The sequence below is a fragment of the Ascaphus truei genome, chromosome 3 (assembly GCF_040206685.1).
Source record: "Ascaphus truei isolate aAscTru1 chromosome 3, aAscTru1.hap1, whole genome shotgun sequence".
In the NCBI taxonomy this organism is placed as follows: Eukaryota; Metazoa; Chordata; class Amphibia; order Anura; family Ascaphidae; genus Ascaphus; species Ascaphus truei.
Genome location: NC_134485.1, coordinates 63,574,289 through 63,711,341, shown reverse-complemented (window position 1 = coordinate 63,711,341; position 137,053 = coordinate 63,574,289). Strand labels below are relative to the sequence as shown.

Genomic DNA, 137,053 nt, shown 5'->3' with positions numbered 1-137,053 from the left:
AGACCAGCATAGACCCAGGAAAAGTCTTGACCTATGATAAACCCAATATATTGTATTTTCAAACTAAAATTGTTGCACTATTAAACCCTGAAGTACCAGATTGATTAAAATACATAATATCTCATGATATTATCATGACACCCACCATAACTTTTTTAATGTCTGGTTATACATAGCCAGCAACCAACTTCGCACTGATGAGACCCAAAAGATCGAAATAGCAGTCTGTGAGTAGGTTTAGTGGCCATGCATTTCTTAAGCTTAGGCTGTGCTAAAAAGCTATTTAATATGGCAGGTTCATAGGGGTTCATGTTAAAATATATCAGATGTAAAGAATGACACACTGTGGCATTACCCAGAATCCCCATCTGCAGTGGAAGCAATGTTTGATAAGCGATAATGTGGAAAGACAGGGGTGCAGACACTTCTGTGACATGCAAATGCACTACAAGTTGTATTTTTATTTAAATATTTTGGGAACACTAAATTAGCTTACTATTGTATTTGTGTGGGTGCACCAAATAGAACTACAGTATGGCAGACCAATTAATCAATGTTCATTAGAGAACTCAGTGTTATTGACACAGCAGGTGACTTTAACTAAAATGTTGCAGTGGGATATTGGTGGGGTGACCAATCACACCTTTCAATTAAACACCCCTCACTTTCCCTCCACTATCTTTTTTTGGCCCAATAGAAAAACTCCAGACAGTGGTAGTCAATTAAGAAAAATGTATTATGTGTGGTATAAAAGTATTGTACAGTTACTTTGCCTATAATTATCCTTCAAGGGTAGCTGTACCTGTGCAGGGAAGTAAACAATGATATAGAGAAGGGGGATGGGGAATACAGTGAGAGAGCTCTTCCGTCAGCCTTGAAATAGAAGCTGAAGTCTTGTGCAATAGGGATGGATAAATGGAGACTGAGGTAGAAAGTCAGAATCCCTCTGAATGCACTCTATACTTCTAGTGATGTACAGTATGATGAATAATTATTAAAATACTTTAATATAGATCATATAAAAGAGAATATACAGAATGGTGACTAGATATATGGACAATCAATAAGCAACACGGACATATACAAATTACACACTAGTATAAAAAGTATAGAAGATAAGTGTCCACACCGGGTTGAGTTACAAATAAGTACCGTATTTCCGCGAATGTAAGACACACTTTTTTCCCCATTTTCACATGGCTGAAATAGGACTGCGTCTTTCAATCGATGTACTGAAAAAAAGAAAAATCAGCCAGGGGGCGCTGCAGAGGAAACCACAGCAGCTTTCAGCATTTAACATAAAGCTGCTATCTGTGGTTTCAGCAGTGTGTCCCTCCGCTTGCTCCAAGTCCTGGTCCCAACACAGAAGGAGCAGAGCAGTGTGTCCCACTGCATGCCCTGTGCCTCAGCGCCCCCCCCCCCCGCTCTGCTTACTAGAAGTGCCAGCCCCCACACAGAAGGAGCAGTGTGTGTTTGGCTGCATGCCCTGTGCCTCCGCCCCCCCCCCCCCCTCTCTGCTTGCTGGAAGTGCCGGCCCCCACACAGAAGGAGTAGTGTGTGTTCTGCTGCATGCACCACAAGCCCCCCTCCTCCCCCGCTTTGCTTGCTGGAAGTGCCAGCTTCCACACAGGAGAGATTGATTCAGCAGTGTGTGGCTGCATGCCCCACAAACCCTCCGTCTGCCTCTGCTACTCACAGCTGCGCTGCCGGCACCATGAGCCCCCCCCCCTCCCCCTGTCTGTGTCTGTCTCTCTGTCTCTCTGTCTCTCTGTGTCTGTCTCTCTGTGTCTGTCTCTTTGTGTGTGTTTGTGTCTGTCTCTCTGTGTGTGTTTGTGGCTGTCTGTCTCTGTGTGTGTGTCTGTCTCTGTGTGTGTGTAAGTGTGTGTCTGTCTGTGTGTGTCTGTCTGTCTGTCTGTCTGTCTGTCTGTGTGTGTGTGTGTGTGTGTGTGTGTGTGTGTGTGTGTGTGTGTGTGTGTGTGTAAGTGTGTGTGTGTGTGTCTCTCTCTGTGTGTGTGTGTGTGTGTGTGTCTGTCTGTCTGTCTCTGTGTGTGTGTAAGTTTTTGTGTGTCTTTCTCTGTGTGTGTGTGTGTGTGTCTCTCTCTCTCTCTATGTGTCTGTGTGTGTGTCTGTATGTGTGTGTGTGTCTGTGTGTGTATGTCTCTGTGTGTGTTTGCGTCTGTCTGTCTTGGTGTGTGTGTGTGTGTGTGTGTGTGTCTATCTGTCTCTGTGTGTGTAAGTGTGGATGTGTCTGTCTCTCTGTGTGTGTGTGTGTGTGTGTGTGTGTGTGTGTGTGTGTGTGTGTATGTAAGTGTGTGTGTGTGTGTCTGTCTGTCTGTCTGTCTCTGTGTGTGTGTCTGTCTGTCTGTGTGTGTGTGTGTGTGTGTCTCTGTGTGTGTAAGTGTGTGTGTGTGTCTGTCTCTGTGTCTGTGAAAGTATGTGTGTATCTGTCTCTATGTGTGTGTGTAAGTGTGTGTGTCTGTCTCTCTGTGTGTTTGTGTGTGAGTGTCTCAATCTGTCTCTGTCTCTGTGTGTGTGTCTCTGTGTGTCCCTCCATTCTCTCCCTCCCCCTCTTCCTTCCATTCTCTCCCTCCCCACCCCCTTGCCCCCCTCCTCCACCTCTCTCCTCCCCACCCCATCCCACCTCTTCCCTCTCCTATACATTTAAATCCCAAGGTTACATGACTGTGGGAATAAAATGCATAGGAGATACGAGCACCCCCTAACGGGTCCTGTATCTCGGGAACCAGGGAGTCCCCGGGCCTGAAATCAACGCGGTTCAGCTCCGGAGACCCCCTGCTCATCTACACTAGTATTAAAAATTATATTAAAAAACATACATTTCTGGCGAGATTAGTGCCGGCTCTCTCTGTGCAGCTCTCTCAGCAGCTGGAAAAAATCACCCAGTGTGCTCTTTTGAGAGAGGCGATCATCACGCCGTTTTGTGAATTTTGCTACCACAGGTAATCAAGGCTTTCAGAATACTGTGAGTAATGCAGTGCTCCCCACAAACAAGGTGGGACCCTGGAACTGAGGTGGGAATGGGTAGAAACGCCACCCACAGCCACGGGGACACATCTGGATAATGGCTCGTCAGGCAGCCGGGTCAGGATTTATGTTAGTCTTGATACTTGCCAAGGTCAGAGGTAGGAGCGTGTAGAATAGCCAGAGTCCGATAGTCATGGTCATGGGTTAGAGCCAGTTGGATAGTAGAGGTCCGTAAGCCGTGGTCAGGTTTGGAGAGATGAGGAAGGTCAGAGGTAAGCCGGGGTCGGTAAGCAGGAAGTGCGGAGTCCAAGGGTCAAGCCAGGTCGGTACACAGGAGATCAATCTGGAAAGCAAGGCAATGGAACATGGAACAAGGCAAGAAACCAGGAAGTGGGAGAACAACGCTACCAGGAACTATGCTCAGCCAAAGTGCAAGTGGCACAGCTGAGCATATATAGGAGGACAGGACCAATGGGCGAGAGGGGAGGAGTAGAGGTGCGACCTAAGCAGAGGCAGGGATAGGTGGAGCGGTGCAGGAGACAGGTGAGCGTGATGAGAGTGTTGACGCACAGCTGGGGAGCGGTGCACATGCATCACGTGTGCATGCAGTGCAATGCCGACGCGCGCTGTATCCGGGGGTCGGAGCCAGACTCCGTGACGTCCACACAGCTCTTCCGTGAGCGCGCGCGCACTGTATGGACAGCGGGGTTGCACGAGGCAGCAGATAGGTGAGGATGCACTCCCCGATAGCAACACTCAAAAAACAGGCGGTGTAAACTTTAGGGTGAATTTTTTTATGAAGGCTTAAAGAATAGGCCCCATGGTCTCTAAAATATACTACTGTATGTTTCTATTTTTAAAGAAGGCTGACTACATATTTGCCTGAAAGGCCACTTCTTTTGAGTTTCCCATGTGAAGACAGTATAAGGTATTGTATTGTATTGTATTGTATGTCTTTATTTATATAGCGCCATTAATGTACATAGCGCTTCACAGTAGTAATACATGGGGTAATCAAATAAATAACAGATAATATAAATAACAGATCATGGGAATAAGTGCTTTAGACATAAAAGTAACATTTCGGAAGAGGAGTCCCTGCCCCGAGGAGCTTACAGTCTAATTTGTAGGTAGGGAGAACGTACAGAGACAGTAGGAGGGAGTTCTGGTAAGTGCGTCTGCAGGGGGCCAAGCTATATGTATCGTGTTCAGAATATCCACAGTGCTATTCATATGTTTCTTTAAGCAAGTGTGTCTTAAGGTGGGTCTTAAAGGTGGATAGAGAGGGTGCTTGTCGGGTACTGAGGGGAAGGGCATTCCAGAGGTGTGGGGCAGAAAGTGAGAAAGGTTTAAGGCGAGGGCTTTAGATACAAAGGGGGTAGAAAGAAGACATCCTTGAGAAGAACGCAAGAGTCGGGATGATGCATAGTGAGAAATTAGGGCTGAGATGTAAGGAGGGGCAGAAGAGTGTAAAGCTTTAAAAGTGAGGAGAAGAATGGAATGTGAGATGCGGGATTTGATCGGAAGCCAGGAGAGGGTAATCATGAGGGGAGATGCTGAGACAGATCTAGGAAAGAGTAGAGTGATTCTGGCAGCAGCGTTTAGGATAGATTGTAGGGGAGACAGGTGAGAGGCAGGAAGGCCGGACAGCAGGAGGTTACAGTAATCAAGACGGGAGAGAATGAGGGCCTGAGTCAGACTTTTAGCAGTCGAGCAACAGAGGAAAGGGCGTATCTTTGTTATATTGCGGAGGAAAAAGCGACAAGTTTTAGAAATGTTTTGAATGTGAGGGGCGAATGTGAGAGAGGAGTCGAGTGTGACCCCCAGGCAGCGTGCTTGGGCTACTGGGTGAATGATTGTAGTTCCATCAGTAATGTGGAAGGAGGTAGTAGGGCCAGGTTTGGGAGGAAGTATGAGGAGCTCTGTTTTAGCCATGTTGAGTTTAAGGCGGCGGAGGGCCATCCAGGATGATATAGCAGAGAGACATTCAGAAACTTTGGTTTGTACAGCAGGTGTAAGGACAGGTGTTGAAAAGTATATTTGTGTGTCGTCGGCATAGAGGTGATATTTAAACCCAAAAGATGTTATTAGGTCACCTAGAGAGAGTGTGTACAGAGAAAAGAGAAGAGGTCCCAGAAGAGGTCAAATTTTTGTATATTGTGTGGTATTAATATAACTGTAGTTATAGTATATACAGTACCTGTGATTGTCACAGTGATTTCCATGTGATTCCCTTTAAAGGAAATCAGTTATTAAGCCACTCAGTTTTTGTAATCTTATAAGTGTAGCCATGGCTGGGCCAGACTGCCTCTCTGCCTCCTGTCACGTAAGTCCTTTGTAGCTACAGGCTGTGGCAGGCTATCCTAGGGCTTTGACCCCCCTCGTGCTAACTCTCTGAGTGACAGAAGAGGTGGTGAAACAAGAGTCTGTGGACAGCCAATAGTGGTACAGACCTTGTGCCCTCCCTCTCTGGTGCCTCCAAGAGGAAGTACTAAATTATAGTTCAATCCTCCTCCACCCCTCCTGGGGAGAGGAGCATGAGAGTGTTCTCTTCCATCCCTCCTAGGGAGAGGAGGTGTGTGCAGCTCCTCTCGGCTGGGAGTGAGACATGCAGTCAGTCCCTCATGGGTTTACTGAGCAAGAGAGATTATAGGACTCAAGTCTACCAGAGAGCCAAGGCACCATCCAGAGGTCTGGGGACCCAGATCAATCCTGCCCAAATAAATCATCCCTTTTTACATACCTCTGCCTGAGCTCTCAGTCTATTGGGTAGGGGTATGGATGGATTCTGCAATAGTGGGGGACTGGCTCTGGAAATCCTGGAGCCCACTGGAGCTGGAGGCACTGACACCCATAAGTGAAAACTAAAGATCTACAAAAGTCTGTCCTGTTCCCCACACCATCGCGGACCACTCAGCTCTCCTGGACCCTCACAGGTATAACCGCTCTCCAAAAAGCAGTAACCAGTAGTGACACCTTCCAGAGAGGGGGGGAAACTGTGTTACATATGGTTGACTTGTTATGAAAAAAATCTCCACAACAAAAAGAACAAACGCAACCTTCATAGTGCAGTATTTATTAAACACTGGAGATAAAAATGCCATAAGTTTCACTCATTGTGTAAATTGGTTTAACAGGCTCACATAATTATGTAGTGCTTCTTCTGTATTTCTTAGTGTTGTAGAATATATGCTCAAACTCAATAATTCAATGGAACTCGTACACGTTCCAATTTACAAGCATGCAACACGCATGCGCAGCTGTGTAACTACAGAAACATGGCTGAAGCAGGTGCTCAAATGACCCACATCTTGTAAATGACATTTTTTTTCCATTTATATTTAGCGACGAACCCTGTGCTACTGATGGGGGTCAAACCGTCCCTGAACATGTGGGAAACATATGGGCCATAGAGGTTTGTATTGTTCAGTGTAATCCTGCTTGTACTGTAAGTGACATTGTTGGACTTTGGACTGTGGAGCCCCCATAACAGAGACTGAGTGTGACCTGAGGTGTTACTGGTGTTGCATTACTGCACAAAATGGGTTAATGTTCAGTATAAGGCCAGACCAAAGCAGACAGCAGAGGACAAGAAGGCTGTCATGAAAAGACAGAATGGTAATATATATTCAGAGAAGCAAACCTTATCTCTCAACTGTCCCATCTTGGATGCCATACATGATTTAGCTGCTGGCTGTAACCAATGGACAATGGAAAGAACAAGAATCACTCTTATACACATTATCTCAAAGAAATGCAGAAGACAATGAATGTATGGGAAGTTGATCACAGAAGATAAAGCCAGGGCGAGGGAAACAAGCACAAGCAGAAAGATGTGAAAATTAAATAAGGATAATGTTTTTTTTTACAAGTATATACAGTACTGTAGCCTTGGAAAAAAATTATTTGTCTAGAAAAATGAGTTTGCTCTCAGCACACCGAAGCAACACTGTACTATTCATCCTAATTGCGTAAAGAAAATTTACTTTGAGCAACGTCTTCGTGCCAAACTCGACTTCCTTCAGACATGCTAATGTAGGGCAGACATTTGACTTATGTAATGCAGAGTCTAATGTACATTTTTAGATAGGGGAAGAAACACGTCCACTTAGAGATCTAGGAGCATCGGTGAAGTTCAGTGAGGGGTTCAGTAGGTGGAGAAAAAATGTTAACTCATTTCAACTGTGTAGAATAAAGATCAAGGATTCCGAAGGATTCCGCGCTTGTGCAGTCTGATGAATGACGTAGGTAGAAGGCAGATCCCCTTGCTGCTGGGCGCATGGAGTCTCTCCCAATAACTCCTAAGCAAGATAGCCCAAAGGTTTCTCAGAAAAACGATAAAAATATGCACACCGCGCACCGGGGGTCAGTACAACTATAGTATTAATATTTATTGCAGGTTCACTGAGCCTAACAGGTAAAATAACCAATCTGAAACAAAATATAAGGGGCAATGCACTAAGCTGTGATACATGGTTTTAAGAACGCAAAGTGGCTTTTAAGGCCGATACAGGCTGCTGCGCGCTTCACTAAATAGTGATAACAGCGCTTTATCGGCCTTAAAAGGTATTTTTTCAGCCCTGTGAAAAAAATCCGTGTGATTAGGCAAAAAAAGGCAAACGCGACGTTTTTTGCCAGTTGCGGGATTCACTAAACATCGCTAAGCCAATCGTGCTTTTAAAGCCTGCCGGAAAAAAGCGCCAACTAAAGGCAGGCGCAAAAGGAGCTGGAGATAGAAAAAAATCTTTGTTTACCTTTTTTCAGGCACACCATCCATATACCAGGCCGGCGGGTGTCCCCGATGATCCCCACAGGGGCCCCCGGGTGATCCCCGCAGGAGTCTTGGGGTCCCCGCTGGCCTGCGGTACCAATGGTGTGCCCCCAAAAAATAAACAATACTTGAAATAAATACACACACCCCTCCCCCCCCAACACATGGATAATAGTGCATTTGCCCATTTAAAATTCATTAAGCAGCATAAATAAGTAAATAAATCTCACCCCTACCAGACTGCCACGATGAAGGCCGTTCTCATCTTCATCACGTCCTCCGTTGCTACAAACAATACAGAAGAATAAAAGAAGACTATCTGATGTCCCCTAACCCCTTAATCCCCTTAGTGGTTAGTAACCGCTATAGTAATTAACCCACCCTCCACACTTCCCAAGAGACAGCCACAACCAGTTGTTTTTCTTTTGGGGCGAGCATTATTATTTATGTAAACTGTAATAAAAATTGTTGTAACACCTTCACTGAGACAGTAGACATCACTTTGCAACTACAAACCCTCTTCGCCATAATCCCGCTCATCTCTTTGCAATTTACACAATGTTTCTGTGCTTTACAGTACTTTGATATGTCAAAATGTACAAAGACTGTGGGGCCTATTCTAGTAGCTTCGATAACCAACTTAGAGGATTTTGAGCAGTTCTCACAAAAAACAACATAAAACACAAATCTAAGTGCAGATGAAGATATACAGTGATAATTCAACTTGACTCTTGGCTCTTATGTGCAGCCTACTCACAGTATGTCTGATGTAATAAAGCAATTCCAGCAATTCCAGCAATAAAGTTACATAGTTACATAGTAGATGGGGTTGAAAAAAGACGTACGTCATCAAGTTCAACCTATGCTAAATTTAGACAAAAGATACTTTATCCTATATCTATACTTACTTATTGATCCAGAGGAAGGCAAACAAAAAACCCCAGAGTCATATCATCATCTATATCATCCAATGATATCTCATAAGGGGAAAAATAAATTCCTTCCTGACTCCAAGAATTGGCAATCGGATTAATCCCTGGATCAACATCCTTCCCATGTATACTTATTTGGTATATCCCTGTATACCTTTTCTTTCTAAAAAGATGTTCAACATTTTTTTGAACAAATCTATTGTATGTGCCATCACAGTCTCCATGGGTAATGAATTCCACATTTTAACTGCCCTTACTGTAAAGAACCCTTTCCTTTGTTGCTGGTGAAATCTCCTTTACTCCAACCTTAAGGGATGCCCCGAGTCCTTTGTACTGCCCGTGGGATGAATAGTTATTTTGAAAGCTCCTTGTATTTATTAATTTGGTGGGTCTTCCCTGCACTCTCTCTAGTTCCATAATGCCTTTTCTTAGGATTGGTGCCCAAAATTGTACTCCATACTCAAGGTGTGGTCTTACTAATGCTTTGTAAAAGGGCATAATTATGTTTACTTCCCTTCCATCCATTGCCTGTTTAATGCAAGATAAGATCTTGTTTGCCTTTGCAGCTACTGCATGACATTGGGCACCAACTCTCCAAGCATGAGCGCAGGGTGTTCGGCAACTTTTTCTGAGCACGCGCGTGGGAGGGGGGGGGGGGCTGGCTATGATTGGCTGAGGAGGTCATGTGACCCCTCAATGCGCCTCAAACTCAATTTAATCTCCCGGCAAGCACCCAGAGCCCACGAGCATGTGTGCACGCTCACGGGCGGGCGTGCACCGCGTGAGCATGGCCAGACAGATTTAAATTGATTGTGCTGACCGCGCCAAGCGGCAGTGTGGACGCAGCCTAAAGCAGCACTGAGGGGCACTTACGTTTGTATTTTATGGTTGGTGAAACAGTCAGTTTGCGTTTCTTTTTATTGAATTACTGTGTTCCAAACAACAGACTGTCTATTGCTCTGAAAGCTGTAACAATAACGTGTTACACTTAGTAATATAATGTTACATATTTCCCCGACTCCAGCATAGTCAGAAAGCAGCCATTCAGTTGGGGGTGTGTGGGGGAGGGGCAGGGGTATTATTGCTGCTTTAATGCCGCCTTCCCTTGAATGGTAATATTAACCATGATTAACGTAACACAACAATTGTAATTGAAATAACTTTTTTTTTAACATGATCAACTATCATTTTTTTAAACTATGATTTTACCATTTGAAAACAATTTTTTTTCGGTTTACATTTTTTTAAATTTATTTTTTTTCATGTTTTTTGTATTTTTTTTACATTTAAATAACATAAATCGAGGAGAAAAAAACCCCAAAAAGAACTGAGGAAAAGCAGCAGCGTTCAAAATATGTCAAAGGAACAAGCTCATGTACTGTAGGAAGCAGCAGAAAGAAATAGCATGTGGATTTTGGTGATATCCTAAAATAACTTTACACATATACTGCACCGACACACTTTATTCGAGCAAATACCCAGTATGTACCTGGCAGATACCTGGAATGCGCCGCTCCTCACCTCTGACAAGCCCCGTTGCGTTTGCCTTCCCAGCCTGGGTTCATGCCTGGCTGATGGGCGGCTGATCTGTTAAATGATAATGATTAGGATTTAATAGGCTGCAATGCTTCGCGTGTCTACCAGATGGCATAAATTCATGAATTGTAATGCAGTATATATATATATATACTGTGCAGTATTGCAGCCAGCGGGAATAAAATGCTTCAATCCCTGCCTGGAAAATAACGCAATGCACTCGGGCAGAAAACAGTCACAAACCTCAATACACCCGGGTATACCCGAATTCGTGGGACTAGCCGAGCTCGAATAAAGTGTGTCGCCAGTGTACTGCAGTAATGGTTTGGGTAACATCCAACACCATCATGAAAAATCGATGACAGTGCACCACAACACAACAAATGCAACCAGTGTCAGAAACTAGTACACATTAGTGTATTGACAAAATAATTCCCTGTTCTGTATAGTGACAGATCATGACAGAAAAGGACGGGGTCAAGGAGTGACAGCAAGAATAAGTAAGAAGAGTGAGAATAAGTGGTTGGAGGAATTGTTTTTTTCAATTCTAAATTGGCACTGAGCCAGTTGCTTTCACGTGAAAATGGAGAGGACGAAAGATCTCCATCGCCATTCACTTCAGGAGGGGCCACTAAAGGGACCAGAGCATCAACTTGCATACAGCCAAACTGACTCTGTTATAATATATATATATATATATATATATATATACAGTGGTCGACAAATCACCCAAAAATCTACTCGCCACACAAAAAATTCTACTCGCCACCTAGTACCAAACGTGTGCTGCTTGGGCCAATAGTAGCTCGCCACGATGTTAAATCCACTCGCCCGGGGCGAGCAAATGTATAGGTTTGTCGAACACTGTATATATATATATATATATATATATATATATATATATATATATATATATATATATATATATATATATGGGAAATGAAGTAGCGCCTAAGTGATTATACTTACAAATTATAAATAAAATATTAATATCAAGGGATGAACCAAACATAAATAACAATGTGTAAGTGTCTAATATATATAAAAAATGGAACTAATGAATTAGCCCTATTGGTGCTAAAACAATCGTGTACAACTATAAATAGAAAAGGAAGAAATATAGAACCAGTCCTTTCAAAATGTCCAACAAATGATGGAAATATGATGCTGGTGTGGGGGTCTCCGGCTGCTCTCAAAGGGGATGAACCACATCCGATGGGAATCTACAGGAAAAAAAAGGGAGAGAGCGCACGCCCCATAGTGTAAAACCGTACATTTAATGTTGGGAAGGGGGGGGGGAGGGGAAGAAAATCACTCACAAGGGTAATGAATAAAAGGCAATTTGGGAAATATCACCACCATCTGGTAAGTCTGTAATAGGATCCTAGGACGTTATTTGTGAAGTATCCGAGGCACCTTTGGATTCCTGATGGATCACTGCCCCTCTACATCTTTGAGGCTGTTGGACTGCGGTTCCTATTACGGACTTACCGGATGGTGGTGATATTTCACAAATGGCCTTTTATTCATTTACCCTTTTGAGTGATTTTCTTCCCCCCCCCTGCCCCCCTTCCCAACATTAAATGTACGGTTTTACACTATGGGGCGTGCACTCTCTTCTCTCTTTTTATATATATATATATATATATATATATATATATATATATCTATATCTATATATATCAAATAGAAATATTACTGTATGCTCATCTGCGTGTCCTAGGCAGGTCTGCAACCCCGCCTTTCACCATTATCACCCAGCACACAGCACTTCCACTGCAGCAAGGGATTCTGGGAAATGACATGCAAATGGACACACAGTGTCACCTTTTGCTTCAAAACCATTTTTAACATGGTTCCCTATAGGCTTAAGCTTGCTGCATGGTCACAGCTTTAAGCACAGCCAGGGTTAAGATGCATAGCCAGAAAACCCACCCACAGACAGCCGTTTCGACCTTAATGGGTCTCATCAGTGTGGGGTTGGTTAACTGGCTATGCAATGAAGCAATGAGGGTGGGGTTTACCATACTTAGTTAAGTTATGGTGGGTAAAAAAAGTGACAAAAACCCTCCACAGCAAAGCATATAGCACATGGAAATATTCCTGTATGCTCATTTGCATGTCTTAGGATGGTCTGCAACCCGCCTTTCACCATTATCACCCAGCACACAGCAATTCCACTGTATATATATATATATATATATATATATATATATATATATATATATATATATATACTGTATATATATATATATATATATATATATTATAGATACATTTTAAGTTATATAATATATATATATATATATATATATATATATATATATATATATATATATATATATATATGCTTTATAAAAATCAAAAAGACATTATTACATACAGTAGTACATATTCTGTCTTCACATAGTGGGTTGGAGGTCTGCTACACTAAGATAATCATCAGTAATAGCTGGAACAATATGAATCATAATGCGTGCAGCTCCGTAGCCCACGTCCTCCTCCAGCATATAAACCAAACTACTATTATATGCTATAATTAATTTAAAGAGAATATTCTAGTTCTTTAATCTGTTTCCTTTTAACATTTTCTGTGGTCAAAGATTGTCGTGTGTCTGCTTTAAAAAAAAAAACCCCACACAGCAATGACACCTACTTGAAACAAATACATACATTTGGGATCTGCTTGGTTCTAAAAACTTAACATCATTTCCACAATAGTATGTTTTTGTAATTTAATATGCTTTGTATCACATTATTCCATGTACAATTGTGTTTATTTTCATAGACAGATCTCCTGAGGAGAAATACTGATAGGGGTGACACAGTGAGACAGTCAGGGACAAGACATACGGGTAATCTGCGATAGTGACGATCGTAGCATTATTAACTTTACTTCAATGGCAGTTTCCATGCACCGATCGGCACTAGCAAAGCTTAATGAATAACCCCAGTATGTTCATAAGGGATAGACACCGATAGACAGGGCCGCCATCGTGGGGCCCAGGACAAACATTTTAAGCAGCCCCCCCCCCCCGTGTCGGCGGTATTGCGAACCGCCCCCCCCCCCCCTATTTCACACCTCACGAGCCCACTCTCTTCCCCCCTCTTCCAATATATTTCTCTCCCTTCCGTCTCACCCCCTCTCACTCTCCTGCCTCGCATGTATTTCTCTCCCCTGCGTCTCACTCTTACTCCCTCTTTTCCTCACTCATCCCTCTCTCCTCTCCCTCCGTCAATTACCCCATGCTCACTCATTCCCTCCCCCTCACACAATCCCCCCATAAGATATATACCAAAAAACTTCCTACCCCCAAATACATCCCCAAAAAATCCCCCCCCCCCAAAATATATACAACCACCCCCCCAAATGCATACAAAAAACCCACCTACCCAATAGATATATATAAAAAAAAATACATATAACCCCCCATACATACATACACACATACACACATACACACACACATACACACATACACAGTGGTGTGAAAAAGAAAGTACACCCTCTTTGAATTCCATGGTTTTACATATCAGGACATAATAACAATCATCTGTTCCTTAGCAGGTCTAAAAATTAGGTAAATACAACCTCAGATGAACAACAACACATGACATATTACACCGTCATGATTTATTTAACAAAAATAAAGCCAAAATAGAGAATCCATGTGACACAACCCCTGTGTCTGTTTGCACTCCCCAGGGACCCCCCAAGTTCTGCTGTGAACCTCTGCTGAACTTTTCATTTCATGATTTTTTGCAATTCACTTCACTCTAGGACTTTTCATTGAGGACTTGCATGTTCATGACTCCATGGTGACCTGCAAGTATATACATTGCTCACCTATATCTATCAACGGTTGCCCCATGTTTTATATGCCTATTGTTGGTGATTGGAGGGGTATTGCATTGGTACTTGATATCATTATTAGCAGCATTTAGGTTACAGCATACTAATGAATAGAACTGAGGGCTGTCACTGCGACTGTTGCTTTCAATCATATGTTAGTTGCAATGACTTTGATCTGGCTTATGCCCAAGAGCTGACATTCAGCCACTTGTGTTTATACATTTCTGTTGCACATTAAGGGAGCAAGAGTCACAGTGACAGCCCTCAGTTCTATTCATTAGAGGCTCTTTTTGCCATTGTGCCCTAGCTGCAGGTATGACAGAGTCTCCAATTAGGTATGTAAATGCATTGTCCAACCATGTTCATGTGGTTAGTGCATTCCAACACAGGAGCAGACCCCCATGTTTCAGGCAACGCTGGATATAGCTGCAGGTATGACAGAGTCTCCAATTATGTATGCAAATGCATTTTTCAATTATGTTTATGTGGCACACCTGTGTATTATGGGTTTTAAGGGTATATATATATGTGTTCTTATTCACTCTGTAACTCACATCACCTTGAGAAAAGTCCCGCACGAGGATCGAAACGTTGGATAAGATGTCTTGTTAATACAAATTTCTTTTGGAGTGCAAATTTACCTGGAGTGCTGCCTCTGATATTCGTCTTCAAACGGTATTGTATTGCCTATATATGTATATGTATATATGTATATGTATATATGTGTATGTATATATGTGTATGTATATATGTATATGTATATATGTATATACGTGTGTGTGTGTGTGTACTTGTGTGCACTACACTTTGTACTGTGTGTGTGTGTGTGTGTGTGTGTGTGTGTGTGTGTATATATATATATATATATATATACATATATATACAGTGTTCGACAAACCTATACATTTGCACGCCCCGGGCGAGTGGATTTAACATCGTGGCGAGCTCCTATTGGCCCAAGAATCACACGTGTGGTACTAGGTGGCGAGTAGATTTTTTTGTTCAGCGAGTAGATTTTTTGGTGATTTGTCGACCACTGTATATAAATATATATATATATATATATATATATATATATATATATATATATATATAGTGTGCGTGCAGTTATATACAACAGATCAGAGAACTGGCTGAAGAAAGCAAGAAGGTGGTCCTCCATATGAATCTCACCTAGACCAAAGTTATGCTCAACAAATGCGTCAATTCTAATAAATGGAATAGAAATAGTAGAAGATGATAACTGTCTACCAACCCAATTCCAGGCATTGCCAATTGTTAAGCAATCTTCTACTGTATGTGGAACAGTGTGAAAGACTTCACTAAAATGAGGTAAGCTACATCTAATGCTCCATCCTGATCTAGTCACATAGTTACATAGTAGATGAGGTTGAAAAAAGACATACGTCCTTCATGTTCAATCTATGCTAAATTTAAACAACAGGTACAGCTCAACCCCGTTATAACACGGTTTGAGCGTGGACCCCGAATTTTGCACACACTCACAGCACACTGCACACACTCACAGCACACTGCACACATTCATTGCACACACTGCACACACTCCCAGCACACTGACACACTCACAGCACACTGCACACACTTACAGCACACTGCACACTGCACACACTGCACACACTCACAGTACACTGCAAACTGCACACACTGCATACACTCACAGCACACTGCATACACTCACAGCACACTGCATACACTCACAGCACACTGCATACACTCACAGCACACTGCACGCGCACACTGCATACACTCACAGCACACTGCATACACTCACAGCACACTGCATACACTCACTGCACACTGCATACACTCACTGCACACACTCATTGCACACTGCATACACTCACTGCACACTGCATACACTGATAGCACACTGCACATACTGCACACACTCACAGCACACTGCATACACTCACAGCACACTGCACACACTCACAGCACACTGCACACTCACAGAACACTGTACACATTGCACACACTCACAGCACACTGCATACACTCACAGCACACTGCATACACTCACAGCACACTGCACACACTCACAGCACACTGCACACACTGCATACACTCACAGCACACAGCATACACTCACAGCACACTGCATATACTCACAGCACACTGCACACACTGCACACACTCACTGCACACACTCCAAGCACACTGCACACACTCCATACACACTGCACACACTCACAGAAAACTGCAAACACCACACTCACAACACACACACCCCACTCCCCCTCCCGCTCCCTTCCTTTGGTGTCGGCTGCTGAGATCGAAGCGGAGCTGACATCGGGGGGGGGGAGGGGTCGGAGCGGAGCTGGCGGGTCGGAGCGGACCTGGCTGGGGGTTGCTCGGAGCAGGGCTGGTGGTGGGGGGGGGGGGGTCGGAGCGGGGCTGGCGGGGGGGGGGGTCGGAGCGGAGCTGGCGGGTCAGAGTGGAGCTGGCTGGGGGGGTTGCTCAGAGCGGGGCTGGCTGGGGAGGTTGATCGGAGCGGAGCTGGCTGGGGAGGTTGCTCGGAGCGGGGCTGCCGGGGGGGTGTCAGAGCGGAGCTGGCTGGGGGTTGCTCAGAGCGGGGCTGGCTGGGGGGGTGATCTGAGTGGAGCGGGCTGCAGGGGGGGTTGATCGGAGCGTGGCTGGTGGGGGGGGGGGATTGGTGTGGACTACTGGGGGAAGTGAGGCTGCTAGGGGAAGTTACGGTGGCTGCTGGGGGACGTGTAAGGCTGCTGGCCACCTCTTCCCTCCTCCCGACCGGGCACGCGGCGGCCATTTTTTTTCTACCCCGATCGGGTGGCCCCCGAGGACCGTGCTATAACGGGCTTGAGCTGTACTTTATCCTATATCTATAATTACTTATGGATCCAGAGGAAGGCAAAAAAAAAAACCCCAGTGACATATCATCCAATGATATCTCATAAGTGAAAAATAAATTCCTTCCTGACTCCAAGAATTGGCAATCAGATTACTCCCTGGATCAACATTCTTCCCATGTTGAAGAAGCAATAAAGAAATCTTTTTATCAACTTTTGGATCCAGCCACCGTCATTTTTTCAACCTTCAATCCCAACAAGCTATGCACTGTTTGCTTCAACCTCCTGGGAAACTACCTTCTTCCCATGTTTACTTAGTTGGTATATCCCTGTATAACTTTCCTTCCTAAAAAGACGTCCAAACTTTTTTTGAACAAATCTATTGTATCTGCCATCACAGTCCCCATGGGTAATAAATTCCACATTATAATTGCCCTTACTGTAAATAACCCTTTCCTTTGTTGCTGGTGAAATCTCCTTTCCTCCAAACTTAAGGGATGGCCCAGAGTCCTTTGTACTGCCCTTGGGGTGAATAGTTCTTTTGAAAGCTTCTTGTACTGTCCCTGAATATATTTGTATATAGTTATCATATACCCTCTTAGATGCCTCTTTTCTAATGTAAATAAATCTAATTTAGCTAGCCTCACCTCATAAGTTAGATTGTCCATCCCCTTAATTAATTTGGTGGCTCTTTTCTGCACTCTCTCTAGTTCCATAATGTCTTTTCTAGAAGTGGTGCCCAAAATTGTACTCCATATTCAAGGTGTGGTCTTACTAATGCTTTGTAAAGGGGCATAATTATGTTTACTTCCCTTCCATCCATTGCCCGTTTGATGCAAGATAAGATCTTGTTTGCCTTTGCAGCTACAGCATGACATTGGGCACTATTGCTAAGCCTGCAGTCTACAAGCACTCCTAAATCCTTCTCCATCAAGGATTCCCCCAATTTATCCCCATTTAATTTCTAAGTTGCCTGTTTAATCTTGCTTCCCAAATGCATAACCTTACATTTATCTGTATTAAGCCTCATTTGCCATTTACCTGCCCAAGATTCCAGTCTCTCAAAGTCCTTCTGGAGAGAAATTACATCCTGCTTTGATTCTACTAGGTACCTTACACAATTTAGTATCATCAGCAAAGATGGAGACTTTGCTCTCTATGCCAACCTCAAGGTCATTAATAAACAAGTTAAAAAGCAGGGGCCAAGTATTGATCCCTGATGTACTCCACTCACGATCTTAGCCCGAACCTGAAAAAGTTCCATTTATAACAACCCAACTTGCTTTATTTTGTACACCAACCTCTTGTGTGGAACCGTATCAAAAGCCTTTGCAAAAATCTAAGTAGACCACATCAACTGCATTACCCTGGTCTAAATTCCTACTTACCTCCTCAAAGAAACACTAAGGTTCTATTTTTCATAAATCCATGCTGACTATTTCAAATAATTTTGTTTTCCATTAGGTATTCCTGAATATTATCCCGTATTAAAACTTCACGTACTGTAGTTTCCCCACTATTGAAGTCAGGCTTAGAAGTCTGTAATTCCCCGGTTGTGATCTAGCTCCCTTTTTAAATATAGGCACCACATCTGCTTTACGCCAATCTTGTGGTACTGAGCCTGTGTAAATGGAGTGCTTGAATATTAAATGTAATGGTTTGGCTATTACTGAACTTAACTCCTTGAGAACTCTTGGATGTATGCCATCGGGGCCAGGTGCCTTATTTACTTTATTTTTTTCAAGCCGCCTATGAACTTCTTCCTCAGTTAACCAATTGTTCATTAATATGGAGGTTGTGGCTTCCTCCTGCGGCACTACAATTCAAATTGATTCTTCCCTGGTGAACACAGAGGCAAAGAATTTGTTTAATACCTCTGCTTTTTCCTTATCTCCAATAATCTGCCTGCCCAATCTCGCACTGAAAGGGTCCTATATTTTCTTTTCTCATTTTTTTGTTATTAAGGTACTTAAAGAACTTTTAAGGGTTGATCTTACTTTCTATTGCAATCCTTTTTCATTATCCATTTTTGCTAATTTGATTGCCCTTTTCCAATTTTTGTTACATTCCTTATAATTCTGATACGATGCCTCCGTCCCTTCTGACTTAAAGAATCTAAACGCCTTCCTCTTCTTGTCCATTTCCTCCCCTACCTGTTTATTTATCCACAATGGTTTTGACTTATTTCTTTTATACTTATTACCCAAGGGTATAAACTGATAAGTGTGCTTTTCTAACAATGTTTTAAAGACTGCCAATTTATTTTCTACATTTTACCCTGCAAAAGCATCATCCCAATGTATTGCTTGTAGATTAGTCCTCAGTTTATTCAAATCTGCCTTTCTAAGGTTAAGGTCTTTGTTGAACCCAAGTAATCTATTTTTTGATAATTTATTTCAAATGAGACCATGCTATGATCACTGTTACCCAAATGTTCCAGGACTTGAATATTTGCTATTACTTCTACTGTACATTGTTTGATATGACCAAATCCAGGATTGCCCCTCTCCTGGTTGGTTCCTCAATAATTTGGGTCATATAATTGTCTTTAAGCACCCAAAAAAACAGTTTCCTTTTGTTGTAATGCTAATCTCATTGCCCCAGTCTATGTCTGGATAATTTAAATCCCCCATTATGCAAACATGACTTAGTTTTGATGCCTTCTCCATTTGAAAAAGTATTTTAGCTTCCTCAATCTCACAAATATTTGGTGGTTTATAGCATATCCCTACAAACATTTTCTTTATACTTTTACCTCCACTGCTAATTTCTATCCACAAGGTCTGTACATTTTCATCATTCCCTTCATTAACATCTTCCCTTATAATAGGTTTTAGATCCGGTTTAACATATAAGCATACTCCACCTCCTCTTCTATTTGCTCAATCCTTCCGAAAAAGGGAATAAGCCTCTAAATTAACTGCCCAGTCATGAGTTTCCTCCCACCATGTTTCAGTAATGCCTATGATATCATATCGCTCCCTTGCAGCTATTAATTTAAGCTCCCCCATTTTATCTGTCTGGCTTCTTGCATTAGCAAGCATGCATTTCAGTTTTTTTTTCAGCCTGTACTATTATCTTATCTTCTCCTTCCTGCGCCAATTTGGTTAAATCTTTAATATTTTTTTTTAGTATTATCGGTATGTACTATGGGCGTCTCACTGCTTGTCAAACACGCACTACCCCCACTTGCCCACTACCTCCATAACACCTTGTTGCCTCTTCTATTCTATTTAGTTTGTTATCTGTTTCATTCCCCTCCCCCCTCCATCCTAGTTTAAAATCACCCAATCAGTATAATCAGATTTGTTTGATATGATCGCCCCAAAGTATATTTATGCGGTCTGGATTATTGCGAGTGGATTTTAGATATTCAACAATTCCTTATTTCAACAGTGTTTCTGTTATTTTCCCGAGTAGTAATATTAGGCTCACTGGCTTGTAGTTACCGGACCCTTCCCTACTTCCAGTGTTGTGAAGTGGAACTACTGTGTGTTTGCTCTCCTCAGACATCTGGGACTATACCATTAATAGTGACTGGTTGAATAGGTCTGCTAGTGATGTTGCAAGCACCTATCGAAGCTCTTTTAATATTCCTGAGATGTATCCCATACGGCCCTATTGACTATCCCCATTTTAGGTTTTGAAAATGTAATAACGGGTGTGACGGTAGCTTTGAGACAGGCTATTAATAATACACACCAAATATAACTGGGTTGAACTGAACGAGACTTAGATATGATAAAATGTAATTTATTCCTTGAAAAAGGTGAACACACGAGATATACAAATAACAGACAAAATATGGACGCTCACTTAAGATGGAAATGAGGAAACAGTCATAATTCTGGACTGGCAGTTCATACAGCAATCTTCAAAATCACCAAGACACGAAAGACATGAAAGACAATAGCCATAGGCTGAGCCTGGTTCTTATACAATTATTTCCCATTGAACACAACCTAAACCCAGCCCCTCTCATAAATCAGCGGTGAGGTTGACAGTTTTCCTCCGAGTAAAACTCCTCCCACCCAAGGACGTTTAAAAACTGCTTTTCCTATCTAAATAACTTCATAACTTCAGTTCAATAGTACTTACTGGCACGTGAGCCATATTAATACATTCCGGCATGCTCCCAATAAGACTAAATTTACCGTGTAATATTAAAATTAAGAGAGATATTAATATCATTCTCTTAGTACCGGCGAGACATCATGTGTCTGTAATCCTTATGTGCGAATCAGTCCCACGAATACACATATGTAGCTTTTAGCATGTTCAGCCGAGGACATCTCATAATATTCTCATATTTAATAAGGTCACTCATTCTGATATCTCCTTGCGTAACCGCACCCCTGGCCCCCATCAAGAAATCCTTTGAAGCAGGGACTCCTGTGTAGTGAACATTTGTCACCGGTGCTATATTTCACACCCAATGCCCCAGCCTGGGTCCTAGCTGTCTACCAGCCAGATGTGTTAACATAGACCAAACCCCCTCTGTACTTTTCACACCCAACTTCAATCAAGCCTTTTGAAGCCCAGATATTTCTGAAAAGACACCATGCATCCTAATGTATTTTCCTAAACTGCAGCTCATTAACCCCTTAAGCCCCAGTGTGTGTGTGGTGCAGACACTGGCCCAGAAACAATACATTTATACAGGGGAATAAACAGTTAGATGGCTGAAGCAAGGCAAAAACACATTACTGGACCCCAGTCCAGTTAACCCCTTGCTTCCCAGGTGAGAGTAGAGGGTGGCCCAATGAGGTGTAATCCCTTTAATCCCGGGCCAAATCCCCTCTCTCTTGACAATGGGCTTCTGTCCTCCTCCTCTATATACTTGCTCTTTAACCTTCATCTTCTAATGTGAAGACTAAGCATAATTAATTTATTTTGCATGTCGCTATACTTTTCTCTCCTTTTGCATTACCCCCGCTTCTATATTTAGTCCAACTTTATTCTTTCACCTTTCAATTATGTACCTAAAAGTCTTTTGTCCCCCTTTTTTACTAACTTGGCTATTTTCTTCTTTGCTTGAGCCTTTACGGATCTAATTGCTTGCTTATCCTCCTAACCTGATAGCCCTAATTTCCACAGTGTAAGTGTAGACCCCCTGTTAGGGACAACTAGTAGTTAAGCGGTTAAAGACCCTAAAGATCATGTGATACAGGATGACTTGCAGAAAGGATAGCCACTCCCCAGTAGGTCTTGTCATCAGTGATCCCTCCATAGGGAGATGGAGGACCTATAAATATATATATATATATATATATATATATAGTGCCCCTCAGTGTTCTAGAACCAAGTTCCTTGGGAGTAGCAGTTGGAGAGGGCCTCACTGTAAGTTATGTAAATATGTTTAAGTGAATAGTTATGTGTAGTAAGGATGTCCGTTCACCTTTATTCTTTTCTGTTACGGAACGTGCCCTTTACAGCTAGAGCCCAATGTAATGAACAGAGATTTCTTTCTGACCAGAAGAGGAGCAGGCAAATGCTCAGTAGGGGGGTCCCTAGTGAAGACCAGATCCAATATGTGCAGTATGGATGAGGTAGACGGTGCACAGAGTGACGGGATACTGATCCCTGTAGAGAGAGTGTACATCCACCGACAGGTCCTCAGTAAACTCCTGATCTGATAAGTATAAAGGAAGAATGCCATCCACAATATAGGGATACTGATCCCCAAGAATAGAGTGTGTCTCCCAAGCAGGGTCCACCAGATACCGGTACTTGGGCATTGAGGAAGTATACAACAGATTGACAATCGTCAATTGCTGCCGTGGATGCGGTAGGAGGCTGTGTGCTAATGTGGTAACATGTACCCATAACATGACATGCTGTTAAAGGATTTTATTGATGTATGTGTGATACTCACCTGCTGTATTCACAATTGAAATTATCATGATTACTATATTATGAGAGTTCTGCACTGTCTTTTTCTCTATTTCTATTATTATTATTATTATTATTATTATTACCATTTGTTTCTAATATGCCAACAAATTCTGCAGTGCAGTCTGCCCTAAAACCAGTCACATTTCATTCCTGATGCAGACCATTGTACAGAGCAGCTTATAATAAATCATATCATTTCTGCCTGAAAAATACTGGAGAGGTTCTGTTTAAATAATAGCTTGTAAAAAATGTAAAAAGAGGTGACGCTGAGAGCTTTTATTGTCTTACATTTTAATCTTGTCTGTAACTGTTATATAAGCTCATAATCATATGTTATCTCTCTGTCCTGAAATGTCTGCAAATGCAATGTATTGCCTCTGTTCATTTAATGTAACATGCATTTGTCATGATAATGACACGGTGTCCAAAACATACTTGAAAACGAGAGGTAACTCTCAGTGTATTACTTCCTCGTAAAACATTTTTTTATTTTTATAAATAAATAGAATATTAGTGCGCACAGAAAGTGGAACTGTAACGACCGCCAATAGAGAACAAAAGAAAAACCACAGCAGACTGAGGCAATGCAAAAAGCATGAGATAATTGTGATGGGAGTGAGCTCCAACCACATGTACGGAGACCATTCTGCATGTCACTTGAGATACGGATGAAGTACCCGCTGCGCGCCTGGATGGAGCCCGTTCAATGTATGAGGACTGATACCAACCTACGCTGCCTTCTCCTTCTATTAAGTAAGATGTTTTCCTAACTCTTCTTTCACTTTTGCCAGCGATTTGTGCAACTTTACAAATGACAGAAACTGATTGACTAGCACCAGACCAGCTCCAATTTGAGCCCTGTCGCTGGTGGAGAGACCTGCAATGGCAGTGAAGGGGTTAAAAGTGGATAACGGATTGTAATGCCTTTTTTTTTTTAAATCTTTGGAGTTTATTACTAGTAGTAACTTCAGCCTATGCAAATCACGCCACCGTCTCTTGGGTACAGATATTTGAATGCCTAGAAATGCGTACAGTATGTACAAAACAAAAGCATGGGAGACATGTTTGCAGGTGTTTCTGCCAGACAATTGCTTAAGGACAAGGACGTGTTGTAGTTCCGCGCAAGAATACTTAGAAACCCTTTGCCCAGCAATGGTGTAGCCCCTTCTTCTTTAGAAGGATGCAGTTGTGATTGGGAATTGAGGAGAAGATGTCTTACATGTTGTGCACAGCTTGTAACTTGTGGGTCAACCTCAATGATGCACTGGTAACTATGTGTCATTGGTAAAGTATGTATCACAGGATACTAGTGGGTGAAGATGCTTTAAAAAAAAAATACTGGTACTTTGCTTGATTAAACAAAGATTAAACGATATTTATGCTCTACACTAAAAAAACATTCTTATATAATGCTGACCATAGATACATAGCTGATTTTGCTGGCACTGTAGCCCCGGCCCCAAGGAGTTTACAATCCAATCTTGGTGCTAAAAACAGACTTTCTAAATTAAATATATATTTTTTTTTCATAAAAAAAAAAAAGTGGAACTGTAAGTGTTTAAATTTAAAAGTAGTGGTTCTCTGAGTTGGTAAATAAAGTGGGGCTAATCTTTACCCTCGAAAACCTGCACCCTTGCCTCAATGTAGAATGCATCATTTTGACAATTCTGCCTGTGTGGTCCATGCAGTTTTACATGCACAATTAATTTCTGTACAAACAGCTCATAGCCAAATTGTATAGTATAGAGATACACTGAAATAATGTGACTTCCAGAAGGCCGTTGGGTCCCACTATTTATCCACAGGTATCTCCTTCAAAAGGAAATGTTTCCATCATTTTTGTTACAGTAGCTAGAATCTGTGCAGTAGTGACACTGTTAGGCTAAAACTGCACAATTGTGGGAAAGGAGAACTAGATGTAAGACTTGTACAGTAGCTCTGTGTGTGAACGTTGTCATTGAAACCTCCTGAAGTCAAATGAAGTTTTTAAGCTATACGGAGCGATAATAACATATACGCTGGGTAAGGCAGGTCCGTCAAGTGATTCTTTCTATGAGCACAAAAGCTTTTTGGGGCTGTTCTATAAGGAACTTGGATATTGATTGGTGCCCCAAATTTTTCTTTAATACATCACATACAGTAATTAGACTGAGCCTCTGATTGAGCTTGTGCTGAAGCAGGGACTGAATGAATCACCTGTACTGAAGCTGGGATACCCTGAAAACCTATCCTGTTGGGGGGTCTTGAGGACTGGAGTTGAGCAGCCCTGCCCTATAGAATGAGACAAACTCCCCCCCTTTTATTTTTTAAGGGAAACCTCATGAGAATTTGCAGAAAATAGGACTCGTGTTCAGTCCTCCCTATTAAAAAAGGATTCTTAGCTTAATACAAGTAAATGGAAAATGAGATATCCAGCATTTTCCCACCAAATCTCCCTGAAAAGAGTTTCCACAAAACATTTAGTGTGGACCACTCCAACAGTGAAGGCCTTCATCTATAGTTATAAATAATAATAATAATAATAAAAACTAACAGACAATACTATTGGCTGAAATGAGTTAAAATCAATATTCCAAGATATCAGTCCAAAAATGAGTATCATTACTCAATGTAAATGATGCCTTTTATTTCGCCTTGTAGCAACCTTTGAACTACTGTAACAAAGGTTTTAAAGCAGCAGTTCCAGCTGCCGTTTAAAAATAAAATCCCTTTAATTTGTGCATCAATATAATCCCCACAATAACAAGTAATTAGCTAAATTGCCAATCGATCCGTTCTGCTGTGATCGATTGGAGAAGTTCCAGCTCCGGGGTTCACTAAATGGCTGTCAGTGCAGCAGAAGAGGACCAAAGATGCAAAGTTCTGTGGGGAAGATCATGTGACCAGGCTGTCACTAGATACAATTGGTGCACAGCTAGAGCAGGGGTGCGCAAACTTTTCCCTGTGTGCCACACTGCCTGCTCTCCTCTGCAGCTCCCCCCCCCCCCCGCTGCTCGACCCTGGCGGCAAATGACACGCGGGGTCATGTGATGTCACGTTGCCATGGTAACGTGACATCTTGTGACCCCGCGGCGTCATTTGATGCCGAGTTACCATGATGATGCGTCGCTGGAAGGTAAGGTAAGTCCCTCCCCCCAGTTTGTGCACCAATGTGCTAGAAAGATGGCAGGGCTCAAAAACGGGTGTGCCAGAGCCTGTTTCAGAAGAGGAAGAGGGTGTGACTTTGTAAATGGTTGCTATACAAACAAAAAATGCTTCTTACATTATAATACATAACAAATGTAATTCAGACTTGTTTTAAAAAAGAATTGTTACCAGTATTTTCTGATAGTACAGAACTGATTTATTATTAAAAAAAAAACACATGTAGGATATTGCTTGGTCTGCAGCTTTAAATGCCGAACTGGTATTCTAATGTATTTGAATGTAATGTAATGTAACATTCATTTAAAGAGACCTAGATCTCGTCCTTTCTTTCCTTTCTCTTCACACGCTCCCTGCAGAGCTACAAAAGTCAGTTACACTTTGACGAGCAGCTGTAGAAGTCATATGAGATGAAGCAACCACAGCTAGGGGATGTGTGGTTGGTTAAGACTCCGCCAGACATGCAGTAAGAACATATAACAGTTTCTTTCACATGCAGTCAAAACAGCACCTGTTCCCCAGAGATACAAACATAAAATACTTTATACATGTGTATTTACTCACCCCACCTCTTTAATTGCAGTTCTTGCTAAGCACCTGTAAATGACCAGTCTGTTAAAGACAGCTCCCCTTCATTAGAGAGGTTATAAGAACTTTTTGCAGATGCAGCAGTGTTAGGACCTACAAATGGGCCATACAGTGAAGTGGTTGTAAGCTTAAAATACTTTGGCCAAAGAATTGAACTAAATGACTCTTGCTTATGAGAAGATATACAGATAAGTAAAAAAAAGTATAAGTTATAGACAGCACGCAGAAAATGAAATCAATTACAGGGCAATATATTGAATTAAGGTGCACGGGAAGAAAAAGAGGGACCCCAGAAGCTCTCAATAACACACCTACTAAACACTCAATGTTCCCAGCGCATGTTTCTATTTACGTATGATTATTTGGTCCTTTCTGTTCAGTAAAATATTTATCTTTTTAACGTATTCTTGTGTGTTTGATCTATTACTCTCTGCTTGAGTGCTGGGAACTGTTTTGTATATATAGATAAGTATTTAACTATATAATATCAAGTTAGATGTACTTCCGCATGTACTGCAGCACTAGGCTTTTTTGTCTTTACTTTATACATGTATATTGTATTAAATGTGAAGCCCTTAACCTTGGAGTCTTCAAGAAATCCCCTATTCTCGTTACCATCCCAAATGTACCCAAAGAATACACAGTAGCCAAGATGGGAAATTAAATGGGCAGCAACTTTATTGACAAACAACCGTTTATCTAAACCAAAGGAAGACAAAAACCCTCCGCACACCCTTAACCAGGTATTAGGCACCATGCAGTCCATGATTTGCCTTCACTGCATTGGAAACGCCTAGCAAACTGACCTCAACCAAAGACCACCAAGGGTAAGCCACCAGTACCGACCATTCAGCAGATAGGGCTTCCCATACCCTTAGACCTAGGCCCATGTCAAACATTAATCAGAGGCCTGGTTGACGAGGTATCAGCATTCTCCAAAGCTGCCACCAAGATATTAAACCGAACCACAAACTACCAAATGACTTTTTTATATATATATATAAATCATCTTTTTAAAATATTTTGTCTCCTTGTTCTTTTAATTTTATATACATTATTAAAACATAAGACATTACCTAATAACAGTCAAACAAAAGCAATAATCTCAATAATAAGAGAGGACAAGGCTGCTTCTTCCTGGGCGCCGGAAAAGAGGTGTGTCCCCCTCCCATGAACGCTTCCCTTAAAACCTTTGGCCCATGTACAACCCCTCCACCAACTCTGCTGGAAATTAACCCCTCACTCCCGTGGCCCCATACGAATGGAAATGGAGGGGGTAGGAGGTCTTGGATCCTAGGGCTGCTGTCATGTTGCCCTCTTCCCTCTGGGTCAGCCCTTTATTTAGTTGAAGGATTTATACCAATTTCATGAAATAAATGCCATCTCTGCAAGCCATGCCAACCTTGACCTGCTGAATCCCAGAAATACAAAACAACGGCAGAGAGAAATTTTGTATCAAAATAATGTGACAAAACTTGAAATGAGCGATACATCTTAGCCTCATTAATCAATGTAAATTGATGTTATGGAAAATGTATAAATTTCCCCTCTCTGGGAACAGCCCTTGAGTACTGAGGGCGTATGTACTACTGAGTGCTGAAGAAATGTTGCGTTTTTCTGAGTTGGTGCTAGCATTGTGCAAACCACAATAACAATAGTATTAGTAAGATAAATCTAGGAAAATCATATTTGCTTCTTTTCAGTAGAACATGCACTTGATAGATCCAGCCATGGTTTAATGTTATTTTATCCCAAAATGTAGTCCAAATACTAAAAAAAATGTATTAAAAAAAATATAGAAGAAAGCCAAGTGAATTTGAATTTGCATTCATTGTTAATTTAATACCACACCACTAACACAATGTATATACAGGATCATTATGTTCCCCGCACTTACAGCTGACACAGCATCTGAGCATATCATTTGTAAAGAATCGCTCTAGCAGTATAGAAGCACTGAAACAGTGACTAACACATATAACAAATACAAATATGCTTTCCTGAATTCAGCATGGCATAAAAACTTTATAAAAATAATAATCCATACATTTTAGGGAAACCTATACCCAAGGCAAATTGTGGGATTTTCACTAACTCAAGACTGATAGAGAATTTACCCTGGAATTATGTAGACCAGAGGTCCCCAACTCCTGTCCGCAAGGACCGCTAACAGTGCAGGATTTAACGATAGCCTCTCATTAGCACAAGTGGCCCAATCATTTTGACTGAACCACCTGTGCTCTAGCAGGGGTATCCGTAAAACCTGCACTGTTAGTGGTCCTTGAGGACTGGAGTTGGGGACATCTGATGTAGACTATAACAATGTATAATACACTTAGCCCGTCTAAGGCCCAGATCCACAAAACGGTGCTAAGCTTCCGCCCGCATTTACTCCCATTCATATGAATATAGGAAACTTTCTTCACACTCACTTTTGTGTAAATAATTTGATAATCTTTATAGTTGTGCTCGTTGTGCCGGCTGAAGTATATAGCAGAGAATTCGAAAGGCTGCCAATATAGATACTGATCAATAAGTAAATGGTCTTCCACCACAGAAACACACATACACTAATGCTTCTTATTTTCTCGTTGCTTTTTATTGCAGATCATCATGACAGTGTTCAGCACTATAAATAGGAGTAAATGCATGCTAAAGTTTAGCCCCTTTTTGTGGCTCAGGGCCTGAAATAATTGTCAACCCATTCCTCAGGGACCTCTCCCATGTCGAAATAAAGCATGCTATTATATGTTAAACATTGTCAATATTAAGTTTATATGTAAGCTTAGTACATTCACCATATTTTCCTAATTTGTTTGGTAGAATTAAATTGCTATGATGTTAAGAACCACAGCTTTAAAACTGAAGGGATAAAACGTGATTTGTCTTGTTATTTTTCTCTACTTTTTGGCCCTTTTCAGTCTTAGCAACTACAGAGTCTTTCAATATTGACACCGTGAAGAAATGGAGTTACGTCACGGGCAGCAAGTCCCTCTTTGGTCAGAAGGTACTTCAGTACAAATATGGAGCACAGACTGGGTGAGATTATTTAATAATCCTTTTACAGTGCCCTGTTCCATTAGTACAAACACTGTCCATGACACCAGCTACTCATGACAGTGTTATTCCATAACACACCTTCTGGCATCGTGTGTGAATGAAACTCTATTATTGTTGCCAGTGGAAGGTGGCTAATCATTCATGTTTGGTTTTGCATCTAAACCGATTTTTGTGTTTTTGTTCTAAAAATGTTCTTTGTTAGGGTTATGCCAAAACTCAATTTGTTTCTCAGTCAATGTTACAATAACACCAAAAAGCATGTTTAAAATAAGTATACTATCATAAAAACAATTAGAGAAACTAAAATAATAAAACTGAGACATAAAATAATGAAAAGTAAATATCCAACACAGGTTAACGTAATGGTGTTAAGCCAACTGAAACGGATTGATTAGTATACTAATAGAGCGTAGGGACAGGTAAGATAATGGTATATCTATTCCCTCCTAGTATATACCAGCACAGCTAACCTATTGGTGTTAACGCAGCTGGAACGTATTGACTGGTTTACTAGTAGATACTGTCCAGATGGTGATAACTATAAACCAATCTAGTATATACCCAACACACATAGCCTAAGAGTTTTAACACAACAGGACATTATTGACCGGTATACTAGTAAAGGGTTCTCATGGGTTGTGGTGGTATAGAGTATGTGTGATGACCAAGTATATAACCTACCTGTGTATCTGTATGTGTCTTAACCCAACTGGAGCTGATTCCCAGTATACTAGTAGAGAGTAGAAACAGATAGGTCAGATGGTGGTATCTCTCTGCTCACCTATTTTATACTACATACAGTATATAATATCCCAATATATACTGATTGACTATATAGCGGAGAATAATAGAGACTGAATGGCGTCTGTCTTTCTCTCTGCCCCTCTGCAGTCTGGTCTGTATCTCATTCTTCTCCTTTTATGTTTCTCTCTCTCTGCCCCTCTGTACTCTTGCAGTCTGCTCTGTCTGTGTCTCTTTCTGCTCCCTTCCTCTGCTTTCTGTCTCTCTCTTTGATTGGTTCTATTTCTAGCTACTTTTCGGTCTTCTCTTCGGCATCTCCTTGTGCTGGCTCATGCTACCTAGTACCACCCACCCTACCCATGCTGACCACGACATGAAATGGGGAGGAGTATATTTATGTGGGGGAGATATGCTGTGACATCCAAGCCCAAGTGGGAATCTAAAACAAGGTTTTGTTTTTCATGCGGCTTGGGCACAAAGATCCGATCCGAAAGTCCCAGGTATTCTGGTTTGTGAAACCCAGAACTGCCCACATTTGAGGGGGTATAGATTTGGTGGCTTCCGAGTCCCAAACCACCCATCCCTATTGCCAACAATTATACACATTGTTAAAAATATTATCTTTTAAAATAAACAGGTTTATAGATTCAATGTCTAAACAAAATCATGCGCGCATTTCCTAAATAACCTTCTACACTCAGAGAACAGCAAGGAACGCCAACAAGTCCGCACGTGCGAGATCAGTATGCTATAATTGTGTAACATGGGGATATACGGAATTTGCACAGAAGCCTTGTAACTACAGTAAATGCAAATGTATCACAAGATACAAGCTGTAGTTATGTGTCTCTGACTTCCTGTTATGACTCATAGCTTCCTCTAACTAAGCCAGTAGTCAGTTGTCATTGCATATGTAGCCAAGTGCCCGTGACTACTAATTTCTCTGGCCCTCCCCAGTGTCATAAGTCCCGGTAGAGAGCGGGCATTGTTGGGAGTAAATCATTCATGGCCTAGCTAATTTGGCTGCATCTGAGGATGTTAACTAATTCAGTTCAGGATTAGCCTGGTACTACAAGGTCCTATGCCTGACAGGAGGTCGGCTTACAAACCACTCCCCTGGGAAGGGCAGGGTGCCTCTAAATTAAGAGTTCAGTAGTTCTGTGTTCATCTCCTGGCGTGGAGGGAGCAAGATCAAAGCTTCTCCTGGATAGGAGTGGGCTGAACCCTTACCCTATTAAGGGGTAAGGAAACTTAGGAGGGGCCTGCAGGGCCTCAAGCTCTGTGGGTCTGCTCCAGGGACTATGCATGCTATGGCGCTGAATGACTCAAAATAAAGACAGTTTACTGCACATGGTGTGATGCTTGATTTCTGGGACCTGAGAAAGAATTGCCTGTGAGGACCATCCTGGCTTCTCAAGGATCCTCATAGGATGGAGGTGCTGAGCTGAACGAAGAACAACCAGCTGAAAGCCTGACCTGATGTCTCCCCACAACATTGCGGAGCCCTCAGGCCTTCTGTCACACCAACAGATATGCACCAACACCAGAGTACACTAGGTAGCTACATGATCTCCTATTTGCAAGAGCTCTTTTGAAAAGCCTGCCCATGCTCTTTCTTGATGGAGACAGGAGACGTGAAACTGGAGGCTCAAATCTGATGGGTGCATGGATTCTTATATTATTTCTGACTCCATTCACAAAATACTACAGCCCCATCAGAAGCGTGAGAACTTTCTCAGCAGCCAATCCGAGACAAGCCGGTAGAAAAAAACAGGGAAACAGCTGGAAATCTGTATGAACCAAGGGTCATGTGCAACTTGGCACCTCTGTCCCTGGTTCCCTCAATGCCACCCACAGTGACAGGCTCCTCCAAGTCTGACAGAACAACAGGCAGGGTGCTCAGCCTTTTCCTGCTGCCCATTTGCTTCTTACACCTCTGGCATCCTCTGGCTGCTTTGAACACCGATGTCTCCCAGACTTACTGGCACCTAACCTGGCAGTCTCTGGGACATCGGTTCTGAAAGCCCACTAACTTACTATGCGTAATACTACACTTCATTACATTACATGTATTAATAACATAAACTTTTAATACATCCATAAGCCCTGGGTATTGGGAATAGAATAGAAAAGTATACTGTTATTCCTATCAGCCTATATTCCCCACACTCTATAGGACTTAGCTGGACTCTGAGAGTCCCCCTACAACCTTATCTACGGTTGGTGATTCCCATGAACCCTATACTGGTTCTGGGCTACATGGCACTAACTGGGGTACCCCTATGTTACCTAGGAATCCCCGCAGTTACAGGAACACTTTTCATCCCTGTGCCTCATTTTACCTTTCTGGCTGTGCTGAAGTAGGGTACCCTAGTGGTGAGTCGCGCAAGGGGTTTCAAGGGGAGATATTGCCAGGACAATGTGCCTACATGTATCTAGGAATCAGGCATGATTTCTGGGTACATTTTTAGGGGAACCGACAACTCCGGACCTCAACTACCTAGGCACATTCTGACAACACTTTCTCGGCAAAAAAAAAACCCTTGAAACTCATACCCTAACAATCCTGTTTGCTGGCATCCCTGGAAAGGCAAAACCACATAAATCCTTTATTAACGCACATTAAAGTTTATGCATTAAACAGTACTGGCTCAAGAGGTGACACTTCTTTAACCCTTATTACGGATCAGGGGTAACCAAACGGGCTTAACCCTTTATTTGAGAGTCTGGTTACTGGTACTGTCACTCTACCTTTCCTCTGAAAATTTTTATTTCATTAATTTTATTTCAACTTTCTGAGCAAGGGGAAGATGCCTTTGCAAGGAATTGAATAAGAGCCATTGGGACATATTTACTAAGCAGTACTCTGCTATGAGACCCCTTTCAACACCTGAAGTGGAGCAAAATGACACTGAGAGAGCTTTTCTTTAATGCAGCGGTGCGCAAACTGGGGGGGGCGTGGGATTTTCTAAGGGGGGCGCGCGGTTGCAGAGCCCACGCGCTTTTCCCACAGGCATGTAAATTAAATGCGTCAAATGCCGCCACGGGGTCAAATGCCAACACGTCACATGACGTCGTGATGTCATATGATGCGTGGAGCCCGAGAGCAGGGCAGGCAAGGAGGGAGGACGTAGGCAAGGGGGAGCGGACACAGAGGTGGGTGCGAAATTAAAAGTTTGCGCACCCCTGCTTAATGTATCAAGGTTCTTTGTTTTCATGATGTACTCTGTGTATCAGGATGAAATGTAGGAAATGCCTATAGTAGGAGTGAGGGAGGAATTACAAGACGCATGTAGTGAAACTGAATATATCAAATTCCATGTCACATCCTCTAATTTTTGTGCCTGATTTCTGCATTAAAAACTTCCCCGGTTTCAGAAGGCGTGATCGTTATTCCCTTTTAGTTTACCTTAACTGCTACAATATTGATTAACAACTTTCTTACATATGATGCAGCTGCAGACTTCTTTTTTTTTGCAAACACTGGCAACCAATACTCATTTTTTTCCAACATACAGTAATTGCTTACACAGATAGAAAAATGTCAGGATCACAGTGTGAGAAATACAACAGTTCAGACTTGTTTTCTAAACACAGTTAAATCCTATTTTCCTATGTCAGTTTGGCAAGCAGTTATGTTTGTAGGAAAGCGTAATTGTTGACAGAAGGTTTAGAAGTCTGCTGGTCATCTCTTGACAGCAAAACAGTATGAAATAATAATATGATAGAAACCATTTAATTGAGTAGAATATAATAAAACTGCAGCTATTGTACCAACCTTTTATACTTGTGTAGCCCCTGTAATTAAGAGCGGGATACTTATCCTTCTCCTACTGGAGTAAGCCCTGGTAAGGGCAGGCGCCAGTACTAACCATGGGTTTCCCCCCCTCACCAAGCCCTACCTGGAGTGATAGAGGTAGGCCCCCCTGACTCTGTGCAGGCCTAGACAGAGGGGAGGTCCTGGTGACATCATGAGGGGCAAGGCTGAATCTATTTAGTGGGCTGTCCTGCGTGTGTGTTGTGATGTCAGTCTTGTTCAGTTCTGTGCGGATGAGGTTCAGTCGTGCAAGTTCTGGAAGAGAGAGTTCTGAGTGCAGCTCTGGAAGAGTGCAGTGCTGAGAGCTGAGAGTTTTGGAGTGGAGCATCTGGAGAGAGTAGTGTGTCTGCTCTGTACACACAGAGAGAGAGAGATGACCCTGTGACAGCTGAGTGTTCAGCTGGCCAGTCTGTGGAGAATCTGGAGGGAGTCTGTGGAGTATGACATGGGAGCTGAGGAGTACGTGTGGTCTGAAGTGAAGTAGGACCCAGAGGAGGAAGGACAGAATTACAGAGGTGGACCAATGCCCCTCACCCTGCTCAGGGGGTGAGGGGAAAGATATCTAGCCTCACCCACAGGGCCTACCCTGGGGAGGGTGGAGGCAGGGGTATTTAGGCCCCATCAAGACCATCCTGTATGGAGACAATACTGGAGGGAAGGAGAGGAGGAGTACACCGGTACATTTGGGAGTCTGCTGCTACTGTGGGCTGCTGTTGATGAACTGCTGTATATGAGCTAAAGAGACAATAAAGAGACTGTGCTGTTTTATCACGAAACTGAGTGTCAGTTCTGGAGCATTCCCCTGGGACCAGGTTTTTCTCTGTAAGGGTCCTATCCCACATCCCTGGGACTTATGGAGATGGAGGCGCTGCATCACTAGAGAATGGAGGCATCTACCCCAGAAGCCTGGTCCTATATCCCCAACATCACCGCGGGAGACTCGGGCCCTCCTGTTACCGGCAGGTACTGTATGCACCACCAAAGTACATGTAGCCAGCCCTCACTATACCCTAGATATGCCATCTGTGTCTGGGGGGGGGGGGGTGGAACATGGGTTACACTTGTATCATATTTACATCTACTTACTCCCCTTAGTTTCACAGTTAAATATTGCAGATTAACCCACTAGTGATTTTTTATTGAGAACACTGTACTTGTTTTCTCTTTGCCAGGGAGGACGGTACTTGTTGTATCTTTGCCAGGGAGAACGGTACTTGTTGTATCTTTGCCAGGGAGAACGGTACTTGTTTCTCTTTGCCAGGGAGGACGGTACTTGTTGTCTCTTTGCCAGGGAGGACGGTACTTGTTGTCTCTTTGCCAGGGAGGACGGTACTGGTTTCTCTTTGCCAGGGAGGATGGTACTGGTTTCTCTTTGCCAGGGAGGACGGTACTTGTTTTCTCTTTGCCAGGGAGGACGGTACTTGTTGTTTCTTTGCCAGGGAGGATGGTACTTGTTTCTCTTTGCCAGGGAGGACGGTACTTGTTTTCTCTTTGCCAGGGAGGACGGTACTTGTTGTTTCTTTGCCAGGGAGGATTGTACTTGTTTCTCTTTGCCAGTGAGGACGGTACTTGTTTCTCTTTGCCAGGGAGGACGGTACTTGTTGTCTCTTTGCCAGGGAGGATAGTACTTGTTTCTCTTTGCCAGGGAGGACTGTACTTGTTGTCTCTTTGCCAGGGAGGATGGTACTTGTTTCTCTTTGCCAGGGAGAACGGTACTTGTTGTCTCTTTGCAAGGGAGGACGGTACTGGTTTCTCTTTGCCAGGGAGGACTGTACTTGTTTCTCTTTGCCAGGGAGGTCGGTACTTGTTGTCTCTTTGCCAGGGAGGCTGGTACTTGTTTCTCTTTGCCAGGGAGAACGGTACTTGTTGTCTCTTTGCAAGGGAGGACGGTACTGGTTTCTCTTTGCCAGGGAGGACGGTACTTGTTTTCTCTTTGCCAGGGAGGACGGTACTTGTTGTCTCTTTGCCAGTGAGGACGGTACTTGTTTCTCTTTGCCAGGAAGGACGGTACTGGTTTCTCTTTGCCAGGGAGGACGGTACTGGTTTCTCTTTGGCAGGGAGGACGGTACTTGTTTTCTCTTTACCAGGGAGGACGGTACTTGTTGTCTCTTTGCCAGGGAGGACGGTACTGGTTTCTCTTTGCCAGGGAGGACAGTACTTGTTTCTCTTTGCCAGGGAGGACGGTACTTGTTGTTGTCTCTTTGCCAGGGAGGACGGTACTTGTTGTCTCTTTGCCAGTGAGGACGGTACTTGTTTCTCTTTGCCAGGGAGGACGGTACTGGTTTCTCTTTGCCAGGGAAGACGGTACTTGTTTTCTCTTTGCCAGGGAGGACGGTACTTGTTGTTTCTTTGCCAGGGAGGATTTTACTTGTGTCTCTTTGCCAGTGAGGACGGTACTTGTTTCTCTTTGCCAGGGAGGATGGTACTTGTTTCTCTTTGCCAGGGAGGACTGTACTTGTTTCTCTTTGCCAGGGAGGATAGTACTTGTTTCTCTTTGCCAGGAGAACTGTACTTGTTTCTCTTTGCCAGGGAGGACTGTACTTGTTTCCCTTTGCCAGGGAGGATGGTACTTGTTGTCTCTTTGCCAGGGAGGATGGTACTTGTCTCTTTGCCAGGGAGGACGGTACTTGTTGTCTCTTTGCCACCCTCCCCCAGCAACATGACGCTTAAAAGTTATAGGGGGATATTCTAGTAGCTGCGAGTTTGTACTTGTAAAACCGTATAATTTGACATGGTCATATGTGGCGGAATGAAACTAGCCAAAAATTTGTATTCTGTATTACAAATCGCATCTTTTAAACCGTGTCTATAAAAAGTAACAAGCTGCACGGTTTAACAGCCAATCTACCCGGATTGTATTTGCGTTTAAAGTGGAATCACCTGAAGGTCGTGCTAGCTCTCTCCAGAACCGAGAGTGAGGTCGGAGAGAGAGGGTAAAGAGGGGGAAGAGGGGGTGTAGTAGTGTCTCCAGTTGTATATATATATATATATCCTCTCATACCTTCCTCCAAATAAATTAGGGAGAAATGTCTGTGCTGAAAAAGCGCACTTGATTGATTGATTTATAAAATGTTTTACCAGGAAGTAATACATTGAGAGTTACCTCTCGTTTTGAAGTATGTCCTGGGAACAGAGTTATGATGACAAATACATGGTTACAAATACATGGTTACATTAAGTAAGCAGGGTTACACATTATGTACAAGACATTGCATGCTGTCACGTGTGCTCACCACAAACTGGACTAGGCCATGGGGCTGAGGTGGGGATGTTTATAACCACCACCCTGCGACCACGGGACCAGGTCCAGAATGCGCAGCCAGAGTCGTATAGCTGGGTCAGGGTAGGAGAGTTCGGGTATGTCGTGGGACTTGTCGTGGTCCGGGGTTGGAGAGAGAAGAGTAGTCGATAGCCGTAAGCCGTGGTCAAGGAGAGGAGAGAGTGGGAATCCAATAGCAAGCCGAAGTCCAGGGGCAAAGAAGAGACAGGTCCAGGTACGAGCAGGGGTCACAACACAGGTCAGGCAAGGCAACACAGCAGCAAGCACAGCACATAAACCTAAGTTTATGCTCAGCAATGTGCACAGGAATCAGGAAGGTAAATAAAAGGGAGTGAGAACCAATCAGGAAGCTGCAGACAGTGAGGTCAGACAGAGGCTGTGAGCCGATAGGAGGAGATGATATTCGCTGCAGGTGAGAGGCAGCTGATACCCTTCCTGGTATCAGCTGCCGTAAGGCGTGCGCACGCAGGTGGAGCACGGCGTGGAGCGAGAGCGTCGCCAGTGAGTGCAGGCGCCGTGGCGCTGTGCGGGGAGCGTGTCTCCGTGGATGTTTTGGTTGGCTGGCGCGCATGGACAAACATGGGTCTGCACGCACCGCGTACCGTGTCAAGGGGGCGGAGCCTAGCCACGATCCTAACACATGCACAGTAAGAGATAATATATGTTATAGGTGTGTGTAACAATTACAGACCAGATTAAAATGTGAGATAGCTTTCGTTTTGAAAGAACTTAGACTGGGGGCGGCTGTGAGAGTCTCCGGTAGATTGTTCCAGTTGTGGGGTGCACGGTAAGAGAAGGAGGAGAGGACGGATACTTTGTTGATCCTTGGGACCATAAGCAGTCTTTTGGAGTCAGATCTCATATGATAAGTGATGTAGTATGCTAATGTTTATGCAAAGTATATTTAAATGAGTCACAACCCACTCCTCCTAAAATATTTCCATAAGACCAATACTGACATGTCTAAAGACCCTTATGATGATGGGGGTACTGCTATTCACAACCTCTGCTATTCAGCGCAGCAGCCCTAACATTGAACTAAATCAGATGCTGAGAAACTCCGCTGTCCTATATCTTCCAGGTGTCCCAGATGCGCTCCTTTTTGTGCACAAGGAACATTGAACTGGATAGCAGGAAGGGGAAAGGGTCTGCTTTTAAAGGAAGCCAAGGGGAGGGGGCTACAGGTGTGAGAAGTAGAGCTCAAAAGTATGCTGTGACTATGGCATTTCTCAGCATCTGGTTTAGTTCAATGATAGGGATGCTGCCCTGAATAGCAGAGGTTGTGGTACTGAGCCTGCCACAGGAACTCCTTTATCACAGGTGTCTATCAGAAGGAAATGCAAAGCAGTTTTCAAATGGTTTGTGATGACATGATGGAAACGGGAACTTGGTAAGGAAAAATATGTGTACAACAACAAAAAGAGGGCATTGACTCAGGGCCAGTGCAAGCATATTAGGTGCCCTAGGTGAACCTTCAGCCTTGCCCCGTCCCCAATTAACTTTCACTTTTCATATGATATGTACTACATGAAATGCACATCACACACACTCCCCCCTCTCTTCCCCATTATCTCTCTCTCCCTCCCCCATTATCTCTCTCTCCCTCCCCCATTTCCTCTCTTCCTCGCCCTCCCCCATTTTCTCTCTGCCCCCCTTCTCCCACCCCATTCTCTAGCTCCCTCACCCTAATTCTCTCGCTGGCCCCCTCCTCCCTCTCCCTCGCTCCCATTCTCTCTCCCCCTCTCCCCTCCCACTCCATTCCCTCTCGTCCTCGCCTCCTTTACTCCATTCTCTTAATACATCACCCCCTTCCCCCAATTCGCTCTCCCTCCCCCATTGTCTCTCTCTCCGTCCCCCATTATCTCTATCCCTCTCCCACTCCCTACCCCCTCCCTCACATTTTCCATCTCTCCATCCCCATTCTCGCTCTCTGCCTCCCCCCCCTCCCCCCCATCTCTGTCAAAACTCCCTACCCCTGGAGTTGAGTTGGGGAGGTCCTTCCTGGCAGAAAACACCAGAAGTTTTCACAGACTTCCAGGTCAGATCACTGGGGCCTCTTCCGCCACTATCCTCCTGCTCCTCATCCTTTTTTGCCACTAGGCAAACTAGATTTTTTTTAGAGCGGCAAAATTTGCCGTCCCTCCAAATGTTACTGTTCTAGGCAACACCTAGTTTGCCTAATGGCTATTCTGGCCCCGCACTATCTGCTATTGGTTGCATACAACTCTGACCAAAAATAGTCAAAGGTGCACCACACAGAACCAGACATATTACACATTATCTGTGTAAATTATATATTTATATATATATATATATATATATATATATACATATATATATAGCGAATGCAAATTATCTGTGTAAACTATATATATATATAGCGAATGTATGCTCATTTGCATGTCTTAGACAGGTCTGCAACCCTGCCTTTCACCATTATCCCCCAGCACACAGTGCTTCCACTGCAGCATGGGATTCTGGGAAATGACATGCAAATGAGCACTGCCACCTTTTGCTTCAAAACCATATAACAACACAGCCGTGTTTAAAACAGCAAGCATTGGCTTAAGGGTTCCATGTAATAACGGACTTGAGACAAGAGGTGGCACTGTGTGCTCATTTGCATGTCATTTCCCAGAATCCCTTGCTACAGTGGAAGCACTGTATGCTAGGTGATAATGGCGAAAATCAGGGTTTCAGGCTATATATATATATATATATATATATATATATATATATATATATAATATATATATCATATACAAATATTACTTGTGAGCACATTCACATGTCTTAGACAGCTATATATATATATAATAATTATATTGTTGAAACGTCATATTTTTTGTGACCTTTTTCAGTTTTTTTGTATAATTATTAAAATATTTGACTGATCTTGCAACTAGCTTACTGAGTGCATCATTTTTCAGACCTTTGTGGGGTATCTTTGTAGAAGGAAAAATATTACGTGCTGTAATAGTGAAGTAACTATTTCAAGAGAAGAGTAGTACCATCTTTGTACAACAGAGGCATATACCATCTGGGCATTTTGCCATAGTAGAGTTTCAAAATTCTGATGAACCACCCATCCACCCGCAGTATTTCCAGAGAAAAGGGTCAGGTATCGGGTTGATGAGATGAAGCGGAAATACTTGATGTAATGTAGTAGGAAATTATAACGGAGAATACTTCCTTGTATGGTTGGAAGGTGAATAACTCTCTTGTTTTCTTATTTCCAAATCTGTCTGTGATAAAAGTGAGATTGTTATTGCGTTTGTTAATACACTGTGATTTAGATACACCTAGAAAAAATATTGGTAATATTACTGGAAACACAGTTTTATATTTTTAATACTGTTTGTAACTGTGATATTTACATTTTCCATCACAATATTCTGTATCAAGGCCAAACTTGAAAATGAGAGGAAACTCTCAATGTATTGTATCCTGGTAAAATATTCAATATAAGCAGGGCCTGCTGAGCTGAACTCCAATCTTGAATATGAAGTACCCATCATTGTTTTGCATTTTTTCCCTTTGAAGGGTTTTCGTTAGCTCACCTCTAGGAAACATTGAGAGCAGAACATTTGGAGGAGTTTATAAATGCAGCATCAGTGAAGAGAGCCAAAACTTACACTGCGAAATGATGGATCTGTCTGGAGGTAAAGACTTATTCTGAGTGGGTGGAAATTCATCATTTTGATTGACAAAATGAACTTCTTTTTGTAGATGATGAGATTAAAAGATAGAAGGATAATACTTCATGAATATGGAAGGGGCATTGTTTTTTTTGTTTTTTAACTTTAGGCTTATGTACTTTATGTACATCTTAATTTATATAGTGCCATCCACTTACATAGCGCTTTATAGCAGTAATACACATGACATAATAATATAATACAGTGGGAATAAGCGCTTCAGACATAAAACAATAGGAAAAGGGAGTCTCTGCCCCACAGAGCTTAACATCTAAGTGGTAAGTAGGGAGAACTCACAGAGACAGTAGGAGGGTGTTCTGGTAAGTGCATCTGCAAGGGGCCAAGGGTCAGTGCATATGAGATGTATAGTATCAGCCAGCAGAGCTATCCATATGTTTATGCACATGCTTCGCTAAAGAGGTGTGTTTTAAGAAAGGTCCTAAAGGTGGAGAGAGAGAGGGTGCTGGTTGGATATTGACGGGAAGAGCATTTCAGAGGTGTGGGGCTGTGAGTGAGAAAGGTTTTAGGCGGGAAAGGGCTTTGGATACAAAAGGGGGTAGACAGAAGACATCCTTGAGCAGAACGCAAGAGTGAGGACGGGGTATAGGGAGATATTAGGGCTGAGATGTAAGGAGATGTGGCAGAGGAGTGTATAGCTTTAATAGAGAGGTTGGAGGAGGTGTAAAGTAATTGTTATTATCTTCTTTGTGATACATTTATATTTCAATGGAATTGTTTTCTAATTATTACAAGGAAGAAGACAGGCATTTAGAAAAGCCCTTCCTATAGTGTCTTTGGCCAGAAATTCAGACTATATGTTGGTAAGTTACTTCAGACATGTCACACTACCCTCTGCTAACTATCCTGGATTCCCAATGCATCGTGTTAGGGGGGGTGAATGGCTAAGTGTTAATGTAACAATTGCTCCCTGTAATTTAAGCAACGAGTAACTAAGTCCAATTTACTACCTTGAAAATATTATTTCTTTTTTCTAGCAAATTGCAAAGATTTGAGCACATGATCTTCAATTCTCCACACAATCATATGTTGTAGACATGGTCACCAAACTTTCAAGTATTAAGTCCAATGAGCAACTTCTTGTCCATTTGAGGGGTTACTCGTGTGGCTTTACTCCCTTGAACCACAAGGCCATTCTGCCATCTTGCTTATGTTTAAGGAATACTGTAGGATTGTAGCACGTTCCTCCTCCCTGGAATATATCTCTTCTCCAACTCTTGCTTTGCTTACCCCTTCCCCATTAATGTTTTTTTTTCTTTTCATTCTCAGTTAATTTCACTAAGAAAAATAAAAAGGAGAAAAATATAGGTAGTTTGGTACATATTATTGGACTAACAAACAGTCTGCAGTGTGCAAGCTCGCAAAAGTCACCAGTTTTAGCAAGTGTTGAAAAATGTGAATGTTGAAGATTTAGAAATGCCAGTGCTTACACTGTTAATACTGTACAGAGAGGATGTTCACTTCTTGTGACTGTTGCTACAAGCAGGTGTACTGTAAGTGAAAAGAAGAGAAATAAATGGAAGTGCCTATTGTGTAATTCCATCTCGCTCCTCAAACACACCTGCTATTAACAACTGTCCTAAATGGAGCGCTCTCTCTGTATTACAATTGTAAACCATTAAAAACTAGGCGGCAAATAATATTTGTTCCTTGAAACCACTGCCATAGTGAAGATTAACCCAGTGAGGGTATAAGCTTGCAAACTGTTAGTTGATCCAATTAAAAAGTATCATCCTCCCAATTTTTTTAAATTTAATTTTGTTTTTAAAGTTAGAGCCTAAAACGTCTATTAATCCCTTCAAGGTGCAGCTTGACCACACTGAACTAAAACCAGTTCTATTTTCATGCGTAATGGGGATTTGAAAGAGTGGTTTTGTACAGGTGATTTTGAGTCTCGTCTCCTTCATCAAAATGAGTAGATAGTTAGATTATCTAATTTTGAGTCTCGTCTCCTTCATCAAAATGAGTAGATAGTTAGATTATGCATACTCTCTCCATTTGAATTCATTAACGGGATGTGTATGGAAGAGATATGGTACAGTATGGCAGGGACGTAAAACCCATATTAAATTCAGGTTCGGTTTCAAAATTTTCAGGGTAAGCTCAAAAAGAATTTTAACTAACTTCTGTTTGTCTGACATCCACGGTATCAGTTACCCAATAACTTATCAAATAAATAAATAACTTATATATAGTTTTATCTAATTATGTATGTATAATTACTGTTCACATTGATCCTAAATGGGGCAGCAGCGGTACTTCCCTGTGCAATTGATAGGAACATCTGCCATCTAGTGTGCAAACTCAGAACAACAAGTACAGGGTGTACAGTACACTGCTTCAGCCCAACACTTTCAGTAGGGATGGCTGGGAAAAAAATGAAACCAATGAAAAACAAATAGAACAAATGCCTAATGGACACAATAACACAGATTTGTTTATATAGTTCCAATTAATATGTTAAATGTGACAAATTAACATACTGTATGTAACCATATAGGTACCCTTGGCAATTATTGCTGTATTTTTCTTGTATGGAGATAACAATGTACAAAGCACTTTGCAAAATAAACAGTTGTATAGATGGCATTATAATACAAGGGCAACAAATATAAAAGAACAGCAGAAGAAAGGGAATCCCTTTTCCAGTTGTAACTGAATCAAAAGGTTCTCACTATCATCTGATTTCTATTACGAGGCCATTACAGCGTAATCCATAGGCAGCTAGGCAGAGTGATATTTCTTCATCCTCCAAGCTTTCCGATTCCCTTTCTGTCTCTTTTTTTTCAATGGTACAAATGTAGCAGACTTCATTTTACCTACTGATAACACAAACTATCCTGTCATATTGCAGAATATCACAAAGTTTCCATAGGATTCAATGGCAGTTAATAATGCAGAATATCACAGAATATCCCATTATAATTTGAAAGAGCTATAACTAATGTAGTCATTTCATTCCGTGTTCTTTAACCCTCTCTAGCAGCATTGGCAGTCACGTTCTCTTTTCCATCCTGTCTTTGAGGCAGGACAGTGCCAAGACCACAATTTCTGGCAGCTACATAGACAGTGAAGGACTGATTATAATCCAGATATGCCACAAGGGGTGCTGTCATTAGTTTGGCTTTAAATTGTTCAAATTCTCTTTTATGTCTTGCATCCCATTCAACAAGACTGTTCCTAGACTGTGCCTGTGTTGCTCCCCTAAGAAATTTATGTAACAGAGTTGCAAACATGGCAACATTTGTAAGAAACCTGCAATAATATCTGTCAAAGCTAAGAACTGTCTTACATTCTCAGGACTGATCTCTATATAAATTTAGAGGAGCCCACCGCTCAGCAAAAAAATACCTTTAATAGTAGTGTTCAAATCCGATTGTGTCAGGTGGTTCCTTAACAGGGGATGCTCCAGATTAAACCCCCACAGGTAAACAAATAATATCCCTATGGACAGGACTAACGCTGAGTGGGGGTAGGGTCTTCGACTGAGCCTCTGATTGAGCCACCTGTGCTGAAGCTGGGATATCCTGAAAACCTGACCTAGACTTGAGGACCCCTGTGTTTGAGGAGTTGCGCACGTCTGTGTAAGAGACTCAAGGAGAGGCAGACCACCTTTTGGTTTACTGTATCTACCACAAAGACAAAAATGTTAACCTGCAAGATTCCAAATAAGGCTGCGTCCATGGTTAGTGATGCCGGGCGGAGGAGCGCTGAGGCTGAGGAAAAGCGGGTGCTTTCCCTGGCCTTAGACTGCGCGCCGTCCGGGGGCGTGTCGGGGGCGTGTTGGGGTGCGGGCCAGTGATGTCACGGAGCTGCTTCGCCATCATTGGGCGAACCGCTCACGTGACCGGCCCTGCGCTCCCATGAGCGCAAAAATTATAAATTTTGCTAAGACTTACGCACGCTTGCGGAAGCGTAAGCGAGCCCCTGCTAAAGGCTCTCTCATTGCAGCTGCAGGGGATCAGTGCCGAGCATAAATGCGCCTCAGCATGGGTCAGCGCATAAGCGCTGACCATGCCCGAGGCCTAAGTGAGATTTGGGGCGTTTGGACCAATAAATAGCATATTAGAGAGAAGGAGTGGCTCAGTGAGTAAAGACACTGACTGGCGCTGAGTTTGAAGCAGGGGAACCTAGTTCAATTCCTGGTGTCAGCTCCTTGTGACCTTGGGCAAGTCACATTATCTCCCTGTGCCTCAGGCACCAAAAACATAGATTGTAAGCTCCACGGGGCAGGGATCTGTGCCTGCAAAGCACTACTGTATGTAAAAACAAGCAGCGCTATACAAGCACATGCTATTATTATACTAGCAGACAAGTACTGATTTTTTTTATCAGTGAGATTTAATTGAAGTACATGAAACCAGTTACTTCCAAATCATTGAGACTCACAGAAAATCGGCGAGATCTGACATGCCTTCAAAGATACTGCTCATTGCATATTGCAGCATTGAAAATAATGTATGCAATGTGAGCAGTCCATTGATTAACTGGATTATACATGTAGCACATGTTCCCCCCTCTGGGAGATTTAGTCATGGCTATTGCTAGGTGTAGTGCTGGTTACCTGTTTGGCACAGGAGAGCTGAGGTACCCGCGATGTAGTTGGGGAAGACAGGCAGACTTTTAGGGATTCCTCTGGTTCTTCTTCTTGGTGACAGCGCCTCCAGATTTAGGGGGCTTCAACAAAGCTGAAGGCGGTCCCCGCTATGTCAGTCCTTACTCACAATACTCCCTCCACACAGACTGCCACGGAGACAGAAGTATAAATGAGGATGATCTTTATTATATCAGCCACTGCGATGTTGCTACAGCGAATGCTTTCGTTGTTAAGGTAGATCCCTGGCTTCTGGATGGTACTGGCCTCCTTGTAATAGTGAGGCCTTTCTGGATTGAATTAGTGCCTCAGCCCATGAGACACAGACTGAAGGACCCACCCCTAAGGGGCTTCATACTATAATTTAAGCACTTCCTTCCTGTAGCTCGAAGAGGGAGGGCCCAGCACATGCACAACCAGTCCTGTCACTCAGGAAGTCAGCATGAGGAGGGGGGAAACCCCATAGGAGAGCCTGTCACTGTGTCTTACTAGAACTTACATGACAGAGTAGGTAGAGAGCTAGCGGGACCAGCCACCGCTATAAAAATTACATTAAATAATATTGGTGCGGTCATAAATGAATTGCACATTGATCGCATGTTTACATTATTTACAGACTTGCTTTCAGACAAAGAGGCGAGAAGCTCGAAGCCCGACAGAGGAATTACATGGAATGTGCACATGGTTTAAGGAAGGATTTAACAACGACACTTACCTGGACCTTGCAAACATTGGTACTGATCATTTACCGTAGTTTGCAAGTTTTAAATATATTTGTTTCTAGTGATATTTTGGTAAATATATATATATATATAATATATATATATATATATATATATATATATAATATTTCTAACATTTACATTTCATTTACAGTTCGGAGGAGTGATTTAAAGAAGAATACAAATAATAACAATAATGACATCAGACATGAAGCCTTGCTGAACAGAGGTAAGATGTGCTAGTTCGGGGCACATACTGTGCTCTTTGATCATTCGCAAGGCAATTTTCATGAGAATATTGTAAAACCCCCAACTTGTAGGAACTTTCACCAAAGATTCTCTGAACTGTTTTTTCCCACACGGGCTTAAAGTTGATCTTTAGATAAGATATTCCTATTTGGTGTTTTTGTGAAGTTTTTATTTTTTGTGTGACTCCTTCACCAGGAGAGAATGCTCACCGTGAATGCAGTTATGCAAAAGTGTTTCTTATACTGTATCTCTACTTATAACTAGCCACTAATAAAACCAGTATACACTCTATATGTCCCTGTACTTACGGTTTATTTCTTTATGGCCTAAATTTGAAAATGCTGCATGGTGATTCAGTGGGGGTTATTCATTACACTGCAATAGTGCTAATTGGGGTACTAACACTAACACACAGACGCTACCATTGGTTTCTAAGTGAGTTCCCATCAGCTCTGATCAACACTATCAAAGTTTAAAGAATAACCCCAGTGTTTTTCATTTACTTTACTGCAATTGCCTTTTTTTGAATGAATGAGTACTTCAGTATTAGGTGATACCTTTTTTATTTGGACTGACAATAGATATTGTAAGACAAGCTTCTGAGAGTTCTCTCTCTTCCTCAGGTCAAAATACTGATTCACAGATAACACAGATGTAAAAAAAGAGGAAAAAAAAGGCAAAACATCTGTGTTAAGCTCATGGAATCTTTGTAAATCAGTACAGTAGGACCTGCTTCTCGGCGTTTCGCTTATCGGCGATCCGCCAATACGGCGGTACCGAGAAGGGGGGCTGCCATGTCCGCGCATGCGCCGAAGGGGGGCGGCCGAGCCTGCACATGCGCAGAAGGGGGGCGGCCAAGTCTGCACATGCGCAGAAGGGGGACGGCCAAGTCTGCACATGCGCAGAAGGGGGACAGCCAAGTTTGCGCATGCACAGAAGGGGGGCCGCCGAGTCCACGCTTATGCAGAAGGGAGGTGCGGCCGAGTTCGCGCAGGTGCAGAAGGGGGGTGGCTGAGTCTGCACATACGCAGAAGGGGTAGGAGAGACAGAAAATCACCGGTGGACATAGCAAATGCTATGTTTTGCTTTTCGGCGGCGCCCTGGAACGGAACCCGCCATATGAGTGGGGCCCTACTGTATTGCTAACATGAGGAAGAGAGAGAACTCTCGAAAGCTTGTCTTATAGTATCTGCCAGTCCAAATAAAACAAGGTATCACCTAATACTGAAGTACTCATTTACTCTGTACTATCGCAACCGGACTAACATGGCTATTTCTATTTAATGCATAAAAAATGTACAAATTGAATAGTGTGCATCAGTTTGCTAACACAAAATATCTGATTGGGAAATGGATATATACTGTACTAGTGAACTGATCGCCCTCCTATTTTCTCCTAGGTGGAGATTTGATTGGGGACAGAGAAGAGTCAAGCAAAGGTGTTCAGGCCAATAGAAACAATAACAACAATGTGGAGGAGGAGGAGGAGGAGGAGGAGGAGGAGGAAGATGGTAGGTGCAAACACTATGGGTATGATGTCATCCTCTCATTATATGATGTTGACTTAATGTAGCACATGCACTTAACAGCAAATCTGCATAACCCAATTACACCTTATTGTGTTTACTCATCTTCAGAGTTCATACACTAGATACATTTATTCACATATCAGATAAGTGATTCATAATTATTTGGTTATTCCTACAATCTGGTATGGTTGGGGTTATTCTGTTATCAAATATTCCCAGGTTTTTCGTTTTTCATTTTACTATAGAAAAATGAGTAGACAAAGACCATCTTGGCAATCGACATATTTCAGTTTACAATTTGGATAACTCCCTTTAACTCCATTCAGTGGGGAAGGGTTAGCAATGCATTGCAAATCCAACGTTCTATTTGATAATTAGAGACTCATAAATGAAGGCCACATGTCACAGATCAGTGCGTCGCGTGAAACCCTAACCAGATTAGATTTGAGGAACAACCAATTAGCCTCTAGGTGCTTATGTATGTATTTATTTTTATTGTATGTGAATGGGTCATTGGTTTGTTATCCCAATAAAGTTAAGGTGTCCTGAAGAAATGGTTGATAAACAGTGGTGGAGATGCTATATGGGCAACAGCCTTTAATTAATAATAGTAAAAAAAAAAACATCTTCAAACAGTAATTTCCAAAAAGTATTATTCTTGTTACACCTTTCTAAGCTAGTTGTAAGGATGTCCCCATTCTCAACACTCACTCGCCTCCTTACACACACCTATCCTACATAGACTCGGAAGCCTTTTCCCTGTGACCACGTAGCGTTCCTGGCTGTCCCGAACTCTGTTCTGTTCTGTATCTTTTCCTTTCAGAAGAGTCGGGCACTGAGCTAGCAATAGTTCTGGATGGCTCAGGAAGTATCTCACCGGAAGATTTTCAAAGGGCAAAAATGTTCATTTCCAAAATGATGTCAATGTTCTGGGAAAAGTGTTTTGAGGTTTGTGTGTTTCTCATCTACCTGCAGCTATAACCAGTATCAGCTCACGTGAGACCAGTTAAAAGCTACTGTGACAGAAATTAGTTTTTTTTTTTTTGTTTGTTTGTTTTTTTAAAGACTGGGTCTACAAATACATAATAATTCATCAAACTGTTGCATGTATTGAGTAGTGGGATAGTTCCACTCGTGTGCAGGAAGTCACAGCTTTTCATTGGCCAGCAATTTGGCTGGTAAATAATGTACTGTATGTGTGTGCTGAGTATTAATTACTGAGGGTAGCGATGTATAAAGCTACTATACATATGGAATGGGAGGCTCTTGTGAGTTTGTTCGAGGAAGGATGTTGAGGACTTTGTGTGTTTGGAGGAAAGATTGTGTATGTGGGGAAGTCTGTGAGTAAATGGGGCAGTATTATTAACTATTTGTCCATATTGTCTATTGTATAGAGCTTAATTATCTCCTTAAAGGGTAAGGTTAGGGCATTTTGACTTACCCTATGCTATATTTTTGGCAGTGTGAGTTTGCTGTTGTGCAGTATGGAGATGAAATCAGAACAGAGTTTGATTTGCGGGACAGTCAAAATAGCGAGGCCGCTTTACAAAAGGTTCAAGAAATAAAGCAGCTTGGCAATGTGACAAAAACAGCGTCTGCTCTCCAACATGTCCTGTGAGTAACACGCCCATGCATGGCCCATGCATGGCCTCACTGTAGCATACATTATTTGTACATTATGCAAGAACTGTGTGCTATTGTCACTGTGTTTGAGTGGTCAATCGAAAAGTTCCCTTTAGTAAGCACATTATTTAACCCTTTCCTGTTAGTGTCTCTGTAGTCAAAAGCATACTGAAATCCTCCACCTCTTTTGTTAAACAGAGACTCAATTTTCCATGAAAGCCATGGTTCTAAGAAGGGCACCACCAAGAAGATATTAGTATTGACAGATGGAGAGATATTTTTGGATCCTCTAAATTTGACAACTGTGATCCATTCACCAAAAATGAAGAACATTGAACGTTTTGTTATTGGGGTGAGTTTAGTTCAAAGCACATGAGTAAAGTCTTCTGATGACTAGGATTGAGATGTAGCCAAGATTTGGTAAATTGTTCTAATCCTTACTGCACTCAAGTGAATAGCGTCCTTAGGTGTGCTACAGCAGAACACAATTGAGCAAATCTGGGCCTTAAAATGCAGTTCCCTTTATGAAAATGTAGATACTACAATGGAAAGTACTAATGACCATAATAACATAGTTCCACTGATATCATCTTCCTTCTTTCGAGAGCAGAGAACAAAAGTAAACTCTATTGAAGCTTCTAACCTCCATTGGCCATGGTGTATGCTCACACGTGAATCCAAACACGCCAGTAACAGAGACACCCCTAAAGCGGTGAATAACTCTAATATATGGGTCACAAACAAGAATCTATATTTTAGGATAGCTCTATTTCATATTCTCAATAAAATAAATTTGGAGGTCAGAAGCACTGCACATAAAGATACACAGGAACATACATGTGTATGGGGGAAAACCATAGTACTATAGTTTTTATTTCCAATAATGTCTCAGTACCAAAGTGCATTACACAGGTCAATATTTCCTGACCCATTTTCCCCCCAATAAGAAACATCTGTTTTTTCCAATCCAATAATTCAAGCACCCGTTCATCAATAGTTACGTTCATTGAAACTTCAATAACACTAGATAACTGAATATTACATAGTTACATAGTTACATAGTTACATAGTAGATGAGGTTGAAAAAAGACTTCCGTCCATCAAGTTCAACCTATGCTAAATTTAGACAACAGATACTTTATCCTATATCTATACTTATTGATCCAGAGGAAGGCAAACAAAAAAAACCATTAAGGGGAAAAATTAATTCCTTCCTGACTCCAAGAATTGGCAATCGGATTAATCCCTAGATCAACATCCTTCCCATGTATACTTATTTGGTATATCCCTGTATACCTTTCCCATCTAAAAAGATGTCCAACCTTTTTTTGAACAAATCTATTGTATCTGCCATCACAGTCTCCAAGGGTAATGAATTCCACATTTTAACTGCCCTTACTGTAAAGAACCCTTTCCTTTGTTGCTGGTGAAATTTCCTTTCCTCCAACCTTAAGGGATGGCCCTGAGTCCTTTGTACTGCCCGTGGGATGAATAGTTCTTTTGAAAGCTCCTTGTATTGTCCCTGAATATTGACCATTAATTAAATGAATTACAGTGTTAATAAATGTAATTGTATAGTCCTATTTTACTATTATCTTAAAAGGTAATGAAGTGTCTTTTTAATAAAAAAAACATTAAAATCATATTTTTATGTATTTCCCCGCTATGAGTCCTTTCGGTGAGTTTGAGGAATCTTATGGGGGTTCAAAAATATTAATTTATAGGTACAAAACAACATTTCATTGCTGTTCTTTCTAAAAATTCAAAACTCCATGGGCACACGGGAGGGGGGACGGGAACAAAAAAGAAGTAGAAAAAAAAAAAGAAGAAAAAATCTATATATTTTTAAAAAAATATATAGAAATATTTATTTATTATATAAATATAATATATATAAATAAATACATATAGTGTAGGATTGTTAGTATTATCAGATGAGATAAAAAAATAAGTAATGCAGTCACGTGCAGGTGAGTGCTTATCGGTGACATTCAAAGGTAGGTTGCCTTCATTAGCAGCCTGTAACACCAATACTTCCACGTTGGTCAGTCCAAAGGAGACATATCAAAAAAGGGAAAGAGTGGAATATATAATGTAATGCCCTTATTATGAGAAGTTAAAAGGAATTTCCCTCACAGAAGTTTTTCTTCTTCCTGGCCTAAAGGAAAAAGCACTCCAACGCACAGCCAAAAATAGTGAGTCCCAAGCAAAAATACTAATAAAATATAATCTTTATTGGTCCATGTTTAAAAAAACGGAGGTAAGTACCCTCATACGCGTTTTGTACCTGCTGGTACTTTATCAAGCAGGTACGAAACGCGTAGGAGGGTACTTACCTCCGTTTTTTTAAACATGGACAAATAAAGATAATATTTTATTAGTATTTTTGCTTGGGACCCACTCTATTTTTGGCTGTGCTTTGGAGTGCTTTTTCCTTCAGACTTCTACTCCTTCTCCTGGTTGCACGCCTACCAAGATACACAGGACTGGGGCAATTACTGTATATGTGAGTACACTATTACTTTATGTTTATCTAGGACTCTCCCAATGAGGTTGTAGGTCTGATTTTTTTCAATCTCAGCCTTTAACCTTCAGGGACAGAGACACCCTACTTATTGATTATATAGTCACTGAAGTGCTATGGTTATTGCTTACATACCTCACTAGCCCCAGTTACCTATCCTTTTCATCTTTATAAAGGATTTATACTATTGAATTAAGACTGGGCGCGCATGTTGGAGCGCACCTGTTCTTCCTAGCCTAGCCTTTATTTGCTCCCTCTGACAATGTCTTCTTCATTGCATAGGTTGGAGATGCATTTAACAAGCCGCAGGCCTTGAACGAGCTGAAGTTGATAGCTTCTGCGGGAGACGAGCATCTCATACAAGTGGATGACTACTCGGCACTGACCGGCCTTCTTTCCTTACTGCAGCAGAAAATTATTGCAATTGAAGGCAAGAAAGTGGCAATTAGGCAAATAGTAGCATGTCTGGAGTATGCGAGGCACTAGCCCTCAGCAGTCTGATTGCATTAGTAAAATGACACAATATATTGCCTAAATGAGCATTTAATAGTGCATACAGTAAAACGATACACACCGGAAATAATAATTGGGTAAATGAAGCTACTCTCAATGTATACTGTAGGCCCATATTAACTACGCAGTGATATTCCATAAAGCACCATCCGATGCAGGAAGACACATTACTACCTGTTCACTTGAATGGGATGTAATGTCTTCCAGCGCTGAATGTTGTCTTCTGGCAGGAGGTGCGCAAACTCTTCTCCCTGCCCCCCTCCTGCCTGCTCTCAACCCCCCATTCGGCTCCGGCGTCAAATGGCGCCGCAGGGTCATGTGACGTCACGTGGCCATGGCAACGCAACGTCACGTGATCCCGTTATCATTTGACGCCAGGTTGCCATGGCAATGCGTCGCTGGAAAGTTAAGGTAAGTAAAGTTACAGAGGTCTTGCTGATCCCCGGCATTTCATTTAAATGCCTTCGGGGAAGTGCAGAGCCTCTGTAACCGCTGCGCCCCCCCCCCCACCCCCTTCCCGGCCCCCCCATTGTGCACATCCCTGTCTTATGGCATAGAACAATTTTGTAACTATGGGCCATTGTCTCTTAATGAACAGTGGTTAAATGATCACATCTCCATCAAATATTTCATGAATGAGAAGTGGATAGAGTAACTCAATAACATTTTGTATCTATATAAGAAATGGGTGCGCTGATTCAGTAACATGCTACATTCTCTAGAGATGTCAGCACCTCAACTGCTGTCTGGCTACAAGAAACACATCCTTTACAGTACATTATCAGTAGGAGGTAATTTTTATGTCAATGTTGTGCTAAAAGTAGTATACACCTTCATAAAGGGTGCGTCCTATGTATTATTTATAAAATATTTTATTTCTTTATAAAATGTTTTTCCAGGAAATAATACATTGTGAGGTACATCTCGTTTTCAACTATGTCCTGTATGAAAGGTCGTTATCTGGCTTCATATATACTGTATGGTGATAGTTTATTTATGGAGAGGAAATATACCTGATTGATACAATTTAAATAAAAACAGAATTATGTGCATTTTTATGTTTTTATAACTAGTATCGGTAAATATACTGCACATGAATAGTGTAATAAATATTTATAATAGCCATACTGTGAAAATAATACATGTTGTGCTTTATAATAAAAGATCTGTGATGCATCAAATACATTTCTGGTTGATACATAGCAACTTAATTCTGCCCTAACAATATAAACACACTTTTTGGGATTTACGACATGTCCAATTTACTGAACTATTTTAACGCACATTCAACACTTTTTGGGGGCACAAACCACAATTTTTAGTACAGATGCACCCAACGTTATTACCCCCATTAATACAGAATAATACAAGAATTAGTGCAGTAAATATTGCATGTGTTACCGAGATAATGTAGGCAGTAGATTTGTTTTTAATGGTTCCCATTGTAAAACTGACGTTAACAATACGGTAGCGTTAACGTATTGCACCGTGTTAAAGGATCAATCCAAGCCGTTTTTTATTTTCTTCTTTTTTTTTAAACATACGTTTAAGCAAGGGGTCTCTGGACCTGAACCCCGTTAATTTCAGCTCCAGGGACCCCCTACTCCCCACGATACAGACCCCCGAAGGAGGTGGCAGTATCTCGGCAAAGTTTACAGCTCCCGCATTTCGTGGGCCAATACGAAGCCGAACCTGATGATGTCAAGGCTTCCTATGGGCCCACAGGAGCTTTGAAACGCCGCCATTACATGAACCCTGCTAGCCGAGCGGAGTGGCTACCGAAAGCAGGGGGTCACCGGAGTTGAAATGAACGTGGTTCATATACGGCGACCCCTTGCTTCCATCCTACAGTAAAAATTAAAATAACAAATTGCAATAAAAATCGCCTGCTTGGATTGCAGAATTAACGAGTGCAATGATATCCGCTATATCTGTAACTACCATTTACATACCTGTGCATCCCGCACGTCCTATTTGTGTGCGCCAATAAACTTGGATAATTTTTTTTTATTATTCTTATTAAGGGGCACATGTTAGAAAAAAAGATTAGTGCACAGGTGCAAACATGAGCAATGTAATTTGTGATTTTCTTGCGTTCCGTTTATGAGAGAAAGTCAATGTGCGATGCTTAATACATGGGCCCAATGTCTTTTCTGCAGGCACTACAGGGGAGGAGCTGGAATTTGAGTTAGCAGAGACTGGTTTTGCAGTGCACATAATGGACAAGGTATGAGTGGAAATGTCAGGTACTCAATTTCTGGGAAAGGACGAGTACTTTGAGCTTCTTTTATCCACTTCATGGCATGGTTTTCAATGCATTGCAGGCACCTCTGTGAAAGGTTTAATCTAATCAACAGTTAAAAATTGTATGATGCATGCGAGAGTGGGTCATGTCTGCAGAATCAGAGTAAGACATGGATTCCCTCATGGGTTTGGAGTTTACTGTTTTTATTTTTTTTTTACCTACCATAGCTCTGTAACTCTATTTTTCCGCCCTCAGCCAGCTATACAATACAGAGCTGGAGGGTTACTGTGTTATCATTTTGGATGTGTCAGCTACAGCTTGCTAAGCATTTGTACTGTAACTTGATTACAAACTAGAACCACCATTAGGGCTTGTGTGTGGTCACACAATTATGTAAAGCCTTTTCAGCATCACACAGTATTTAAAAAGTTGATTTTCAAGTCATAAGTACTATAATTCAAGTAAGTACACTCATATCTATGTCCATGCCCCAAATCAGGAAACCTGTTGTTTAAACTCTGTAGATAAAGATGCACTGTCCAGTGTTGTTGACTTTGTATAATGGAAAGTTTGCACCTTTTACACATCATAACCTTAGTGTTCTGTATCTGTTTTTATAGCATAGTGATAACCAGCAACAGATTGATTGAGATAGTTGCACATTTAGCGTCTAACAGGCATAGCAAGAATCCCGCTGCTCTGGAGATGTGTCAGGGTCTTGGATCCCTTCTTACCGGTATTGGAGTATTGCTGATGTGAGATTGCACTGTCCTTGGGTTATTTATTTGCCAATCTTGGCTCTTTCAATCATCAGGCAGTGCATGTATTCCCCATATTAACATACAGTAGAAACTACAACAGATGCACTTTGGGTTATCAGTTAAGAAAAGGCTCATGACCCAAGTCTTGACCTACTCTTCAAATTATCCTAAATAAGGTAAATATACAGCTGCCCTTCTAGTCCCACATCCTAGATTGCAAATAAGTGACAGATACATTTTGGTTCATTATTAATAAACATTCTAATATGACTTGCATTAACGACCTTTGTGACCTGTTTGTTTGCCCAGCAGTCTCTGGTACTTGGCGCAGTCGGGGCCTTCGGTTGGTCTGGAGGAATGATACTTTATCCCATAAATAACCAAGAGGACAAGGGGGTATTTCTCAATGAATCCAAGACTAATGCAAATACAGAAAGATATAGTTATTTAGGTAAGAAAATTAGGTCTTTCCATGTGTTAATAAATATATCCAGTGGTCGATAAATAACCAAAAAATGTACTCGCCGAACAAAAAAAATCTACTCGCCACCTAGTACCACACGTGTGCTGCTTGGGCCAACAGGAGCTCGCCACGATGTTAAATCCACTCGCCCGGGGCGTGCAAATGTATAGGTTTGTCGAACACTGAATATACCTAAATATTATACTGAATATTTAGCATACTATATGTATGGATAGTAAGTAATACTACATATTTACTGTATCTGTTATAATTATACATCTCTAGTTTGTACTGCTAAATGGTGACTTTTAATACAAAGTAGGTCACTGAATGGAAACCATTCATAATGTCTGAGGCTGGAACAAAGTTTCCATGTTGGCTAAGAGCATAATAATGCGCTTTTGAGTCAATAAGGCTCACAGAAATAGGTTGGACATTAGATAACGGAATTATACAAGCAGAATCGCTCAATATTTTTTTCATGTTACAATTTTGCTAATATTCACCATTGTTACCCATCCCATCCCCAATTTTTCCCCATGTTCCCCAACGTTTAAAAAAAAAATGATGTTAAAATAGCCAAGGTCACCTAACCAATGTGACCCTGTAAATTTTCCATGAAAAAAGTTAGCAAAAAAAAAAAGTACATTTTACAGTCTCTGCCAACTTTCCCAAAAAGTTTGCATATCTCTATGCCATTGAATTTTCATTGAGCTTTCAAGGCCTCCCAAACCCACCACACACTAGTTTAAAAGAGATGCTGCTAATATGTTTCCAATTTTATAAAAAAAACATCATTCAAAGTTAGAAGTCTCAACTGTGGCCAAAATGTTGGAAGCTAGAGGTTCATTACAGCGTTGGTCTTCTGTGAATGAGGTGTTTAGAAGTTTGTGGACTCAAAAATATATGGAGTTCCATTATAGTAGGCAGGGGTAGGCTGCAAATTTTAGCCCGGGGGGCAAGTCCAACCACCTGGCCCAGGAACTAGGCAACCCACAGACCAAACATAAATGCACACTACATGCACACATGTACACCATATACAATAAGGAAAATCCATACACATGTAAACGAACAATAAACAAACACACCAGATATACATACCATATACATATGTACACACATCAGAAACACATTACACACACGATAACAGACCAAATACACACACCAGATGCATGCAGCATGCATGAACAAACACTACATAAACACATGCGCACCACATACACAGTGCATGCTATACATACAGTATATGCAAACATATTTCCGCATTAAATGAAAATAGGCAACACGGATATCTAAGCCTTAATACTCATAAAGGAATAGATGCAAGGTTTCCAGTATCAAAAATAGTAAACTGGTAGAAAGAAGATTTCATACCATACAAAAACTTGTTATGTATATCAAGGAGACGGGCTGCACATACAGCCTATATAAGCCTAAATCATTTTTTCATGGTTTTTGGTCTACCATATCTCATCCTCCACCACCTGTTTCAGTACATGTATGTATGTATGTATGTATATCTTTATTTATATAGAGCCATCAATGTACATAGCGCTCCACAGCAGTAAATAATATAACACATAATGGGAATAAGCGCTTGGGACGCAAAAGTAATATTATGAAAAAGGAGTCCCTGCCCTGAAGAGTTTACAATCTACTGTAGGTGGTAAGTAGGAAGAACGTACAGAGACAGTAGGAGGGTGTTCTGGTGAGCGCGTCTGCAAGGGCCGGAGGTCAATGTATGAGGTGTTTAGTATGAGCATTGGTGCTTTCTTTATGCTTCGTTAAAAAGGTGTGTTTTAAGACAAGTTCTGAAGGTGGCTAGAGACATGCAGAATAAGTGATAGATTTCCTGATCTTTCACCTGTTTCCTCTGAATCAGGATACAGTGTAACCACAGCCCGTGGGAAGCATTTCAACCTGTCTATTGCTGGAGCTCCACGGCATAGCAATGTTGGGAAAGTCCTGATCTTTGAGAAAGACATCAGATCTTATCACCTGACTCACAAACTGACAGGAGAGCAGGTACATGTATTATTATTATTATTATTATTGTTATTATTGTTATTATTGTTATGCATTAATATATTTGTATTTACACAATACCAAGGATGTTCCCAGATATTTACAGAACTCGCATAAAGACAAACAGACAGACCAATCTCTCTGTTGTAGAATCATGCCCTGAATCTTTTAAACTAGTTTTAAAAAATTGTGGAAAATTGCAGAACAGTTACTTCAAAAGTAAATCAATTATTTTCTAAAGGATTAAACTGCAATCAAACTATCTAAAAATTACACGATTCTGTCGCACATATTATAAGTGGTGTCATGAAAATAATTTCTGTATATAGTATACATTTATCTTTAAAATGCAGTGCAAGCAAAAAGATTGCGGAGGCTTGGCAGTCCCGGATAGCATTAAATACTATTTGGCGGCCCAACTCAAACAAGCAATAATGTGGAATAACGATCCAAATACAAGTTGCTGGGTGGGAATAGAGTCTACCTATACGAGACCTCTCTCTCTCCCAGCCGCTATGTGGACCGAGAGGGGAAGAGAGACCTTCTTGGAAACATTAAAACTGGGAGCAATGAAATGTTCATGGCGGATATAGTCTAGAAATAAGGATAAGTATGGCCTGACAGCCGGCCCAACACTATTAACCCCCATATTCAATAATCCTGAATTTCCCCCAGGCTGGCTCCCACAGGGACTCAATAAATTCAAGACGTTACAGCTGATGGTAGCTGACGACTTTGTAGACAAAGGAAAAATTTTACCACTCCAGGCGCTGGAGAAAAAACACCAAATAGTTAATATACCAGTGTTTAGTTTCCTCCAAATCAGGCACTACGTGCAATCAGTCTCCAAGGATTCGGCATTCCAACCTCTAACAAATTTTGAAAGACTGTGTAGGAAAGGATATTATTGTAAAGGGCTGGTTTCAGAGATATATCTGGGTCTGGCGCGATCAGCGGGTTGTTCCCAACATAGCTATATGCTCAAATGGGCAGAAGATTTGAATACAGAGATCGATAGAGAAGACTGGGAGGACATTTGGGAGGCAGCTTCAAAAACATCAATCTGCACCACTATCAAGGAGAATATTTATAAAATTTTATTTTATTGGTACCTAACCCCGAGCAGGCTGAGCCAGATCTTCCCCGGGTCCCCGGATTTGTGCTGGAGGGGATGCGGGCAAAAAGGAGATATGGCTCATATTTGGTGGAATTGCCCAAAAATTCAGGTATTCTGGGTCATGATTCAAACATTGATCCGAGAGTACCTAGGAGTGAAGGTTGAGGTGGAACCGCTGACCATGGTGATGGCCAAACCAATTGATGATTTAGAAATGGCGGAAAGTAAAATGACAATTCACGTGCTTACGGCAGCCCGCTGCACAATTGCGGCGGCCTGGAAAAAGGTGAACGCGCCCTCTAGGCAGACGGTGCTACGGAGACTAAGGGAAATAAAGATGATGGAGCTCCTTTCTGCGCAGTTGAGCCAAAAAATTGACAAATTTGGGAAATATGGCCGGGAAATTAGTGACCCCATATAGATAAATACAGAGAGACTAGATAAATGGATTCCTCCCCTCCCCCCTTCTCCCACCCCTCCCACCACCATCTTTTTCTTCTCTCCTCTGCTCTTCTCTTTTCTTTGCTAATTTTACGAGAGACGCACACGGCAGCGGCTGCTTCCCTAACACAACCTGAGATATGGAGACAGACCACATTAGCACAAAGACCGAGTTAAAGCAAATACTTTATTTAAGCAGTGATAACGGACTGTCGATGCTTTTTGTTGTATGTACAATTGGTAATGTTTGAACAATATATGTGTACCAATGTTGAATACATGTTGTGTCTCTCCAAAACAATAAAAAAAAATTGAAACAAAAAAAAAATGCAGTGCAAGCAAACATTACGTATAATGGACCTAGAATATGTCAAAATGCAATGCAATGGGGTCAAGTGGCAAAGTCTGAAAAGCCCTTAAATACCCTGCATGTTAACATGAAAATAGATGTGCATTTATATATATGTATGTATATGTCAAACACACACACACACTACTGCATCACTAATCACTTAATGCGTTTTTTTGTTTGACTTCCTCTCTGGATCAATAAGTAAGTATAGATATAGGATAAAGTATCTGCTGTCTAAATTTAGCATAGGTTGAACTTGATGGCCGTATGTCTTTTTTCAACCTTATCTACTATATATCTATGTAACAACTATGTAATAAATCAGAGCCACCTAAATAAAGCCACAATAAGGCTGGTTGCGGTGCTGTGGGGAAAAACCTATATTAAACCACAGACCGAAAATCCCACAAGAAGCACTCTGAAAATCAAAAATAATCTAAGAACAAATTTATTAAACCATTGAAAAAAAGCACAAAAAATGAATAAAAAGACAGATTAAAATCTAGCTGAGACCAACAGAAAGCCAACCCAAAAATATATAAATACAGCAAAGAACTGATGCTACTACTAACAAAACTAGAAAAGCTCACTAAAATATCCAAAAAATAAATGCACAGCAAAATAAATGGTAAGTGAAATTGCCTAGACAGACATAGAGATCTAACAGATCCCCATGTTAGGCTTACAGACTGGCCAGTCCAAATACACATGAGATGAAAATAAGTGAAAAATGGAGAGTACCAAGTGGAACAGGACTCAATTAACCCCTAATAAAATACAAATGTTATTGCATAAAGATAGACTGGGTTATGTTAAAGGTTACATAGCCATGAGGGGCTGTTCTAAATAAATCAGGCAAAAGCACTAAAGCAGCCATGGAACACTTGGATAGTATAAAGATGTAAATGGCTAATACACGTGATGAAAAATGACCGTTGAGACAAAAAGACTGTCATATAGTGTCCAGGTAATGATGTAAATAAGCTGGGCATGAAATACAGTAGTGCAAAAAATGACAATCACACTTGCCTATATGTGAGCAAGTCCATGAGTTGAAGAGCATAATCAGCTGATGTGCACAGTAAGTACTTCACCACAGAGTCCCGTGAGCATCCAGTATGTGGACTAGAGATTGATTGACAAAGGATATACAGATAGGAACATCAATTCTGTAGCTTGAATCACTCGTATGGCTATGCATATAATTATCAAGCAGAAAAAGTGGGGGCCACTCCGGTTATATACTGTATCTACCGGTCCCACGATTTACCAATCGTGTGTTAGCCATTTACATCTTTATACTATCCAAGTGTTCCATGGCTGCTTTAGTGCTTTTGTCTGATTTATTTAGAACAGCCCCTCATGGCTATGTAACCTTTAACATAACCCAGTCTATCTTTATGCAATTATAATTGTATTTTATTAGGGGTTAATTGAGTCCTGTTCCACTTGGTACTCTCCATTTTTCACTTATTTTCATCTCTTGTGTATTTGGACTGGCCAGTCTATTAGGCTAACATGGGGATCTGTTAGATCTCTATGTCTGTCTAGGCAATTTCACTTACCATTTATTTGGCTGTGCATTTATTTTTTGGATATTTTAGTGAGCGTTTCTTGTTTTGTTAGTAGTATCATCAGTTCTTTGTTGTATTTATATATTTTTGGGTTGGCTTTCTGTTGGTCTCAGCTAGATTATGTATGAGAGTGTATGAGGGAAGTATTAGGCTGCCAATGATTTTGACATGTCCTGGGCCCTTGGGCTTTAATGGTGGGGGCACATGACTCAGACATTTTCTATGCCCCCCGCTGAGTCCTGTACCCCTACCAGTTGGGGAGTGGAGATGGGGCATGAATTGTGGACCGAGAAATCAACTATGTCCTGTGCCCTTACAAGTTGTGGTTTGGAGGATTGAGTGAATGGTGGGGTCCAAGACTTAGCCATGTCCTGGGCCCCACAAGTTGGGAAGTGGAGGAGGAAGGGAATTGCAGAATTACACCAGCTCTTTCCATAATGGCAGTGTTTCGCTTGGTTCAAAGGGAAATATTTGAGTGTGTAGGCAAGCTCGCCAGAAGATTGCGTGGTGGATCTCCATATTATCTATCTTCAGTATTTATATATTTTAAGTCTTCTCATTCGTATCTTAAGTCTTCATTCATATCCTCAGTCTTCAACATCCTCAGTCTTCAATATTTCAGTCTTTTGTGTTTGACCCCATCTGTGACCTAGCTGATCAAGAGAAGGTTACATTGAGTTGGATTGCCTTCATTGTACATAGGTGTAGATTTCATGTAATTGGGCTGTCATGTCTACAAAAATATAACAAGAGAAGCTGCACACCACATAAAACAAATCAAAATACTTGCAAGGACCGGTGCTCCTGGTTCAGGGATATCTGCCTAAAAAATCCAGTATATGGAGAAGAATTGAATGATCCAGGGCAACTTTGGATTTCTTTGAAAATTTTAATTAGCACAAAAAACACAACGTTTCATCCCTCCTAGGGGACTTTATCAAGCCAGTCACTTGATAAAATCCCCTAGAAGGGATGAAACGTTGTGTTTTTTGTGCTGATTAAATTTTTCAAAGAAATCCGAAGTTGCCCTGGATCATTCAATTCTTCTCCTTATGTCTACAAAAATGACATAACCTGTCTATGACTTTGGGTTGCCCAAGAGACAATATTGGTATGGCCGGACATCCGTGACTGCAACTGCCCCTGGAGGCTGGGCTGTGAGGCAGCAGGGGGCAGATGATCATGGAGGAATAACTCACTATACTGTACTTTCTTGAAGTATTTTAAGTTTTTCCAGTTATATTATATATTTTTTTCTAATTGTGTTTATAATGCTATACTTACTTTAAGCATGTTTATGCATTATGGTGATAATAAAAGCATGTTCCTGCTTATTGTACATTTTTGCCACAATTTAACAAAAATCTAAACCAAACACATCGATATGTCACAAAACCAAACCAAAACCTGGAGATTTTTTAAAACCAAAAGAACATTCAAACCTAAAACATGAAACATTTTCAGAACCAAACTCAATATCAAAACCAAAACGCAAGTGCCCACCCTTGTTCAGTAACACTCGACTGAAATGTATATACAGGCATACTCCGGTTTAAGGACACTCACTTTAAGTACACTCGCGAGTAAGTACATATCGCCCAATAGGCAAACGGCAGGTCACGCATGCACCTGTCAGCACGTCCTGAACAGCAATACCGGCTCCCTACCTGTACCGAAGCTGTGCGCAAGTGGGGAGACTATAGAGCCTGTTACAAATGCGTTATTAACATCAGTTATGCACGTATGTGACGATTGCAGTACAGTACATGCATCGATAAGTGGGAAAAAGGTAGTGCTTCACTTTAAGTACATTTTCGCTTTACATACATGCCCTGGACCCATTGCGTACGTTAATGTGGGGTATACCTGTAATATTTAGTATGGGTGGGCTTGAAGCTGGTTTTATGTAAATATACAGTAGGTGGTGTCCTGTGGGTTTTCTGTAGTTGAGTGTTTCAATGTAACTATCTTCTAAGGAATTGTATTCACCTTACAATATACATGCTTCCTTCTAACTGTACTGCCACAGTAAACTTAAAGGAGCAGCTTATGAGGGTTGGAAAGCTCTGTACTATATCATTTCATCTACAATATAAATACATGTTTGGACATTTAAAAAAAAATCACAACATAGAATGAATCTACATTTTCCCAGGACTAACACGGCTACTAGAACGCTGGACTGCTCCAAATACCAAGAAAGATTTCAACTGTTCCTTTGTTTCCACAAAACAGCTTGGATCTTACTTTGGTTCTGAGCTCTGCTCCCTGGACATCAACACAGATGGTATCACAGACTTCCTACTTGTGGGAGCACCTTTTTACCACATCAAGGGGGAAGAAGGAAGAGTTTACATTTATCAGCTCAACCAAGAGGTAAAATAAAAGATTGTGATACATATCTGTACAGCAATTGTAAGTATGTAATGTACAGTAAGGGAGTATAAATAGTGATCTAAAGCAAGGAAATTATTAGAAAAAAACATGCAGATGCAGCCAGCAGTATTAGATCACTTGACTTGGAAAATCTGGGGCAATCTCACAGTAAATGCCTCAACATTGCCTAAACATTTCTTGTGAGATTCCTAATGGTCCATCATATTAACACAGCGGGGGGTCCCTGCAGTCCCATTCAGTTTGAGTTAATCCGATGGCCCATTAGGAATCTCACAGAAATGTTGAAGCATGTTGAGGCATTTACTGTGAGATGCCTTAGTTTTTACCCAGGCAAGTGATCAAATACTGCTGGCTGCATCTGTAGGGTTGTTTCAAACCCTCTTGTTTGCATATTATTCATCACAACTACTGCCATAATAGGGCAACTAAAAATGATCAGAATACTATAGACTTGGCTTTTAGAACCCAGAATAACCATATTCTCTCTTCAACAGAGCACATTTACACCAGTTAACAGTATACTGGAGCAGCAGCATTATGCATTTGCAAGATTTGGGTATGCTATAGCCGTTATCGGTGACATTAATCAAGATGGATACCAAGATATTGCCATTGGAGCGCCTCTTGAAGGTCATCTTGAGAAGTCGGATTCTTTTGGAAGTGTTTACATCTACAACGGTCACAGCAGTGGCATTCGTAGCACCGCCTCCCAGGTTTGTTGACCCATTAGGTGAATGTATTTTGGCTATGCATAAGCGGCAAATATGGGTTTGTAGGCAAAAGTAGGTCTTGGTAATATCTGATACGAGATTAAAATATTTCAAATTACAAAAAAGGAGATGGCACCTATTTCCAGTTTCTTGAATATATATTGAAAGATAGTCTTCAATTCAATTGCTACTGTTGTGGCATATTGCATAAAAGGGGGGAAAGCACAATATTTCCAGGACTATTTTCCTCTTTATCAAGTTCAGTGTTTCTAAACAGACATTTTCACTATAAGACCTGAAAAAGGGGAATGTAATGGTTCAAACGTTGTGCCTTTCCCCCTTTTGTGTGACATATTGCAATAATAAACGACATCCTAATGTATGGACAAGCAAGTTAAAATGTGTGTGGCATCCTTTAAGCGAGATTAAACAGTATCCTGATTATTTACTGAACAGCAATATCCTTGGATAGCGAAAAAAATGGTGTTAAATATGTGCAGTGTCAATTTGACATAACTGTTTGTGTATAGAATTGTACCCTATGTGACAATGTCAATATGTTTTCCTGGTTATGTATATAAAAACCTGCATGTTATTTATTAATCGCTAACTGCCAGCAGCGCTATACATGCATTGTAAATAAGACAAAATACAGGGAAATGAGAAGTTAAAACAAAGATCTAAGTAAACATTGGAAGGACGGAGATTCACAGAGATCTGCTACTGATTTAACGAGGCTAACACCTCGATAAGCATTAACAGGTATCTTAAAAGCTCAATAGTGCATTGTTAAGTTCTATCTTTGGCCGGAAAGGGCATTGCGTTAACTATAAGGGCCGCAGGGCTGGACCAAGACATTATCGTGCCCCGGGCAGACTGGTTAGGCCTACTGGGAAGGTTGCGGGAGGAGTTAACCCTTTCACGACCATAGCAGTAACTGGTATGGTAATGAAGGGGATAACCCCGGCCGCTACCCAACTGAAAGGCCTAACTACTCACTGTCACGGTAGCTCATGACAAGATATAATGAACACCAAATATCTGGGTTGAACTGAACGAGGCTTAGATATAACAAAATATAATTTATTCCTTAAATAAGGTGAACACAGCAATATAGTACAATTAACAGACAAGAAGGTAACACTTACTTAGGGTTGGGGAATGGAGAAGTATCAGCTAGCAATTCTCCATCAATCCGGTGACATTCCAGGTGGAATCAGAAGCACAACTAAAAACTGTAGGGTTGACACAGTTTATATACCTGTGTAAACTATTCTTAACATTGAATACAGACTATTGGTGAACAATTATCTGTATCCAATCCCTAACGTGGAGACACAGACTAACCCATGCCATCCAGCTAATTAGCTCATGTGTACTGGGACTCTATGGGTAGCCCCATAATTAAATCAGGGGCAACGATCAGTCTACCAAATTAAGTATCTGCATTGTTTGAAGGTGTAGACATAACACTTACAAACCGCTCCAGTTTGATGATTCTCCGCCCTCAGGTAACAATTAGACTGGAAGAGTCTGTTGATTGATTAATACTTAGTCTCTAGTCATTGGGTCACCCCTCTGACCAGCTGCTTCCCTTTGTGCAAAGGAATCTCTGCAGGATTTTATCCCTGCCTTGGGAAACAACATTAAAGGTGGAACATGGGAACATACATTTTCAAGGTTTAACAAGGTGCAAACCACATCCCTGGACCGCAGTCCAGTTAACCCCTTGTCTCTCTGGTGAGGTCAGGGGATGGCCATATGGGGTGCAACCCCTTTAATACCGGGCCACCCCATTTCTCCCTCTACACTCACCCTGGGGCAACAACCCCCTTCACCCACCCTTCTACTCCCAAGAAACATTAAAATACAACAACCCTACTACCCCCCTACCCACCCACCCCAACACATACAGTACAATAATGGGCAAAATTACTATTATCCAGATCTGGATAATAGCACATTTGCCCTTAAAAATAAAACAGTACCCAGCCAGCATACAGTCAATTAAAGTTCTACATATCCCACCAGGATGAAGGCCACCCTCGTCTTCCTCCTCGTCCTCCGTGGGCAGCAACATTACAATAAAAAAACTAACTACGGCCACTAACTCCTTAATTACTTTAGCGGTTAGTAACCTCTATAGTAATTAATGGGTTAACCCCACCTCCCCTGCTACCCACCCAGGAGGCCTATCCACCCTCCCCAGGGAAACTACCCCCACCCCCCACACTCATTGATTGTCATGCCCCCAATATGTGCATGGATTGCCACTATGGTGAAGGGGCAAGCTAAAAAAAAAACAGCCACAAAATAAAACACATGACATTTAAATAAAGACAAGCATTTCACAATAAAGCCATTGATTGTCACTGTGGTAAACCATGCCCACAATATGGGCATGGATTGCCTCAATGACAATGAATGGGCAAGCAAAAACAAAAATACATAACACAAAATACAATACATTACAATGAACTAAAAACAAGCATTTTCCAAAAAATGCATTGCTTGTCACTGTGCTTATCTATACCCATAAAGGGGCATACTGCTGCGGCCAAGTTTATTCGAGCATTTGCCCGTTCTTGGCCGCAGCAGTAGCCTGGCGCGCGCCCGAGAGTGACGGGCGCGCGCCGAAGCAGCGGAAGAGCGCCCTCCGATCGGGGCGCTCTCCCTACCGCTGCCGGGTCCGCCGGGTCCCCCGGAACCCCCTGCCGCTGTCCCGCGATCGCGGGACACCAGGGCTCCCTCGGGGAGCCCCTGGACGCGCGTGCAGGGGGCGCACGCTCCCGAAGACGCGTGACCGCGCGTCTATGACGCGCGGCACGCCGAGGGGCGGCCACTAGCAAGCCGGGAAATCTCCCGGCTTGCGGTACCGGCCACACTCTAATAAAGTGTGTCGGTAGTGTAGATAAACACATTGGCAGTCAATGGACATCCTAAAAAAAGACACAATTAAATAACATACAATCAACGTGGTTCTTACCTTTGCTGTCTTCACCCCTATCTTACTTGGGCACCATCTCTTGACCTATGATGCAATGCTCCTCAAACAGCAGATGCGAAGAAGTCCACGATCATATGTGGATTGAAGAGATGTCTCCAGTAAGTTCTTTCCTTCTTTTCTTCATTCTTTTTTCCTTCTATTTTCTCTGCTGTATAATACAAAAGGAGCAGAGATGTTGCCCCGTCGTCTTCTTGGCTTCAAATGAGATGGGACAGGCCTTATATAAGGCCTGCGATGTCACATTTGAGTGTCCAATGGTACATCCCCAATCTGATTGGCTGGTGTACCATGTGACAGGTTCCCTTTTTTAAGGATGTGACATCATCAAAAAGGGAGAGAAGCCAGCCAATCAGGTCATATATTTATTTTATTTATAAAATGTTTTACCAGGAAGTAATACATTGAGAGTTACCTCTCGTTTTCAAGTATGTCCTGGGCATAGAGTTAAGATGCTTCCCTCTCTTTAAGATGATGTCACTACAGAAAAAAAAACAAAATGGCAGTCATCACATGGCTGTGATTGGTGTATATACCATGTGATGCCCTTCCTTGTGACATCATCAAAAAGGGAGGTAAGATAGCAATCAGGTAGCATGCCTCCCTCCCTTTTTGATGACGTCACAGCACTCTAAAAAAGGAAAGGCATCACATAGTATATACACCAATCCGAAGCAGGGTGTCTCCGGAGCTGATATTAATGCGGGTCAGATCTGGAGACTCCCGGCTTCAATCCAATGCAGGAAAAATAAATTTGTTTCTTCTAAGTCACACCACGGATTCCATTTCACCACCCTTGAGATAGCGAAATGAAAACTGCGAGTTGCTTGCGAGTTGCAGCCACGGTGTGATTATCGAAACTACGTGAATTGCTTGATATCTCAAAAAATGCGAGTTTGAGCATTTTTGGAGCTCCCGCTCAGTTTGTGTGAGCAGTAGAGTTACCGATCAGGAAGAAGCACTTCTCGAGCGAGTTTGGCAAGTTATCAAAGCTTATCAATAGTTACACTTGCAAACTCAATCGAGAAGTGCTCAAAATGCTCGATGAAGTTTAGTGAATAGGACCCTATGCTTGTTAACTCATGCCTAACTTTGGGGTTACACCTATCCAGGCCTGGAAAAAGCCCTATTTCGGGGTCTGGGCGTGGGGCACCAAGTTTAGCTACTAATGTAACGTAACTGATTTGTGTATATGCGATGTTATCATAATTCCCCATTAGCATGATATTTTCACAAACAGCCATTACAGTTAATGCTCTCTGCTGGGGAAAACATGACATAATGTTAAGTTATTATCCTTTGAAGATACACGTTAGTGTTAACACCTAGTTAAGTGACTTAATAAAGCATTGTGGATTTCTGGGTCTATGGCTAACCTAAGTTAATATGTACCTTCCAAGTTTAATAAAGTCCTATTTTCGGCTGGAAACAGCATTGCATTATAATTCCAGTTCGTGCTAATGATATCCCCTTAACAATGCATATCCACAAAGGTCCTATATATTAATGCCGGCATGTTACCTGACATTAGTTACTGTTGTTTATAACTAAAGGTAGGGAGAGAGAGAAAGAGTACAAAAATAGACTCTCTCTCCAAAACCCATATCTCAAGGTCTAGATGGGAGTAACGCCACCTTTAAGACACGCTTAATGCTAGATTATTTCACGCGGATGCAAGGCTATGGTAATTTAACTTGACGTTAAGGCCGTGCTAATGAGACATACAATGACGGTTGTTTTTGCATAAAATTAGCTTTCTGGACATGCATTAGCCTTGGGGAAAATAACGTCTCTAACTGATTTTGATAAAGGCCCTAATGAGCCATATGTGACTGACCTCTTTCAATCTGGGCCTAATAGAGTAGTACTGTAGATGTACTGTAGGATGTGTAGAAGAAAAAACTTTGAGAATGTATTTTACCCAATTAAACAGAGTTGACTGTTTAATCCAGAAACAATGGAGCCTGCTTGTGGTCGTATCCAATAATAATAAAATCATGTCTCTTACATTTCAAGCATATCACTAGTCCAAAACGTTTTCACCAGCCCAAACGTGGCAGATTTTTTGACCCTCAATAAAAACAAAACGTGATTGCCACGAGGAGCACGAGGTGATGCATCTGATTATATAATAAGTGGGTCATATAAGCCTTCCCTACCTCTTCCTACTGACACGCGGCAACAATCTGTAAGATGGAAAATTGGGACTGAATAGATGTAAACTACACTCGGTACCTACTTTGGGGCTATTCTCAGATGCACAATTTTGACTTAACAAGAGCTGTACCAATAAAATGACAATAATGGCAAGATTTTATATTTCATTTTCTAAGCGGATCAGGGCAGCTGATCTTCAACATCTCAAGTTGCAATACTTTGGCCAATCCATAGATGGTGGTTTTGATCTCACCAGCGATGGATATCCTGACATATCAGTGGGAGGTCTAGGAAATGTGGTGGTGTTACGGTAGGTGGAAAACAGCTGTTTTCTTCACGACATTGGTCAATACTACTACGATCTAATAGACTATGTGAGAAGAAGCCGCCAGGATACAACTCGACATACAGCAAAATAAAAAGGTTTTAATGACATTTGATGTCGATTGTTAACCAGTTAGGTTTATGCCACGTCAGACCTGGCTGTGTTTTTTACCACTAAGAAAGGGGTAAGAAAATGTCAGTTCAAGATGCAGTATTTATTAATGTTATATTTAATACTGTGTCATTATAACCATTTAATAGGCACTGTCCAAATTGCTAATTTTGCAATGTCAAAGTCAAAATCTAACAATTTACCCACAAGATTAGTTTTAGGAATTTTCAATGTTTCCAGGAGACTCAGTGGTTACTATTTCATCTCCCAGAATCCCTTGCTTACTGCATCCTGTTTATTGGCTCTCCCACCGAAGTGAGGGCAGTGACATCATCAAATTAGATTTTGCTCCATCACATTCTATGATGTCATCTAGTTCTAACTTCTACCCTAAAAGGGAAGGATTGGCAGAAAGATGTTATCCCTTAGGCTGCGGTCCCAGTCAGCACTGTGGCACGCGCACCCTGTAGCGCATTTCGCATTAAGGCCGTTAGGCAGCAAAATTTGAGGGCGGCAAAAATAACCGCTCCCGAATACTTTGCCGCGCTCTCCGGCCTATCGGGCCTGATGGGAAGTCATTTAGCTGTTGCGCCCGCCTCCTTACCTGCCGCCCCTCCTCTTTCTGAACCGCAGCGTCAAATGACGCCACAAACGTCACCAATGTGATGTCGCACGGTGTCACATTGCCATGGTAACGCGACGTAATTTCGTCATTTGACATTGCGACGTCTCTTTGCCATGGCAATGCAACACTGTGACATCACAATAGTGACATCCACGGCGTCATTTGACACTGCGGTTCAGAAGGAGAAGCAGGGTGACAGGTAAGGAGGCGGGCGCAACAGCTAAATTACTTCCCATCAGGCCCGATAGGCCGGATAGCGCGGCAAAAGTATTCGGGGGCGGTCATTTTTGCCGCCCTCAAATTTTCCTGCCTAACGGCCCTAATGCAAAATACGCTACTGGTTATATAAGAAGTAATGTGCGAGGCTCCATATTTCTAGTTATAAACATTATTATCAACGTTTCTCTATTTTTTCAGGTAGACTATAGATATATTAGATTCTGACCGAATTTCACTGCTTATGGCTCAAAATGTATTTTTACAGAATAGAAAAGCCGAAGCATGTATTCCATTATCTGTTTTAGAAAATCATGCTAAATATTATTTGTTTTTTTCTGCAGGTCTCGCCCAGTTGTGAAATTGCAGGCAAATGTGACGTTTATACCAGATAAAATTCTTCCCACCTCATCAGATAAATGGCTCCGTGCAAATTTCTGTTTTGACCTATCACCATTTAACCCACACGGTAAACCCAATTTAAATAGAAACAATAATAATGAAAAACTCCACCGTGCTAAGCCAGCAAAAAACATAAACATAGGAAAAGTAAGAGCAAACTAAGTACTAATTACAACATTTCCAACCTGGTTCTATGACATCAAGAGATTTTGATTCAGTCCATTTTTCTTCATCAAACTATGAGGACAGAGCCCTCCAATACATTTGTAAGGAAAAAAATATTTAATTTAAAAGTAACTTCTCCTGTTCTTATGCCATAAATATAGCATGGGCATGTTAAAATGAGACTCAAGGCTAGTTTATGAGGACTGTGCGTTCCTGAAATCAGCAATACTACTGATGCTTTTTTATGGCATTTTAGTATTGGTGAGTAGAGATGGCTGAATTGTGTTATTATTCGAGCCGCCAACGAATATTCACCTGTGAGGTTTGTGCGAAATAATTTGTGCGAATGTGTGCAATTCTGCCAGTGGCTACTATTCAAAAAGAGAGAGAGACCCTTTTTTGTTAAAGTCCTAAGTGCTGTACATAGCCCCTCAAACACACCTTCAAACAACACATAGAAAAATACCTGTGCACCAAAAATGGGCACACGTGAGATACCTGGGAACAATGGTAATTAGAGATATACAAATGTCTCTTATTAGCATATTTCTCAGGTATCTCTCCCCTTCCCCTATTTCAGGATCTGGGCGAATCGAATGTTCAGGACAAATTTGCAAAGAGTGGCCACCGGCAGAATTACATATATTTGCTTTAAGTTGGGCAAATCACTTTTTTTTACCCTGAATTTTCACACTTGCGAATAAATTCAACAGTGAATCTCACCCTGTGTTTTGTTGAATCCTGGGGTTTTATAAAAAAAAAAAAATAACTTGTTAATGGTGGATATTTTACTTTTAGAGTATAAACAGAATACCTTTTTGTTTTTATATATATTTTATCTAGAAATTAAAAGGGTTAATAAAATATGTTATGCTGTAATGTTATGAACTATATATCATCGTCATCATTATCTTCAGCCCTTGCCGACCCACTGCTGGATGAAAGCCTTCTCAATGATCTTCCAGCTACTGCAATTGCAAGCCTCTCTTCTCCACATTGCTCCAACACATTTTCTGATTTAATTCTCCTATCTTACTTTTGGTCGTCGTCTTGGTCTTTTCTTATCCCTTGGAATCCAGTATAGTAACCATCTTTGTCCAACGATGGTAATTTCTTGTGCGATCTGTCCGGCCAACTGCCATTTTAATTTCTTCAACCTTGTGATGATGAGGGTTTTATACTTAATTTATGCAAAGTTAATTTTTAATCCAACTATCACTACACAGTCAGTTGACTAAGTGCAGTATACAGTGTTTTCCTCTTAATTGCTTCACCAAATCACAGTAAAATGTTCTTACATCTTCAGTTATACGCTTGTCGATAGTCTTCCATGATATTCTCCTGCATATTCAAATATTGTACTTCCGTGTTATTGCTTAATTTCTTGTTGTTTTCTCAGTAACTGCTTTATCCCATCGGATATTTTACTATCCTGTTTTTTTTTTGCTAGCAATTCCTCCAGTTTTTTCTGTGCTTTCAACTACAATCTTCATAAATTCTTCATAGTTGTTCGTTAAAGCGTCCCCATACATTTCGCGTAAGCATCAGTGAGTTTTCAGCTTTTGTTGAAATTCTGTGCCGTTATTATTTTAGGGTTCTTGATGTTGAGTGTTTTTGTCTTCTTTTTAATCATTTTTCTTCTTTCCATCTTTGCATTCTGATGTAATTTGCAGCAAACCAATCAGTGATCACTTCTTGTGTCCAAACTATTAAGAAAAATCATGTTTCTTGTTAGCAAGGATATAGTCTATTTCAATATTTTTCCCATTGGGTCCATTCCATGTCCATTTTCTAGAAGAATGAAATCATGATGTAAAAGTTTTCACGTGATGCAAATTCTACCAATCTGTCCCCACGTTTATTCATGTTTCGTCTTTCTGCTGGGCCCCATTCCCTGCATTGAAATCTCCCATAATAATCTTGAGGTGACAATTTCCTTGGGAGATATTATGGAAGGGGTCTTCCATTTCATTATCTGTGTGACTTGATGTTGGGCATAAACTTGGATTATTTGAAACCTGTTTTTTTGTGAATGACTATCCTGGTGGTTCTTTCCGATGAACTTTCATACATAGTTACATAGTAGATTAGGGTGAAAAAAGACATGCATCCGAGTTCAACCTATGTTATATTTAGACGACCGATACTTATCTTATATTTGTGTTTGCAGTAAATTGGTCCAGAGGAACAAAAAAAAACAGTGAAACATTTATCCAATGATCTCTCATAAATGGAAAAAGAAATTCCTTCCTAACTTCCATACGCCAATATATTGTTTCTCCGTCTCTTATTAACAATGAACCCTACTTCACTGATTCTTCCACTTTCTGTACCTCTGCAATATGCACTAATAGGAAGCCGCATTTCCGCTCAGTGAGGCCTTCATCTTTTCTTCTTACTTCGCTAAGGCCAACAATATCACATTTAATTTTCAATCCCATCTTCCAGTTTTATCATACTGCTTCACTGGAGAGAATCCAGCAGTTGTAGGTAGCTAGATTGAGGTCTGGATGACATCTTTCTCTTAACCTTTGTGTATTCTTAATACCCTCTGTCTTCATAGTATGGTTAAACCCACTAGCAGAAGTGCCACTGTACACCTTATTGGACATTTGTTGCCACCTTCCTGTCACTTTGAGGTAGTGTAATAAGGATTTGAGGGATTATATATATATATATCTATATAGATATATAGATATATATATCTATATATCTATATAGATATATATGTCTATATATATATAGATATATATAGATATATAGATATAGATATACATAGATACATATATAAATATATATATATAATTTTAAATGTATAATGTATTCATAATATACATTTAGAATGATTCGTTATTGTAAAAAAAAAAAAAAAAAAAAAAAAAAAACATATGCCCCACAACAGCAATCATATTTAGGTTCATATTTTAGCTTTGTTGACGTTCTGCATTGTTATTGGGTTCTGTAGTTCTTCAAAGGTTGATAACTGGTGCACTGCAAAAAAACAAACAGAAAACAAAACACTAAAATATGTGGGTTTTATTACGTGATCAAGAAAAAAATAATCGCAAACATTGTGTTAACCCTTTTACTGCCAAGTGAATCCCTCTTTGACAATGAAGTGCTTCATAGGAAGAAAAAAAACAACAATGAAGGTTTCTGGATTTATGAGGGGGATTCAAAAAGCTCTGATAACCTGTATTGCAGTTCGATCGATGTTAACTGCCGTTGAAGTCAATGCCAGATTAAGCTCAATGCATGTTATCAGAGTATGTACAGGCATACCCCGCTTTAAGGACACTCACTTTAAGTACACTCGCGAGTAAGTACATTTCGCTCAATAGGCAAATGGCATCTCACGCATGCGCCTGTCAGTACGTCCTGAACAGCAATACCGGCTCCCTACCTGTACCAAAGCTGTGCGCATGCGGGGAGACTATAGAGCCTGTTACACATGTGTTATTCACATCAGTTATGCACGTATATGACGATTGCAGTACAGTACATGCATCAAAAGTGGGGGAAAGGTAGTGCTTCACTTTAAGTACATTTTCACTTTACATACATGCTCTGGTCCCATTGCGTACGTTAATGCGGGGTATGCCTGTACTGTATTTGTCAGAATTCTATGATCTATAGATCACCTTTAAAGCGTGCAGCATATATGCAGTGTTATGAGAATCTAGACAGCACGATTTACAGATGTGTGAATTGGTTACCTGGATATTTAACAGGCTTTAAAAAGCTTCCCTGCACAAATGAAGCATGTTTAACCACCTGGTAGGAAAATTAGGCTGATATTGAGATAGTAGTGCCACGTCCACGTAAAAGATCAGTTGCGGTCACATTTGTGATCTTAATTGGAAAAAATATGTTCTTTGTGCACTGCAATGTCCCTGGCAACATAAAAATATATAACAAAATAGTACAGTACAGCATAGGCATTTCGCCAGGAGGGGGCAGGGTAGGCCAAACAATATAATGTATTTACAGAAAGTAGCTACAATTGACGATGTTACATTTTACCCAGGGGTGGATTGCAGACAAATGTTTGTATCATGCCAGCCCATTTCCTCCTCTTAAAACGCGACGTCATGACGTTGCAACGTCATGTGTTATCGTGTTGTCATGGCAACGCGTCACCATGTGGCATCGCAGCGTAATTTGACGTCGAGTCAGCATGACTACATGATGCTGCAGGACGATGCCCCTCCAGAGAAGGTAAGAGACACACAGGCCCGCACTCTCCCATGGCAATCAGTTTAATTGTTCTGGGGAAGAGCGCTGGGCCACTGTAATCAAGCCCTCCTTACACTCTCCCCTCTTTCTTCTCCTTTTACACTCTCTCCTCTCTTACCCCCTTACACTCTACCATCTCTCTCTTCTCCTTTTACACTCTCTCCTCTCTTACCCCCTTACACTCTCCCATCTCTCTCTTCTCCTTTTACACTCTCTCCTCTCTTACCCCCTTACACTCTCCCATCTCTCTCTTCTCCTTTTACACTCTCTCCTCTCTTACCCCCTTACACTCTCCCATCTCTCTCTTCTCCTTTTACACTCTCTCCTCTCTTACCCCCTTACACTCTCCCATCTCTCTCTTCTCCTTTTACACTCTCTCCTCTCTTACCCCCTTACACTCTCCCATCTCTCTCTTCTCCTTTTACACTCTCTCCTCTCTTACCCCCTTACACTCTCCCATCTCTCTCTTCTCCTTTTACACTCTCTCCTCTCTTACCCCCTTACACTCTCCCATCTCTCTCTTCTCCTTTTACACTCTCTCCTCTCTTACCCCCTTACACTCTCCCATCTCTCTCTTCTCCTTTTACACTCTCTCCTCTCTTACCCCCTTACACTCTCCCATCTCTCTCTTCTCCTTTTACACTCTCTCCTCTCTTACCCCCTTACACTCTCCCATCTCTCTCTTCTCCTTTTACACTCTCTCCTCTCTTACCCCCCCTTGCACACTCCCCTCTCTCTCTTCTCCTTTTACACTATCTCCTCTCTTACCCCACTTACACTCTCCCCTTCTCTCTGTTCCCTCCTTACACTCCCCCTCTCTCACTCACTCACTCACTCCAATACACACACACACTCAGACACAACCAACAACCTTACCTTGGGATGAGGAGCTCTCCTCAATGCTGCTCCAGTCTGGGGACTCCGCAGCTGCCACCTCTGGTCGGGCGGTGGTTGGACCCAACAGGAGGAGGGAGAGGAACTGCAGTGACCGCCAGGCTGTATGAGGAGCTGGGGAGCTGCCGACCACCACCTGCAGCTGCTGGAGTGCCACAGAAACAGGCCACTGCGCCAAGGCGAATCGCCTGATAGGACAACCCACCCCTGATTTTACCTATTATATGCAGCTGTGTGGAATTGCAAAATATATGTTTTCACCCTTGCGGAAATCATAAAGTTATTATTTTTTTTTTACTTCTGCAGTTTCCATGATGCAACACGTTAGTATTCATTGCAGAGTTTGTTGTCTTTTACTCTTACATTTAAAAAAAAAAAAAAAAAAATGAATTAGGGTTTCCAAAATTTCAGGAATATATTTTTTAGGAAATAATAAAAATAGTAAAAGTTTTTTTTTTTTTTTTTTTTTAACCTTGGAACAAAAATCCACCGAGTGCTAAATGCAGAAAATTAGCATATAATATAGATTACAGGGTCTATTTTTTTTCTCTGATAAATATTGTGCAGATTTTGTGCACTGGGTTTGCGTCAGTTTTGCAGCTGGGAGACTCTGATAAATAATCCCCATGTCTTAAACCATATCAACAAATCAAAGAAACTGTGATGACATCCAGTACAAATAAATAAATAAAGAAATAGTAAGAACATAAGTGTGCAATCTTCAGTACATCAATAGATTGTGACTTATTCTGCAAAAATCTACAACATTTGACACAAGAAATGTAAATAAGAGCATCTAATAAAACATCTAATCACTCTGCCCTCTCCTAAATCTGTCTCAGCGTTTCCCCTGCTGAAATCCCTCTCCTGGCTTCCTATCAAATCCCATATCACACACACAATTCTCCTCACTTTTAAAGCTTTACACTCTTCTGCTCCTCCTTACTTCTCAGCCCTAATTTCTCGCTATACACCATCCCGACTGTTGTGTTCTGCTCAAGGATGTCTTCTCTCTACCCCTTTTGTGTCTTAAGCCCTCTCTCACCTTAAACCTTTCTCACTGACTGCCCCACACCTCTGGAATGCCCTTCCCCTCAATATCCAACTAGAACTCTCTCTTTCCACCTTTAAGACCCATCTTAAAACATACCTCCTTATCGAAGCATAGGAGTAGTTCTGTGACTGATATGTTACACCTCACACATCGACCTTGACCCCCTGCAGACCCACTTACCAGAACACCTTCCTACTGTCTCTGTACTTTCATCCTATTTACCAATTAGATTGTAAGCTCTCCAGGGCAGGGACTCCTTTTCCTAAGTGTCACTTATGTCAGAAGCGCTTCTTTCCATTATGTGTTATTTGTATTACTTGTTATTTATATGATTGCTGCTGTGAAGCACTATGTACATTAATGGCTCTATATCTATGTAAAGATATATATACATACATAAGCTAAGGAAATGTAAATACATTTTGTGCAGTTTTACAGGTCCTCTGACTACCTGCATTATATTTAAAAAAAAACTCTGGTGGCTCTACTTTCAGAATTTCACAAATCTGTTCTCGTTTACACTCTGGACTTGGATGTCAAAATGGAAAAGAAACGCATTACGTTTGAGAACAAAGAACACTTTCTCAAAGAAAGGCTTTTACCTATTGAGACGAAGTGCAGAGATCATAGGCTAATTGTGCTGGTAAGTATTTACCCACCAAAATTATTACATGGAAAAATCAATGTAACCAACCATCAGCTCCTTGAAAACCAGTCCGTATAAGCTTAGGCTTGTTGCTTTAAAAATATTTTGAAAATAAAAATACAAAGGGACCTATTCTAGTAGCCTTCATAACCCACTTATCGAGGCTTTTTAGCCGTTATCGACCAAAAATAGCTACAGCGATTCAGAAAGCCTGGATAAGTGGGCGGCGAAAACATTAATCGTCATTTGTGGCTCTCGTCTAAAACACATCGCCATGTGTGCCGCGATAAGCCCCTTATCGGCAGGTTTTGAAAGTCGTGCAATTCTAGTAGCCTCGATTAGATTATCGAGGCTCTAGAATGGCGATTTTCTCCCAAATTCGTCTCGCCACAGAAAGGTGGTGTGAAGCTGGTGAGAAGGCGGCGAGAAATGATGTCACATCCTTTTTAACGAATGGAACATATCACATAGTACAGAAACCAATGGGATTGTCTTCAATCCCATTGTCAGTAATACCATGTGATATCAGCCATGTGGTTTTAAGGATGTGATGTACCTCCCTTGGAGATGATGGCTGTACCATCTGACCCTAAAATGTGATGTCACAGGACTTTATAAGGCCTGTTCCGTCTCATTTTAGCTCAAGAAGATGACGAGGCAACTTCCGTTGCTGGATTTACCATGGGGAATGGATTACAAATAAAGAAGATAGAAGAAAAGAATGACAGAAGAAGATAGAAGAAAAGAATGACAGAAGAAGATGAAAGGAAGAAGATTTTTTTTTTACCTGATGCAGATCTTCAAGGAGGATGGCGGTGGATTGCAGTGGACAACGTCGTGGGTCAAGAGCTTCCTGATACGCCAGGATTTGGAGGGTGAAGACTTCTAAAGGTAAGACTAACATTGAATGTATGTAATTATCTTTTTTCAGGTTTTTTTTTATTGTATTTATTTCTTTTGATGTTTTTGATTGCCCATTGACAGCTAATGTACTAATCTGTGCCCCTTTAGGGTACAGATAAATACAGTCAAAGGCAATGCATTTTTTGGCAAATGCTTGTCTTGAATTTATTGTTTTTTTTTCTATTTCTGTTTATTGTTTTCACTAAATTGTTTGGTATTTGGATGGCTTGTTTTTATTATATTTTAAGATTGTTAGCAGTTTTATTTCTTGAATTGTTTTGTTTGTTAGGTTTTTATTTAATTGTATTCTAGTATTTTCGTATAACATAATTTTGATTCTTTTGCGGTTTTGGTGTTAGAATAATTTTATTGATGTGTAGTTGAGGCTTTGCAGTTCTTTTATTCATGCGGTGTTTAGGTGCTTGTTTATTTCTTTAATTGTTGTGTATTGTTGTGCTTGATTTTTTTTATAGGTTGGCCATTGACTGCTATAGTGGCTTATCGTGCCCATATTATATGGGTATGGTGTACCACTGTGCCAATCAATGGGTAGAGGATGGGGGTACTTGTGCCAGGTGGGTGGATAGGCCTCCCGGGTGGGTAGTGGGGAAGGGTGGTTTAACCCCTTAATTACTTTAGTAGTTACTAACCGCTAAGGTGATTAAGGGGTTAGGGGCCATTAGCTTGTATTTTTTCTTGTACTCTTGCTGCCAACGGAGGACACAGACCTGGAGTATGGTGATGAGGATGCCCTTCATCATGGTAGGGACAAGTAGAAGTTTTATTTACTTTATTTATGTTGGCTGGCTAATGTTTGATTTTAGAATGGGCAAATGAGCTATTATCCATATCTGGATAACAATAATTTTGCCCATTACTGTACTGTATATGTTTGGGGGCTTGTTGGGGGTAGAGGAGGTGGGTAGTAGGGTTGTTGTGTTTATTTTTGTTTCTTGGGGTAGAGGGATTGGGTGAAGGGGGTAGTTGCCCCAAGGGTGCGTCTTTAGGCCTACCGGGGGGCGGGGGGTAGCGGGACTTGTTAACCCCTTCATTACCATAGCGGTTCCCATCGCTATGGTAGTGAAGGGGTTAACTTCTCCCGCAACCTTCCCGGAAGGCCGAACCACCCAACCTGAGGCTACTACCCCCTTCATCCATGGCACGGTTGTGCTCGCCACAAACCAGGACCGGAATGCGGGGCTGAGGTGGGGTTGTATAATCACCGACCTTAGACTGCGCAGACTGACCCGGAATGCGTAGTTCATAGTCGTACATAACAGGGTCGGGACTGGAGAGAGCAGCGTAGTCAGTGGATGAGCCAGGGTCAGGATAGGAGATATCAGGGTAAATGTTATCATAACAGAGTTTCGGTAACAGGAAGTCAACAAGGTCCCGCTTCAGCGTAGAAGCTGCAGGGCGGGAGCGGGTTCTGCGCGATTGGCGACCATGGCCCATGGTGCCGATCTCCAGAAGGCAGCACTGGTAACCCAATGCTTCCGCGTAGGTGTCCAGAACGAGCCTGTGCAAGGAGAGAGAGCTACAGACCTCTGGACTAGTAGACTGGCCTCTGCTATGGGAAGGGCAGCAGGCCACAGGAAACAGGGAGCTGAAGTTATGCTGGAGCCACTGCTTCAGCATAGGAACCAGGACACGGCCTCTGCAATGGAGAGAGAGCAGCAGGCCCCAGGAACCAGGAACCAGAGACAGGCCTCTGCTATGGGAAGGGCAGCAGGCCTCAGGAAACAGGAAGCTGAAGTTACGCTGGAGATCCACCACTTCAGCACAGGAACCAGGATACAGCCTCTGCATAGGAGAGAGAGCAGCAGGCCTCTGCATTGGAGAGAGAGCAGAGGAACTAGAAACATGGACTAGGAACAAAGAACATGAATATGAACATGAAAACAGCAACAGGGTGGCCAAGACAGGTGGCTGTGGCAAACACAGTGAACATCCAAGAAGGATTATGCTCGGCAGAGAAGCATTGTGGGAAAGTTGTATTTAAAGGTCAGCCACCCAATAGCAAAAGGGGCGTGTGACAGCATTGCTCTAATGACTGAGCCCAGGCTGGGGCTGCAGTAATAGCTTGCACAGCTGCAGAATATATCATGGGGAGTGTTCCAGGACTGCACAGGTCTGTAAGGCAAGGTAAGCAGTAAACCGAGGTGTGGATTCCTTACAGTACCCCTCCCCCCTTCACGTGAGACCTCAGGGCGAATACGACCACTCATAGAGTTGGGGGACCTGGAATTGTTCCTGAACTTTCTAGGATTGGGGGTAGAGTCGTGGTCCAGAGACTCGTGGGCACTCCTTTGCGTACCCCCACCCCCTGGTGAGAACTGCGGCCAGACAGGACCGTCCATGTGTTTCGGGGACACTGAATTGTTCCTAAAGGGCTTTAGGTGGGAAGGGGATTCGTAAATGAGCAGTTCCTTGACGAGTACTGTTCTAGGAAATGAGAGTGGTGGTAGAGAAACCACTGGTACGTGGCTTGCCAGGCGAAATGACTTGGAAATCCAAGGCTGTGAAGAACCAGGGGGTTCCAGAGCAGAAACGGCAGAAGGACCCCCGCTGGGAGCCCAGTCCCTAGTAAAGGTATCAGGGTTCAGGACAAGCGGCACCGATAGTTGATCAAGTATACCAGGGGGACCCTCCAGACAGACAAAGTCTTTGCTGACATCTGCACGTAGGAATTTGAGAGGATCTTCTCCTCCAGAGGTTTTCCAGGTAGTGGTCAGCGAGGGTATAGGGTGGGTGGGGGTATTGCCAGGTATGGGTATGGAAGATGACAAGGCAAGCAGTAAACCAGGCTTAGAGACCGAAATCTTGGGTAAGTACTGAGTATTTCCAACAAAGAGGAAATAACAGGAGCAACAGAAGGTTCCGAGAGGGATAACCATGGGTTCGCAGAGGCAGAGAAGCAATCAGCAATGGAGCTCCCAAATACTGTAGAAACCTCAGAGAGGGATAATATTGTCTGGGGAGTAAAGGTCACAAAGTCAAAGGCAGCGTATAAAGTTCTAGCGACAATAGGGAGAGGAACCCCATATTTAAAGTCATTCTGAGGTACTTCAGGAACCACCGTATGGTCAGAGAAGAGAAACTGCCCTCCCGCACTGGGGACTTGGAGTACGGCATGGGTTACCTCAGATAAGGCATCAGAGTCCGAAAAAGGTATGCTGGTCCTTACAGAGATTAGAACAATCGCGTGGGGCGGACTACGTGCTGCAATGAACTCCAAGGGCATCATACTTGTCATAAAAGTGGGAGTAGGAATAGGCACTGGGGCTTTAATATCTGGAACTTGAGAATCAGACAGAGCAGGCACAGCGAGTAGAGGAAAATAATCCGGAGCTGGAGCCTGGGGATCTATAACAGGAACATCTAGCACTGCAGGGACACTGGTAGGAGGAGAACTAGCGTCAGGAGCTGGTACCTGGGAATCAGTGACGGGTAGTGTGGGAGTTATGATGGGAGTTAGAGAGACAATAAGCGGTAAATTGGAACCGGGGAAACTCTTAATGGCAGAAACCTTAGAAGAAAAAAGAGTCTTATCCAAAACTGCAAGGACCCTAACAGGGGTACTAGTCATGACAAAATCAGAAGTAAGTATGTTTACTGGTGCGAAAATTCTGATAACGGGACTGCTAGTCAGTGATGTGGGTGTCTGGGTTGCACTAGTGAGAAAATCAGATACAGTGGTAATTGGCTTAGAAGCAATCAGGGAAGTTCTAGATTTGCTGGACATGTGTGAGAAGGTACCCTTAAACACAGGAGTTTTAATTTTAGCCCAGAGTAACCGAACGGATGCTGGAGCACATTTAGATGCAGTGCTAAGGGACTGAGGTTACATACAGTAGTTACATAGTTACATAGTAGATGAGGATGAAAAAAGACGTAGGTCCATCAAGTTCAACCTATGCTAAATTTAGACAACAGATACTTTATCCTATATCTATACTTACTTATTGATCCAGAGGAAGGCAAACAAAAATCCCCATTAAGGGGAAAAATTAATTCCTTCCTGACTCCAAGAATTGGCAATCGGATTAATCCCTGGATCAACATTCTTCCCATGTATACTTATTTGGTATATCCCTGTATACCTTTCCCATCTAAAAAGATGTCCAACCTTTTATTGAACAAATCTATTGTATCTGCCATCACAGTCTCCATGGGTAATGAATTCCACATTTTAACTGCCGTTACGGTAAAGAACCCTTTCCTTTGTTGCTCGTGAAATTTTCTTTCCTCCAACCTTAAGGGATGCCCCCGAGTCCTTTGTACTACCCGTGGGATGAATAGTTCTTTTGAAAGCTCCTTGTATTGTCCCTGAATATATTTGTATATAGTTAGCATATCCCCTCTTAGACGCCTCTTTTCTAATGTAAATAAATCTAATTTAGCTAGCCTCTCCTCATAAGTTAGATTGTCCATCCCCTTTATTAATTTTGTGGCTCTTCTCTGCACTCTCTCTAGTTCCATAATGTCTTTTCTTAGGATTGGTGCCCAAAATTGTACTCCATATTCAAGGTGTGGTCTTGCTAATGCTTTGTAAAGGGGCATAATTATATTTACTTCCCTTCCATCCATTGCCCGTTTGATGCAAGATAAGATCTTGTTTGCCTTTGCAGCTACTGCATGACATTGGGCACTATTGCAAAGCCTGCTGTCTACAAGCACTCCTAAATCCTTCTCCATCAAGGATTCCCCCAATATATATCTCCATTTAATTTGTAAGTCGCCTTTTTATTCTTGTATCCCAAATGCATAACCTTACATTTATCTGTATTAAACCTCATCTGCCATTTACCTGCCCACGTTTCTAGTCTCTCCAAGTCCTTCTGAAGAGAAATTACATCCTGCTCTGATTCTATTACCTTACACAATTTAGTATCATCAGCAAAGATGGAGACTTTGCTCTCGATCCCAACCTCAAGGTCATTAATAAACAAGTTAAAAAGCAGGGGTCCCAGTACCGACCCCTGAGGTACTCCACTCACGACTTCAGCCCAACCTGAAAAAGTTCCATTTATGACAACCCTCTGTTGTCTGTCCTTTCACCAGTTTTCAATCCAGGTGCATATATTATTACTGAGTCCAACTTTCTTTATTTTGTACACCAACCTCTTTTGGGAAACCGTATCAAAAGCCTTTGCAAAATCTAAGTAGACCACATCAACTGCATTACCCTGGTCTAAATTCCTACTTACCTCCTCAAAGAAACAAATAAGGTTAGTTTGGCAAGATCTATCCTTCATAAATCCATGCTGACTATTACTAATAATTTTGTTTTCCATTAGGTATTCCTGAATATTATTAGGTTTATCAAGGGAAGGATAACAAAATAGCTCAGATTGAAACACCAGAGTTTGTAATGTAGACAGGGTGGTCTCTGACTGTACTAAGGGGTTAACGACAGTTACGCTTATCTCTGGAGGGGTTGCTTGGAGAGAGGCATCAGGGGGACCAAAAGCAAGGACGGCCTTTAAGGGACGAAATTCTGAATCTGAAGTAAGAATTGTACCTCTCTGAGTAGCGGAACCGACAAGGCAAATTTCAGAGAGGGGGGAAACTGTGTACAGGCTTCTAGCTAGCACATAAGAAAAAGCATCACTTTTGAGTGGGAACAGTGTGTTAGCACAAATTCCTGGGAACTCAACAACTTGAGTGTCAGGAGGGGCATAAAGACCACTGTTCGCTTTTAACCCTAGGGTTAGAGAAGAGGAGAACACAGAACAAGGGGGGGCAACCACAAGGGGGGCAACCACAAGTGTGCTGGTCTCTGAAGTGGGTACTTGGGAAGAAATGTCTGGGACACTAGAAACAACTACAGATTCCATTACAAAGGGACTATGCGCTGAAGCAGGGATCTCAGCTCTTAGAGTGACAGACTGGGTCAGCGAAATACCTGGGAGTGGGGATTCTGCAAACAGGCTTAGGGAAAAATCTGGTTCCTGAATACATTTAACTGAAATCAGTATTTTAGGAGAAGTTTCAGGGAACACGACAGGGGAAACTTGAGCTGAAGCAGGGTGATTATAGCAAAGAATATCTAAGGACTCTGCAACCTTAGGGGAGACATTCAGTGCAACCACTGCTGTCGGACTTGGGGTTTCATTCTCAGACGCTAGAAAGGACGTATTAGCCTGAGGGCGGCTAGGATTTACAGGGGAAAATGCAGATGGTACCTGAGAATCAAAAAGAGGGAGATTTGCCTCTGAAATTGGGGACACAAGGAGTTCCTCCTCTGGAGCTAAGGACGTGACCTTGGCTGGCGAACAGGGAATTACCAAAGGAGACTCATAGGGCTGCCCCGCTGGGGTTAATACAGGTTAATACAGGAATGACCTTGGGAACAAAACTTAGGGATTCTAAGTTAGAAATTGAGGGTATTAGGGGTTCATTCTCAGACACTAATGCCATAGTTTCGGCTTGGGAAATACACGTATACTCTATGGGAACCTCACAGGGCTGATTGGCAGGGGTTAACGTAGACATATCTTTGGGGTCTAAGTAACGAGAGGAGCAATCAGGGCTAGAGACCGTGGCAGTTTCTATCTTAGGGGGCAGTGATAGTGGGACAGTTTGGTCATTTCCTGGAGTGGAAGGTACCCCCACAGGTTTATCAACAGGACTGACAGTACAGGGGAAGTGATTAGAAAGGGCATAGGCAGCGAGGAGAGGGTCCTGTACTCTTATGGAATTGTCCATATCTTGGGACAGTTTATGGATCGAATCTTGAACCTGAACCAGTGCCCTGAGATCTGCAGTGTCCCAGTTTAGGGTATGAAGATGGGAGGCCAGGATTTGTTTTGACTCACGAAGGCGCTGGCACGTGGTAAGGATTTCTTTACGGAGCTGTCTTTGATAAGGGATTAAACCTTCAAACATGAACTGACTTTCAGGCGGGGGCAGTCTTTCATACAGGTACTGGTTTTCAAACTGGGACTGGTCCACAGGCCGGGACAGGATTTCAGATAGAAACATACCAACCCTTACCACAGGACGGTCTGGGTTTGTGGGGCCGAGCATACTGTCACGGTTGTGCTCACCACAAACCAGGACCAGACCATGGGGCTGAGGTGGGGTTGTATAATCACAGACCTTAGACTGCGCAGACTGATCCGGAATGCGTAGTTCGTAGTCGTACATAACAGGGTCGGGACTGGAGAGAGCAGCGTAGTCAGTGGACGAGCCAGGGGCAGGATAGGAGATATCAGGGTAAACGTTATCAAAGCGGAGTTTCGGTAACAGGAAGTCAACAAGGTCCCGCTACAGCGTAGAAGCTGCCGGCCTGGAGCGGGTTCTGCGCGAGCGGCGACCATGGCCCATGGTGCCGATCTCCGGGAAGGGATAGGCAGGCCGGAGTGGGCACACCGCCGGGCAGCACTGGTAACTCAATGCTTCAGCAGGAGTCCAGAACGAGCCTGTGCAAGGAGAGAGAGCTACAGACCTCGGGACTAGTAGATCGGCCTCTGCTAAGTGAAGAGCAACAGGCCACAGGAAACAGGGAGCTGAAGTTACGCTGGAGATCCACCGCTTCAGCACAGGAACCAGGACACAGCCTCTGCAATGGAGAGAGAGCAGCAGGCCCCAGGAACCAGAGACAGGCCTCTGCTATGGGAAGGGCAGCAGGCCTCAGGAAACAGGAAGCTGAAGTTACGCTGGAGATTCACCGCTTCAGCACAGGAACCAGGATATGGCCTCTGCATAGGAGAGAGAGCAGCAGGCCCAGGAACTAGAGACAGGCCTCTGCTATGGGAAGGACAGCAGGCCTCAGGAAACAGGAAGCTGAAGTTACGCTGGAGATCCACCACTTCAGCACAGGAACCAGGACACAGCCTCTGCATTGGAGAGAGAGCAGCAGGCAACAGGAACCAGGAACTAGGAACATGGACTAGGAACAAAGAACATGAACATGAAAACAGCAACAGGGTGGCCAAAACAGGTGGCTGTGGCAAACACAGTGAACATCCAAGAAGGATTATGCTCGGCAGAGAAGCATTGTAGGAAAGTTGTATTTAAAGGTCAGCAACCCAATAGCAAAAGGGGCGTGTGACAGCATTGCTGTAATGACTGAGCCCAGGCTGGGGCTACAGTAATAGCTTGCACAGCTGCAGAATATATCATGGGGAGTGTTCCAGGACTGCACAGGTCTGTAAGGCAAGGTAAGCAGTAAACCGAGGTGTGGATTCCTTACAATCTACCCCTCTGCCCCCAATAAACAGGCTATTAAAGTTGAACCCTATCATTGCCTTAGCGGCTAGCCACTATGGTAAGGAAGCTGTTTTAATAACAATTTTAATACTAGTGTACATGAGCAGGGAGTCTCCGGAGCAGAACTGCGTTGATTTCAGGTCAGGTGACCCCCTGCCACCCGAGATACAGGTCCCGTTATGGGGTGCCGGTATCTCCTATGTATTTACATGTCTTGCGTTACATGATCGGGACATTTAAATGCATAGGAGATACCGGCACCCCATAACAGGGCCTGTATCTTGGGAAGCAGGAGGTCCCCAGACCTGAAATCAACGCGGTTCTGCTCCAGAGACCCCCTGCTCACATACACTAGTATTAAAATTGTTATTAAAACACTGCAATCGCATGTCTTCAGAGTCTTTCTGAATATCGTGATAACTACACTGACAAAACTGGCGGTGTAATATGCCCAACGAGACGTTTTATGAAGGCTACTAGAATAGGCCCCAAATTATTTTATTGATCCTTTGCTGTTTCCTTTGGCACCCAAACGGTTAAGTAACCTTATTCACTGGGTCTCCTGTAGCAGTGGTGTGCAAACTGGGGGGCGCGTCCCCCAGGGGGGGCGCGAGACTGAGTGCGGGGGGACCCGGGATTTACAGAGGCCCTGCGCGCTTCCCAACTGCACTTTTATTAAGTGCCGGGGGAACTGCAGGGCCTCTGTAAACCTAACTTACCTTGGCTCCGGCGGCTTCTCACACGCGTTGCCATGGCAACGTGGCGTCAAATGACGCCGCAAGGTCATGACACTGGAGCCGAAGCAGGAGTGAGGGGGGGCGCGGAGGTGAGGGACCGCCGGCAGGGGGGCGCAGGGAATAAAGTTTGTGCCCCCCTGTCCTGTAGCATGACTAACCTCTGGAAGACTCATCCCACCCCCAGTCTCAACTGTTATTCTCCTCTGTTGGTCCCTGTAATGTCCACGCTAATCAATGAGAATGTCACATGTTATAGTCACATTCTAATTATTGATTGGTTGATAAGGCATTGACATTGTGAGTTTTTCTTAACTGTACACACATTTTCTAGAAAATACGTCTCTTCTGGTGATATTATAATGAAAAGTATCACAAATCATAACAAATCTGAAAACAAAAATAGAATGTTGTTAGTACTGTACTTGTACAAGATTTCTTTAGATTATACCTTTAAGTGGCTGTACCTCTTGGTTTAAAAAAAATACAAATAAAAATATTACCGGTAGTAATCTTTTTACCAGGTGGGAAGCAGGGGTCTCCGGAGCAGATCCGCGTTGATTTCAGCTCCTGGGAACCCCTGCTTCCCGAGATACTTATATCGGAGGTGTATATTTGCTTATTAACAAATAATTAACACATTGTTTCCTTAGGTGCCGACTCACCCAAATCCACTAGGGGTATAGTAGAGATTGTTCAATGCAGTAAAAGTAAAGGCTCGGCGTTAAATGACCAAAGTAGATTTGCAGCATTGTAGAACTTTATTTCTGTACTCAATGCACGGAGATACAAGCAGGATGGCAAGATAGTCACTCCTTCTCTCCTACATCCTGAGCTCCATTCCTGTGCTCAAGGCTAGATGCATGATGGGCAGCTGTTACCTCTTCTCTCTCCCACCAAATCCCTGACAATTACTGGATTACATTTTATACACTGTATACAGATTTACCACTCCCCCTAATCAATAGCAAGACTTTAAAACAATTTCCTAAAAATAACTCTTTCTTGTTTTAAAGTAATTAGAATTACAGTTTGATCCCTCCCCCTATCACTAGCAAGACCTTCAGCCCTTACCTTTTTTCTAGTATCCTCTGAAAAGGCATATGTCCTTTTCTAAAGTAATTATACTTTATTACCCTTCTACTGATTTCCTTTCTTCCCAGGACCATTGTGTCATGCCATCAGGAGGCTATTATAATGAGCTAGTCAAATGTCCAGCAGCAAATAAATGAAGGGCACTGCAATGCTGGTAGCAGCTCCAGCTGGGCACAGGAAATGTCTGTTTAAAGGTCCCGCGTCCCGCGGGCCAGTAGGAGCCGTGACTTTATCCCTTGTCACTTCCTATTTGTCCACATGATGCAGGAAATTTAAACATGCAGGAGATAGCAGCATCACCTTCAGATGTAAGTATCTCAGAGATTAAGGGGTCCTCAGAGCTGAAATTAACATGGTTTAGCTCCAGAGACCATGTGGGGAGACATTTCATATCTGATTCTTCGGGATATTGTAGTAACAAGTTACCATTCAATGCAGTATTATTTTTAATTGTCTACTTTCCTTGCCTCCTTACAGCCATGTAACTATAACTGCTTTAGTAGCATTATTATTAAGATTACTTATACGCTCAGCTCTGATATGAACAGGGATCTTCCTGCACCGATACTGGATATGTATGAGAGAGACCACAAATATGTTGAGGTAAGAATATAGAAAGAAAAGGTATGTATGAAAATAAAATATGGAAGGCTAAATAATACAAAATTATAATAAAAATGGAACTTAAATAACAGTTGTTTAGTTTAGGGCTCGAGACTTATTTATATCATCATTGCATTTTCTTAGCCCACTCAATGCTGCAGGTACCCAGAAAACATTTCAGAGCATGTCCAACAGTCCGGGCCCTTCCAGCACTGTAGCAGTCAAAATCAATCCACATATGTAGGAAGAGGAGTGGCTCAGTGAGTAACGACACTGACTCTGTGAAGGAGAACCTGGTTTGATTCCTGGTGTAACCTCCTTGTGACCTTGGGCAAGGTATCTTATCTCCCTGTGCCTCAGGCACCAAAAACATTGGTTATAAACTCATCTAATTATGTCTGTAATATTCCTATATCACTATACTGTGACTTGAGTCCCATTGGGAGAAAGCACTATATGGAATAGTTGTTATATTCTTATAATTATTATTATTACAGTGGCAAATGGAATGGATCATAAAACACCAAGGATTGATCTTGTAAAAGTTTGCCCATTAACATTTATATACACTAATTATTTAGGAACTTTTAGATTAACTAATGTATGGCCAGTTATTTTCCTTGATCATCATTTTGTGAGCCTGTTCTTATTCAATGGAATCCATTGTGTTCCAAAATAGATTGAGCAGATATAACGAGAAAATGGTAAAGGAGACTTTAATTGTTACAATGCTGTGCTCCTTTCCGAGTCTTCAATAGTGTTCTTGGTAGGCAAATTTGGAACCAAGGGTTTGCCAGCCTGTGAAATATAAAGTTATTTTTTTAGACCTATATTCTACCATTTTTGGGGCCTAACACAAAGCAATTGAGTTATTGGTAGGGATTCCGGTTTTCGGTTTTAACCGAAAAAAAACATATAAAACACGACATTCGTTGGCGTTTTTGGCTAAAACCCATAAAGACTGGAAAATTAAGCATGAAATTGAATTTATCTGCAATAATATTTATTTGGGGAGTGTCCTCACGTGCTTCCCACGCCGTGGGAATTTGGCTGCGCCGGCAAGAGAAGAGGCAGCAGAACCGGGCAGCCAGTGGGAGGAGAAGGAGTGAGGCAACCAGCTACTACAACCCCTGCCCACAGTACTTGAACTCCTTGCCCAATCTCACTGACTGACCTCTCCAATACCATGTCAGGTGGCATGCTATTTGATGTGTGTGTGTGTTTGTACTGTTTTGGTATTTTTATTGTTATATATTACTTAAACAGTGAAAAACACAGATTTTTGCATATGGGAATATATATATACACACATATATATATATATATATATATATATATATATATATATATATATATATATATATATATATATATATATATATATATATATATATATATATATATATGGCCTTCCTGCCTCTCACCTGTCTCCCCTACAATCTATCCTAAACGCTGCTGCCAGAATCACTCTACTCTTTCCTAAATCTGTCCAGCGTCTCCCCTGCTCAAATCCCTCTCCTGGCTTCCGATCAAATCCCGCATCTCACACTCCCTTCGTCTCCTCACTTTTAAAGCTTTACACTTTTCTGCTCCTCCTTACATCTCAGCCCTAATTTCTCGCTATGCACCATCCCGACTCTTGTGTTCCGCTCAAGGATGTCTTTTCTCTACCCCCTTTGTATCTAAAGCCCTCTCCCACCTTAAACCTTTCTCACTGACTGCCCCACACCTCTTGAATGCCCTTCCCCTCAACCACCGACTAGCACCCTCTCTGTCCACCTTTAAGACCCATCTTAAAACACACCTACTTAACGAAGCGTATGAGAAGCCCCGTGATTGATACTATAGACCTCATACATAAACCTTGACCCCTTGCAGACTCACTTACCAGAATGCCCTCCTACTGTCTCTGTACATTCTTCTTACCAACCGATTTGATTGTAAGACCTTCGGAGCAGGGACTCCTTTTCCTAAATATTACTTTTACTGTATGTCTGAAGCACTTATTCCCATGATCTGTTATTTGTATTATTTATATGATTGTCATGTGTATTACTGCTGTGAAGCGCTACAGTATGTACATTAATGGCGCTATATAAATAAAGACATAAATACATAGATATAGTCTGTGAGGACCCTAGAGAGCCAACATACCGGCACAGCAAGAGAGATAATCTCATAAAACCCACCCTATACACCAACTCAAGCCCCCTGTAACCCAACAGATTGCAGACACACACACACACAAACACACACAACTCTGCACCACTCCTTCACCCACAAAACACACACTGCAGACACACACACAAACCAACAAAACAGACTCTGCCACCTCTACATCCACAAAACACACACCAGCAGCCCCCTCCCTACACCCACTGCAGCCCCCTGTAACCACACACTCCAGGCACACAAACCAACAAAACACACTGCACCGCTCCTCCACCCACAAAACACACACTGAAGACACACACACACAGCAGCCCTCCCTCTAAATCCACAAAACACACACACAGCAGAGACACACCAACAAAACAGACTCTGCTGCCCCTTCTACACCCACAAAACACAAACCAACAGAAAACACACACACACACACACAAACCAATAAAACACTCTGCTGGCCCCCTTTACACCCACAAAACACACAACTGACACACAAACCTTTCCCCTCACTCTCCTGTGCAAAGCTCTCTGCAGGCAGGGTGGGGGAGGAGTCAGTGCCGTGCTGCTGCCTCCTGTCCAATCACCTCCCCTGTCTAAGAGCTGCTGATCTCACTCTTTGTGAATGAGAACTGAAAGCTGATTGGCTGAAAAACTTGGCAGGGTGCCAAAAATTCCGGGTCATTACTGATTAGATAATGCCTGGAATTTTAACCAATCAGACAGCAGGGGTTTCAATAATGCCCGGAATTTAACAGCTTTGGCCTATAATATTCTATATTGTCCGAAGCTGCTGTTAGGTCTGGAACCTACGTCTCCCACATCAAACAACAGTGCCCTAACTAATAGGTCATTCATTCTTATTTTCCATGAAGCAGATGTTAGGTTTCATTATAAACATGTTGTGAAGAAATAGTGTCCTCAAAAGTGTGCAACAAAGGGAAAAGATTTGCTTAGCATTGCGGTGCCTTAATCAGCTATCGATCTATGTGTTTGTGAAACTGCTTGTAAACGTTCATCCTGCTAATACAGTAGAATGCACTTTTGTCAGCTAAATCTGTTACTTATCATTATAGTTGCCCTATGTGAAGAACTGCAATAACAACTGTGTTGCTGACTTGAAGCTGACCACACATTTATCTGAGTAAGTGTCTGAATACTTGTTTTTCTAAAAGTCAATATTCTTTATTGTTCAGTTGTTGTATCACTAGCACATGGATACACGGTGGATGCCATCTCACTGCATCTTGTTGTAGAAAGGAGCTGGTAGTTGGAGGCGCCAAAGATTTGACTATGAATCTCACCCTTGTTAATTCTGGAGATGACTCATACATGACGGACGTGCTGATAACATACCCCAAAAATGTGCACGTCAAAAAGATAAGTGAGGTAAGAGAAAATACATGAAGGGGTTTGTTAACTGAATAGAATTGTGTTTTAAAACAAAAAAAAAAAGAAAGAAAGTTTAGAGAGAAATATTCTCACATGGCAACTACGAATGGAAAAAAGGAATAAAACACCAAAATGTTCAATCATTATAATTAAATATTTTGAACAAGGAATATATTGTTAGTTGTTATGGAGTATGGAAAGCATGTTCATTAGAATGCATTGGGGAATATCCAAATGTTCATTTTGCTGTGGTTACTGTGTTCATGACTGTGCCCTTTTCAGACACATTCTACCAGTATCAAGTGCTCTGATGCCACAATGCTGCTGCAATTCAACTCATCCATGATCTGTAACATCGGGCATCCTGTCTTCAATAAATCTTCTGTAAGTTCATATCATTTTTATGCCATGTATTTATTAACAATGATATTATATTATTTCAGTACTAACAGTATATGCAGGGCTACATATATAGTAAGCTCAAACAGGTACAATTCAATTAACTTAGAATCAAATGTTGTCACTTTAGACATGTAAAAATATAGTGACATGAAAAGGGACAAGTAGTTACTGTAGCATTGGGTCTTTAACCAACATGGCCAATTGTAGAGGGTGGTGCCAACACCAGAAGTCCAATATTAATACTGCCTCCTATTGTATTTCCTTTACATTCCCTATCTCTTTATTTTTCCCTTTCTTTCCTTCTTTAATTTAATGTTGTCATCCCTTTCTGCCTTTACTTGCTTATAATCAGACATAGGGGCCTATTCAGGTGGCTCCGATAAGATCGCTGTCATATCGATCGGGTTTGGCATGTTCCTACCTCACGGTCTGACATTTGTGTTATCACGATATTCAGAAAGAGTTATCGCAAGTCAGATACCGTTCGGTAGGAAAATCCCAAACCGCTCAAATTAGCAGTGTCTTTTTGAGAGATCTGCCCGTGTGATCTGCTTGCAGTCTGTAAGGCCTCGGCCATGTTAACCGCTTGCTGGCGGAAGCGTGCTGAGGCGCGCTCCCGCTCAGCACTGAGCCCAAACAGCCGCAATTAGAGCGGCTTTAGTAGGGGCTCACCTGCGCTTCCGCGCGCTTGCGGAAGCGCAGGTCTTAGGGGAATTTAAAATTCCCCCGCTTGCCGACGCGACAGGCTGGTCACGTGAGCGGTTCGCCCAATGAGGGCGAACCAGCTCCGTGATGTCACCGGCCCGCCCCCGGCCCGCCCCCGGCCCGCCCCCGGCCCGCCCCCTGAAGGCCCGGTAAGCAACCGCAAGGCCAGGGAAAGCACCCGCTTTCCCTGAGCCTCAGCGCGCCTCAGCGAGCAAGCAGGGAGCATGGACTCAGCCTAAGAGCTGAACAGAGAGTGTTGCATCTAACTGCACAGCTCCTACAAGCGATCACAGTGTTTTTATTTAAATTTCCTTAACATATTACTGAAGAAGGGGGTCTCTGGAACTGACCCTCATTAACTTCTAGTCCGGGGACCCCTGCTTCCCGAGGTACAGGCCTCCGTAGGGGATGCTGGTGTCTTCGGCAAGTTTAAATGTCCATGTCATGACACGTGATGTAGGAGAATTAAACATCCAGGAAATACTGGCACCCCATTCTGGGGCCTGTACCTCGGAAGCAGGGGGTCCCGGACCTGAAATGAATTGGGGTCAGGTCCAGAGACCCCTGCTGTTAATAAAATTAAAGTTAAAATAGAGCTTCATATCTTAGCAGCTAATCGCTAAAGTTATGAAGGGCTTAACCGCCACTACGCGGTTTGTTGTGGTAGAGGGAGTGGGTGAAGGTTATTGTTGCCCGAGGGTGGGTGATTACGCCTCCCTGGAGGATTAACCCCTCCCTTACCTTAGCCGTTGCAACCACTAAGGTAATGAAGGGGTTAACCCCCACCGTGAGGCCTAACCACCCTTCCTTGGGCTACTACCCCCTTCATCCACCCCAGCTACCACCAATATCACAAAGGAATGGGCAAATAAGCTACTAGTCAAGTTAATAGCAATTTTGCCCATTCAAATAATCATTACAGTGCAATACAATAGAATAGAATACAATAATATAAAAAAACACTTTACTGTAAAACAAAACACTAGACATTTCATCCGTTGATTGTCACTGTGGTCACCTATGCCCTCAACAGGTCACAGATAGTCCCATTGGCAAGCAATGGCCATTGAATAAAATAAAAAACTACTGGCCACTAACCACTTAATTACCTTAGCAGTAATTACCCTCCCCCCTCCACCCACCAAGGAGGTCTAACCACCCACCCGAGGCAACTACCCCCATACCCCACCCTCTCTACCCCCATCACCACACATATACAACTGGGCATAAGCACTTGTAGCCTAATATGGCTAATAGCGCGTTTGCCCATTTGTTTTCAAAACAAAATAAATACACAATAAAATAATGTTTACATAACAGTACAATACATTACACAGTAGACAATAAACCCATTGATTGTCACTCTGGTAAACTATGCCCACAATGGGGGCAAGGATAACCATAATTGCAATGAATGGACAACCTAAAGATAAACATCCAAAAAAATAAAATACATTACAATTAAATAAAAACAAACATTTGTCAAAAATTGCTTTGATTATTAATGTGGTTATCTCCAATGGATATTCAATCAACAGTTAATGTATGCACGTACATCAAATTTGAAATATATCAGCAGGACATGTTAAGGACAGGTTACCACACTGGAGCAATCAGCTGGTCCCCACACCGATCTGATGGTCCCACAGTCTTTTGTCTGGATGGAAATCCTCGTCCTCCTCTCAGTGGGCTGCTGGTTCCTAGCGTCAGTAGAGGTTAATTTTTAGCCATCTGCGTCCGTCTGCTCTTCTGATATCTGGAGCGCTAGTACAGGGACCCTCCGTACCGACGGCAAACACCGATCACACACACCAAACTCCAGCGGCCACCTTTGACGTCACCAGTGGCCGCCAGAATTTGATGTGTGAGATCGGCGTTTGCCTTGTCCTTAACATGTCATGCTGATATATTTCTAATTTGATGTACGTGCATACATTAACTGCTGATCAAATATTCACTTCCAATTACATATTTCACTATGAGATCCTTTGCACTGTTTTCTTTTTGTTTTTGTAATTAAATAAAATACAATACAAGTGTTTCTTACCGTTGCCGGGATGAAGATTCATCTTCCTCATCCAACTGCAGCACCAACTCTTGACCCACAAAGCAATGATCCTCAACAGCATGATGCAAATAAGTCCATGATCCTCAGTTGTTTGCAGAGGAGGCCCTGGTGAATAGATCTTCTTTCCTTTCTTCTTTCTTTTTTGCTTCTCTTCTTTCTTTTCTTCTTTCTTGTCTTTAACAGTCCAGGAAATGTTGATCTGCCACCTTCTTGAGGTCAAATGAGACGTGAGAGGCATTATATAAGGCATGCGGTGTCACATTTGGCTGACAAATGGTACATCCACCAATCCGATTGGTGGATGAACCATGTGATGGCTTCCATTTTTTTTAATGATGTGACGTCACCAAAAAGGGAGCGACACGTCCAATCATGTAACAAGTCTCCCTCCCTTTTGGTGACGTCACATCAATCCAGAAAAGGCATCACATGGTACATCGACCAATCCAATTGGTGGATGTACCATGTGATGGCTTCCATTTTTTTCTGAAGTGTCATTATCTTAAAGGGAGGGAAGCATATGCTACCTGGTTGGCTGACTTCCCTCCCTTTAAGGTTACATCATTAAAAAAAGGGAAGGCCACATGGTAAATCCACCAATCAGATTGGTGAATATAACATTGGACAATCAAATGTGACGTCACAGGCCTTATATAAGGCCTGTCACGTCATTTGACGCCAAGAAGGCGGTAGATCAACATCTCCTGGACCTGTTAAAGCCAAGAAATGAGAAAAAAAAAGAAGAGAAGCAGAAAAGAAAGAAGAAAGGAAAGAAAATCTACTCACCAAGGCCTCCTCTGAAAGCAACTAAGGATCATGAACTTCTGCACATCATTGCTGATGAGCATAATTGTGTTGTGGGTCAAGAGTTGGTGCCGCAGTTGGTATAGGAGGATGAACCTTCAGTGTGTGTTGGAGTGGGGGAGGAGAGAAGGGGGGTAGAAGGAGGGGGTGTTGTTGGGTGACCATTGCTTGCCAATGTGGCTATCTGTGACTCATTGAAGGTATAGATGACCACAGTGACAATCAGTAGATGAAATGGCTATAGTTTTGTTTTAAAATAATGTTTTTTTTTTATAGTAATGTAATGTATTTTATTGTATTGCACTGTAATAATTATTTGAATGGGCAAAATCACTTGGCTAAGAGCACTTTTGCCCATTCCTGTGTAATATTGGTGGTAGAGGGGGTGGGTGAAAGGGGTAGTTGCCCCGGGGAGGGTGTTTAGCCTTTGTGGGAGGGGTTAACCTCTTTATTACCTTATCGTTTGTAACCGCTAAGGTAAGGAAGGGGTTAATCCTTCCTGGGAGACCTGAGCACCCACCCTGGGTGGTATATGGACTGGGGTGGGTGTTTAGGCCTATTGGATGGGTAATTGGAGTGGATAACCCCTTCATTACCTTAGTGGTAGTAACTGCGAAGATAATAAAGGGGTTAATGCCTCCCGCAACCCTCCCGGTATGCCTAAACACCCACCCTGGCGGCAACTACAACCTTCACCCACCCCCTCTACCACCAAAAAACTGGGCACTGGTATTTAACCCCTTCATTACCTTAGCGGTTAGCCGTTAATGTAATGAAGCTGGGTGTAAATGTATTTTTACTACATAGGATGGAGCTGATATTAATGTGGGTAAGCTCCGGGGACCCCCGGCTTCTATCCGATGTAGTAGCACTACATTTTCTCCATCAGATGCCCATCGTGGATCCCATCAGAATCTGTGAGTTGCAGCCGGGATGTGCATCTCGGAGCTTCCTGAATAGTTCGATTTGTCAAAAAATGCAAGTTAGGGCATTTTTTGAGCTACGGTACTGCTTGGTTTCTCTGAGGGGTAGCGCTACCGATCGGGAAGAATCAGTTTTGTAGCGAGTTTGGCATGTTATCAAAGCTCTCTGAATAGCTACACATGCAAACTCGCTATAACAGTGCTCAAAACTGTCGATAAGTCACTTATCGGTGCTACCTGAATAGGCTACCTGAATTAGGAATATAGGGGCCAAGGTATAAACAAAGAGAAAAGTGTTTCCTCTCATTACACCACTTTTTGTAGCACAGTAGCATAAAATGTGCATTATACCTGGGCCAGATTTGTAGGGGGTCCGATATCAACGTCTCTTGCCTACAAAACAGAGGCACAAACTGGCACAAAAATATTACCTGATTTACTAGAGGAAAAATCCCATTGCAAGATATTTCCCCCATATCTTCTGACCAGGTTTGCAGCCAGAAGATGCCACCCCAAACTTGACTAATTGTTTGAGGCATCATTTGTGCTTAACAAATGTGACTCAGAATATGAAACCTCAGCAAATCTAACACCACTAACATTTTTTGAAACTCTCTTGCATTTTCACAGTATTCATAATATTTTTTTTCCTTACCTGTTCTAGGCAAAATTTTCTATCATTTGGCAACTAGATAAAGTGATTTTTTCTACAAAAGAAGCAATAATTGATATCGGTGTTAGCAAGTAAGTACGATATGTCTTTCAATAACCCAGCATGGCGCACAACATTTACAGGACCATCATCTCTGATAATGTTATTATCTATTTGTGAAATGTCTCTGTACGTAAGGGATTGAAGCTTACAATTATAGGGTCTCTTCAAGTACAGATGTAGCCAAATGTACTGTCTCTGGAGCGGTGGCTGAAAGTGCTTAAAGCCGCAGCTGCCGGAGATCTGTACGTCCTTCAAAATCTTTTAGCCACAGTCTTTCCCTGTCGCCTTGTAGAAAACACACTAAAACCCTTTTCTCACAGGGTTGCCAGCTTAGTTCATACTGTATATCAGTACACAAAAATGACTGTTTTGATACCTTGCACTACTTCTTCAAGCACAAGTGCATCAAATGTTAGAAACAGTTTCTGCTGCACCAGGTGTTTTGGAGGTCGATCCCTCGTTAACTGCCAATCAAGTCCCTCATAAGAATCCCGGCTTTTAAGTTCTCTTTTCTCTAAGAACGCAGGACTATGGGGACTGGAGACTCTGAGCATCAACATTATGTACTGTAGTGCACCATGTTCGTTCCAGGGACTGAGGAGTCCTCAGACTGGCCAATTCTCCTGGTCGCCCAAATGGCTTCCCTATCTCACAAATTTTGGTTTGCCAATCCTTTTTGTTTAAATCTCCTTCCCTTCTGCTCAATGCTGCTGCAGAAGGTGTAGAAGAAGTCAAACGATGCTCTATGCGTAGTGACGCAGGGACATTTTCTGCTACACGGGGCATCGTGGGACTGTAGTGCAGCAGTGCTGAGAACATGGGGAGGCCACGGAGGACAGAGAAGCATAGGAAGAGACTGTCAGAGAGTGGCTGTATCAGTATGAGGCACACAAGTAAGGATGGGAGGGCATTAGGAAAAAGAAGGCAACATAGAGACAGATGGTCCAAGAAACAGAAAAAAACAACAGGGAGAAGGGGCCAATATAAAAGAAAATAGTGACAACATTACAGAGAAAATTAGTACAAAAAGAGAGGGAGGGCAATTCAACCCATTTAATCCTTTCAGTGTTATTGAGTCTCAAATTCCTGCACTAGAGGGATTAATTTAAAGCAGCAATACTACATTTCCCCCCTTTGTTCTCTTTTTTTATATGTAGAGCATGTGACAATGTATAATTCTACATTCTTACCTAAGCTTGCAATCTTATTATATATCCTGTTATAAATCTGTAAAACAAAATCCTGATTGTGTGCCTAACATAATGGCCACCTTTCACTTTCAATGAATCCTGCATTCAGTGTAAGGCCGAGTCCATAGAAGGACAGGCCGTGCTGAGGCGTGCGGACGCTCAGCTCTGAGCCCCTGCATCCTCAATGAGGATGCCTTGAGAGGGGGCTCACGCGAGCGTCCGCAGGCGTGCTGATGAGTTGGAGGTTTCAGCCGAGCGCCAAGCTGTTTTTCAGCGCGCTGTCGGCTGAAAACCTCCAATCACAGCACAGCAGTGTCAACGTCACTGCGCCGTGACGTCAGCGCTGCAACGTCAATGTCAGTGCGTCGCGGGCAATTGGCCCAGCGACGTCACTGCCCCACCTCCAACCACCTCCCCCCGGCTCCGAACGCGCCCGCTGGCTCGCCTGCATGGGCATGAAATCGCGCAGATTTCAGCAGGCGAGCCTCAGCGTCAGCGCGGCTCGGATCTCCTCACCCCTCCATGGCCCGGGCCTAACTCAGCAGCTGCTATGTCTCCTTGTAACACTGCCTATTACAGCTCAAACTGCTGGGAACATTTGCAAAAAATTATCCCAAACAGGAAAGTGTTACAAATACAGGTATCTTGCACTGCTGGGGAGGTGGGCTAAACCTGCTATAGAAATCAAAGGATACTCAGTATATTAAAACTCATTAAAAGTGGCATTAAAAGTTCAATTTAAAAAAAAACAGTCATTATCTAATACTACAGAACTCATTGATATATCAACAACAAAAAACCCCATAAGATTTGACATGTTTTCTGGTTTAGTCAATGGAAGGCAAAGAGAACATTTTGTATCAATATTACAATTATGTATAATTGTGCAAATTAAGAAGTCACCTTCCTAATCTAGAATAAGTGAGTAGAAGAGCACATGGGACCCTAATAGAGTAAACCATTAAATAAATAATGTAGAGGTAACAAATATGCAATTACCAGATGTAAGCTCCATGCAGTCCATTGCCTTATGTGATGTCGGCTTCACCGGCGTCCTTGTATCTTTGTGACAGAGTGATGTCACTTCCGGGTTTCCCATCTCGTGCGCTCGGAGGATGCGCAGCGACTGTAGCAGCGAAGAGCTGATAGCCGAATGGCTGCCTCTGCCTGCAATGAGTCGGGCAGCACACGTTGCTTGCCCTTGTTAGCTCAACGCAAAGCTATTATTGATTCATCAGGAGCATGGGATAGTATGGGATAGTATGGCACTTAAGGAAGTATTTATATGGGGACAAATTGGCCCTTAGCATGATTGCAATTACTGGGTCCAGAAACACATATTTAAAATAAAGGTCCAGAAACCAACAACAAATCATGTGTGTCAATGAGGAAAATACAGAAAACCAGAAAAACAAATACAAAAAAGAGGCCGAGAATGTGAATAATACCAGAGACCAGCAAATAAAGATGAATGTAAATAAATGTGATGCAAAAATAAAATAAGAATTAGTACCAATCCTCTCTAATAGCACGTCTGAGATCAGATGCATTGTAAGGAACCCCAACCCTCTCTAATAGTGCATCTGAGATCAGATGCATTGTAAGGAACCCCAACCCTCTCTAATAGTGTGTCTGGGATCAGATGCATTGTAAATAACCCCAACCCTCTCTAATAGCGTGTCTGAGATCAGATGTATTGTAAGGCACCCCAACCCTCTCTAATAGTGTGTCTATCACATGCATTGTAAGGAACCCCAACCCTCTCTAATAGCGCGTCTGAGATCAGATGCATTGTAAAGAAACTCCAACCCTCTCTAATAGAGCGTCTGAGATCAGATGCATTGTAAAGAAACTCCAACCCTCTCTAATAGCGCGTCTGAGATCAGATGCATTGTAAGGAACCCCAACCCTCTCTAATAGCGCGTCTGAGATCAGATGCATTGTAAATAACCCCAACCCTCTCTAATAGAGCGTCTGAGATCAGATGCATTGATAATTCTTCTGTATTTGGTACAATTTTCAAATGACCTGAAAATTGCAGAGAAACCTTTAGTGATGCCCGAGGAAACCCTGTTGAAAAACCCTGCTCTAGACCAGCGGTGCGCAAACTGGGTGCGCGCCCCCCGGGGGGGCGCATGATTATTTGGGGGGGGGGGATCGCGGCGTTTGCAGAGGCCCCGCGCTCTTCCCCCAAAGCATTTAAATTAATGCCGGGGGATCGCGTGAGGCCTCTGCAACTTCACATACCTACTCTTCGGTGACATGAAGCCATGGCAACGCGGTGTCATTGTCATGTGACATCACGTTTGCATGGCAATGTGACGTCACGTGACCCCGCGGTGTCATTTGACGACGGTAGCCGAAGAGAGGGGGGGGGAGCATGGAGAGAAGCAGGAGGGGGCGCACGTAGAACAAATTGCACACCGCTGCTCTAGACAACACAAAAAATCCTGTCTTAATTACCCCTAGAATGCCGGTCTGTATGACATTCATGGACCAAGAAAGAGAGGGGACTGTTTGCTTGTGCAAAGGAAGAGCACAAAAGGCAATCTTTTCCAAATGTTCAGTGTGCCATGTTTACAAAATAATTTTGAAAAATACTTATTGGCATCTTAAAGGCATCACACCGAGATGTAACCTCTTTAACATGTCACTTTTATTGGTTCCAGAAGGGACAATAATGCAGTAGGGCCATACAATCATGAATACGTCAAAACTAGCAGGATATAAACCTGTTTTACACTCTCCAAGGGCAGTGACGGAAGGGGAAATACATGTAAAATCCTACGTGTGTTTATTTTAGAATAAATTTGTTCTGTAGTATTAGATAATACTTACTACATTTTTTTAAATTCAACTCTTAATGCCATTTGTAATGATTTTTAATATGAGCATCCTTTGATTTATGTAACAGATGTTAGCCGACTTCCCCAGCAGTGCAAGATGTTTGGAACACTTTCCTGTTTGTGATAATTTGTTGCCAATATTCCCAGCAGTTTGAGCTGCAAGCTGTAACAATAGATAATGTTACCGCAGTAATATAAGAATACATTGTAGCTGCTGAGTTACACTGACTGAAGGATCGATTGAAACTGAGAGGCAGCTATTTAGTGAACCCTGGGAAGCAGGATCTTTGCTGATCGATCATGGCACAACGAATCGATCAGCAGCCTATGTAATTAGTTTTCAATAAAGGTAATCAAAGGCAACATGTATTAAAACAAAAAAAAATATATTTTTTTTTAAGCGCAGCACTGATTATTTCATCTAGCAGCTAGTGCACAATGTGTTGCAGGAAGTAACATTTGGATGAAGTTTCTTAACAACTATTTTCTATCCTTTTGTGAAGTAGACAGCTGTGTATTAATAACCCCTGTGCTGCTGAACTAGTTCAGATCTGGAGTTGCTTAACAGTAACTTGCTTTGCAGAATGTTGTCTGATGATGCATATCACTTCCAGTTTCTTATGTATCTGTTATTGGTTTCAGCAACAATGAGGACTCAACTCCTGTGCTCCAGCAACTTGTCTTTCCAGTAAAACATTCCTTCACCGCTGTCCTCACAGTGTAAGTGTTTATCAAAAAAATACATGTGATCCTTCTAGCAATTCCAGCATAAACTGGGGGGTCCTTTGGAGCAGTACTGTGCTTTCTTACCATCAGCGGCCCCCAGATTAGGATAAGATCCGGACATGAGATATTTACAGACAAAGACCTTGTACTTTTGGAGATCACAATGGCTGGTGGCTGCAGAATAAGTGATCTGGCAGCATGGCACATGGAATTCCATGCATTTATTGGCCTGGAGGAATAGATGCTTCAATGCACATAGCATATAATAACATATACTTGTAACTAACCTACCTGTCTTTCTAACTATCGACCTGTCTCCCTCCTGCCTTTTGCCTCAAAACACCTTGAACGTCTTGTATTCTCTCGCTTGCTCCATTTTCTCAACACCTATTCTCTCCTAGACCCTCTACAATCTGGCTTCCGCACTGCTCACTCCACGGAAACAGCCCTCACTAAAATAAATGATGACCTCCATGCTGCCAAAGACAGAGGTCATTACACTCTACTCATATTACTCGACCTCTCTGCAGCATTTGACACAGTGGACCACCCTCTTCTCCTCCACATTCTCCATACTCTTGATATTCGGAACAAAGCTCTATCCTGGATCTCATCCTACCTCTCCCATCTTACTTTCAGTGTCTGTTCTGCTAACACCTCCTCTTCCTCTTTTGATCTCTCTGTTGGGGTACCCCAGGGCTCTGTCCTGGGACCTCTTCTCTTTTCTCTGTACACACTCTCTCTAGGTGACCTAATAACATCTTTTGGGTTTAATTATCACCTCTATGCCGACGACACACAAATATACTTTTCAACACCCGACCTTACACCTGCTGTACAAACCAAAGTTTCTGAATGTCTCTCTGCTATATCATCCTGGATGGCCCTCCGACGCCTTAAACTCAACATGGCTAAAACAGAGCTCCTCATACTTCCTCCCAAACCTGGCCCTACTACCTCCTTCCACATTACTGTTGGAACTACAATCATTCACCCAGTAGCCCAAGCACGCTGCCTAGGGGTCACACTCGACTCCTCTCTCACATTCGCCCCTCACATTCAAAACATTTCTAAAACTTGTTGCTTTTTCCTCCGCAATATAACAAAGATACGCCCTTTCCTCTGTTACTCGACTGCTAAAACTCTGACTCAGGCCCTCATTCTCTCCCATCTTGATAACTGTAACCTCCTGCTGTCCGGCCTTCCTGCCTCTCACCTGTCTCCCCTACAATCTATCCTAAATGCTGCTGCCAGAATCACTCTACTCTTTCCTAGATCTGTCTCAGCATCTCCCCTCATGAAATCCCTCTCCTGGCTTCCGATCAAATCCCGCATCTCACACTCCATTCTTCTCCTCACTTTTAAAGCTTTACACTCTTCTGCCCCTCCTTACATCTCAGCCCTAATTTCTCGTTATGCACTATCCAGACTCTTGCGTTCTTCTCAAGGATGTCTTCTTTCTACCCCCTTTGTATCTAAAGCCCTCTCCCACCTTAAACCTTTTTCACTGACTGCCCCACACCTCTGGAATGCCCTTCCCCTCAGTACCCGACTAGCACCCTCTCTATCCACCTTTAAGACCCACCTTAAGACACACTTGCTTAAAGAAGCATATGAATAGCACTGTGGATATTCTGAACACATGATACATAAAGCTTGGCCCCCTGCAGACGCACTTACCAGAACTCCCTCCTACTGTCTCTGTACGTTCTCCCTACCTACCAATTAGACTGTAAGTTCCTCGGGGCAGGGACTCCTCTTCCTTAATGTTACTTTTATGTCTAAAGCACTTATTCCCATCATGTGTTATTTATATTATCTGTTATTTATTTGATTACCACATGTATTACTACTGTGAAGCGCTATGTACATTAATGGCGCTATATAAATAAAGACATACAATACAACCTAAAGATGGGATTTAGATTAAAACAGTAAATATACTCACTGACCCCCTGGGTTTAGTTTTTGGTTTCATCTCTTTAAAAATGTTTTATAGAAAATATTTGAATTTGATCAGAAAAAATAATAAAATCATGGAATCTGGAGCTCATTTGGCTTCCTACTTAAATATTTATGGCATTTATATTGTATAAAGAATATATTATAATAATATATGAACAATAATGTGGTTGTTAATATTAGCAAAAATTATAATAACAAGGTGTTTATTATTAGACTTTCTCCTGTCTGCTTTTTGGTTTCTCTTTTCTGCTCTGCTCTCCCAACTCTTTGATAAAGCGCCACCCAGCGTGAAACGCGTTAGAGCGACCCAGTGGTTGCTCCGTTTTTTATCCATGTACTAAATAAAGAACACCGTTTTTTCAATCTGTGCTCTCCAGCTCAATTTTGTGTATTTGTAGCTGTTCACCGCCATTCCTGCTTTGTCGCTCTCTGCTTTGTTGTGTCTCACTCTTTCACTATCTCTATCTCCCACTTTCTCTTTGACCCTCTAAACCATCCCACTCCCTTCCTTCTCTTTGCTTTTCTTCTTCCTCCGCTCTCTCCTCTCCTTCTGTGGGCAAACCTTCCTCTACCCCTCATCCCTGTGTGGTATTAAAATGGAAGAAAAGCTGTGAGAATGCTTGTTCTTGTAGCATCTCTACCCAAACCCGAGGCAATTCCAAAACAAATGTGCTCCTCTTAATAGTACAGTTTCACTTTCAATGTATAGAATTGTCGATAGTTCTGCACAACAGTGTGCAAGACAATCGACAAAAATCATACACGTTTCAAACTATGAAAAAGTAAAACCATATATATCTGGTAAGAAACTCAAACAGGTAGCATTTCAATAAAAACAATCGTTATTCGGATATGACACCTCAATTAAATTTTTTCATTGCTCCTATGTAAATTATCAGTTCTTTCCTCTTAATAATTTGAGAGTGCTGTACAATCTTTTCTTGTGTTTAACGGAACAGTTTTTTGTTAAAGATCCTTAGAAGTAATATACAATTAGACATACAAAATCTTAGCAATCTTGTTAGAAGTAATACTTTAATGGCCTTTCTCCTCACCCATTGATCCACCAAACATTGTTTTGCCCATCCCAACGCATAAACAAAAGGTTCACTTAACAGAGGTAGTTTTGAGTTGTTTGTCAGGGCTAATAATTATTATTACACTGATTCCTACTCAATGGCACCCCCTCATTATACTCTATAATCAGGGGTACAAATTAGAACGATTTCTGAGACTTCTTTTTTAAACATAAATTTAATTTTAAAAGATAATTTCTGACTTCAATAAAGAAGAATTAACATTGGCCCCTTGTTGGGACCTTAGATATTACTTTGCTTATGTCATACCATCACCTCTGACTATACCAAATTCTTATTTTATATCATTTTATAATATAAAAGTATAGAATAACAATAACCTAGTAATTGCTTAATCACAGTTTATTCTCTTTACTTCTACAGACCAACACCAACAATTTATGTGAATATTAGCCAAGGGCCAGCAGCAGAGACCAAGATCATTCAGTACACCTTTAATGTAAGTGGCCCACGGTACCCCACACATTGTTTCTATTTGCTGGGGATGCTTCTGACATCTCTGATCTTGTCCACAGGTCAATGGAGAGAATCAGTTTGAGGCTGAATTGGTTCTGAACCTTCAAATCCCTGTTGAAATGCAGGGCTTCAAAATCGCGACAGTGACAGATATTAAAAAAACTCAGGTGTGTTTCTTCTTCTAATCTTTGTTTATTGCATGCACCTTGTTTTGCAAAACATTCACAAGTTGCACAGTCCAAAAGAACACAACGCAAATAATTACAGACACATGCATGATCACGGCCGCCAACATGTTTGGGGAGCTGGTAGAAAGGGGCTGGTCCCGACAAACCACATCCACATTTTTAGGGTTGGTCTGGGCAGCAGTGCCCCCCTCCCCCTGGCTTGATGCACCCCTCTCCCCGCACACTCAATAATTGGCCAAGACTCCAAGCAATGACTGGCGCCCTGGGCCCGTTAATCCTGTCAGCGGGCACGTGCGTGATGAAATGTAGAACCGACTGGAAGCTCAACCTTATCATCAGATAATGTTAGTCAGCAGCCAGCCAGTATACGTTTTATTCATAACTATAACATATTGCATACATCTGTATACGAATTGAATAAAAATTTTGCTAATTCATTGGTTATACAAAAGGTTAGTGTGGATCTTCATTTCCCTCTGCACAGGAAAGCAGCTTCACAGGACATAGAATAAGGCCTGTAAGCCTGGTGGTGTTTTATATAGAATATATAATGGCTCATATTTACTACGCAGTGCTAAGCCTAAGGCAGCTAGTGGCTCATTTCAGTAAATGTGCCATAAGGTGTATTCTGGCTTAGCACTGCTTGGTAAATATGGGCCAATATAGAACTGTGGTTATATAACTATTAGACTTTGTTGACCCAGTTATAGATTAGGGTGAGCACTTTGACTGGGGTTTTGGTTGTAAAATATTATGTGTTTCGGTTTTGCTGGAGATCGATTGGTTGATTTGCAGGTTTAAAAACAAAGATTCCCAATTTATTTAAGGGAATATGTGTGAAATTTACCAGGATTCATCAATATTTTGCAATATTTACCAACCACTTTTGCTAAATATTCACCTTGGTATGAAGGTGCTCCCTGAGGGGGGATATTCACTAGCCTCCATTACGGGTTAATACACTGAGATCCTGTGCTAACTTCCATTCATGTCAATGCAGCCAGCTCTGATCGCAGTGCGTTAACCCATAATGAGGTTAGCTAATCTCCCCCTGAGGCCTATATTTACTAAAGGGTGCACAACTTTAACATATTCATTTGATACGGAGTTAGGACGCGCTAAAGCGCAGGATCTCTGAGCCTAAATTAGATATTCGTACAAAAGATTTCTAGTGATGTTTCTCAAGTTGCATAAAGGTTTTGTGAATCTCTACTCCCTTGTGTCCCAGCTGAATCTAACCAATTAGACTATTTATTTCTCTCCAGAATTCAACTCAGTGTAAACATCCTCAACCTTGTGGCACTGTGGTGACTCCTATAGGCTCAAGTGACATATGGGTGAGTTGTTTTTTTTTTATATAAGTACATTACGTGTCAATTTGACAATCCCACAGATTTTAATAAAACAAAAGGCTTCTGTTCAGATTTCATCATTGTTATTATTTCATTTTACATTATAAATGGCCATGTATATGTTGTATTCTTTGTGAATTCAAATTATAATTTAGACTGGGGCGTTATTTATCAAACTTTAGGCAAAACTAGTGCAAAAAGATAGCAACAGACTTGTATGAAAAAAATCCTATTACTTTCAATAAGAATTTGCTTCCTTTGGTAAATCTTACATCCTTCTATGTCCTAGTTTTACCAGATTTGCAGCAAAACAATGCAACAAATTAAAGCATTAAATTGCAAAAGCTTTATTCCTATTAATAGCAATACCAACCATTTCAAAAGTAACCAAATGCCCATTTTGTCTATTTATCTCCCAGCTACAAAGATGGTACAAAAATAGTTCCAGATTGATCCTATGGAAAGCACTTAGATTTTTTTACTTGGATAAATCTGGTTATCTATTTTTGCACCAGTATTGCCCCAGTCCAGCAGCCAGAAGACTTTGGGCCAAATCCACAAGTCTCTGTTAAGTGAAGTTAACCTAGGCGGGGAAGGGGCACGTGTTGCAGCAAGAGGAGGACATTTTGAACACACAATCTAAACCATACATTGCACTCAAACTTTATTTTAATATTAGTGTCAAATTAGATTACAGCATTTTAACACATTCATGAGCACCAAAGAAAAAAATTCTATTTCTTGTTTATTGAACATGAGCATACCGCAGTGTATCTGGTACTTGTTCACATAATACAGTGACATCAATTTAGTTCAAATCAGTTGATTGTCTACAATGTGCTTCTAATCTATATAACAGACCAACAATTGTGCACATTTCCATGGGGATTGAGCGAGAAATATATACGATATGATGAAAAACGAAAGGGGTCCCTTTTTCCTGAGCACGGTTTCATTTTCTCTCATGGGATAGAACTGTGAGGTTTCCACATGCCTTTGTGTCGAGTGTATCATCACAGACGGGCGGGAGGATATCACTGTCACAGCAGAATTGTTTTTAACACCTATGCAGCAGGTAACAATCTCCTCTTACTCTTCATCTCTTCTCTTCACTTGGCACTGGGGACATTGTGGCCTAATTACCAAAGCTCACTGCATCAAAACTGTTCCAATATCCAAACAAGACTATCCCCAGAAAAGCTCTACATCAGAGATTTTGTTGATAAATTTGATGTTTTTTTTTATTTGCATGATATCAGTTTCGCAAAAGGAAATGTTTGCTAAATGGCCACAATCATAAATCACCTTTAAACATTCGTCTTGGACCCCATCAATACAAGAGGAAGCCCTCAAGGTGTAAATCTACAATATTTTTGCATGTCACAGAGGTCATTTCTCAAACACTTCCGGCTGCAAAACCTGGGGCTAAATTAAAGCAAACACTTTATTTATTAAAGAAAAGAAAGCAGCGCCATTTTTTTATGTGCTTAATACAGTGATGAATTGTTCCAGTTTTGTAGCCAGGAGACAATATTAAATAGGACCCCGACATGTGTTAAACTGTGTTACTTTGTAAATGACATAGCTAATGATTTGCCTATTAAGATACTGAACCACTAAACTTAAATATACAAAGAATTTAGGGGAAGCAAACACAGTATCAACCCCATATTTATCAAATAAAATTAATCCTTTTTAAAGCAATGTTTTACTTTGATAAATTGGGGAACAATTTATTTGTACTCATTTTGCCCCACTTTTTCTGCTCAGAGATTTGAGTAAATTACCCCCAAAGTGACTTGCCTAAGGTCATTGGATATTGAAATGGGATTTCCAAAGGCTGCCAATCACCCTTTATAAGTAATGATATTTGTCTCACCTAGTTTTGCTACAATATTACATGCCACTGGGGTACAGGGTCGGACACATTTTAGAGTATGGATCGACCATAAGCCTTCTCCAAAACATAGTGAATTCTTCTAGTCGTAAAGATATTGCAGGTAGAGACGTGCTGAACCTTTGAGATTCGCTTTGCTGCCGTTTCGATGTGCAGGCCCCATTAGCCCCTCCCCCATCTTTCCCTCTCCCACCTTATTAGCTGCAGCGGGGCACCCCTATTGCCACTCATTATCTACCCGAGGTTGCTGTGACCTCTTCTCTCCCCAGCTCGCTATATTTTTATGATAACAATACACATCAGCACCCCATTAGCAGCAAAGTGGCTAAGATATGTTGTTTTCTCTCTCTCTAATTAAATGCATAAATTAGAAATTAACTAATACTTCATTGTTTATTTAATATTGTAGCTAGTGGAAGACACCAAACAATTAGTGGTCACTGGCGAAATTCTTTATAACAATTCCTTGTTTGTGGATGTGAATGCTGGAAACCACAAGGATAAGGTGAGCTTGACGTACAGTAGTTCCTATATCTCTTTCTCCACATTCTCCAAGACCTGGTCTGACTCGGGTTCCAAGATCTCTCATTAGACAGATGATATGCAAAAGGAACTACAGTAATACTAACTCTTGATAGCTTCAGTATTGGAAAGGCATGCATGACTTCTCAATGCTTGGTATGGGGATGCTTGTGGTCCTCGTGCACTTTATTGGTTAAACTACTGCGTTTTGGTCTTATTGCAGTTCTACAGGAATTATATATCTACTCAAGTAGCATTTTACAGGTGGCGTCAGGCGTCATCCCTTGTACTTCTGTAAACCCGGAGTAGACTTTCTCTGCTGTGCGTTCAGTTCACCTTCTGCAGTAATGAAGTACAGTAAGGAAAGGAATAAAAATATATATTTTTTTTAATCACAATTACTGACCACAAGCCACTTTTAGGTATACTGTACACTCTCAAGACAATCCAACACCTCTAGTTATGTCACCTTGCATGCAATGATGGAGTATCCTGCTAAGTGCTTATGACTACATCCAGTAATTGCCTACAAGCCAGGGAATTCTTTTGCAAATGCCCAAGCCCTGAGCCTCTTGCATATAGATACCAGTGATCTAAAAAGTGTCTTAGTTGGTGCTTCCCAGGGCTTAAATAATAAATATATTAAAGTGACCGTACTAAAGTGATTTCAATATATAGTGATATAAATTAACTGGACTCTGATAATATAGTAAATGGCACAATATGTGGGAGAGAAGGAAACAAGAAAAACCAATGGTGCAATATCGTCACACGTCACAATATTGTATGTGGTCTGCGAATTCATCTGAAGTGTTTACTCGCATGTAATTGGATTAACTGAGCATATCCCATACTGTGGCAAAGTGTGGGTCAATCTGTGCACTGCAATCGATCTCAGGGGAAAGCGGATAAAAACGCAATAGTGCAGATAGTATAAACACATTTTATCTGGAAATTCTAAATTTAAAATATGTGCACTCGCGTAGAAAGAAACCTTTTAAAACATTGCAGAGAAAATCTCCAAAGTGGCAGCCTCGCCGCGTTCTAACCGCCTCCACTGCCTTTTGGCGTCTCACGTGACCGCGATCAGCACTTCCGTTTTAGTTGTCCAGGAAACACAGACACGTCTCCTCAGTTCTCCTTGCAAACCTATATCTGCTATAGGAAAACAGAGTTGTTATACCTATAAAGGATGTCAAGTCACTCTAGCTGTGCTATATGCTGCTCATCCAGGAATAGTGCGAATGAAAGCACTAGCCCGAAGTTATCTCTGGAGACCCAGAATTGATGCAGCAGAATAAAGTGTTGTGAGTTACCACTGCATTCTTTTTGACCAAGGACACTCTCCTCCCAATGCCCAACATATACTGTACAGTGCATCCTGTGAGTTCACAAATAGAGAGGAAATTAAGACATTGGAAATGGTGGTTATATCAAGACTTACCAAGCACTGATGCAGGGTATTGAATCCCGGCGCAGTGTTTACCGCCATTGAAATCAATGGCACTTAAAACAAGATCGTGGTGCGAAACTCCAAATAGAGATTAGTGCATTCCATTGTATATATCAAAGTGGTCCTGTCATAAAATTGATGTTGAGAGGCATTTTAGGGAATTTAGTGAGAGTTGCACGATACATGAACATGTATCTCTTTTTGAAAACTCTGCCAGGTCTGTTAGATTGTAAATCTTTCTGCTAACATATGTCAGGATGCTTTTTAGCGGGTGATTCATGGACCTCGTTTACCTAATTATAATGTATCTAAATGCCAATCCTTTTCATTGCAGATAATCATCATGCTTCTAAAGGACAAGAAAGTCAATATTTTGCCGGTCGTCATTGGGAGCTCCATTGGAGGCGTTGTGCTTCTTTTACTTATTATTGTTATTCTCGTCAAGGTACTGTATATTACTGAAACGCTCGCAGAAGGAATAACCCCACTGAAGTGTACTGTAATTCACATGTGCAAAAAATAGAACACATCGGGGCTTATTCATTAATGTGGGATAATGCTGATTGGGTCACTATCTCACGGACACTCCCATTCAAGTCAGTAGCTGTTTTTCTGCGATAGAGCCCTGATAAACAATGTCGCAGTATCATGTATAATCCTACACATCTATACTCAGTGCAGCTATAACACAACATTTACTTTACCCTATATGGTACATTGCTTTCCTGTTTTACAACTGGATAACCTTTTTAAAGCTAGTTATCTTCCAATCTCTATGATCCGCCTGTTGTATTTACCCTTCTTTGTTTAATTTCCACATTATTCGCCTCTCCATTTTTATAGACCTGTGTGGGCAACCTAATGTAATAAGTGACAAAGCTAATATGCCATAAATATATCTAATATGGACTATAGAAGATAACCATAACCTGATCGTTGTTGTTTTGTTCTTGTATAGAACGCTGCGCTGCTAGTTTTTACGTAGCGCTTTACAGAGACATTTTGCAGGCACAGTCCCTGCCCTGTAGAGCTTACAATCTATGTTTTTGGTGCCTGCAGCACAAGGAGATAAAGTGACTTGCCCAAGGTCACAAGGAGCCGGCACCGGGAATTGAACCAGGTTCCCCAGTGCCAGTCAGTGTCTTTACTCACTGAGCCGCTCCTTCTCCACATTGTGCTGGGAACCCATCAATTTCTGAGAAATGTTAGTTTATCACTCAAAGGAGGTTACATTAACTGGTTCAGAGGGTAATAATGACTTAAAAAAATAATCAGATCAAGTCTGAATACTAACATTAATCTTGTATAACTGCAGATATTATCACCTGCACAATATTCTGTTCTTCCCACTCACAACTAGTTCTGTTGCTCTCTCTCTTGCAGTGCGGCTTCTTTAACAGAAAGTACAAAAATATAGATTCAGAACAGAAGAGTGACGTTCACGACTGATTGGATTGTGCATCTGGACATGCGAAGACGACTTGACTTTCAGCATTTTATGCAACTACTGCAGATAAAGTTTAATGAGCCCAGTTTACAAGACCTCTTCACTTCTGTATATCCAAACAACCTTCCGGGAAAAACCTTAACTCAGATTCGAACACTTAAAGGACTCATGATCCCAATTCGTAACATGCTCTACTTTGCTTTATCTTGTACCTCAGAAATTAAAATTACAAACACAGGTTTATTACAGTGTGCACTCGTGTGACTAACTGTAGAAGAAAAATGTGCATCATCCACTCTTGACACAGTTACATGATGCACAGATCACTATAAGATGTATCAAACTGTGAGCTTCTGCGCGTCACTTTATCTTGTACGTGCCAGGTCTGGGGTGGCGTAGACTTTTCTGGATAACAATTTGCATCATAATGTAAGACACACGGTTTATGATGCAGCTTTTTTCCGCAGCATATAATTCTGGTTTTTTTTTTTATCAAGAAGATACGTTTGTCTTCTGTGGTTCCATTGACAGACCTGGTGGTTATTACAGGATGTAATCTATTCATGGGGAGCATAGTATTGGGGCACCTTATCTCTGGAGTAAATTTGCCAGAAAATGCAATCAGCCGTTTCAAATGGTGCCAGAACATGAAAAATACATTTTAGATTCGAAAAGCAGGAATGCTCACTTAATTATTAATGTTGGAATAAATAAATGCTGTACTGATTACTCAAGTTTTTAATTTACAGCATTGTGCAGTGCTGTGTGATTTGTATACGTAGCATAGTGGCATATGCAACATTACTGACTAAAGAGTCCCCCAAATAAAGTGAAAAATACCTACTGTATACTAACAAAGAATTACATGATAAATAAAATGTCATGGTTTCAGTCCCGGCGAGACCTTGCTCAGGGAACTATCTAATCTGAAAAGGCTCACCCTAAAATCCCACATTGACATTGTGTGGGGAAAATGGTGCAAGAATGAAAAAAAAGCATAAATCTGGAATCCATGATTTGTCAAAAATGCAAACCGTAATCATGTTGTCTTTAGTCGCGACGGGATAGATATACATTGGTAGTTTTGCACACAATAGCAGAACCATAAATATTGCAATCAATGTAAATCGGCCAACAGTGACACAAGAGGCAAAAACCCAAAATGAGAATAGTATAAAATATCAAAGTATCAACCAGAATGAAGACATATCACAACAACTGGAGATAAATGCATATCACACAAAAATATTTGAGGTACACAGCATATCAACACTTTGACATATTGTAGGTCTTCTCTTCTTCTTTTCAACACCTTGTAACCCTCCCTGCCCGTCTTATAGGGAGATTACATTGTGTACTATGTTAGGCTACACACAGTCTCAGCAATGCATTTTTGACATCTGGGTCCCAGAGCTGACACACTAGGACCCCCACACACGGGTCAGGGGTAACCAGGTGGGGTCGACCTTAATTCATGAGCCCGGTCAACCCCTTCACCATCACAGTCTCATGACCGGTACCGTCCTGATCGCTTGTGCATGTTCGCTTGCAGGCGCTAAGCTAAAGGGGTAAAGAGAACCTGTGTTTTCCTTGCCTTGTGAAACGTGTGTAAGTTACTGCTTGTAATCTTCGAGTTTCCTGCTATGTTATAAGACCCCGCAAGATTTTATAACATAGGCTCAATAGATCCCATCGCTGCCACCAGTTAATATAAGCCTGTCACAGGAGACCAGGTTTATTAGCACCTTTTTATCATTGATTGAGCAAAGCAAGGTGGTAAAATAAATTGTAATTTATTTCAGGAAAAGACATACACACAATGTAACACAATTTACAGGGTTAACACACTTACTGGGAATGGGGCTGACAAATAAATCTATCCTCTAAATGAAATTCACAAAAATTACCTCTGTATGAGCCCTTTTCCTTGACCGGTAGGTACTCACAAAAGTCCTGAAACTGATTTTGGCATGCAATGCCGACCGCGACCGCTACGTTCTCAAAAGCAGGACTTAGAAACTTTTCTGAGTTCAAAATCCTTGAAGCCGGCTCGAATTTATTCAGTACAGGCATACCCCGCATTAACATACGCAATGGGACCGGAGCATATATGTAAAGCGAAAATGTACTTAAAGTGAAGCACTACCTTTTCCCCACTTATTGATGCATGTACTGTACTGCAATCATCATATACGCGCATAACTGGTGTAAATAACACATTTGTAACAGGCTCAATAGTCTCCCCGCTTGCGCACAGCTCCGGTACAGGTAGGGAGCCGGTATTGCTGTTCAGGAAGTGCTGACAGGCGCATGCACGAACTGCTGTTTGCCTATTGTAAAGCTGGGCGGGCACCTTTTCTCAGTCTGTAAAGGGGGATGCACCAACCTGGCACCTCTGCTTCTTTGCATACTGAGCCCACCCGCTGTCCAGGCTCCACAGAGTCTGGGTTCTGGCAAATGTTAGCCCAGGATGTGGGTACTCACGCAGAACTGCAGTACTCCTGTTCTAACACCTTGGCATCCATGAGGCTTTCAAGTCCTGACTTCTCACAGACCCATAGGCATCAAGCTTGGTAGCCATCTGGTCTGCTTGGAATCCATGACTTAGAAATCACACAGTTCATTTACAGGTTACCAGCACATATACCTATTAAATATAATCCTTTAATAAAATATACTGTGTCAAGTCTTATGTGTGGTAAAATATATAAATCCCTGTTCTGGTGTCAGGGATGGAGTGAGTGTATATATTCCCTACATTCACTAGCCTCATACTTGGCACACTTTAGAAACATAACTTTTACACACACAAACCACTCTCAGCTTTATTACTTAGCTGGAGTGCCCCCTGTACCCCTTTACTAGGTGCAGGGTATCTGGGCATGTATCGTGGTGCCACTCTTTAAAGTAGGGACCCCTCTGTCTACTAGGGAACTCATGGGTGATCGCATGTATAGATTAACCCCTTCATGCCCGTTTACCTTGTCTAGGAGATGCTGCAGCAGGAATCCTGGTGGTGAATCATAATAGCGCTTCAGAGTCAGAGTTTGCCCAGAGCAATGTGCTTGGCTGGGTCCGAGAATCTCACTCGATTCCCGGATCCAATTCCTGGGGTATCCCATAACTCTGGAACCCCGATACATAGACACATTCTGTATAGACTTTCTCAGACAAACCCACTCTGAAACTTACAGCCTAGAAATCTCCCGGTCCCAGAATCCCAGGAAAGGGATAAACAGTGGATTAGCACCTCTGGTGGAATGAGAAATAAAGTATTATTACGTGCGACTTGATAGTACATTTTTAATGTGGGAACCTTTAGTATAGTATAGTACTGTATTGTGTTATAGTTGGAAAATAGAAAATAAATAGGGGTGCATATGATCAAAATTAACGGTAAAACAATGATTTCGAATAAATTAACACAGAGAATGGTAAATGGTGAAAGTATTAATTCTATTCAATGATGTATATACATTTACAAATTATTGTTAGCTTTCTTATATCTCAACAAAAAAATACTGTTTGTACTTAATGTGATTTTTGCACATCTGCACCTGCGTTAATAAGAAAGAAGGAAGTAACAGGGTCCTCCTTGTCACAGGGTATCAGGCATGTCATTCTAAAGATGTGTGCACTCACAAGACGTGGAAGGACCAGCGGTGACCAGCAGTGACAAGCAAACGTTCAGTCGTGACGGCTGGAGCACCAGATATTCTATTACCTGTGAGGGATAACCTTGCTCTACATTCTGCACAGATTCTACTATATGCAAATGAATCCAATACCCCTGTGAGTGCGATTTCCTGTCTGTTTCATAATATCTATTTTAAAACATACTGCTCTACAGTCTCTCCTATTGTCTCCTCTTCATTTTTTATGTCCACTGGGTGTCGCATTCCTTTCATTTGGATCATATCATTTTAAAGGGAAGAAAACCATATAGGGACACCTACAGGGTGCCCAGTAAATATACACCTAGAGGTTAATGAAGACCACTGTGGTTATAATTTGTTTAACATGCTCATGGAAACTTTTGACTGCCAACTGGGGGGTAAGTAGTGATGGTCCATATATGTATCCCCTAGAATTCATTTCACTAATTTTATCTGCGGTCCAGAAAGCATATGGGGTCCTTGTGTTCATTAGGGCCCCTGGGAACCTAGGTATTCAGGTAATGTATCCACTGCGCCTCCCTCTAATAATAGCATGTCCCGATCACCCCCTCACAGTGATTTGTTTATGTGTTCAACGCCCAAACACTGAAAGATGGACACACTGTGCCTGTAATTACCAGCTGCCTCTCAAGGTTGAACTACTCCTACATTTTGGGTTTATATCTAATGTATTTACAGTGTTGGTCGATTATATATTACATTACATGAACCGCAGTATGTCTATGTTATTGTTTCAAGCTGTATACAGCATTGATTTACTTGTTTCCTTTGGATAATCTCATCTTGTGTACAGATGTGGCAGATGTTATTAACCCCTTTAACGCAGAAAAAGTCGAGTCACGAAAACCTGTGTTAATAACACATGCATGATCTCTTTTACCATTACCATGGTGCTTGAATAGTGAAGCTATTAAAGTCGCAGTAATAACATACTGTATTTACGTTAATGCATCGCGTTAACGGGTGCAATAACATCTGCATAAGTATCACATCCCATATGTACGGACCAGAGACATTATGATTATGTTTTGCATGTCTGTTGTCGTCCTGTTTTCCTTTCACTTTCACTGGAGTGAAAATGATTTCACTGGTCTTCATCCTTTGAGTCTGCTACTGTGTATATGCCACAAAGGCTGAAGGTGATTTATTAGTGTGGGTTCACATTAATAAACTGGTTTGTGACTAAGTGTCCCAGTGTAAATGCTATTCATTTTCTTGAGATTGGCACTCCTGTCTTTTACTTTCCTATTCAAGCAGGATTATTCCTTATGATCATGTAGAAAAAGGCTGTATGAAGAATTAATAGTGTCCCATAAATATTAGAAATGTGTTTCACCTCTTTGACCTCAATATGCTTCTTATTCCTACAGTACCTTTTCCACTCCATCTACCTCTGGTAAAAAAAAATACAAACAAAAGAGACCTTTCTGGCGCTGTGGTGCTGTATGGGAGCCAACACAAAAAACTTGTGTGATATTGATATTGTCACTAACAATGAATCCGGACCACAGAAGACCATTCACCTCAAGAGAAAGGAGACAGAAACTCGGAAAAACAAACAAGTTGGTAGGTGTTGGGTCCCAGTCCTGCAGGAATTGACCAAAGGCTTGTGGCACAGCGCGGACACCGTAGTAGGGGAAATCTGTGGTGACGTCAGTAGGGGTTGCCGAGCGGCAAGGATTCAGAGGAGTCTGGACAGCAAGGCGTTCCTGCACGACTGGGACCCAACACCTACCAATGAGTGGTGAACCAAGGCGCCAGTGATATCTCCACACTAAGGCTCATGTCCTAGTCACTTGTTTGTTTTTCTGTGTTTCTGTCTCCTTTCTCTTGAGGTGAAAGGTCTTCTGTGGTCTGAATTCGCTAGTGACAAAATCCACATACTGTATCACACAAGTTTTTTGTGTTGTCTCCCATACCACAGCGCCAGAAAGGTCTGTTCTGTTTGCATTACTCCACCAGGTTGTGAGACAGCCAGCAGGACTTCCTAGGCAGCGGTTTGGACTCTGTTTCACAGGACTATATGTTTATTAATTTGTATTTATACACATGTGTTGTATTATCACATTGCAATATTAGCGCTTTTGTATGCACTCATTTTTACACTTATCTGGTAAAAAAGATCCCACATTTTCAACTCTCTGTCATACATTATTCAGCACCCAGTGTGGTTACCAGTAATTATTTGAAGAAGGTATTTGTTACGGACACATACTGTACAGTATATATCTACACTGGTATTGGTGTATTGTATAGTAGGTTCATGTTGTATTCAAGAGGTGGAAAATGTGGGGCTAAAGGTAGCAGGTACCTAGCAATGGGTATATACATCCATAAGGGAAATAGAGCTGTAAATGAAATTCTACATGTCTACGTTACCATTTCTGCCTAAGCACTGAAATCAATTTAAGAAACAGGAATAGCGGGGGCGTGTCCAGGACGCCGATGAGAGAGGCTGTGTAGAAGAGGAGCTCCACAGACCCTGATATAATAATACCAGAATAAGCGCTTTTTCCCCCCTAAAAACGCTCACAATCGCTGCCGCAAATCCCCCTAATACTCCTGCAGCAAGAATGGCGAGCAAATCCAAGCCCCAGGCCACCCCAGGAGTCGCTAAGTACTTCTCCCCCTCCCAGAAGAGCTCAGAAGCTGTATTAAGGTCACAAGATGGCACCGGCTCCGCGAGCACACGTGGGCCCAAGCAGGGAACAACCGAACGGAGCAATACAGCTACCCCACCACTGCCGGAGGAAGAACTTACAAGAGCATTTATGCAGGAGATGATCTCCACAATGCTTAATAAACTTCACTCCTCGCTGCAAGATGACCTGCGGGCCGCAGTAAAAGAACTTAAACAGGAAATAACGGGCCTAACGGAGCGCACCACGGCCCTGGAGCTTAAAATGGCCAAAACCACACAATCCCAGGAGGAGGCAGCCAACTAAATATTTCGACTAGGCGCAGAGGTAAGCAGCCTGAGGGACTGCCTTGAGGACCAGGAGAATCACGACAGGCGCCAGAACATTAGAATTCGAGGCGTCCCGGAGGCGGTTCTACCTGGTCAGCTCGGGCCATATCTCCAGGACTTCTTCATCTCAATGTGCCCTGACCTTACACCAAAGGACATAGAGATGGATAGAGCCCATCGTGCCCTGGGGCCAATCTCTGAAAATCCCAACCAATCAAGGGACATAATAGCCCGCATTCACAGATATACTATAAAGGAACAAATAATGGAGGCATGCAGAACCAGGGAGATTATCAAATTTCAGGACTCCCACCTCCAAATTTATAATGATTTGTCAAAACGCACAATAATGCGACGCAAAGAGATGCAACCATTAACTTCCTTGCTCCGCGAAAAAAAGATCAAGTACAAATGGGGCTTCCCATTTAAGCTGTCAGTACAAAAAAATGGTAAATATCTCACAATCAGACACCCGGAGGATATCCCGCGGTTCGCAAAAGCCCTGGATCTAAACCTCCCTGCCGACTGGATCCAAGACCCCCCCCCCCCAATCCCAGGGGCAGCATACAGAGGAACCCCAGATCAGAACATCAGAGAGGCTGGCAGGCCAAAAACAACCGCGACCTAGATAGGAACCGCAGCAACCAATTACCAACAGTTACCTCCAAGTTCATTCCCTCACCCAGTTGAACTGAGCAGCAATTGAAGAAGTTCCCCTTCAAAGTCACTCCTGGCCCATGTGGCGAAGCAATCCTGGGTAAGACATCTACAGACTCTGCAGGCCGGAGAAGCGGGAACCCCAGACGCAAGCCACAGAAAAGCAGCCCAGCGGACGCACCACAAAAGAAAAGGGAGATAACTGCCACCAGACGTCCTGTGACTTACCTCACCTCGCCAACAACCGCAGCTCAACAAAGAAACCGGGCGAAGCAGCGAGCATCAGTACCGGAGGAGACGAACCGCAGCCGCGGAGGAATCTGTGAACGGAGATGGGGCGCAGAAATCAGTCTCCGCTGAGGCGGATGTGCATATCTCTTTCCTTTTTTTTTTTCTTTCCCCTTACCTTCCGCACGGGCCCACACTGCCCGGGCCGGGAGAGAGGCCAAGTATTCCACGAGAGGAGCGGCGCTGGCGGGTCCTGAAAGTCCGGCACGCAGACCCTCACTCCATGTCCCACTCTCCACTACATCTCCCCCTCCCCCGGGCAGAGAGCAGAGGTATCCGGTAACTGTGAGTACTTTTGCCCTCGCAAAGCGAGAAGGCCCGCAGGCCGCATATCCGCCTGGGTCAGGACACTAGGCGCAGATACAACGCAAAGTGCAGACTCACAAAATCTGTCTCATAGGCGGATATATATATAAAGACTGGGAACATTGTACAAAGTTGAGAATCGTTTATTATACTGTTTAGTACTATATTATATATATACCTCCCCATTCCCCCCCCCCCCCCCCAACCCTTCCGTCTGGTTCTCCCCCCTCCCCCCCAAACCCCCCCCTGATCCCTCCCACCTATCCCCCCCCCCTCTGGGGACACTAGATACCCCGACTACCACGGCCAAGGCAATTAAGTCACGAGGACAAGCGTGGAAACAACCATAAGCTTAAGTATATAGGCACCCACAGAGATCTAATGCTACAGATAATCCCCAAAAGATGTGACAACCTAAACTATATTATGAAAAGATGTATCCCCCCCTCCCCCCCCTCCCCCTCTCTACCTACCCCCCCAATCCTGGAGGCCTACTCCCCCCCCCTCACCCGACACCTTATACCCCCCCTCCCTCCCCATAAACTCCCCTCAAACACACACACCCCTCCCCCCTTCTGAACACGAAGCGGGTAAGACCTGATGATTGTGTTAACGATCACAGAAAAACGGCTATAACAAGCCAAAACAAAAACGACATAATACGAACCTCCACAAGCTCATTCAGAATCAAGGTTGCAAGCAATTGGTTTATATCCCCATAACACTGCTCCACAAAAGCTATGGTGAACAACTTTACAGAGATCTGTGCAAATGTTAAAATAAAAACGTATTACAAAGATATGATAAGATGTATCCCCTCCCCTCCCTCCCTGTACGTACAGGGAGGGAGGGGAGGGGATACATCTTATCATATCTTTGTAATACGTTTTTATTTTAACATTTGCACAGATCTCTGTAAAGTTGTTCACCATAGCTTTTGTGGAGCAGTGTTATGGGGATATAAACCAATTGCTTGCAACCTTGATTCTGAATGAGCTTGTGGAGGTTCGTATTATGTCGTTTTTGTTTTGGCTTGTTATAGCCGGTTGCCCAAGGAACTGGCAACACCGCATTAGGCCCACACACGGACCTAATCCTACCTTCTCTCTATATGCTGGTCCTGTCCCAGCAGATCTTCACCCCCTCCCCCCCCCATCCTACCCTCACCCCCTGGCAACCCACAGACAACCACCAGAATACAAACAGGCAGAGCACACCCGCCCCCTGCGAAACACGTAGACAGAACCACTGCAGATGCCCAGAAGATAAAAGCAAGATCTCCCCGAGTGGGAACGGCGAGATCCCGAGACCCCCCCTCACAAGAAACCCACAATGACATCTACTGCACCAATAAAAATCCGCTCACTAAATGTCAAAGGACTACATAATAATAGAAAACGGAGGCTAGCCCTCCATGATATGAAAAAGTCAGGGGGAGACATCATAATTCTACAGGAGACCCACTTCACATCACAAGACCCCCCAAATTTATTCAAAAAAATATTCCCAACATGCTTTTTTGCATCATTCAGTAGTAAGAAAAGGGGTGTAGCTGTCCTAATCAGACAAGGCACTCCATTTAATCATGTCAAAACAACAGCAGATCCAGAGGGTAGATTCCTAGTGGTATATGGCTCCTTAGCGGGCTCAGCAATCGCACTGATCAATGTATACGCTCCAAACGAGAATCAAACAGAATTTTTACAAACAGTTCTCGAAGGCGTAGACCCGGGATATCTGTCATCGATGGTAGTGGGGGGAGACCTAAACATGGTTTTAAACCCCACCGAGGACAGATCGACCACAATGGGTCCCCCCCGTACAACCCACTCCCACATCAAGGGGAAAAGGTTTAGGGACATTCTGAGCGAGTTTTCACTGGTGGACGTTTGGAGAACCCAACATCAGGGCCAGAGAGACTACACATTCTACTCAGCACCTCACCAGACCTACTCTCGAATAGACCATTTCCTGACCACTAAAAATGTGATGGCGGCAGCCATTGAATCAGACATTGGCTCAATCACTTGGTCCGACCACGCCCCGATTACCTTGACACTGTCAATCCCTTTTGAGAAAACAACAAGTTACTCCTGGAGGCTAAATGATTCACTGTTAAATCATCCTGCGATAGAAAGAGAGATTAGATCCTCACTTAAGGACTATTTCTACTTCAACACAGGAACAGTCTCCTCTCCAGCAATCCTGTGGGAAGCCCATAAGGCAGCCATCAGAGGAAAAATTATCTCCATCGCATCCCACAGGAATAAAGCCTGCCAAAAACTAATCAAAGAGCTCACAGATAGCATAAAAACAATAGAACAAGCCCACAAGGCTAACCCCTCCAAAAAGATATACAAAACATTGTTAACAGCCAGAGCAAAACTTAGACAAACCCAGCTAGAGGACGTTGAAAAGGCCCTCAAATGGACCAACCAACAATACTATGACAAGGGTAACAAGGCCGACAGACTCCTGGCCAGTAAATTGAGAGGGGTACAAAAGAGATCCCAAATAACGGCGATCAAGAGTAGATCTGGCGAGATACAATATAGTGACAGCAAAATTGCTATGGAATTCACAAAATACTATACAGAACTATATAATTTAAGATCTAAAAACGGCCGACCTGAACCAATAGCATCAGAATTAATAACGCAATATTTAAACAAATTCCATCTCCCCACATTAACGGAGGAGGAAAACACAGTCCTCAACGCTGAGATCTCAAAAGAGGAACTGGAAGAGGCGGTCAAATCTTTAAAAATCACTAAGTCTCCTGGTCCTGATGGTTTCACCAATGTCTATTATAAGAGATTCTTGCCTATTCTATCCACGCATCTCCTGAAAACATTTAATTATTTCATGGAAGGGAACCAAATCCCGCCAACAATGTCTCTGGCTAACTTAGCTATAATACATAAAGATGGCAGAGACCCGATGCAATGTGGAAGCTACCGTCCAATCTCCCTCCTCAACAGTGATCTCAAATTATATAGCAAAATACTAGCAAATCGATTAAACCCTATCTTACCGAGACTAATCAACATTGACCAGGTAGGATTTGTCGCGGGCAGGCAAGCCTCAGACAATACTCGGAAGATAATTAATATTATTGACCATGTTCACCTCACAGGCACCAAAGCACTCCTGTTAAGCCTGGACGCAGAGAAGGCGTTCGATAGAATAAACTGGCAATTCCTGGACTATGGACCAGACTATGCGCAAATTTGGCTTTAAAGACGCATACTTAGAGGGGGTCCGTAGACTATATCAAAACCCGTCAGCTACAGTAAAATTACCAGGGGGCAATAACCAGAGATTCGAGATCACAAATGGAACTCGACAGGGATGCCCTCTATCTCCTCTCCTCTTTGCGCTAACGATCGAACCACTAGCATCGGCAATTCGGCTCAATACAGACATCCAAGGAATAGAAATCGGTCAAAGGCAGCACAAAATATCCCTATTCGCAGATGATGTCATCCTAACCCTGTCAAAACCCCAAATCTCCCTACCCAATATCCAAAAAGAACTCCGGGATTTCGGAAAAATCTCAGGATATAAAATAAATAGTGATAAATCAGAAGCCCTGAACCTAAACCTGCCAGAGCCAGAGGTGAAACTCCTCAAACTAAACTTTAATTATCGTTGGCGCTCCTCTTGTATCAAATACTTGGGAGTTAAGATATCGAGGACCTACCAATCTTTATACCAACATAACTATCCGACCCTGTTCCAAAAAATCAAACAAGACCTAGAAAAATGGGGAGATTACCAGATATCATGGATCGGGAGAATGATCTCGGTTAAAATGAACATACTCCCTAGATTACTTTACTACTTCCAGACTCTCCCGGTCCACATCCCTGGCTCAGAATTGAAAAATATCCAAAAACTAATCTTCCACTTTATTTGGCAAGGAAAAAAACCAAGAGTCTCTAGAACAGTTCTCTTGGCCTCAAGGGGGAGAGGAGGAATGGGAGTTCCAGACATCACAAGATACTGCCTGGCTGCACAACTGAGACAGGTAGTAATCTGGAATGCCAACCCAAACCAATATTGCTGGCTAGACATAGAAACTCAATATGCCGGGATGCCTTCGCTGCCGGCTTGCCTTTGGTCCCTAAGCAAGGAGGACATGCAGAATAACAAATTCAAATTAGGCCCAATGAGACACACATGGGAGACCTGGACGAAATGCAAATTCAAATTTAAGCTCACAACATCTCACACTCAACTTACACCAATTCACAAAAACCCGAAATTCCCACCTGGCCGTGAGCCCAGACAATTCGACGAATTGAAAATCAAAAATATCAATGCGATTGCCGACCTCTTGAGCTTCGGGAAGTTCCTGAGCTTCCAAAACCTACGATCTAAATATGAAATAGTAGGGCTGAATGTGTTCAAATACCTACAAATTCGGCATTTTATTCAAACCTTAACCCCAACGTTGGAATTTCCCCCTCTCACTAGCTTCGAGCGGCTCTGTCGTGAGACTGCCCATAAGAAAGGTCTTATATCGCAAATTTGCTCAGAAATGGAGAGAACTATGGATCCTCCTACGCATGACTATATGCTGCATTGGGCAGCAGAATTGGAAACAGATATAGACCGAGAGGACTGGGAAAGTATTTGGGAAAATGCCTCGGGAACTTCAATCTGTACCACAATCAAAGAAAACATATATAATATACTGTTTCGCTGGTATCTTACCCCAGTTCGAATAAATCAAATCTACCCTCTGGCTTCCGATCTATGCTGGAGAGGCTGCGGTCAAAAGGGGGACATGGCCCACATCTGGTGGACCTGTCCGGAAATTCAGAAGTACTGGGAAACTATACAAAAATTAATAAAAAGAGGTCACAGACCTCACAATACCCATTGACCCGCTGACCTACCTGCTGGCCAGACCCATAGAAGTGCTGGATCGACCAACAGGCAAATTAGTCTCCTTTATCCTGACAGCGGCTAGATGTGCGGTGGCAGCCGCCTGGAAGAAGGTGTCTCCCCCCTCCAAACAGACAGTCAAAAAAAGGGTGCAAGAGGTGATGGAAATGGAAAGACTATCAGCCTTCCTGAAAAGGTCCACCACCTCTTTCAACAATACCTGGGACTCATGGCTAATGTATATGCTCCCCCAACGCCAAAATACCCCATAGTAATAATAAATAAATACCCAAACTAAGGCAGCCAAAGATCAGGGAGCCAAATCCCCCCCCTCCCCTATCTCAACCCCCCTCACCCCCTACCCCCCCCCCCCCTCTATCACTCTCTCTCCCCTTTTCTGTTTCTTAACCCGCGCTACCCCGACAGACCTCTGAAGGTCAGGGGAACGTTGGGACTTTCTCCCCCGCCTCAGATAAAAGTTAGAAAACTTGTATTAGGCTAAAAGGTTGACAAATATTCAAAAAGCTGTAAATGTTATAAATGCCTAATAAAAAATTTGAAACAAAAAAGGAATAGCAACAAAACAAACGACCTGGCCTCATGCCATGGAATAACAGCGTCATTTAGAAATCATCGGGTACTCTGGTTGATACTAACACATCACAATCAGCAATATTGATATATTTGTTGCTGTCTTTGAAATCACTCTGGTGAAATTTGATGCAAGAGCAAATTCTGCCAATGCGACAAAGCCCAATTATCAGAAACTTGATATATATATATATATATATATTATACAGAATAGCCATCATTTCATGTACAAAATAATAAAGTGAAAATGTAATTAACTTTTGGGCAGCTACTTTAATGTGCAACGTGTTGCATCTTGCTGACTATAATTACTTTAATAACATACTTGATTGCAAAAGAAGACCTGAATTTCTAGCTGGTACAGGAACGAGCAAAGATTGTTTATGGGTAAACCCCAAAATACACAGTGCCTCCAAAAACCTATATTGCAATATACAGTAGCAAAAAAATATAAACAAGTGTTGCTGAAATAATTGCTTGAAAAATAAACTGCGTTCACATAGAGTAATGCTTCATGGGTCCCACGAGGTAAGATAAATCCTTTTGATTGAAAACGCTCTAAATTGGCAATTGTATTTATAAATATCAGATGTGGCAAGAGAGGGTTAATGTCTATCCCAATAGGGAAAACTTGATGTAATCGCTGTCTATATTGCTCACAGTCTCATGTATGGCACATGCAAAGTCAATCATGACACAGTCCCCATTATTTGGAATGATTGAAACAACATCCATTGAAAAAGAGACTGTAGGGGTACTCACAGGATCCCTTGGACTGTGGACTTCTGTTGACGTGCTCCTGTAGTGAAGACGAGATGGCGGTGCAAAGCCGATATGAGAAAAATGTATTGGCACATTTGAAAAATCAGGATAAAAACACTCTTACGCGTTTCGCTCCTGACTGACTCTGATAAAGCGCTAGTCAGGCGTGAAACGCATAAGAGTGTCTTTTATCCTGTTTTTTCAAATGTGCCAATATATTTTTCTCACAGCTGCTATTTCCAGGCCTTGGTTATTTTCATATTGGCTTTGCATCACCATCTTATCTTCACTACCATACAGTACTTTGCAGGAACGAGGAAGCGTTGACTCATAAGAAGGAGCGGCTCAGTGAGTAACGACACTGGCTCTGTGAACAATGACGCTGAGTTTGAATAAGGGGAATCTGGTTCATATCCCGGTATCAGCTCCTTGTGACCTAGGGCACGTCACCTTATTTCCCTGTTCCTCAGGCACCAAATTCATAGATTGTAAACTCATCTGGGCAGGGACTGTGTCTGTAAAAATTCATATGTACTGTGCACTATACCAGGGGTGCGCAAATTATTGCGCCCCCCCTACCCTGCCTTCTCACCCACTTCACCTCTTGCGTCGGCATTAAAGGACGCCGCGGGGTCATGTGAAGACATGTCACATGGTGACATGTCACAACAGCTGCCTTCTGAATCACGATAAGTTGCAGAGGCCTCACGCAATCCCCCAGTATTTCATTTAAATGCCTTTGCCACCACCCCCAGCTTGCACACTCTGCACTATACTATAATTGTGAAACGCTTAGAGTCCCATTGGGAGAAATACGCTTGAAGAATAAAAATAGTTATTATAACAACCGGTGACTGTTTATAAAATGATTAAAGCTGCTGAATCACAGAAACAGTTGGAATATTGTTTAACCCAAACCTGATTCACCTAAACATCAAAATAATTTTGTTATGGCAACAATCGTGAAAAGTATTTTATTATACCAGGTCCTTCCTGCATCATTTTAACATGTATTTCATCATTACAACATAACAAAAACATTTGAAAAAGGTTCGCAAGTTTTGGACCTGAAATTATAACTCAAAACTGTAGAACAAATAAATGGAAAGCACAGTGCAAGCTACAAGCTTACATTAATGGGCTCACAACTAACTAAAGATATAGAGGCCTTTGTACTAAGCAGCACAAATTGAATTTTTTTTGTGTAAAATTGATGCACGGAAATGACAATTATATTGAGTTTCTGTATTAACCTGTTTTTTTCTCAATGTTCCTGTATAGCACCAAAAAATTATTTTAGTCAAGTTTATTGGTGCACACAATTGGGATGTGCATGGTACACAGATATAAATGGTATGTACTAACAAAAAAATTTGAGCCTGTGTCAAGGTCGTCAGCCAAGTTGAACATGCCGTTAATTAAAAATAAAAATCTGCAATATATCACCCCAAAATTTCTTTGACAAAATGTTGTGGCAGTTGTGTCCACTTGTTTGCTCCACGCACGTGTGCTATTTATCATAGGCCTAAGGACTCAGGTGCCCACCTCAGCACCAGGCGTGAAGTCTGATACAGGAATATAGAGGTGTTACATGGGGTTGCAGACCTGTCTGTCTGAGAAATGTTGATGTGCTCACAAGGGATATTTTTATTATGGTGTATGCTACTATACGGTGGAGGGTTTTTGACACTGTTTACCAACCATAACTTACCCACCGTAACACATGTATCCCCCACCCTCTACATGTGACTACAGTATGTGTGGTGCAATACCTGTGGCTCACAGGAGGTTTTGAGCCTCCGCTGCAGGGAGCCTGGGGTGTATCCTGAAACGATGTTCAGCAGTGCCTCCACCTGTAATGGATTTTACGATGTGGAATTGCCCATTACAGGACCTATTCATATATATACATATGTGCTCACACAATAACCACACTCTGAGTAACATAAAATAACAGTTTACTATATTATGGCTACTGATTACAGCTACCTGCCAGCCTCACACGGCCGAAACCACCCACCAATGTCCCACACCCTTATACACAGTCACCACGGTACCTTATGAGGCCCTCAGGCACTCAACCACCATAGTTCCACAAGGATATAGCCCCACCCTTTATATGTGGTCAGCGCTGCCACTATAATGTGTGTGATGGGGCACTTTGAGGAAGGTACCTGCCGAGTGTGTCCACACCGAGGCACGCTGTGTCCTGCGACGGGGGTCACGGACTCAACTGTGCTTGACAACTCCGGTGCGTCCGGCCTTGCGGGTGAAAGTCTCCACACGAGGTGTGCAGCTCAACGATATTCTCTTCAGGGGTGATCTTGTCCCAGACCACCAAGGGCCAGGATGCTGCCGCGTCCTGGCTGTGTCCCTCACTTATGCGGGTCCTACAGGGCCGTGTCCCTATACTATGGGCCGGTCCCTGCAGCAACCACAAGCTGAGGAGAGTCGGGGCCTAGCTGGGGCCTAAGGGGGGGTGTCTGGCCTAGTGCAGGGGCCACTCGCTCCCTGCACATACACACCCTACCCTTATCATCTCCCAGCACCGACTGATGCGCGCTTCTAGCGTGCCAAATGTATCTATCTCCTGCAGGGGGAATCCTACAGCCCTATTGGCTGCTGTGAGTCACCTGGTGCAATCTCCCTAAGCATCATGGGAGATGTAGTTCCCCGTAGAACCTTTCCTATTGCCGCCGCATGCGCCTAGCGCACTGCGCATGCGCAAACTTTGTAAAGGCCGCAGAGACTGCTGGCACTCAACTGCGCATGCGCAAACCCTGCACAAGATGGCGGCGCCCTGCGGAGAAGGCCGCCAGAGCCTCCGGCGAGCCTGTCGCCACTTACACCTCCCCGCAACATTCCTCCCGCCAGCGGAGGTAAAGGAGGGGAAAACAGGGGGGCCTGTTTACACTTAGTTAAGGTGTGGTTCATACCCATATAGAAATCTAATGATGTCACACTAACGTGGGCACGTGGCACTGCTGCATACTGGCAATAGCAGCCTGGTCTGCTTCTTTGCTTTACCTTTGCTTCTCAGCAGCTATTGTTGTCACTGCTTCCTCCTTCTCAGTGTAAACCTATTTGGCATTATTAGACCATGACTATATTTTAGAGGAATGTGACATGACCACCTGTATTTGCTGATTACATGCTGCTGCTATTTGCTCCACAGCCACCCAGCAGTCAATTAACCACTTAGGTATATATGAGAATGTGTTATTCTCTATGTTCTCATTAGATATTAATATCACATGAATTTATAGCCACAAACATTTAGCTGAAAACGTAAGTGGGTTCTTTCTAATCCAGCAACCCCAGCTGTTCACATTTTAATTGCTGCAAGCATTTGTAGAAAAGTGATATATGTTTTATTGATTCACAAATAAATGTTGTGTATGTTTTATGTGTGTTGTGCATTAAAAGTTGATTCTTTACAAGAGTGTATTTCATTATACTCTCCATCATTTTTCTACACATAATTGTCATTATAAATAACAGAAAGATACATAATTCTGTATTAGTTTAAATTGTACCAACCAGTTTTGCAACATACTGCTGCGGCCAGCTTCAGTCTCACACTTACCCGTCTTGTCCCGGGGCTTTTTTCGGGCTGGCGCCGAACTTGGCCGCGCCAGCCGCATCTTCCCCGCATCCTTCCCCTCGTTCCCCTCGCCTCGCGACCTCTGCCTCTGCTTCTCCGGGTCCCCCTCTGCTTCCCACATCCCCCACATCAGTGACGCGCGGCACGCGGCGGGAAATAAAAAACAGCCGCGTCTGCCCGCACATTGCGGAGGCGGACGCAGAAGACTCAGCTTGGCCGCCACTGTAGCACAATGCGTCAAAGTTAATTTCAACCAACAAACTATGTGACATATGTATGAAGTCACACATAACGACCGTCATACATACCGTGTACATTTTATGAAGTTTGTACTACTTTTTAAAACTTTACCTACAGTACCTGAAAAATAAGATTTGAAAAAAAACATTTATGTCTCTGACATCTTTAATTAAAGATTCTGTAATGCTCCACTTTCAGAAGCAATGCCAAGCTTGGTGCTGCACCCTTTCTAATGACTAGTTATCGGAGATTTTGGCACTTGTGTACAGTAAATGCCCGGAGGTCCTGTCCTCAATCTCACTACTTGGAAAACTTTTTATAGATGTTTTTCCTGGCCAAGATTCTGTTTGGACAGTCCAGAACTAGGATCGCAGCACAGCGCACCTCAGGTGATTGCATTACTGATTAGAGATGTGAACTATCAAAATTGCAGTCGCAAAAATGTTAGCTAATAATGTCACAAAATTAGTCTTAGATTTTGCAATTTTGCTAGCTATAAGCGAAATATCGCCGGACAGTGAGCAAAATGGCAATATATACATTTTGCTGAACCAGAAAGTACTGTACGCTACATTTTGTGTGAATGGATGTACATACAATGTTGCCAAAACATGTAAAGGCTCATGCGACCTGCTGCTTTTGTCTCTGAATCTAGGGTATGTGCAGATGCTGGAAGGCAAGAGGAGATAAGAGAGATATCAGAGAGAGAGTGATACTATGTTTAGTGGTGTGATTGAATATTAAACTGTGAGTTTATATTGAGTCTTTGTGTGTTTGTATTTATATTAAAGTAGCAATCCATGCAATATCCTACATGTGTTTATTGTAAATAAATCAGTTCTGCAGTATTAGATTATAATTCAAGTCTTACATTACAAAACCCCCACACACAATACACACTTACCTTGGTAGTGGGACTCAGGCCTCCCGCGCACGGATACGGAACTTGGGACTTCCGGTCAGGCCTACCTTTCGGATATGACCAGCGGAGGAGAGAGGCAGGCCCGGTGGGGGAGAGCAGCTGGGGCCCAGCAACAACTAGAGGTCATGATACAGAAGTTGGGCCCCCTGCAACCACCGTGCCTGGGGCAGATGTCCTGGCTTTACCCCCCTGTCGGCGGCCCTGGCTCCTGGCAATAATGATGATGTTGTGGTGATTGTTGTTGGTGATAACATCTATGCCCTGGGCAAGATGGCGCTGGTGGCAAGTCAGTCGCTTCACTTGTCTCAGTCACACTCTCACATCCCACTGAATTTCTTTCACTAGACCGTGCAGTTATGGCAGTTGTCAAAGTCAAAATACTGTTCTGTTACAAGATATTCCCACAGGGGAAAAAGAAATTAAAAGGAGTATGTCTTTGTTCCCTCCCTCCCAATCTAGATGTTACATTTGTGGCCGGCAAAGCTGTATGATTACATGCTTGTTTGAGTCCACTCCTCACACTATGGTAGAAAAATAAAGCATAATGGTGAGATGGTACTAACAGCTCAGTCAGCTCTGCAGTTTGTATCAGAAATAAATACTGTGGCCCTCCAGTCTTAATTCAATATACATAATAATTATTGAAAAAACAAGTGATAGACAGCACTCAAAAAATAAGATAATCTCATGCAGGTTGCAGGTTGCAGGATGCAAATAAAGGAACAAAAAGAAGGACCCAATTCCTCCTAAATAATTACAAAACAGTAATAATAGTTCCAGCACTCACTGACTAGTAGAATAAATCTCAAGAGTAGGTAATTGCCAAATCAAAAAAAGATATTTAATGTCAACACAAGTCAAAACCACTGAGCGATGTGACCAACACAAAAGCGTCTAAAATACATAAGGCAAAAAATTAGTATGCAAAAAACAGACTATCACACAATGGGAGGTGGGGGTGGGGTGGAGGGAGAAACAAGGGGGGGGGGGGCAAAAAATGGGGATAAGCAGGGGGGCAATGTTTCGGGGACAAACCCCTTCCTCAGGCCCATTCCCTCAGGACCCCAAAAGGGGACACAGAGGTACTTCCCTTCCCCAAAGCCCCAACACAATGAAAGAGCAACCCTAGCAGATTAAGCACACAAAGCACCTTTAAGTAATCAATCTAAGGCCTCGGCCATGCTTCCTGCTGGCGTGCTGAGGTGCAGGGAAAGCGAGTGCTTTCCCTGGCCTTGCGGTTGCTTACCGCTTGCACTGTCAGCGGGCCGTCAGGGGGCGGGCCGGGGGCAGGACGGGGTGGGCGCGTCACTGGCCGTGGGCGGGCCAGTGACGTCACGGAGCTGGTTCGCCCTCATTGGGCGAACCGCTCACATGACCGGCCTGTCGCGCCGGCAAGCGGGGGAATTTTAAATTTCCCTAAGACCTGCGCTTCCGCAAGCGAGCGGAAGCGCAGGTGAGCCCCTACTAAAGCCGTTCTAATTGCGGCTGTAGGGGCTCAGTGCTGAGTGGGAGCGCGCGTCAGCACGCTTCCGCCAGCACGCTTCCGCCAGCACGCTTCCGCCAGCAAGCGCTAAACATGGCCAAGGCCTAAGGCCGAGTCCATAGAAGGACAGCCGCGCTGAGCCGTGCGGACGCTCAGCGCTGAGCCCCTGCATCCTTAATGAGGATGCCTTGAGAGGGGGCTCACGCGAGCGTCCGCAGGCGTGCGGAGGCTTTGGAATTTTCAGCCGAGCGCCAAGCTGTTTTTCAGCGCGCTGTCGGCTCAAAACATCCAATCAGCCTGAAGCAGCTGCAACGTCACGGCGCCGTGACGACGCCGCTGTGACGATGACGTCAGTACGTCACGGGCGATTGGCCCAGCGACGTCACTGCCCCGCCTCCAACCACCTCCCCCACTGGCTCCCTTCGGGCACGCTGGCTCGCCTGCAAGTCCGTGGAATCGCGCTGACTTAAGCAGGCGAGCCTCAGCGTTAGTGCGCCTCCGCTCTCCTGAAGCCTCTATGGCCCCGGCCTAAGAGTATGACAAAGAAAAAATAGAGAGAATATAACTAGTGTGAAATCAGACCACAGGGTATAAGACATCTAGCATAATCACAAGCACTGCTCCTCTCCTACTGCAAGAGTGACTGGTGACTGGGACTGAATGAGACAGTATATAAAGGGTAGGGATGACATCATCATTGGTGGTGTAATTATTCCAATAGCAGCAGCTGTGTGGGTAATCAACCAAAATCAGGAGCAGCTGAGCCCCTTAACGTCATATGCTAAACACAGTACATGTATCTGATAGGCTGGAATGCCGTCCGGCTTCACTCCGTGCTGTGCGCATGCGCAGTCATATACCGCAGTCTTTGATGTATAATCGTGAACTCCTGCTGGGAATGGCCGTCCAAGGCTGGCGCCTGCGCACTTCAGCTAATGAGGGAGTCCTTCTGTGTAAGCACATCTGATGTCCACGGGAGTGTGCGGACGCGCACGGGTGCGCGCGCACATGCGCATAATGGAAAACGGCAGTCCACATCATAGATGCTGCTGTTGTAATAGCAAATGCTGCCGAGGTGTCCCTTCTTCAACTGTGTGAGCTCAGTGAACAGATGATGAGCACTTCCATCAGGCAGCATACTGGTTCAGCCCAGAATCAATGTCCAATGTGCATAGGGTAATGTAATCAAACATGTAGCTCAATAATGTTACCTATAATAAAATATCAATAAAGATAAGAAATCAAATAAAATTACAGTTCATAAGAGTGTGAAACTTGTAGACATATAAACTAATAATACTTGTATATACACTATAGTAAAGGATATTATCCTGGTGCTGAGAGGGTACTCCCCTATACAGAATAGGTGATAGGGGTATTGTTGGGCAAGGAGTAGAGGTGGAGCAAGACTACCGTGTGTAAAGGATGGATCAATCCACCAAGACTGCCACTAGTGACCCATACTTGACCAGCCACATCCCTCATCAGGAGGGGCAATACTGTACCAGGTCAACCAAAGTTCTTCATAGAGGTAGCCGGGTAGCGGTGCTATCTATGGATCAAAGGATCAGTCATGAACAGAATACACCAGTATATATGTAACAGCTCAGATCCAGTTCCTTATTCATTCCCCTTGGGGCCATGGTACCTAGGAGCCTGATCCATCTAGATTCCTTCTGAAGTAGCAACCTTTGTGTATCTCCACCATGGCGATTCGTCCTCATGCCATCAATGACCTGGTACTTTAGCTGGCTAGCATTATGCCCAGCTAGTGTGAAGTGATGGGCCACGGGTGCTTCTGGATCACATCTCCGGATGGCAGCTTTGCTGTCTAATCCGATTCTTCACCAACTGTGTAGTCTCCCCCACATACCCCATGCCACAAGGACACTTAATCAAATAAATGACATGTCTTGATACATATGTATAAAAGTCCTTAATCTGAAACCTCTGACCCGTGAGTGGATGTCGAAATA

The 137,053-nt window shown here is 42.4% G+C and overlaps 1 protein-coding gene across 2 annotated transcripts; it reads left to right on the top strand.

Moving 5' to 3' along the window:
* Positions 1-23,329: 23,329 nt before the first annotated feature.
* Positions 23,330-114,929, top strand: ITGAE (integrin subunit alpha E). Of its 2 annotated transcripts, none has more exons than XM_075594155.1 (32): positions 23,330-23,553; positions 29,454-29,571; positions 40,974-41,092; positions 41,882-41,949; positions 46,357-46,474; positions 46,617-46,691; positions 48,112-48,222; positions 49,064-49,188; positions 49,703-49,854; positions 50,062-50,215; positions 52,670-52,817; positions 55,060-55,127; positions 56,219-56,357; positions 58,255-58,397; positions 64,117-64,257; positions 64,773-64,991; positions 70,326-70,459; positions 71,771-71,895; positions 78,672-78,820; positions 90,250-90,375; positions 93,615-93,682; positions 93,795-93,927; positions 94,213-94,314; positions 99,497-99,576; positions 104,226-104,303; positions 107,735-107,810; positions 107,887-107,994; positions 109,281-109,352; positions 110,341-110,442; positions 111,674-111,769; positions 113,574-113,684; positions 114,623-114,929. In XM_075594155.1, the coding sequence occupies exons 1-32, from the start codon at positions 23,451-23,453 to the stop codon at positions 114,686-114,688; spliced, it is 3,627 nt and encodes a 1,208-aa protein (XP_075450270.1). In that variant the 5' UTR covers positions 23,330-23,450; the 3' UTR covers positions 114,689-114,929. The 2 variants fall into 2 exon arrangements, with proteins under 2 accessions (XP_075450270.1, XP_075450269.1); XM_075594154.1 differs by having other exon boundaries at positions 56,216-56,357.
* Positions 114,930-137,053: the final 22,124 nt, after the last annotated feature.

Coding starts and splice junctions, on each gene's coding strand:
- ITGAE (XM_075594154.1), top strand. CDS start 23,451: ATGTCACTTGAGATACGGATGAAGTACCCGCTGCGCGCCTGGATGGAG. Junction 94,315..99,496: donor CTGTCTTCAATAAATCTTCT/GTAAGTTCATAT, acceptor TACCTGTTCTAG/GCAAAATTTTCTATCATTTG. Junction 99,577..104,225: donor ATTGATATCGGTGTTAGCAA/GTAAGTACGATA, acceptor TATTGGTTTCAG/CAACAATGAGGACTCAACTC.